Consider the following 144,179-nt stretch of genomic DNA (forward strand, 5'->3'; position numbering starts at 1 on the left):
GTACTTATCAGGATCAAAGCGCAAAAACTGTCGACACCCTATAAAAGCGGCGTCAACTGAAGTCACATGCTGTATAGTAGAATGACTAGAATTAACAGAGGTTACTCTATTTTCTAGGTTAGCAATGTTAGTATTTAATTCCTCTACTTGTGACTCTACTGCTTCTATCCTGGCAGAACATCTTTGTTCCACTGCACCACGAATTTCGGTACAGGTTTCTTTTACTTTCTCAATGTTTTTCTGACAAGTATCTACTTTAATTTGTACCTCTTTAACTTTGTCAGAGCAAAGTTTGGACTCGTTGCTCAATCTTTCGGACAACCTCACTTCCAAAAGTTCATCTGCCTCTTGATAATTTTTTTGAATTTGATCTATTTCACATTTGAAAGTACTATGCATTTTAGTTAACTGTTGCCCTACTTTTACTTGAATGTCATGATGAATAGCATCTATCTTATAATTCAAACTATTCCATTTTGATTGCAGTTCTTCTTTTAGTTCTTTATTACTATCCTCAATTTTATTTTCCAACCCTTTATTACTAACCTCAATTTTATTCTCCAACTCTTTATTACTATTTTCAATTTTATTTTGCAACCCTTTATTACTAACCTCAATTTTATTCTCCAACTCTTTATTACTATTTTCAATTTTAGCCTCAATTTTATTTTGGTTTGATTCGAGTTTGGCAAACAGTATTTGCATCCAATCCGGAGCTTCTACCTTGATACTTTGTATCTCTTGACTTGACTGAGCTGGAGATATATTGAGCTCAGTTTCACTACCTGACAAAGTTAGCAACTCTACTGGCTCCCTTTTGACTTCTATTTCACTTATTGATTGCATCCCTGCACTCTCATTTAAATTAAAGTCATAATTTACTGGTGACAAATTACGTTCTAGTTCAATATTTGAGGGATTAATGGAACCATCCTCATTAAACTCAATTCCTGATCGTGAGGATTCTTGGTCAGAGACCGGTTCCCTTCTGAAATGTACACTACTTTCCATATCTTTTAGTTTGTTAGCAGCAGTTAATAAATATTTTAAAAGTCTTTGACTTAACTTAAATGCTTGATTTCGACGAATGATGTCGTCGCGGTGTACCAGCAATCGTGATGCGACGCGTCGCGACGTATTGAAGGAGCAGCAGCAGCCGTAGCGTCGAGTACCACCACAGGAATCGCCTACTGCAATAGCTCCAGGGGGGGGGGGGGGGGGGGGGGCAGCAAGGCACCGTTGACCGCTCGGCGCAGCCGGCAGCTGTCTCGCAGATCAGCGCAGCTCCGCGATGACGCACCGTCTTCCTTTAGTCTCAGCGCCGTCGGCAGCCGCGATCCAGCATCGTCGCCTTCCTCACCATCGTCACTAACCAACGTACAGCGGTAGACACTTATTGTTTATACACTACACTTGCCTTTACTGGTAACACTGTTCCCACACTAGTTCAATTCAGTGTCCTGTTATTGCCTACCGAGTTCGTTAATTTATACCAATCGCTTTCACACATCGAGCACTTTTATTTGCTTTTAATTCAGTTTTCCCGGCCGATAAGCACCATATGTGGGGCGGCGAAGAAGTTCAGTCGAATGAGTTGTTTGAATGTTCATTTCACGTAACAGACTATTGCCGATGCAACATATGTGGGACGGCGAAGAAGTCGTTGTTTAATGTTGAATGAAAGTTGAACATTGCCACCTTAAATCACGCGAGCCTGGCAACTAATTTGGTGGCCAGTCAGAAAGCGAAGGGAAGGGAAACTTACTGACCTTAGTTCCCAGTCTGCACGGCCACATTCCTGTACAGCCCAGCTAAACGAAAAATATCCATAGTTCTTCACGGGATTAGGGCTGCTTCAATAAAATTTAAAGTTCCAAACAAGATTTTATTATCTTAAAGGCTCACACAAATTACTTGAAACTTCTGAAAATGCTAAAGACATTAAATATTGTTAATTCAGCCAATCGTTTAATAGTTCAGAGGCGACTTCTACAGCAAGTTCCTCCCGAATAGTTCATTACTCTAACTAACGGTGCTCTATTAATAGTTCGCAATAATGTTAAAAAAAAAAAGATTAATGCTCGCCTTAAAAGTGGAGTTAGTCACCACTTGCCACGCGGAATTATACTTCACACGGACGGCACAATAACAGTTTGTTACCGAAGTCTAAACGATCCAGGACGGTGTACAGTCCTCGCGATTTTCAATGTCCGTTTACATTGCTAAGTACGCGCATGTCACAGCCCGCTATGACGTCACCCGAGGCGAGGCGCGATCGGACGTTAAGCTCGCGTGGACTAGGCGTTGGTCTAATGCGGAGTGAGCTTACTACTGCCTCTGCCGCTCTTTTTATATAGCTCCGGCGCGTACCGCCAAGAGAGCATCTGTTCTTTCCATTCCTATGCAGATGCCTGCAGCCTCCAAATGATCGCTATCTCAGGCACATAATCTTAAATATCACATTTAATAATAGCTTTACAAACTTCTCAATTTTTGTATACATACATCTGAGCAGTACAGAAGCACGTAGAAAATCTCAGCCCGCTAAAATTAAAACTTTACTCTCTAGAATTTTTACAATGGAACTAACGGTAGATTGTTACCTCTGAACCATAGCTTTATCAAGACTTGTATCAGCTGTTAATTATGCTACAAGACTAAAACTTGGTGTAGCTTTGTTAATTGTCCTATCTGATCATTGGTCTTAGAGAATTTGTTTTATCATTAAAATTTAAAGTACTTAATCTATAATGCTTATGTACATTTTACTCACAAAAGTAGTTTTTACTAAATTACTAAAAAACTAGAAGAGGTAACTGATTGTGGTATTTCCATTATTATTATTAGGGTGAACTGAAGCATCCTACCAATTTTCAATATTGTAGCTCTATTATTTCGCGCCTCTGATTTTTCCGAAAAACGCGGATTCTGGAGTCAATTTTAGTTTTATGGTTTTGGAAACCAGCACCACTCATTAATGACTTCTTACTGCACCTTCTCACCAAAATTTGGCTTCCTAGCGTCATTATTTAGCGCCTCCTATTTTTCTTTCAAAACGTGAATTTTACGTAAACTACTAATTTTATAACATTAAGATTTGTTACCTGAAACATTATTACATAGAACTATACTTTAACAAAGTTTTACACACAAATCTTAATTTTTACTTTTATTTTAAATGTGGTGCAATACTATATGCAGGCGCGTTACGATGACGTGACGCTACTAGCAGTGAACTAGGGTAAGTCCCGTGCACTCGCTCGCCTCTGTATCTTATACATGATACAGCGCTTGCTTTGCTTCAACGGCCGACTTCCTTCCCCATCTTCCCCAACCCCTTGTTGAGAAGTGAAAAAGCTGGCTCTACAATTTGCCCAACTATCTTCGTCTGCGCACAGGATCACCATGTCTCTAAAACTATTGTGAGCTCAAATTTTAGCATTACTTAACGTCAGTCACTCATATTACGAGGTAGTTTCTGTAATAAAGGCATCGACCATAGTCTAAGTATCCGCTTTATCGCAGTCTTTCACATGCATATTTTGATAGAACTTAATCACTACGCTGTCCGTCCCACCACCCTCTGTACGCAGCTGGGCGCATCGATATCGGAAGGACGTTTCGCCACACAAGTGGGGAATGTGGGCCTGCAACCTCATTCCGGCTGGAAACAGTTTAGGGTTTAATAATCACGCCCTAATCCTCTGCTCGGTTTAAAACAGCAATCAGTTAGCAGCAGACGCGCAGGCAGTGAACATCAAACAATAGTGCGTTGTTTTAATTCAGCCCTTGTATTTGGGAGGGGCACATACGCGGGTTAGGGGTGGAAGTGCCAGGATTTAGGGGTGGAGATGGGTGTGGCCGGGGTCGGTGGGAGGTACGCCGCGGCACAGGAAGCAGGCAATGAATATTTTAGCGTTTGAACCGCGGTCCGCAAAGTTTACTTGCTCCCGTGCAAGCTGCAACCGGTAGTACACACAAAGGCAAATGGAATGTCACGGATGATAAGTTTTACATGCATTTCCAATGTGTTTCAATTCGGTTTTGCCTGCGAGGGACGCTGCGGGATGCGTGCTGGTTTCTCAAAACCACCCTTCCCCTGCTGTTCCCGCCTGTCTATACAGCAACGCATACCACTGCCTACTCTGCAGTATGACCGTTTTATGCGTAGTACGAGGGGTGTTTTTTTAAAGTAAGTACCGCTTACAAATTAAACAAAGAGGTGCTAAGATATCTCAATAATTTCATTTTTACATGAAAGCCTGTACCTTAATCTACTTTTCTACATAATTTCCGGCAATATTGAGGCACTTGTCATAACGTTGTACCAGTTTTTGTATACCATCCTAATAGAAGTCTGCCGCCTTACTTGTTAACCACTCCATCACCACTGTTTTGACCTCGTCATCGTCTTGAAGACGCTGACCGAACAGGTGTTTCTTCAAGTGCAGCAACAGATGGTAGTCACTGGGCGCAAGATCGGTGCTGTACGGAGGATGATCTAGAGTTTCCCATCGAAAAGATGTGATGAGATCTTTGGTCTGATTCGCCACATGTAGACGGGCATTGTCTTGCAGAAAAACGATGCCCTTGCTCAACTTCCATGGACTGTTGCTTTGATTCTGGTGTGACGTAGGCCACCCATGTTTCTTTACCCGTAACAGTTTGGCTTACGAAATCATCACTGTTGTTGTTGTACCGCTCAAGGAAAGTCAGTACACTGTCTAAACGTTTGGTTTCGTGCGCATCCGTCAACATCTTTGGTACCCAACGTGCGCACAATTTTCGCTAATTCAAGTCCTCGGTCACAATGCCATACAAAACATTACGAGAAACATTAGTAAGGTCATCCCGCACGGAGGAAATCGTAAAGCGTCTGTTTTCTGTCACCTTATTGTCCACTTCCTGCACCAAACTTTCATTAACGACCGAAGGACGCCCACTCTGTTGTTCATCATGCACAATTGTGCGGCCATCTTTAAATGCTCTCACCCACTTTCTTACCATTCCATCACTCATCATGTTCTCTCCGTAATCTGCACAGATCTCACGATGAATATCCATCGCTTTTAGGCCTTAAGCACTAAGAAATCTTATAACAGCCCGTACTTCACACAGATTCACGATTATCGGAGGCATCTTAAACGCTCAGTACACAACGTAACAAGGAAGAACCAAACTGTAATGGCGTCAGCGCGTAGATTAAGGTACAGGCTTTCATATAAAAACAAAATTATTGAGATATCTTATCACGTCTTTTTTTAATTTAAAAACGGTACTTACTTTAAAAAACACGCCTCGTATCTTTATTCTCTGGCCGCTGAGACTACATTACTTAAATAACAGTTTTACAAACCTTGATTCTTTAATATTCTTATGAAGCCGAAACAAACAATTAGAAACATTAACCTAAAAATGTATGCTTAATTTAACCTGTAGCGTAACTGAGGGAAATTCTGTGATTGGTTTAATGTTTGTATATTTACTGACTACTCAGTTAATAAAGTTTTAAACAGTGCCAGTATATGGAATGTGTAATACTAAAAAATCTATGTAGCCTCTTGAATGCTAAGCATTCCTCATCAGCACAGACTATACCTAGCAAGTTCCGTAAGCCTTTCTTCATTACTTAAATTTTCACAGTCGCCGTAATCTGAAAGAGAATTGTGCTGGAATGTTGCCACTTTCTTCTGCTCTGCACCGCTGATATTGCTTATCTCCATCTGAAACTTTCTACATATATACAACTTCGCTGTAGACTGACATAACTACAGGACAGTTGTGGCAGTACACTCCGATCATTCTTGAATACTGGCGTCAGACTGAGGGAAAATCACGAAGATCTATTCTTATGAAACTCGACTGTGTGCAGACTCGAACCGACTCTCATTCATCAAGGAAGACGACTGCCTGCGCTCACACATGTGAACACTTACACGTTCCAATAAAGTTCGTTCCGAACGAAAAATAGCTCATCTTTCCACACGCGTTTGTTTATTTGATCTTCTCCTTGCTTTAACTAACACTTAAGCTGACTTTTATACGCCGTAGTGCTATCTTTATAAAAAAAATATCATAATGGCGGTTCTTCAACAATAGGAAAATTTCTACATTGTCTTCGACGTTTGTTCTCGGCGTCAGGTGAAGACAAAAGTTGCAACCTCCTGTACATCTCTTCTCTTCGTCTCAATAACGTCTAAAAATACTCCAGATTGCAGAGAGCTTCTTTCTCGCAGTTGATAATGTTTGTCTGACGAGTAAGTCAATATTGTGATATTTATGCTGTATTCGATATTGCAAGTGAAAACGATGTAATGTCATTTATAATAGAAGTTTACAAGCGATGTTCAATGTGTAATATAGAAAGAGTAAAGAAGTAGTGTGAAATTAGTAGCATGCATTTAGTGTGTTGGAAGACGCTAACTGCTATTGTGGAATAAGATAGTTAAGTGCTTAGTTTTAGCCAATGTTAGCCTTTCAGGCGTCTCAGTATGTATGGCGAAATATCCCCTGCACCATGTGTCGTAAATGACGTTGTTTTGCAGGTACGTTTAGCGCTATATGTGGACACTGACTGCAAAATGTATTGCCAATATACAGGATCTTTCAAAAAGAATATCCGTAAAACAAAGTATTATTTTTTGCAAACTGTCGATCGCTGCGCCTCGGCTCAGCTATTGGAGAAACGAAAAATCGTCCAGTTTATATTAATAGCCGCTAGATGTCAGTTGTCTTCTGTTTTGCTTGGTAACCGAAGTATGTTTAAACTTGCTACTCCATGGAGCTGGCGACTTAGCATGTTTCAGTTGGGCTCCAATGTGACCGTATTCGATACCCTCTGACTTCTTCGTGTGGGGTTTACGTATCACCACTCCCACAGAGCCTGGAAGAGTTGGAGAACCGGATCCGTACTGCCATAACATCAGTGACGAAGGAAATGCTTGCCCGAGTGTGGGAGGAATTTGAGTATCGATGTGATATTGCTCGTGTCGCTGATGAAGGAAGTATTGAACATCTGTAAACTGAACTTGAGAGGTTCATAAATATATGTGTAAAGTTTCATATTCGTGTGTCTTAAAGTTTAGTAAATATATGCATTCGTAATACGTATATTCTGTTTGAAACTTCCTGTATTTAGTAGTAAAGAAGAAATACACTAAAACGTCACGCATGACGCGGTAGTTTTAGCGCATAAATAGCGAAAATGTTTCTTCTTTGTGACATGCTTTGGCTGTTGCGAGCACGAAAAATATTCGTAAGATTAAAAATTATATGTAAATTTTGTTACAAGTCAATCAGTTCTCTCATTCTAAAACACTGAATGAATATATTCTAGGTATATATGCTCTCAGTGTCTCAAGAGGTACATGAAGTTTATAACTGTAAGACTTGTCTTAATGTTTTGATCTCTGTGCCTTTTAATGACTTCCAACGAAAACATTGTCCCTTGTAGTTTTTATATTATTGTGCTATTGACAAATTTCGACTTTATGTCGTTTGCAAGCACATCCGCGACATGAACTTGTATACATCACGCTATACATAATGTAAGTATAGGATTCGTTTTACAAATATACGGCCACACGCCATAATCCGCAAATACATGAGGACAGAACCCAGATCATAATCGTACACCATCATGTTCCAGACAACAGAGTGGTAACTGCAGCGACGAGTGCTGTCAGATTATCGGACACGTAGTTACCGTTTTGATATCAGCGCAGTAATCTGCTCTGTTGTAGCCTGTCTGGGAAGCAGTTTCAGTATGTCTAGTGAATGTTTCAGATTTCACACACTGGCACAATCGGACACTGGCCACATTTACCTGTCGCTCACGAGCAGGCTCGGGTAATCGCCAGGTCAGTTCCAAGAAGCGGGCGCATCGGATACCTACCCGACGCCCTCGCACTGCTGGCGGTGTTCTACTGCTGCACCGCACCTCGTCAGTAACACTACGCTCAACTCGGCATCCGTTTTCATGATTGCATACTGCTTGCAACCTCATAATAGGGAATATCAGACTCTGGTAGACTTGACGTACACTGGGTGTCTCATTTCTGTTAGGACTGCTTGCGTGAAATTTCAAGCTGCTGCGCCATATTGTGCCGAGTTGTGACATTACGGTCCGTAAAGTTTCAATAACAGCCATGTAGAAGGTCGAAGCTTCACTGCAGCAGGTGTTCTGCCCTCCAGTGTAACAGTACGTGTCTAAATAAGGATGGAGCAGTTTGGCAACATCAAGTTCTCACAGTCCACCATTGTTTATCGGCGAGAATTCATCGAAATCGACCCAAATACCGAGAGGCAGTTACCTTGTCTCTCGCCCACATAGTGGCCAGTAAAGGGTAAGCACAGTTTATGATGCAGTGCTTGTTGTAGTGAAACTGAAGCAGATAGTTGCTGTGAGTTGTGAATTGGTATGTATAGAAGTTAACTCGACACCCGGAGACCCGGAGTAAGTTTATAATGGTTTTTGTGGACCCCCCCCCCCCCCGCAAAAAAAAACACACACACACACACCAACCTTCGTGACTCAGGATACAGCTGCTGAACTTGAGTCTCATTTCAAATATCTGTTCCACTCATACAATTAATGTTAGTAATGACTCCAATCTACCCTCGATACATTGGTGAAAATGCGTGTTTAAAGTCGATGGTAGGCATGAAACGTCGTCGGAAATCGTAGCGGATACCATCTGAGGATATTATTCTGAACAAATTGTCCAGAAGCCCACTCGAAGTGTAAATGATTACAAAAACATACTTGACATCTGAGCAACAAATAAACCTGACCAAATAGGAAACGTCATGAGAGATATGGGGATTAGTGACCATAGGGTTGTTTTAGATAGGCTGAATACCATGACATCCAAACCCACCATAAATAAACGAAGATACACCTATTTTTAAAAAAAAAATAAAAACTCGTTCTCCTTGTTGTCTGGAAGGGCCTCCATTTTAGCCCTTTCATAATGTTTAAAGGTAATTTAACTTCATTTCACATGTTCCTCAGCACTTACTTTTGGTCCACTGAGTAAACATGCCACGAGAAATAATCGGAAGCTGAGCATGCTCCAGTCAGCCACAACTGCATACATTCGCTGAATTCATATCTATTCTATATTTTATATCCATGTACTGATATATTACCGGTCTGTGCTTCCTAGAACTTCTCCACAAATAACTGAAAAGTATTTATATTGCACCACTATCTCTCTCTACCATTCCTACCAGCTTAGAAGGACAGAGTGAGTGAATGCGTATGTATACTAAGAATACATAATGTCTGGTGGCCGGTAAACGTCTTGTCTGCTACTGTAGCAGTTTAACCAGCTTTGGTGTAAGCTCAGAGAGTGACACTGTCCTGGGATTTTGAAGAAAGAGGCTGCTAGTAACAGCTCCTTTGCAGTAATGAGTATGGTAATCCTTCTCTTTTATGGTTTCAGACCTTTATAGCTATGGAGAATATTTCATTCTGAATGGGAAGCGGTGGAGGTCCCGAGTTGTATGACCGTTGTCCATTAATCTTTCCACTCCTAGCGCTGCTCTGCACACCGTCGGATGTGCTCTTGATGAGCAGAATCAGTGAAACAGGGGCTATCGCCAACGATGTCAGCGCAGCTCTGGACGAAAGGATTCTTTAACCACGACCAAACAACCTTCACGGTTTTTACCACCACACACTCGGTCTTGATATCCGTCATTGTATGTGTAAGTATTATGAATCCACATAGCTTACTATGGAAAGCTGCAGCTCATGTGGATTATGAAAAACAGTTTCAAAATATTCACGTTTTCCTGTGTTCAAAGATATCTGCAAATTGTATGGCAACAGACACTCGAGAAGAGTAATTTCGTAATCTCAGGTGAGTGAACAGGCAATCAAAGTAGCACAACGAGTCTGTCTTTTGGACCATTTCCCTTATTTTTAATGCATCTGAAAGACCAGCAGAAACCAACTATTTGTGGATTTCCATTACGCTATTTATGATATATTTATATGGGACCCCTCACCCCCAAATGTTGAGTGGATGATACAAAGTATACATTTCTTGACAAGTAACGTTAGTATGAATAAATATGTACATTTTAATAACAATTATCTTTTCCAAAGTATAAATAAATAAACTTACCCTGAAATATCATTTCAGGCGAATCGACAAACAACACAATCTCACACACGTTATATTCTGCAACTCCCTTCTTTCTGCAGTGCGACTAAATCTTGTAAAACTTCCACAGTCTCCATTCGTCGTTTAAAAATCATCATGTAAACAAATAACACTCAATGATTATTCGGTAACCCTAGGACACAGTCACCAGATGTTTGTATGGTTATAGCAATAGATGTAATCTATGTATTAGGTACATCATCTTAACCTCACTACAAATAAAACTCAGAGACGCTTAAGTCGAAGCCAACAAGACGCTTCATGTCTTTGGTAACCACGTAGTTGTTTAAACCATGTTCTTTCATTTCGCGTTTTAGTGATATCAGACGCCATAGTTCCGTTCTATAGATATCTACAGAAGCCTGCGTAAGTTGCCAGTGTTAAGTTAACCTCCGACCTCAGTGGAGTGTGAGGTGTGGACACAGGAGGAACGATAACTTCATCGCACGTTCATGAGGGATGCACTTGGGGAATGCTGCCCATCTGCTACAAAACTATACAACTTAAGGCATGCGTGCACGCAGATAATCAGCAGGTATGGTATACACTGAGGGATAACGGTAAGCACATACGCTCCTGGAAATTGAAATAAGAACACCGTGAATTCATTGTCCCAGGAAGGGGAAACTTTATTGACACATTCCTGGGGTCAGATACATCACATGATCACACTGACAGAACCACAGGCACATAGACACAGCCAACAGAGCATGCACAATGTCGGCACTAGTACAGTGTATATACACCTTTCGCAGCAATGCAGGCTGCTATTCTCCCATGGAGACGATCGTCGAGATGCTGGATGTAGTCCTGTGGAACGGCTTGCCATGCCATTTCCACCTGGCGCCTCAGTTGGACCAGCGTTCGTGCTGGACGTGCAGACCGCGTGAGACGACGCTTCATCCACTCCCAAACATGCTCAATGGGGGACAGATCCGGAGATCTTGCTGGCCAGGGTAGTTGACTTACACCTTCTACAGCACATTGAGTGGCACGGGATACATGCGGACGTGCATTGTCCTGTTGGAACAGCAAGTTCCCTTGCCGGTCTAGGAATGGTAGAACGATGGGTTCGATGACGGTTTGGATGTACTGTGCACTATTCAGTGTCCCCTCGACGATCACCAGAGGTGTACGGCCAGTGTAGGAGATCGCTCCCCACACCATGATGCCGGGTGTTGGCCCTGTGTGCCTCGGTCGTATGCAGTCCTGATTGTGGCGCTCACCCGCACGGCATCAAACACGCATACGACCATCATTGGCACCAAGGCAGAAGCGACTCTTATCGCTGAAGGCGAGACGTCTCCATTCGTCCCTCCATTCACGCCTGTCGCGACACCACTGAAGGCGGGCTGCACGATGTTGGGGCGTGAGCGGAAGACGGCCTAACGGTGTGCGGGACCGTAGCCCAGCTTCATGGAGACGGTTGCGAATGGTCCTCGCCGATACCCCAGGAGCAACAGTGTCCCTAATTTGCTGGGAAGTGGCGGTGCGATCCCCTACGGCACTGTGTAGGATCCTACGGTCTTGGCGTGCATCTGTGCGTCGCTGCGGTCCGGTCCCAGGTCGACGGGCACGTGCACCTTCCGCCGACCACTGGCGACAACATCGATGTACTGTGGAGACCTCACGCCCCACGTGTTGAGCAATTCGGCGGTACGTCCACCCGGCCTCCCGCATGCCCACTATACGCCCTCGCTCAAAGTCCGTCAACTGCACATACGGTTCACGTCCACGCTGTCGTGGCATGCTACCAGTGTTAAAGACTGCGATGGAGCTCCGTATGCCACGGCAAACTGGCTGACACTGACGGCGGCGGTGCACAAATGCTGCGCAGCTAGCGCCATTCGACGGCCAACACCGCGGTTCCTGGTGTGTCCGCTGTGCTGTGCGTGTGATCATTGCTTGTGCAGCCCTCTCGCGGTGTCCGGAGCAAGTATGGTGGGTCTGACACACCGGTGTCAATGTGTTCTTTTTTCCATTTCCAGGAGTGTATATGGATGGAAGTAGTATCGAATACATTGGTACAAAAAGGCGGGGCTGACATTTGTACTTAGGAGATTCATGTGATTATGGCAGCACGACGCGCATTAACAAACTTTGAATGTGAAATGATAGTTGGAGCTACCGGCACGGGGCATTCCTTTTCGGAAATCATTATTCCGAGATCCACAGAGTACAGAACGTGCCGAGAATATCACATTTTGACGTTACCTCTCACCACGGACAACATATTGGCCGACGGCCTTCATTTAAAGACAGAGAGCAGCGGCGTTTTCATAGAGTTGTCAGTGCTAACAGTTAGGCAGTACCGCGTGAAAAACTTTATAGATCTATGCGAGACGCACGACGGACGTATCCGTTAAGGTAGTGCGGCGAAATTTGGAGTTAATGAGCTGTGGTAGCAGACGGGCTCGTAAAGATGTTTCTTGGACCCTAGAGGACTGGAGAAACTGTGGCCTGATCAGATTCCAGTTGATAAGGATCGACTGTGGCGCAGATCCCTCGAAGCCATGGACCCACGTTGTCAACATGGCTCTGTACAACCTGGTGGGGCTGAGGAGTGTATTTACATGAAATGGACTGGGTCCTCCGGTTCAACTGAACCGATCATTGACTGGAAATCGATATCTGTATTCCCATCTTTTCAGAGATGATTGCGGGACTCTGCTGTTCCGTACAGTATGTCACATCAAATTCCTTTCAGTCGCCAAATTTCCAAATTGTTATATTATTTGGCTAGTAGTTCCGGTGATTTACTATGCCATATTCAGGCCCTGTGATCGACGGTTTCGAAGATTCCACTCTCGGTTCCGGTCAAAATAGCGGCCGCGTTCAGATAGTAGTGTCTGTAGACTTCTGCTTGATACAACGATAACTTCAACCATCATCTGCCGGCCAACATTCTGAAAATCGTTATGTTCGACAACTTGGAGACCATTTGCAATCATTTATGGACCTCATGTTCTCAAGGAATTTTTGTGATTAACAGTGCTCCATGTCACTGGTCCACAATTGTTCGCGATTGGTTTGAAGCATATTTTGGACATTTTGACTGAATGATTTGGGCACCCAGGTCACACGACTCGAATCTCATCGAACATTTATCGAGAGGTCAGTTTGTGCACAAAATTCTGCTCCGGCAATAGATTCGTATTATGGACGGCTATAGAGACACCGTAGCTCAGTGTTTCTGTAGGAGACTTCCAACGACTAGTTGACACAAATTCACGCCAAGTTACCGCACTACGTTGCGTAAAAGTGACCGGAATTCTAGTAGGAGGTACGCCGTGACTTTTGTCACAGTGTAAATAACGTGAACAGAAGTAATGGCGCTATGTAAAGGCATATGTTTAAGTCATTCGTGTTCGAAAACAGTTATTACACTATTTATTTTCCACATGACACACAACACGAGTTTAATGTGCTACTATAGTCTTACAGCTGTCGCATAACCGAAACTAGCAGAAGTTGTAAACATCCGAAGATGTCGCGAAGTGTACCGGCATCTTCTAGACATGCTGCCACTTCTCGCTGCTACAGAACTTTGGAATCTAAAAGTCACTGTACAATTTCAACAGCTAAAATTTAAACTCATATTCATTACAAATAATATTTGACATACTTTAACGTGGGAGACTTTAAAACCACATGCAAAGAATACTCATTGGCTCTGTGAGTATGGGTGAGGGGGGAGGAGGAGGAGGAGGAGGGGGGAGACTTTGACACCCTAGTATCCTCCTCCCTCACCCCATATCGATGCAGCCAGGTAACCGAAACTTTCAATCACGTGCATTTACGACTGAACAATTTAATCATATGATTTTTTCCGCATAACGTCAGCTTTACCTCAACTTCTTTCGCCTATACCAGACAACATCGGTTGCGGCTGCTACAATGGCAGGTTCTCAAGATTTAAGTAATTTTGAACGTGATGTTACAGTAGACGCACGAACGATGGGACACAGCATCTCTGATATAGCGATGAAGTGGGGACTTTCTCGTACAACCATATCGCGAGTGTACCGTGAATATCAGAAATCTGGTAAAACATCAGATCTCTGAAATCGCTGCGTCCGGAAAAGGATCCTGCAAGAACGAGCGCAACGACGACTGAAGAGAATCGTTCAGCGTGAGAGAACTGCAACCCTTCCACAAATTGCTGCAGATTTCAAGTCTCAACGTGCGAAACATTCAATGAAGCATCATCGATATGGGCTTTCGGAGCCGATCGTCCACTCGTGTACCCTTGATGACTGCACGACAGAAAGCTTTACGCCTTTCCTGAGCCCGTCAACACCGTAACTGGACTATGATAACTGGAAACATGTTGCCTGATCTGGCGAGTCTCATTTCAAATTGTATCGAGTGAATATACGTGTCTGGTATTGAGACAATCCTATGAATCTATGGACCCTGCATGGCAGCATGGGACTGTTCAAGCTGGTGGAGGCTCCAATCAGCCGTGGACAATGTCATCCGTACGAAAAGGCGGCCTGCATCTTGTGGTCGTGCGGTAGCGTTTTCGCTTCCCACGCCCGGGTTCCCGGGTTCGATTCCCGGCGGGGTCAGGGATTTTCTCTGCCTCGTGATGGCTGGGTGTAGTGTGATGTCTTTAGGTTAGATAGGTTTAAGTAGTTCTAAGTTCTAGGGGACTGATGACCATAGATGTTAAGTCCCATAGTGCTCAGAGCCATTTGAACCATTTTTGAACGAAAAGGGGCCCTGTCGTCTTGGGACACATCTTCCTCATTGAGGAACAAACATCTTATTGTGGGATGGGCCCGATCAAACAAAATGGTCACGTAATCCTTGGCAGAAATAATAATAAGTTAACACACTCAACATCTAGGGTTTTTTTTTTTTTTTAAGGAAGAACGCAACTCGAGAAAGCACTAGATCAAGGGGGGGGGGGGGGGGAGGCGAAAGGGAGGGGGGACAAAAGCTACCCAGTACCTTGACGTTTAAAGACAAGGTGTAACAAATAATGCACGATAAGTGGAAGCTTGCGCCATTTCCAACGAACGTTCACCATGTATTGGCTAAAAACACCGCGCTCGCGATTGTTGTCGACCCGACTACATGATGGGCGTAGGGTCCGACGAACCATAGGATCGTATTAACCTTCGTCTGAAGGAAAAAGAACAAGGCAAGGCAGAGAAAAAATAGGTTCATCGGATCTGGTAAGGGAGCCAATTTTCGGAAAATTCAGTGAGAGCGATATCTACAAGAGAGAAGCTTGTGTGGTAATCTATCACGTTAATTACGTATGTCGCAGAGACCAGGCGGACTAACACTAATGTCGGTATCATATTGTGAATGACCTTGTACCACGATGAGGCGACTTCCATCGGGGAGAATAGGAAGACTAATGTGAAATCACACTCTTTACCAGGGTATGAAAAGCTCGGCTTATTCAGCAGGGGAGAGCGAAGATTGTACTCCCCTACGAGAAAACAAAGCTCTGGTGATAAGGTGTGTCACTTAGTCGGCCGCGGTGGCCGAGCGGTTCTAGGCGCTTCAGTCCAGAACCGCGCGACTGCTACGGTCGCAGGTTCGAATCCGGCCTCGGGCATGGATGTGTGTGATGTCCTTAGGTTAGTTAGGTTTAAGTAGTTCTAAGTTCTAGGGGACTGATGAGCTCAGATGTTAAGTCCCATAGTGCTCAAAGCCATTTAAACCATTTTTGCTCAGAGTCATTTTTTTGTGTCATAAAATGTCGGCTCCAAGGAAACCTATTATAATATAAAATTCACGTATGGGCTGCAATTTAGAGTAGATTTGGCCATCATCGGCAGGGAGAATCAGACTGTCCGGTCGATGAGAGATGTCTCGACAACACATTAAGACAAAGGTTGGCTCACAGAGGAGACAACAGGAACCAGCCACTTTTTTACAACGCTATTTATTTATTTAAATAGCACAGTTACCTGTTTCGAACCGAAAGGTTCACCTTCAGGCGGCTAGTTCACGTTACGTCACATTTTACATTAGGTTTTTCCCCAGTGATGAAATAATGATTTGTGAAAAACCTAATGTACTATAATGTGTCGTAATGTGAACTAGCCGTCTGAAGATGAACCTTTCGGTTCGAAACCGATAACGATGCTATTTAAATAAGTAGCGTTGCCAAAACTGGCTGGTTGCTGTTGTCTTCTTTGTAAGAGTCAACCTGTATTATGTACACAGCCAAGGGCTCAGAATGTCAGTTTCCAAAAAAATAACTTGTTAAAACTTTACGCCGTATAAACGATATTGAAGGGTCTGATATTGTTAAGTCCCAGATCTTCAAGGGCACGGGGCCTTGGTACCACTTCATACCAGAGTGGGGAAATATGACTTATCCATAGGAAAGAACCGGATAATTCCATCGATTTGCACGCCGTCATCGCGGGGATCGGGAATATTTGTGCAACATTTTACACTTTACCCAAAATGTAGTAATCTAAGATCCATACTTCGTGAAGAAGGCTAAAGGAACGGTGTTCGTGTTCACGAATTTCCCCTCGAATTCGATCCGAGCCCTCTCGCGAATTGAGTGTACACATTTTCATCGGGCAGCAATCCATGGGTATCTCCAACGATTTGTGTTGAGGTACCACCGTTGCTCATAGAATGACAACTTGATAAAATCCCGGCAGTGGTAACAGGGCCCGTTTCCTTTCATTAATGCCAGTCGCAGAGAGATGATACAGCAATACCATAAAATAATAAGCGTACGCTCACACCAAAATTTCGCCTAGTATCATCCAACCACATAATTGCGAAGAAGCAGACGTTTTATAGACAACAGAAAAATCGACACGGAGAAGCGCGTAGTAGGTTGTCCATACACCAAGACAAACGCTTGAATACCAGCAACAAGATTGTATAACGCTGACACGCAGTATGATTGAAATCTGTCGGCTCGAGCACCTGAATCAAGAAACTGGGACATACCGGGTCAAATGCCTTATTAAAATCAAGGAGTGCAAGATCTGAAGCTGATCTCTCAGCAGATCAAAATCAGCCGTCTAAAAATAAAAATAAACGACTTAATTGCGATCACGACTGAAATAAGTTGTAAAACGTAAGGCTTCAGAAACAGAAGTGGCTGCAGTCCCCGAGACGGACAACCTGTGCCGGGCTGTTCGCAGCATGGACAGTGAGCCAAGAAAGTTAGCACAGCTGACCACGACACTTCCCTGTCTGCACCATTCAGAACCTCATTGAGTCTTTTCCTACACGTCCGCTCTGCAAATGATAGTTTCTCAGGCTTCTGGAAGGTTGTCGCATTTATGCGATTGGACCGTGTGTTAGCACATGTACTTACGGTAAAGATATCGAAAACGTCGAAATTCTGTCAACTACACTATCAACAATAATCTCAGCGAAAGGGGTTATTTCAATTTTAAAAGAATCTGTGGCTACAATGGAAGTTAGTTTTGTCTGTGTTACGAAGCCACTCCATCAATCCAATAACAGTAATTTGGAAATTTGTGGTACGATCTTATGGGACCAAGCTGCTGACGTCATCGGTGCCTAAGCTTACACACTTCTTAACGTAACTTACGCTGAGGACAACACAGACACGCATGCCTGAGGGAGAACTCGAACCTTCGACTAGGGAGCCGCGTGGACCGTAACAAGGCGCCTGAGACCGCGCGGCTAGCCCGCTCGGTTAATAACAGCCTCATTGATACTATGGAGAGTTTTACACGTTACTTCAATGTGTAAAACTATGTCCTGTGAAGTAGTACACATTTAGCTAATTTTTATTTGACAGGTAGCTAACACGCTCTTTCATGACGGTAAACAATACAATAATCTTTTGACTTTAATAAACAGCTGAACTGTGTACGCTGTTACGTTGTCAGTATCACTGAAGCTGATTCGTTGAGTTACACAGCTCATGCATTGTGTTTCGTGGAATTTATTCGCAATAAATCTTCGTATGTAGGGGGTTTGTCCCTAAAAAGAGGCCAAAAAAAGCGAATGGTATTCGAACTCTCGAAGCAATAACGCCGAAGCTCAATTTCCCATAAAAGTAATTTCCGGTTTAATATGGAGCACGGGGAAGGTGCGAACCCGTCAGCCGGCACCAGCTTCATTTCCTCGCCGCTAGGAGTGCTGATGCCATTCCATTTTGCGAGTACGCAACATTTCCACGTGGCTGTGGTGTCAAATACACGAACCAACCTTTGTATTTGAGGTGTGTGAGGGGCGTATCTTGATTAATGGCGTAAACTAACACTGTTGCATCTGCACGAGAACTAAAAAGCAAGAGTTTGGAAATAAATACGAATCAATAAACGAACCGTTTCCGAGATAATTTCATAAACTGAATGTAAATACTCTACGCGATATCCTGGGTACTAAGTGGGTAGTGATTAAGAAACGTATTGTGAAAGAAGTATGGCAGATAATATTAGAGTACTGCTTTAACCTGTTACATATTATATTTGAAGCTTTTTATAGTCTTACCATTTGAGAGAGGTATTCAGAGTCCTCTTCTTTCATCTGTTGACAGAAATATAGTTGACACTAATGAATAAAGAATACGGTATTGCTCTAATCTATTTAACATTATATTTAAAGTTTTTTTACGCTTCCATCATTTGAGAGAAGTATTCAAAGGGTTGCTATTTGCTGCTGCGTGTAGTGTTGATAAAATAATTTCATAATCTCTCAAACGGTTTATTTCAAACTTTTTTTTTCTTTTTTTCTGCACAACTCTAGTACGTCAGATGGCAACATTAATAATGATAAACGCGTTTTTCACTACAGATAACCTCATCACTACGTAGTGCATTTTGGCTAACGTGTAATGAAAGTTTTCAAATATTTTGTTTAAGTAAGTACTTCTATTTCATAATGAATAAAAATAGCACAGTTCAAACGTAGCTCTGACCGAACACAAAAGGAATATAAAGTAGAGAGGTTTTGTCATTGCCAAATGTAGCCCAGGTCTCACATATAAAGCGTAGAAATTTATCGCAGGGAAGTCTTCACAAGCAGATGCAACAAAGTTTTAAGTTATTAAATTAACTGACGGTCACAAAAGAGAGCGCCAATTCGAAATATGGTCAACTTCACTTCTAGGAATTAAAATGTTGCATTTATGACCTATTGACCTGCATTAGAATATTATGAATGAGCCTGTCAGATATTACTGTAAATAACAGGAGATTCGAACAGGAAGTTCGAGTTCGAGAATATTTCTTTGCAAATAAACTACACAATCATAAGTGGTAATTGTTTACCAGGGAAAATATGTCTTTAATTCCAACAGTCAAAAACGTTTGTTGAGTCCTCATTAAATCAACGGCAGATAATTTCCATACACGTCTGTGTAGAAACAACATATAACGGGTAATGTCTTGGTTCACAATTTACAAAACAAGAAAATGTAAGACACAGTAAATTACTTGACTCTTCCATTACAGGTGTGTGTAAAAAATATCCTACCCAACTCCGTAGTTGGAGACACTTGTTTAGAGTATATTACAGTCAAGTCACAAACTGACGGTTAAGATAGCGTCGTACCAAATAACGTGGCTAATTAATCGTAATTAAATACCTGACAACCTTTACATGACACAATATCAGAGCTGCTGACCGCGTCAGGCTGCCAGGTGATTTTTTTTTAATTTATTTATTTATTTTGCACGGTTCCTTTATGCCCGCTTACACCCTAGCAGTGCGACCGACTTTCTGAAACTATCTACACAGTTTTTACTATCAAGAACACTCTTGATCACAATTTATTTATTACGGTTTATTCCCATAATAAATAAATTGTGATCAAGACAGTTCTTTATAGTAAATACTTGTAACACTTTGATCACTGTTCACTCCCGCAATGTATTCAAAAGTAATTTATCTACACAATGATGCAGGTTAAGATCGTAGGTATCACATATTGCAGTGATTAACTGGGATGGGCCAACGTTTACGAGTAACTGATGGAAAAAAATTTGGAATTTTGTGTGACATGCACTTGCATTGAAATGTTGAATCGTACTGTCTGTATGCATGTTATGATATATACAATAACAGCTACACATGTACAAGATTGTGAGTTCTACTCTCGTCAAGTGCACCAAATTAAAAAAAAGAAAAGAAAAAACTTATCTTAATGACGTTGATCACTACTTTTATTCAGTTAATTTGGTGTATTTTTCATTTCTGTTCCTTTGTCATATCATTCTAACCACCGTGTCAACTCTTTAATTTGTTTCATTTTTTTCTTTATACCGTTCTTCTTCCGATTTTAATTTTTGGGAAATAGATTATAAACGGTAGGAGAGAGATTTAGGAACCAGGTTTTAAGTTGTAAGACATTTCCAGGGGCAGATGTGGACTCTGACCAAAATCTATTGGTTATGACCTGTAGATTAAAACTGAAGAAACTGCAAAAATGTGGGAAATTAAGGAGATGAGACCTGGATAAACTAAAAGAACCAGAGGTTCTACAGAGTTTCAGGGGGAGCATAAGGGAACAATTGACAGGAATAGGGGAGTGGATGCTCTTTCACATGAATCTCCTAAGTACAAATGTCAGCCCCGCCTTTTTGTACCAATGTATTCGATACTACTTCCATCCATACACACTCCTGGAAACGGAAAAAAGAACACATTGACACCGGTGTGTCAGACCCACCATACTTGCTCCGGACACCGCGAGAGGGCTGCACAAGCAATGATCACACGCACGGCACAGCGGACACACCAGGAACCGCGGTGTTGGCCGTCGAATGGCACTAGCTGCGCAGCATTTGTGCATCGCCGTCAGTGTCAGCCAGTTTGCCGTGGCATACGGAGCTCCATCGCAGTCTTTAACACTGGTAGCATGCCGCGACAGCGAGGACGTGAACCGTATGTGCAGTTGACGGACTTTGAGCGAGGGCGTATAGTGGGCATGCGGGAGGCCGGGTGGACGTACCGCCGAATTTCTCAACACGTGGGGCGTGAGGTCTCCACAGTACATCGATGTTGTCGCCAGTGGTCGGCGGAAGGTGCACGTGCCCGTCGACCTGGGACCGGACCGCAGCGACGCACAGATGCACGCCAAGACCGTAGGATCCTACGCAGTGCCGTAGGGAATCGCACCGCCACTTCCCAGCAAATTAGGGACACTGTTGCTCCTGGGGTATCGGCGAGGACCATTCGCAACCGTCTCCATGAAGCTGGGCTACGGTCCCGCACACCGCTAGGCCGTCTTCCGCTCACGCCCCAGCATCGTGCAGCCCGCCTTCAGTGGATTCGCGACAGGCGTGAATGTAGGGACGAATGGAGACGTCTCGCCTTCAGCGATAAGAGTCGCTTCTGCCTTGGTGCCAATGATGGTCGTATGCGTGTTTGGCGCCGTGCAGGTGAGCGCCAAAATCTGGACTGCATACGACCGAGGCACACAGGGCCAACACCCGGCATCATGGTGTGGGGAGCGATCTCCTACACTGGCCGTACACCTCTGGTGATCGTCGAGGGGACACTGAATAGTGCACAGTACATCCAAACCGTCATCGAACCCATCGTTCTACCATTCCTAGACCGGCAAGGGAACTTGCTGTTCCAACAGGACAATGCACGTCCGCATGTATCCCGTGCCACCCAACGTGCTCTAGAAGATGTAAGTCAACTACCCTGGCCAGCAAGATCTCCGGATCTGTCCCCCATTGAGCATGTTTGGGACTGGATGAAGCGTCGTCTCACGCGGTCTGCACGTCGAGCACGAACGCTGGTCCAACTGATTCGCCAGGTGGAAATGGCATGGCAAGCCGTTCCACAGGACTACATCCAGCATCTCTACGATCGTCTCCATTGGAGAATAGCAGCCTGCATTGCTGCGAAAGGTGGATATACACTGTACTAGTGCCGACATTGTGCATGCTCTGTTGCCTGTGTCTATGTGCCTGTGGTTCTGTCAGTGTGATCATGTGATGTATCTGACCCCAGGAATGTGTCAATAAAGTTTCCCCTTCCTGGGACAATGAATTCACGGTGTTCTTATTTCAATTTCCAGGAGTGTAGATGGTTTATACAAGGGCGATGTACTTGACGACAATATTATGGAAATGGAAGAGGATGTAGATGAAGACGAATAGGGAGATACGATACTGCGTGTAGAGTTTGACAGAGCACTGAAAGACCTGAGTCGAAACAAGGCCCCCAGAGTAGACAACATTCCATTAGAACTACTGACGGCCTTGGGAGAGCCAGTCATGACAAAACTCTACCATCTGGTGAGCAAGATGTATGAGACAGCCGAAATACCCTCAGACTTCAAGAAGAATATAAAAATTCCAATCACAAAGAAAGCAGGTGCTGACAGATGTGAAAATTACCGAACTATCAGTTTAATAACTCACAGCTGCAAAATACTAACGCGAATTCTTTACAAACGAATGGAAAAACTGGTAGATGCGGACCTTGGGGAGGATCAGTTTGGCTTCCATAGAAATGTTGGAACACGTGAGGCAATACTGACCTTACGACTTATCTTAGAAGAAAGATTAAGAAAAGGCAAACCTACGTTTCTAGCATTTGTAGACTTAGAGAAAGCTTTTGACAATGTTGACTGGAATACTTTCTTTCAAATTCTGAAGGTGGCAGGGGTAAAATACAGGGAGCGAAAGGCTATTTACAATTTGTACAGAAACCAGATGGCAGTCATAAGAGTCGAGGGGCATGAAAGGGAAGCAGTGGTTGGGAAAGGAGTGAGACAGGGTTGTAGCCTCTTCCCAATGTTATTCAATCTGTATATTGAGGAAGCAGTAAAGGAAACAAAAGAAAAATTTGGAGTAGGTATTAAAATTCATGGAGAATAAGTAAAAACTTTGAGGTTCCCCGATGACATTGTAATTCTGTCAGAGACGGCAAAGGACTTGGAAGAGCAGTTGAACGAAATGGACAGTGTCTTTAAAGGAGGATATAAGATGAACGTCAACAAAAGCAAAACGGAGATAATGGAATGTAGTCAAATTAAACCGGGTGATGCTGAGGGAATTAGATTAGGAAATGAGGCACTTAAAGTAGTAAAGGAGTTTTGATATTTAGGAAGTAAAATAACTGATGATGGTCAAAGTAGAGAGGTTATAAAATGTAGACTGGCAATGGCAAGGAAAGCGTTTCTGAAGAAGAGAAATTTGTTAACATCGAATATAGATTTATGTATCACGAAGTCGTTTTTGAAAGTATTTGTTTGGAGTGTAGCCATGTATGGAAGTGAGACATGGACGATAACTAGTTTGGACAAGAAGAGAATAGAAGTTTTCGAAATGTGGTGCTACAGAAGAATACTGAAGATAAGGTGGATAGGTCACGTTACTAATGAGGAGGTACTGAATAGGATTGGGGAGAAGAGAAGTTTGTGGCACAACTTGACTAGAAGAAGGGATCGGTAGTTAGGACATGTTTTGAGGCATCAAGGAATCACAAATTTAGCATTGGTGGGCAGCGTGGAGGGTAAAAATCGTAGAGGGTGACCGAGAGATGAGTACACTGAGCAGATTCAGAATGATGTAGGTTGCAGTAGGTACTGGGAGATGAAGAAGCTTGCACAGGAGCTGCATGGAGAACTGCATCAAACCAGTCTCAGGACTGAAGACAACAACAACGACAACGAATTTAATTAAATTCATCTACCATAATATTCAATTATTTGAAAATTCTATATATCAGTTCAAAACCAATAGGCGGAAACATCTATTTATATTTGTACAATGGTGTGAAAAATATATTTGTATTAACAGATGTGCACGGTAATCATCAAAGAGACATTTAAAACTTAGCCTAGGTACCTACTGCACTATGGAAAAAAAACAATGTAGAAGAAAATTTAAATCAAAGACGGCTTTATAAGTAGAACGAAATTCAAGCAAAATGAGAAACAGACAAAATGAACTCAATAACATGGACGAAACAACAGGGTGATGAAACAAAATAAATCAGATCGAAGTTGATACATAAAATTAATTAAAGCACACGGCCAAAGATTTCATGTGGAGAAAGAATGATAGGAAGAAAAATATTTGCAAATGAAGAAGTTGATATCATTATTAAAATTCAGTGACAAAGGAATGGAATTAAAAAATTCCACTTAAATCGTTTAACTGAATAAAAACAATGACCAAAGTCATTTCGATAAAGTTTTAAAAATATAAAAACTTGGTACACCTGACAAGGTACGAAACATCAAACTTCATTATGTAATAATATTATACTATCCATTGTGCCACGCAGACAGACTGTAAGATGCCACTACTTTAAAGCTATTTCGTGTCACAAAATTCAGATTTTTTTTCCCCTCAATTACTCGTAAACGACAGCCCGCCATGGTGAATGGCTGCAGCGTTTGATTCCTAGGATCTTAAGCTGCACCACTGTTTGGTATCAAAAAGTCTATCGCACTGCTAGGGACCTGTCCTCGTTAGGAAGTATAAATTAACGGAGAAAACCATTTCCTAATCCTAAAACACACAGCATTAACATAGTTTCTAAAAGTATGTTTGAAATGAAACAAGAAACAAACTTGTAACGGTGCTGTCAAACTCCGTCGTACAAAAAAGAATTCCACTCACCTTTCGGAGATTTCTTCTTCTACGTCGGGACCACGCGCCTGCCACGTTACAAAACAAATAACGTTTCTCGACAGGGTAAGCTGTAGTAGAATCAGTCGCATTAACTGCGTCTAAGGAGGACATCATGTTTTTTATGTATCATCTCAAGTGAGATGTTAAACTGTAGACAACTCTGGAGTGAAAATTTTGTTACGTCATTAGTCGTTTTACAGGAAACACCGTCATCTCCGTCTAATCAGAAGTTACAGTTTCGTCATTCACACTCAATCACACTCACTCGTACTTGCCAGCTTATGGTATCCAACCAAACCGTTATCGGAAAAATTAAAAGGCGGATTACCTGTGACGGAATGCTCGCTCAGATATTCCACAACTTGACCCGTTCGAACGTTCAGTTCTCGATCCCGAATTGCACAATACGCCATAAAGAATTAAGTTATTAAAAAGTTACAGTTTGCACATAAAGACTAGATCTTCCTGAGTTTGTTTTACCGATTGATCGCTGTTACTTTGCAACACTCCCCACTCAAGTTTTACTCATTATTCCTAATAAAAGCGTCTGAACATTATGAAGACTGAGCTCCGAACCTCTCTAGACTTCTCACAGCAGTGCTTCACCTGCCAAAAGATGTGAGAACGTACTTTCCTGTGACTGCCTGATACACGTCAAAGCCAACATGATATCAGTATAAAACCACACTACTTAGTGTCTTTTAGTATACTACTGGCCATTAAAACTGCTAAACCACGAAGATGAAATGCTACAGACACGAAATTTAACCGACAGAAAGAAGATGCTGTGATATGCAAATGATTAACGTTTCAGAGCATTCACTCAAGGCTGGCGCCAGTGGTGACACTTACAACGTGCTGACATGAGGAATGTTTCCAACCGATTTCTCATACACAAATAGCAGCTGACCGGCGTTGCCTGGTGAAACGTTGTTGTGATGCCTCGTGTAAGGAGGAGAAATGCGTACCTTTATAAACGTCGGATTGTAGCCTATCGCGACTGCGGTTTATCGTATCGCGACACTGCAGCCCGCATTAGTTGAGATCCAACGACTGTTAGCAGAGTATAGAATTGGTGGGTTCAGGAGGGTAATACTGAACGCTGTGATGGATCCCAACGGCCTCGTAATCACTAGCAGTCGAGATGACAGGCATCTTGTCCGCATGGCTGTAACGGATCGTGCAGCCACGTCTCGATCCCTGAGTCAACAGATGGGGACGTTTGTAAGACAATAATCATCTGCACAAACAGTTCGATGACGTTTGCAGCAGCATGGACTATCAGCTCGGAGACCATAGCTGCGATTGTGTACTCAGCGACGAACCAGGTGCACGAATGGCATAACGTCATTTTTTCGGATGAATCCAGGTTCTGTTTACAGCATCATGATTGTCGCATCGGTGTTTGGCTACATCGCGGTGAACGCACATTGGAAGCGTGTATTCGTCATCGCCATACTGCCGTATTACCCGGCATGATGGTATGGGGTGCCATTGGTTACACGTCTCGGTCATCTCTTGTTCGCATTGACGGCACTTTGAACAGTGGACGTTACATTTCAGATGTGTTACGACCTGTGGCTCTACTCTTCATTCGATCACTGCGAAACCCTACATTTCAGCAGGATAATGCACGACCCCATGTTGCAGTTCCTGTACGGGCCTTTCTGGATACAGAAAATGTTCGACTGCTGCACTGGCCAACACATCCTCCAGATCTCTCACCAACTGAAAACGTCTGGTCAATGGTGGCCGAGCAACTGGCTCGTCACAATACGCCATCACTACTCTTCATGAACTGTGGTATCGTGTTGAAGCTGCATGGGCAGCTGTACCTGTACACGCCATCAAAGCTCTATTTGGCTCAATGCCTAGGCGTATAAAGGCCGTTATTACGGCCAGAGGTGGTTGTTCTGAGTACTGATTTCTCAGGATCTATGCATCCAATTTGCGTGAAAATGTAAGCACATGTCAGTTCTAGTGTAATATATTTGCCCAATGAATACCCGTTTATCATCTGCATTTCTTCTTGGCGTAGCAATTTTAATGGCCTGTAGTGTATAAACCGGGTGTAGCGTAAAAGCTTTTAAGAGCACTTCATTTTTTTGAAAATAGTAATCTTTATTAAAACCACTTACCTCACACTAACTCCCCCCTAAAATAACAGAAATATCGTAAAATGTTTCTTGTTTTTTTCCAGTACCGTTACATTACGCAGGCTTCAATTACCTCTACTGTAGCATCTGCTTCCTCTAACGGGCGATCAAAAAGTTTCTAATGAAATGATAATTAAATCAAGACCCTCCGCTGTCGACAGGCGTTGATATACATAATCGAGAACAGTTGAAAATGTGTGCCCCGACAGGGAGTCGAACCCGGGATCTCCTTCTTACCTGGCTCAAGCTCTAACCATCTATTTTTGTTTCTCATTTTGTTCGTTGTGTCGGTCGTTGCGGACGTCAAATGACATCCGTTCGAGTTTATTGTTGATTCTTTCACTCAGTTTTTATTTTATTTATTTATTTATTTATTTTTTTTTTTTTTAATACAGAGGCCAACCAGCTCTCTGACCGAACACGCTGAGCTACCGTGCCGGCGTTCATCTGAGCCACCGAGGGCACAGGAGATAGTGTGACTGCTGGGATTTATGCCTTGCACGCTCCTCGTGAAATCCACATTCCCAACTTATGGTCCACATCCTACATTCGTAGTACCCCTGCCCATTACACTCATTAGTCGCGGCAGACATTATTACCGAGTCACGTTAGAGTTTGGACAATACGTGTGCATCTGCACAGAAGAAGAAGATCAATGGCCGTTTAGTCTCAACTACATGAAGGTGGTATCTGTTCTTTCCGACATCTCCGAAAGAACAGATACCATCTTCATAAACAAAAAGTTTCTGTCTGAAGACATCGCTTTAACGTACATGCAGTATAGAGTGACTCCGATATGGGTACATAAGCACTCAAATGTAGGCAAGCAATTAGTGTGGAATTCTGGTCTTTCCGAAGTGTGTGTGGTACATGTGGAAATGTAAACTACTGCGGCGTTCACCAGTTGACCAGGATCAAATATGTTTATGAGGTTGAATGTCCGTCGGAAACATCGTTGTGGAATGGGGCGCCAGTTTCAGTGCTGATCGCGATTCGGCGTAAGGCTGGTCATTCTGGGAGGCAGGCCTCTCCCATCATTCGAGCGTCTGCGCTGTAGTCCTGATCTCACCCAGGCGGTTAGCACACGTTCAGTCGCTTAAAGGTCTGAGGGTTCGACGATTCCTGTTGAGCAGTGGTGTGCAGCAGACAGAGACTTCTTCAAGCAGCAGGATACTGCTTTTCGCCGAACGGATGTCCTCAACCTGTGTGTCAAAGGGTCGATTGCGTCAGAGCTCACAGTGATTTTGCTTTACCGGCACACCGATTCTAGACTGTACTGCTTCCAAATGGAAACTTTTTCATCGCCACTTACGCATACACGGTGAGTCAGATGTCCCTAACAATGGGTTTTATGGAACCCACAAAATTTTCAGACACCCAAACACCACAGGCAAAATTTTCACACTCTCTCGTTGGCTAAGCGCAAACTAAAGCAAAACTAGTAGTCCTACATCAAAAATGAAGAAGACTTTTTCCAGCACATGTAATTCAGCTACACTTTGTACCAGGACACGTTTTCACCAGAGGCTGTAGTTTTCGAATTATCCAGGTTTTCTTGAAAAACTCGCACACTGTAGCCTCCAGCTGAAACGTATAGCCATACAAAATTTACATACACTAAATTTCCTGCGGAAAGGTGCTGCTAATTTTTTCTGTAGGGCTAATAGTTTCCAAGTAGCGATCGAGAGAAAACATTTTGCGTGTGGCATTTGAAGGCGTTGTGGGCTGCATAAAACTCAGTCGCAGGAGCAACTGATTCTCTCTGCATACTGACTGAAGCCTCTATGGAAATCTTGACTCTAGTTATTTTTTCATGATTATGAGTTGCTACAGTGCAGCAGCATGAGAGATACATCGTGTTTATATATTAATTTCTCCCTTTTTTTTTTAGCCTCTTCATGTAATAGATATTAATGGTTTCTTCTTTTACTTATATTGTAAATTCTGAAGATGGTTATTACATACCTCAAACCATATTCAGAAAACTTTGCAAGCAACGAAATTACATAAACGTTTACGCACATCATAAGATTACTTTCCAAAGTGTCATTTTAATTCAAATTCTTCTGAAGATAAAATCTTGATATACAATCAACTACCGTATAAGGGTCTGCCTAGGTCGACCGTTCACACCCTGTTTTACCCCCTCAAATATGTAGTAAAGCTGGGAAAGGGAAGGAAATTGGAAATTTGTGGTAAGGTCTTTTGGGACCAAACTGCTGAGGCCATCGGTCCGTAAGCTTACACACTATATCTAACAGTAACTGGCTTACGCTAAGGAGTACACACACAGACCCATGCCCGAGGCTGGAAACCCGTCAGCGCAGGGCCTTATAAACTGCACTGTAGAATTTCATGCCACAGGAAAGAAATGACGGGAGAAAGCAGCTTCCTAACCTGCGTGGGAATCACAGTAAAATATTTCGGCCACAAAGGAACGTAGTCACGTTAGGATAGCGGAAGTTGTAGAACCGTTGCTCTGCGGTCTCCGTCAACGCCTCTCTGGGATGTCTCTCAGTGATCATGTATTCAGCTGCACTGCTTATGCAGACTATCTCGTCGTCGTTCTTCGTAACGGTGCTGAGGTCAGGGAGTCAATGGCATTGATTACCAACTACGTCAGAAAATCGACCGCCATGGCCATAGGTGCCGGGCTTCCTGCGGACAGCTCTGCTCCTTGGAATGTAGCTGGTACTATCCGACGCTTGGGATTCGATTTCGCAAGTGATCTTCTGCACTCGATTACACTCAACTGCCGGCGCCTCCTTTCCCAACAAATGTGTATTTGGCGTCACGTATTCTCCATGTGGCACAGATATGGCCTATTCCGTCATCCATAGGCGAATGCATGCTAGAGGCATTGGGCCCATCTGTCTGATACAGCTTGCTGTGGAAGATAAGGTAAGAGACGATATACAGGACATAAAATCCCATCTATGGCCTCTCATCATTTTTACGTTAATAATTGGCAACCAATGCTGTACAATCGCAATAAAGTCATGAACTGTTCAATTGACTCTTTTATTAGAACATGTTACGCGTTTCGGGATCACGCCCATCTTCAGACATCACGAACTTCAACTCCTTCCTTACCAACTCAAGGAAAATGTCAAATAACGTATGACTATAACTACGGCACAAGCATTTTTGCTATTTTCAGATGACATCTGTTATTCAAAAGAATCGAGAGGACGTTCAAAGGTAGGTGTACAAGCTGGAAGAATAATGCAAGGAATACAATTAAAAAGTAATGTAATGTAATGTAGTAATGAAAATAATGGCATTTCGATAAAAATATGCACTAAGATCAAAAATTATTTTCGATAATTCACTTTTAGAGCAATTCTTTCGAACCTCTTACCTATGGAATAAGTTCTGATTTTGAGTTCTCTAATCAAAGTGAAATACACAAATTCCAAGCTGTCTCTGGCAACATTAGCAGCACCATTCTAACAGTTTCATAATTTACACATAAAATTCATCAAACATATGTTAATTAAGGAACACACCCTATATACAGGCACTACGCTACCTTCTGTCCACGTTTCCATTCACGCCTCACCCTAGTTGGTTTTTCTCCTAAACGCGGAAACCATTGCAGGATCTCTCCAACTGTATTAGAAACCCCAGCAACGAAAGACGCGGAGGATCCTGCATGAAACCCAGACGCAGATGGTTTAATAAAATGAAGCCGTGTTGTTCCAGAGACCTTTTCAACTCTTAAATGACTTTCATACGCTGACTGAATGAAGGAAAGAAAATTTGTACCAATATCGGGATTCGAATAACAATAATTGTTCATGAAAATGCAACTACATATTGGACGCAAAATTTAAATTTTAAAAGCTAATATAAATTCATGATTATCGACATTTTATTAAAGATTGTTTTATTAAAAATCTTCACTAGATTATTATTTAAGCCTTAGATAATATCACAAATTAACTTTTTGGGACAAAAACTAAATATCAAATACTAATTTATTTGGACTATGTGCATTGTTTTATACCACAAATGTAGTCTCACACGACCCAGAGTGATAAGCAACGCAGAAACATAGGAAAGAATAATTTTCACTGCGTCGATCGATGAATGGATGCCTGTGATCAAACAGGATGCTTATGTACGTGTCACTTGTCGGAGCCTTATCTAGACGTACTAGGGGTCCCGTATCACTCCAAATGGTCACGCTCCACACCACTACAGAGCCTCCATCAGCTGCTGACGTGCAGGGCCCATGTATACATAACCTTGTATACTTGTATACTTGTATACGTCCATCCGCTCGAAACAATCTGAAATGAGACTCGTCCGACCAGGCAGCAAGTTTCCAGTCATCAACAGTCCAATACTGGTGTTGACGGGCCCTGACGAGCTGTAAAGGTTTGTGTTTTCAGTCATCAATCAGGCGCAAGTGGACTTTCGTCTTCGAAGGCTTATATCGATAATCTTTATTTGAATGATTCCAGAATGAGATTTCCACTCTGCAGCGGAGTGTGCACTGATATGAAACTTCCTGGCAGATTAAAACTGTGTGTCCGACCGAGACTCAAACTCGGGACCTTTGCCTTTCGTGGGTAAGTGCTCTACCATCTGAGCTACCGAAGCACGACTCACGGCCGGTCCTCACAGCTTTACTTCTGCCAGTATCTCGTCTCCTACCTTCCAAACTTCACAGAAGCTCTCCTGCGAACCTTGCAGAACTAGCACTCCTGAAAGATAGGATATTGCGGAGACATGGCTTAGCCACAACCTTGGTGATGTTTCCAGAATGAGATTTTCACTGTGCAGCGGAGTGTGCGCTGATATGAAACTTCCTGGCAGATTAAAACTGTGTGCCGGACCGAGACTCGAACTCGGGACCTTTGCCTTATGCGGGCCAGTCCTCTACATATTTCATTCTATTTACAAATTAAATTACGTTCGAAGGTATATTATTTCTCTGCTCCCTTATTTTTGAGTCTTAACTATAGCTATTCACATCACTGAGGTTAGCTGCACCAGCTGCTTGGCCAGTGCTGTCCATATCTATTGTCTCGTGTTATCGATGAGTAGATGTGGCGTACCACACTGGATAAAATGTACCCTTATTATTGTACTTCGCGGTACTCGAGGCAGCTTCAATTCAACTTCACATGGAACGAAATCCAATGAGTTTGCAGCAGAAGAATACACTGTGTAATATTTACATCAGCATTATTCTTGTGTTGAACCCATACTATCGTTGCTTTTGCGCAACAGAGTGTAAGCTAATGTTGATCAAAATTCTCGCAGTCATTATTGCAGAACTGCGTAATAAATTAGATATCCTCCCCAATCGAAAAGTGGATTGGTTCTACAATGCCCATGTCAGTGTGTATAATTTTTTCGTGTCGGGGTATAATATAAATGGTTCTCTGTCAAGAGCATCAAGTATTAATTAATGATTTTACGGGAAGTGGACTTATGTAAGTATGACATATGGTACATTAGAAAAAACGTACCTAGAAGTGGATAATTTATTCCCGCCAGCGACAGGGGTTTTGTTGTTGTTGTTGTTGGGATGTTTAAAGGGGACTAAACAGCTAAGGTCATCAGTCCCCCATTCCAAAAAACCGGCGAAACAAAATTTACGGAACAGGTAAAACCCCAAGGGGGGAGGAGACGCCCCTCCCCCCAGTCACTGAAAGAACAATGTGTCAGCGAACACTAGAGACAAGAAGAGTACAGACGAACACTGGACAGAAAGAAACGGAAGAAAATAAGAGGGTCGGAGACTGGTTGACTGACCATGGGTACAAAAATTGGGAAAGAGTCAACCATCCGAATACACACATTAAAATCTGCAACCAATGAGACACTCGAGGACAAGATACACAGAAAGGGAAAGGGACAGGTCCCCCCTAAATGGAACCATAAAAAGGACTACCACGGATAAAATTTAAAACGTCGTCAGCCATGGAGGCATCGTCGCATAAAACCAAAGGCAACGTGGCCGGGAGATTAAAAGTCTGCCGGAGGGTGCGCAGGCGGGGACACTCCAACAAAATGTGGGCGACCGTCAACCGGGACCCACACTGACACAGGGGGATCCTCCTGACGCAAAAGATGTCCGTGCGTCAGGTAGGTATGGCCGATGCGGAGCCGACACAGGATGACAGAGTCCCTGCGAGAAGCCCGCAGGGAGGACTGCCACACATCGGTCGTCTCCTTGACAGCCCGCAGTTTATTCGGAGAAGTCAGGCTACGCCACTCGTCACGCCACATCTGAAGCACCTTACGGCGTAACGCCAGCTGCAAATCACGAGCCGGGAGGCCGATCGCCAAAGTGGGGGCGTCGACCGCCCCTTTGGCCAGCCTGTCGACACGTTCATTCCCCGGGATGCCAACGTGACCTGGCGTCCAAACAAAGACCACCGAACGACCAGAGCGGGTAATGGCAAAAACAGACTCCTGAATAAAGGATACCAGAGGACAAGAGGTATAGCAGCGGTCGATAGCCTGGAGGCTGCTCAGGGAGTCACTGCAGATGACGATGGACGTACCTGAGCAGGAACGCATATGCTCAAGAGCGCGCAATATGGCCACCAGCTCTGCAGTAAAAATACTGCAGCCAGCCGGCAAGGAGCGCTGTTCAACATGGGCAGCGTGGGCAAAAGCGTAGGCAGGACGACCATCCACCAGGGAACCATCAGTGTAGACAGGCTCACAGCCTGAAAACGAGGCGACGAGCGCAAGAAAACGGTGACGGAGGGCCACATGCGGAACCGAGTCCTTGGGTTCCCGTGCCAAGTCCAGGCGGACGGACGGACGGGTCATACACCAGGGAGGCGTGGGTGCACAGGCCCGGAAGGGCGGCAGAAGAGGGAACGACCCCAGTTCCGACAGCAGGGACTGGACACGGACAGCAATGGAAAGCCCAGACCTACGTCGCCGGTCGGGCAGAGGGAGGACCCTGGCAGGGAAAAGCAGGCGATGATTGGGATGGCCCGGTGAGCAATGCACATGGACAGCATAGTCGGCGAGCAGTCGGTGGCGGCGAATCCGCAGCGGGGGAACCCCGGCCTCCACCAGCAGACTATCCACGGGGCTCGTACGGAAAGCACCAGTTGCAAGCCGAACCCCACAGTGGTGTATGGGGTCCAACAACGTCAACACTGAGGGCGATGCAGACCCATAGGCCAGGCTCCCATAATCAAGCCTGGACTGCACAAGGGCTCTGTACAATCGCAACAGCGTGCTGCGATCTGCACCCCAAGACGCATGGCTCAGGCAGCGGAGGGCGTTGAGGTGCTGCCAGCACTTTTGCTTCAGCTGAGTAATATGAGGAACCCATGTGAGCCGGGCATCAAAGACGAGTCCTAAGAAGCGGCTAGTGTCCACCACTTCAAGTAGGTGACCGTCGAGGTAAAGTTCCGGATGAGGGTGGACCGTCCGACGCCTGCAGAAGTGCATAACTCGAGTCTTGGCCGCAGAGAACTGAAATCCATGAGTCAGAGCCCATGATGCCGCCTTGCGAACGGCTGCTTGCAGCCTGCGTTCGGCGACTCCCGTAGTCGTTGAGCGAAATGAGATGCAGAAGTCGTCGGCATACAAAGAAGGAGACACCGACGACCCCACAGCTGCAGCCAGACCATTAATGGCCACTAGAAATAAGGAAACGCTCAATACCGAGCCCTGCGGGACCCCATTTTCCTGTATATAAGATGAACTAGAGGCGGCACCGACTTGCACCCGGAAAGAGCGGCGCAATAAAAAGTTTTGAAGAAAAGCTGGAAGCTGACCACGAAGACCCCACTCGCGCAACGTAGCAAGGATGTGATGCCTCCATGTTGTGTCATATGCCTTCCGCAGATCAAAAAATACAGCAACGAGATGCTGACGGCGGGAAAAGGCCGTACGGATAGCAGATTCCAGCCGCACCAAATTGTCCGCAGCAGACCGGCCCTGACGGAAGCCACCCTGGGATGGAGCGAGGAGACCGCGCGACTCAAGGACCCAACACAAACGCCGCCCCACCATACGTTCGAGCAATTTGCACAAAACGTTGGTTAGTGTAATGGGGCGATAGCCGTCCACCGCCAGAGGGTCCGCACCGGGCTTCAAGATGGGAACGATAACACCCTCTCGCCATTGCGACGGGAACACGCCCTCGCTCCAAATGCGGTTAAAGATGGTGAGGATGTGTCTCTGGCAGTCCCTGGAGAGATGCTTCAGCATCTGCGCGTGGATGCAGTCCGGTCCTGGCGCTGTATCAGGGCAATTGGCGAGGGCAGCGAGGAATTCCCTCTCGCTGAAAGGAGCATTGTATTTTTCAGAACGACGTGTGTGGAACGATAACGGCGTCCGCTCGGCGCGCTCCTTTAGAGAGCGAAAGGCAGGAGGGTAAGTTGCAGTCGCAGAGCTCGTAGCAAAGTGCGTGGCAAGGTGGTCAGCAATGGTGGCGGCGTCCGTGCAGACAGCGCCGTCCAGGGAGATTCCAGGGACACCCATAGGGGTCTGGTATCCATAAATCCGCCGGATGCGGGACCACACGAGCGACGGGGAGACACGGGAGCCCAAGGATGAAATGTACCTCTCCCAGCATTCCTGCTTACGCCGTGCAATAAGACGACGGGCCAAGGCACGGAGCTTCTTAAAGGCGATGAGGGTCTCCAGAGACGGGTGCCGCTTATGACGCTGGAGAGCCCGCCTACGGTCGCGAATAGCCTCAGCAATCTCCGGCGACCACCAGGGGACAGACTTCCTCCGAGGGAGTCCAGAAGAGCGAGGGATGGCAGTCTCGGCCGCAGAAATAATTGACGAGGTCAAGACACGGACCACCTCGTCAATGTCACCCTGTGGGAGAGAAGTAATGGTGGCAGCGGAAGTAAAAGCCGGCCAGTCAGCCCTGTTGAGAGCCCAGCGGGGCAGGTGCCCAGAAGAATGACACCGGGGCAGTGACAAATAGATGGGAAAATGGTCACTACCACACAGGTCAGGATGCACTCTCCAGTGAAGGGATGGGAGAAGTCCGGGGCTGCAAAGAGAGAGATCGATGGCCGAGAACGAGCCATGGGCCACACTGAAATGCGTGGGAGCACCGGTGTTCAAGAGGCTAAGGTCGAGCTGAGCCAACACATGCTCCACAGCGCGACCACGGTCATCGGAGACAGTCCCACCCCATAGAGGGTTGTGGGCATTGAAATCGCCCAGAAGCAGCAATGGCGGCGGGAGTTGAGCCAGCAGCGCAGCCAAGACATGTCGGGGGAGTTGCCCATACGGAGGAATGTAAACAGAGCAAACAGTAATAGCCGGCGAGAGCTCAATCCTGACAGCGACTGCCTCTAAAGGCGTCAGAAGGGGTACTGGTGAGCTACAGACAGAGTGGTGAACAAAGAGGCAAACTCCACCTGAAGCTCGTTGACAGTCAGCGCGGTTCTTATAGTATCCCCGATAACCGCGAAGGGCAGGGGTCCGCATTGCTGGAAACCAAGTTTCCTGAAGAGCAATGCACAGAACAGGGGAAACACTCAAAAGCATCCGGAGCTCAGGCAGGTGGCGGAAATAACCGCCGCAATTCCACTGGAGAATGGAAGCAGGAAGGGACTGGGAGGGCGTTAAGTCCACTAAGAGACAGACGGCGCCGCAGAGTCAACGGCCGCCACCGAGCGAGAGTCAGCTGTGTCCATAGGAGAGGTCCCCGAGGGTTCCGTGAGGGCGAGATCCGCGGCAGAGGCGAGGATCTCCACCGCATCCCCAGAGCCAGAGCTATTGACAGCAGGCGGTACTGAAACTGCCGGAGCGTCCTTCTTCTTGGACACGTTCCGGTCCTTCTTCTCGCGTCTGTCCTTTGGCTTAGAGGGCTGGGAGAGTTTCTCTGAAGGAGCGTCGGAGGCTGACGACGACGCAGAAGCCCTACGGCCAGCAGGTGGATGAACCTTCAGCCACTGGCTGACATCCGGCGGGGTAGCAGAAGAACCGGAAGAAGGGAGGGCCCCGAGGGACCCCTTCCGCGAGAGAGGAGCCGGCAGAGACGACGCCGGCAGAGAAGGGGGAGGGGGAGGGGGAGGTATCGAGCCCCCTGGTTTTGGAGCAGATGTCACTCCTGAAGCATGTGCGGGGGGAGTGACAGAAGGGGGTTTGCCCCCAACTGCTAAGGGGGCAACAGAGGAAGGCTTGCCCCCAGACACAAGGGGGGCAGACAGAGATGGACGGCCCCGAGGGCCAACTGAAGGCGGCACAGAGGAGGCGACAACTGCCGCCCGCGAGGGCGACGATAACGTAGCTGCAGCATAAGAAGTTTGAAGAGGGACAGGATGCAACCTTTCAAATTTCAGTTTTGCCTCGCGATAAGTAAGCCGGTCCAGGGTCTTAAATTCCATAATCTTCCGCTCCTTATGAAGAACGGGGCAGTCCGGCGAGCATGGAGAGTGGTGTTCCCCACAGTTGACACAGACAGGCGGAGGCGCACATGGAGAATCGGGATGGGAGGGGCGTCCGCAATCTCGACATGTGGCACTGGATGGGCAACGGGAGGACATATGCCCAAACTTCCAGCACTGGAAGCACCGCATCGGGGGAGGGACGTATGGCTTGACGTCACAACGGTAAACCATTACCTTGACCTTCTCAGGCAATACAGCACCCTCGAAGGCCAAGATAAAGGCACCGGTGGCCACCCTGTTGGTCTTGGGTCCTCTGTGCACACGACGGACAAAATGCACACCACGTCGTTCCAAGTCAGCTCTCAGCTCGTCATCGGACTGTAACAAGAGGTCGCGATGGTAAATAATCCCCTGGACCATATTTAAGCTACTGTGGGGAGTGACGGTAACAGGGACGTCTCCCAGCTTATCACACAAGAGCAACGCCCGTGACTGGGCTGGGGAGGCCGTCTTGAGGAGGATGGACCCATTCCTCATTTTAGACAAACCCGCCACTTCCCCAAACTTATCCTCCAGGTGTTCCACAAAAAACATAGGCTTTGTCGAAAGAAAGGAGTCACCATCACTTCTGCTGCAGACAAGGTATTGTGGTACATAAGGCTCCTGCTTGGCACTAGATCTGCGTCCCTCCCATGGCGCAGCCAACGAGGGGAACGACTGAGGATCATATTGTGCAGCATCGAATTCAATTTTGCCTCGCTTAGAGACGCTGGTGGCAGTGCGACCACCAGCTTGCTGAGATTTATTGCGCTTCATTGCGCCACATCCGCCCAGATGCCACCTACTCTGAACGAGGGCTCTCCCCAAGGGCGCCACCCAGCCAAAGCAACGGGTACCTGGCCGATATCCCATTGCCCGGAGTCCCCGTGCCCCAGACAAGATGGGCACATACTCCTTGGCATGCATGGGGAGGAAACAGCTCTGGCATCTGTAGTGCGATCCCTGCGTGGTCAGGGGGCTACCACCAAGAGGGTACATGACGACCCCACCACAACGGACTGGCTACCGTGCTGGATTTTAGGTGTTGAAAGGGTCCACAATTGCCGTGGGCGCTAAGAAGGGGATTGCGCACAAGACGAGGAGGCAACCCAGAAGACATGGGGTGTAAATCCCTCCACACGACAATAGATAGCATGCAATATGGAGGTGCACGATGGACCAATAGAAAAACACCACGTAAGGCGTCCTTCCCCAAATGGCACGCACTAACAACGGAAATTTTGAAAATGGCAGGTCAAACCCAAGTGGGGACCATCACATAAGGCCGAAACTTTGAAGACTCCTTTTAGTCGCCTCTTACGACAGGCAGGAATACCGCGGGCCTATTCGTACCCCCGAACCCGCAGGGGGTGACAGGGGTTTTCATTGAAACTAAAACAGACTGTAAGTACTGGCCGACAGACGGCACTGGCAGCAATAGATTATTGAAACCGCATGAGAATCGCGTATAAACTCAGTTGTAGTGGTTGAGGAACTCATATTCATCCTTGCCTGGTTGACAAAACACCTGCTGGAAGGTACGACTTCTATGCATGATGGCGCTCCACTTCACGCAGCTACACGTGTGAAAGAACTCTTGCCAAATTGTTTGGTGAGGATCGAGTTTTGAACTGCCACATCTGTTATGCTTGGTAGTGCGAAGCCAAACCTCCTCCCATCACCCCTGAGCTAACCGTTCCTGTCCATTGTGTTGATGACCGCATCCAACCCAACAACTCGCTCCACCCTCCCCCTACTGCAGAGGACATCATCCGTTTCATCACAATTGTGCTTCAAAACATCCAGCACTCCCACACCCTTTCTCAAATTGCCCATTCCGTCTTCTGTTTTATCACTTATGCCACAACCAGGCCCACTTCATGTTCACCACCCTCCCGTGGTACAACAACACTACAGTATACTGTACCATTATATCTGCTCCCTGCCCACCCACATACTCTTCCTCCACACCCTCCATCAGCAGCGCATGGATGCCTTCATCCTAAATGAAACCTTCATCAACCCCGTATCTCCATCTCCACAGCTCCTCACACCCTTCACTGCACCGATAACCCATACCCTCTGGTGTGTGACGGAGTTGCTATAGGCCACCTCAAGCACCTCCCTGTTCGGCCCCAAGCACACCTTAACAATCATGCTGAGGATCTCACCCTCAGCCAGCATCCTCTTCCACACCCTTACCGTCACCTGTGCCACTGTTAATGTCCACCCCTGGACCCCCATCCCATATGATTTCCTGGCCCACATTGACCGCACCTTCTCCACCTATGTGATTGCCACCGACCTCAATATCCACAGCCGTGCTCCTGCCGACCTCCAAGCAGTGGTATCGGTTTATCACCACCCTCCAGGGACACCTGGTTCCCCTCTTCCAGCACAAACGACCCAAATCCAACACACTCCCAATGTGATACTTGCATCTCCCAACTGCCTTGGGTGCATGTCATGGCCTCATTGGCAGTGGCCATGCTCCTGTTCTCCTCACTAATGGTCGCCATCCCCACCCCACTACTCACCCTGACATACCTCCTAAACTTGTCCATGATTACTCCTGTGCCAACTGGGATGCCTACGGGGACTCCATTCACACCCAGGTCGAAGGCCAAGACCTTACCATCCAATATCCTGATGACATCTCCCACACTGCTGCCTTCCTTCACCAGACGCCGTCACCACCCATATCCCCACCAAAGTCATCCACCCTCGTCACACAGCCCTGCCCCCAGAGACCATCCTTCTCCTCCAAGAATCCCGCTGCCTCTACCGCTCTTTTCTCTCCACTCGTGACGCGAACACACTTACCCACCACTTGCGATTACTGCCACCTGCTCACTGCAAAGATACGCCGCACATGGCGCCAGACATGTACACAGCTCAACACCATGCTCCCAATAAACTCTTCCAAGTATTGGCCTGCTTTCCACCACCTTACTGGGAACCACCTCACCCCCAGTACCCTCTCCTCCCAGAAAACGGTCACTTTCCAGACAACCTCAGTAAGGCCATCCAAGGCCATCCAAGATGATCCCCAATTTAATTATTCCTTCTTTCCTGACGTCATCGACTGAACAAATAACTCTGTTCCTCCCCTTGCTCCTAGCTTCCCGTACTTGGGGCACACACATCCGAACTTAACACTCCCATCACTAGACAGGACATCAGCGTCACACACTGCACTAAACGCAACACTGCGTTACCTACCGCCACCTCAAACACTGCCCTCCCTCCTTCCTTGCAGTCCTTGTCACCCTCTGCAACGTCGTCCTTGCTACTGGCTTCTACCTTGACCTGCGGAAAACCTCCCATATCCTGATGTTCTCCAAACCCAACAAGTCTCCATGTGATGCCCCTTCCTTTCGTCCTGTATGTCTTACCTCAGTGTTCAGCAAGCTCTTGGAATCCATCCTTACCCGGCGCATCCATCACCACTTCCGCTGAAACTACCTCCTCCCCGACACCCAATTTGGCTTTCGACCCTCCTTCTCTACCGATGACCAATTCCTACACCTCACTCGTCTCCTCTCCCTCCAGCTTAACTCCTGTCGCCCCTCCATTTTTGTCTCCATCGACCTCGAAAAAGGCTACGACAGAGTCTGGCATCCCTGTCTCCTGTTTAAACTCCAAATCTATGCCCTTCCTGTCAACTACATCCGTCTCATTGCCTCCTTCCTCCCCCACCGCCCCTCCTACGTTACCATCCATAACGCCAATTCCCACACCTTCTACCCCTCTGCAGGTGTGCCCTACGGCTCTGTCCTCTTCCCTCTTCTCTACCTCCTGTACACAGCAGATATGCCTCAACCAGTCCTCCAGTACACCTAATGCAGTATGCTAATGACATGGCATTCCTTGCCTTTGCCCTTACCCTCCAACGGTCTCAATTCCTTCTCCAGAATCAAATTGATCTTTTTGCCGCATGGTGTAAGCAGTTGCTACTGAAAATTAATCCTTCCAAGACCCAGGCAATCATTGTAGGTCCTACCACTCGCTCCTTCTGGCTCCTGGATTGCTCCCTTAGCATCTGCGCCCGTCCTGTCCGCCTCTCCCCCACCATCCCCTACCTTGGCCTCAACATTGACTGTCACCTCACGTGGATCCCACATCTCCATTCCGAAAAAATGGCTCTAAGCACTATGGGACTTAACATCTATGGTCAACAGTCCCCTAGAACTTAGAACTACTTAAAGCTAACTAACCTAAGGACATCACACAACACCCAGTCATCACGTGGCAGAGAAAATTCCTGACCCAGCTGGGAATCGAACCCGGGTGCGGGAAGCGAGAACGGTACCGCACGACCACGAGCTGCGGACATCTCCATTCCATCCAATCCAAAGCCCACAACCGCCTCTGACTCCTCAGACTCCTCTCTGGCCCGACATGGTCGTTAAACCCCTCTACCATCCTCCACACCTACAAATCCTCAATCTGTCCCATCCTCTGTTATGCCAGTCCTGCCTGGTTATCCACCACCCACCTCCCAAATTCTATAAGTCTCTCTAGATCCTAGAGAGCCATGGAATCTGCCTGGCTTTCCATATACACCTCCCACCCCCACGTGCATCCTCTTCGACCTGATTCCTTCCTCCCACCTGCTCCTATTCCCCAAACATATCTGCATACCCTACATCTCCCATTGCCTTGATCCCCCTCAACCCCTGGTTGCTCCTCTCCTCTCCAACCCCTGTCCTCTGCCCTGCATTCACTGTTGTGTCCCCCTTCATCTCCTTTCCCAAGGTGGCTTCCAGCAACTACCCCTCCCGGATGATGCACTCTCTGTCTCCATTTATCGCTCCTATCAACTCTGATCCTCATCTCCTCCTCCCTTCCTCTGCCTTTCCTCAGGCTCTCTCTCCCCCCCACCCATCCTGTTTTCTCCCCGCCTAACCCTTCTCTGCCTCCCTTCTCCCCCCGTCTCTGCCCTGAGTCCTTTTGCATTCCCCTCCTCTGCCTTTCCCCACTCCTTGTCACGTCTGCCCAGGCCCCCCTCTTATGGGTCCTCATCCTCCATTGGCTCCTTCCCCCCTGCCACCCACTTCGTTTTTCTCCTTCACCCCCCCCCCCTTTCATTCCTATCATCTATCGAGGTTCCCCATCTGCCCTCAGCTGTGGTATGTCATTTTTGTGCCAACTGTTTAGTGCAGTGTTCATGTGAGTGTTCAATGTTGTGCATCTTTCCAAAGTATTGCGAACAGAAATCATACTGTCACTGGGTGTGAATTTTATGTCACTTGCGAACAGAAACCACACTGTCGCCTTGTTTTTTTAAATGGTTTGTCTATTATTTTTATGCTTCCTGTGTATTTTATTTGAATCACCAACCCTTTGTGTTGAGTCACCGATTTTATCGCCAGCTTTTATTATTTAATATCTTCATCTTTTTAAAACAAATTCTGTAGGCTGAAGAGCGGCGTACTAAGCTGCTGCCAGCACTCCCCCTTCGGGGCGAATTGAAACTAAATAAAGAAAATAAAAGCCATGCTTGGCCTCCTAGGACCCCAGATCCCTATCCCTGTGATTATTGGCTGTGATGTGGCCTAAAGTTACGTAAATAGAAGGAGGAGGGGGCAGAAAGGACAGCTGCATCGGGACTGTGTGTGGCATCAGCGACGACGAGTGAAATTTTGTGGCGAGCCGGTATTCGACGTCAGGAGCTTCCGCTCACTAGGCTGTTGCATTAACGCGATGTTTGTTGTAACTTCACGGACTATCTCGCCACTCCTCCTGGCCAACTAACATTCCCACGGGAGGTCGGACGTAATAGTGTACATGAAATGAAAATTTTGAAAACACTGCCAATCGAGGCGAATCAACCATATAAGTGCGAGGTATGTTCGAAAGAACAGACACCACGTATTCATATAATTACCTAAAGTCTCAAGTCTACCGTGAGCGCCCGTTCTCATTACGGATGCTAAAAGATAACGTCCGACGGCAGTTCCTCGCCATACTTACTGATACGCTTTACAGTGCTTCAAAAATGGCTCTGAGCACTATGGGACTTAAAATCTATGGTCATCAGTCCCCTAGAACTTAGAACTACTTAAACCTAACTAACCTAAGGACATCACACAACACCCAGCCATCACGAGGCAGAGAAAATCCCTGACCCCGCTGGGAATCTAACCCGGGCGTGGGAAGCGAGAACGCTACCGCACGACCACGATATGCGGGCTTTACAGTGCTGTTCCCTCGACTACAGGTATTGTTGATGAATGACGGCCGACATGTTCAGGGTTTGTTATTAAAAAAAAAACATTGTCTGTGCCTAAAATCGTTATTCTAATTATTGCTTTGGTATCATATGAAGCCGGCCGCTGGTGGCAGAGCGGTTCTAGGCGCTTCAGCCTGACAACGCGCGACCGCTACTGTCGCAGGTTCGAATCCTGTCTCGGGCATGGATGTGTGTGATCTCGTTAGGTTAGTTAGATTTAAATAGTTCTAAGTTCCAGGGGACTAATGACCTGAGATGTTAAGTGCCATAGTGCTCAGAGTCATTTGAACCATTTTTTGTATCATGTGAAGAACTAACTGTTGGTCATCCTGCACTGCTTTGTTTCAATAAACCCCATTTCATTTCAAGCACGTGTAACAGTTTTTACTTCTCTATATGCTTTAGTACTAGAAGTATTGACCTTTAAAATGTCAACAGACTTTTGGTTAACCCGGTGAATTTACATGTAGTTAATTATATCGTACATTGAAATTAAGATGAACTGTCAGGAATCTATAGTGCTGGTGGTTCCTTAAATACTGCGTGCTTCTAATTACGGTGCACTTACCCATGGAGGTCCGCCGTAGACTGTAATTGCCGTATTTCAGCGAAACGTGGTAGATATGGTAATGAATTAATGTCTGAACTATTTATGGAGGAAAAGAAGGTTCTGATTTTGGCCACAACTGGTTAATTTGGCGCTTTACAACTCGTCGACCTCTCCAGTGCTCACCTTGAACCAATTTTGCATCATTCACAGCGCCAGATTTGCACCTGGTGGTCAGAATTGAAACTCTATCACGTTTCCCAGCCAAACAATAACTACAGCCCACACTGGCCCACTGTGAATAGGTACACTTTAATTGTAGCCATACGATACATACTGAAGTCAAAGTAACATATTTATGTGAACTATGCTTAAGATGAAGAGTTTTTTGAAGTTATTATAATATTACGGACAGTGTGTGAATGTAAGATGTGTGACGCGAGGGTTATTTCGTAAATAAAAAGTTACACAAACTCGTTACAGTCAAGTTTGTGGTAACATTAAACAGACATCACAGTCAGTGGATGCAGCTCTATACAGTAAACTAGCATCGCTGGTGGAGCTTCAAAATGAATATGGCTGTCAGTCACTGGAACTGTTAACCTATACCGCAGACTGAGGTTGTGCTGTAGTGGAGCTGGATGAGAAATTATGGTTATAGTTATTGTATTTAAAATTTCCACCTCTGTACCTAAGTGGTCAATCTAGATGACTGTCATTCATAAGATCCCTCGTACTGCCGAGGGTTTCTCCTTGGTGGGAGGACTGTAAGGGGTTCAAACGGCCATGAAAGCAGTAACCCGCAAGGCTCGGAAAATATTATATCTGTTGCCAACTGAGAATTTACAATTCTGAAGAAGTACTTTTACAACTGTGGTTTGGTCTGATTGATTCAGCAGTATGGGCAGAGTGTAACAATCGGTCTATATGGACTTTTCACACAGCGTTTTACAATATCAAATACTGACGGCAAAAAGAAATTGCAGCACCAAAAGATAATTAATCTACAGTAATGAAATTTCGGAAACACATTTGTCTAGCTAGCATATTTCCGCGATTAGCGTTGCAAGTTCACAGCTTAACGTAAGCGCGAGAAAAGCCGCTACAGATGTGAAATGCTGGTACGTTAATAACCGGTGTAACCGACGGAAATGCAAGCATGCATAAGTGTATGAACTGTGTTGTACAGGTGCTGGAGACCAGTTTGTGGTGATGATGGTGTGTGGTTTGTGGGGCGCTCAACCATGCGGTCATCAGCGCCAGTAAAAAAAGCACCAATTTTTACACAGTCCATTTTCTTTTCACAATCCAATCTAGTCACTCTCACAAATGATGATGAAATAATAAGGACGACACAAACATCCAGTCCACAGGCAGAGAAAATCCCCAACCCGGTCGGGAATAGAACCCGGGACCCTGTGATCGATAGGCAGCAACGCTAGCCCCTAGACCACCATCTGCGGACATGTCAGTTTGTGGGATGAAGTTCCAAGTTTCTTGCACTTGGTCAGTCAATACAGGGACGGTTGACTGGTGGTTGTGGATGACGCTGAAGTTTTCGTCCGGCGATGTCGCAGACATGCTCGATTGGAGATCGAGCACGCCAAGGCAACACGTCGACGCGCTGTGAAGTACAATGGCACTATGTGGGCGAGCGCTATGTTTTTGTAAAAACACCGACTGGAATGCTGTTATTGAATGGCAGCATAACAGGTCGAATCTCCAAACTGACGTACAAATTGCACTCAGGGTGCTTGGGATAACCACGAGAGTTCTCCTACTGTCATAAGATATCGCAGCCTAGACCATAACTCCAGGGCGTGCGGGCTTTCCACTAAATGAAATAATGAAGTGTAATGAGGTGGACCTCAACTACATACCCTCCGACTCAAAGTTTTAATATTAGACGTTTTGGCTGGTTTCGTTGTCTAGGGGCTGCGATACGTAGTTGCCGCATTACAGACCAAATATTTCTGAGTTTACAGTATACGATAAGAATACACACATAAATGGAATGGTCGAAGGTTTCTATAGCACGGCAATTGCGAATAAGAATGTAATACCTGAATTTATAAATGAACGATTGCAATTAAATAAAATCTGCAGGTACTATCTTAACGACTTTAAAAGATGAGTACGATAGTAGAATTACTCATATACAGTAGCCACATTCCTGCCAGTCATTTCTGAAGTATCGCGGAAGGAACATCCAGCTTGTCAATCAATTACACGACCTCGTTCAGATACAGTGAGCTGTTGATAATGGCATCTTCGTCGACTCGGAGACATTCTTGACTAATGTCAACTCACTACATCCAGTCTCAACGGTAACTCACAGTCACCTTTGTTACAGCGCACATTTAAAACAAACCTGATTTCCATCCCCTTAGTGGCACTACTAAACCCACTCTTATGCGACTGGAGCGAAATTTGAATGGACGTCACCTTTCAGATGTAGAAACACGCCTACCGACTGTCGTCTATGTTGCACAACTCCTTCTTGGTGTTGAGCTTTCCGTCAGTGTGTAACACGCCCGGCAGTACAAAGGAGAGTGGGGAATCCTTAAACTGGTTGTCGTTTCGACCGAGCGCCCTGTCCACACCACCTACCTGATACTCCTGCGGCCGTCGTATTGTTCTGCACCACACTGCTGCTGGCTTCACTGAAACTGTCTATCGAAATAAGCGAGCGGGTTTAGGGGAGCCACTCAACGTTTAAACACAACACTGTTCTACGTCTGGTATGAACAACAAATATGCTGAGACGCTAAAAAAAAAGTCGCAGTTTGCACTGTCTGAACTCTAAGTCGTAAATGTTTGTCCCAAGTAAAAGTCTTGATGATTGAAACTTCCTGGCAGATTAAAACAGTGTGCCCGACCGAGACTCGAACTCGGGACCTTTCCCTTTCGCGGGCAGGTGCTCTACCATCTGAGCTACCGAACGGGACTCAAGCCCAGTACTCACAGCTTCTCCCGAGTTCAAGTCTCGGTCGGTCACACAGTTTTAATCTGGCAGGAAGTTTCATATCAGCGCACACTCCGCTGCAGAGTGAAAATCTCATTCTGGATAAATAAGTTATCGCCGGCACTGCTCATTTTTTCAGTACGTCTTGACGCAACTCCCTCTGAACCATTTCTATATTTCATCACTTTACTGTAATAGCACTTGTAGCAGCACTTCAACTTCCACACTAGCAATGCCTCTCACATGCAGAGCTACACACTAATCAAAATAACAGTTCCGGGTCCCACGCTCGAGTCGACAGACGCGGCTGCCCGCAAAGGTACTCCACGACTAAGCCAGCGATATGAGAATACGCTTACAAGTGTATGTAATAAAGCTATTAAAGAAAAGAAAGAAAAACGTTGCTGACCGATAACATAAAGTTACATGTGAGGAATGAGCCTTGCAGCAATGTTTTCGAAAACCTTTTCTAGGATTAGTAGTATGCCGACATGTGGTAGTCCGAAGTGCTTGTGGAAAAAGTACCAGGCAGTGTCAGCGTGTGCGTTGACAGCAGGATGACAATGGACCGGCCGACGAGAGGCGACGGCAATCCATTGCTACTACTACAGGAAGAATAGATCTTCTTATAATCCGTCAGTCTATAGTTTGTAATTTGCTGCCTGACGTATTGCTGTTAAGTTGGGTCTCTATTTTGAAGATTAATGCTGGTAATTTATTATTTCAAATTGGACAGGGATATGTATTATATGTAACATTACTAAAGAGTGCTCTGTTCAGTAGTAGTAGTTGGAAAATGCACTCATGCTCGTAAACTAAGGATAATTGCAGAATGTGGTGCCACACAACGTGGCACTGCATAAAACTGGCGCTAATAGCATAGGCACAAATGTACACACACGAATAGATCTATAAGTCCACAGTATTGGTGATAAGTTGAGAAAACCGTCCCAAAACACAAGTGCTACAAAACGCCACTGTTTCCTGCGCATGTACCATGACATCAATATGGGATATGATCACCATGCACACGTACACAGGCCGCACAATGGGTCAACATACTCTGGATCAGGTGGTCGAGCAGCAGCTGGGGCATAGCCTTCCATTCTGCCACCAGTGCCTGTCGGAGCTTCTGAAGTGTCGTAGAGGTTTGAAGACGTGCAGCGATACGTCGACCGAGAACATTCCCGACGTGCTCGATGGGGTTTAGGTCTGGAGAGCAGGCGACCCTCTATTCGTCTGGTACCTTCTGTTTCAAGGTACTCCTCCACGATGGGAGGTCTGTTGGGCAGTGCGTTAACATCCATCAGGAGGAAGGCGGGACCCACTGCACCCGTAAAAAGACGGACATACTGGTGAAAAATGACGTCCCGATACACCTGGCCTGTTACAGTTCCTCTGCCAAAGACATGCAGGGGTGTACGTGCACCATCCATAACCTCACCCCACACTATCAAACTACGACCTACGTACAGGTCCCTTTCAAGGACATTAAGGGGCTGTTGGTATCTGATTCCTGGTTCACACCAGATGAAAACCTGGCGAGAATCACTGATCAGACTGTACCTGGACTCATCAGTGAACATAACCTGGGACCACTGTTTGAATGACCATGTACTGTGTTCTTGACACCAGGCTTTACGGGCACTCCTGTGACCAGGGGTCATTGGAATGCACCTTGCAGGTCTCCGGGAAAATAAACCATGTCTGTTCAGTCGTCTGTAGACTGTGTCTCTGGAGGCAACTGTTTCAGTGGCTGCGGTAAGGTCCCCGAGCAAGGCTACCTGCAGTATTCTGTGGACGTCTGCGGCCACTGATGGTGAGATATCGGTCTTCTTGTGGCGTTGTAGATTGTGGACGTCCCGTACTGCAGCGCCTGGACACGTTTCCTGTCTGCTGGAATCGTTGCCATATTCGTGAGATCACACTTTGTGGCACACGGAGGGCCCGTGTTACGACCTGCTGTGTTTGACCAGCCTCCAGTCACCCTTGTATTCTACCTCTCATAACGTCATCAATATGTGTTCTTTGAGTCATTCTCAACACACAGTCGCCATTAGCACGTCTGGAAAAGTATGCACACTTACTCGCTGCACCGTACTCTGACATGCACCAACACACCTCTGCGTATGTGGCGAATGCTGCCAGCACCACCATGCGACGCCCGCAGGTCAAATGCACCGCATGGCCATACCCCGAGGTGATGCAAACCCACAAACCACCCACCAGAGCGTTGTTTCACCATGTACCAGCATTATCCCTAACTTATGAGCATGAGTGTATTTATTTAATAGTACGGAATTGTGAAAAATGGCTGATAAAGGAATCCAATGTAAATTTTAATTAATTTCAAAAATATTTAAGAAAATGGAACTAACAGTTATTCTTTGAAATTGATCAAAGGTCCTGAAACCTTAAGGGGTAACACACACTCCACACGACTTCCCCCGAACTTGACCTTGTTTTAACGTTACAGGCAATATCGAGAAACACAGAAACCGGTGACGGGTCTGATTAGGGTGAAATACGGACCTCTCTCTTGTGGTCGTTAGCGGGAGGAAAAAGCACCAACCGAGAGTTAAATTTGCGGCAACCCTTGTGAGATGAATGTTACGCGCTAAATACATCTGACAAGCAAGAATATGAAAATTATTGCCCGTCGTTCCACTCGTAGAAATTTAAGCTGTCCTCTATGGTTACTGCCTAAGCACACACTCGGAAAACGCCATATATTTATAAATAAAGAGCCAAATGTTCACAAAGGAGAAATTTCGATCTCTGCCCCATTCATTGGTGGCAAACGAAAACTTTTACAAAAGCCGCATTCGAACTTCGTTCTTCTTATGAGGCAGACGCGTTAAACATCTACTCCACCCTTTCCTTGGGTACGTTTTTTTGTTTTAGTTATACCGAAAGTGGGATTCATATCACCCCCTTTTTTATTTCCCCTGGACAGGAAAGGAAACTAAGGAAATAAGGAATGTATTCGGCAGTGACACTTGTGTCCTAAGAAGGAAAATAACTGCACCTTTCCAGGCTTTGGAGCCGACCTAAATCTACCCCAAAACAAATGACTTATTACTAAAAGGGGATAGGAAAGAAAGAAAGTATGGATAGAGAAAATGCAGGAGAGCGATGAAAATGAAAGGTCTTCGTATATCCATAATTGAAACGGACGACTTGGAACGTCAGCTAGTATAATGTATGTTAAAAAATGACAAAATTCCTCCAGCTGTATTGAGGTGTTGGTTTTATAGGCAACTAGTATCGATTTTGTTACAACATCATCTTCAGGCCCTAAATACAAAACACCATACATGAACAACCAATGCAAGAACAGTAATTTATGAGTTACTATGCAAAATAATTCTATTTTAATCATATTACATAATGGATAATTATATTTTTGGTCAATTCAGTTAAAATGCCATCACTCTGGACATTAACCACTTACATGGTATCATTAAATACAAATGAACCTGTATATGCACAATCGTTTTATTATAGGTTAATATCAGGTATTAAAAATGGGAGTACATAAAAACTTAAGCGATAAGCCGTTATTCTAATGGATAATAATATAGTCGTGGAACATTGTAATTTTTTTAATGAACTATAAAAAGGAGAACATACGCATTGCCAATGAGACATATGTTAGGTAAATTTCATTGTTTACTAGTACTGAACGGTGGGCAAGGTAGACTAGAGTTACGGTTGCAAAATTCTGTACTGTCGTCATACTAAAGTAACCGTGGCCTAATTTACTTACACAGCTTCGGTCTTAACACCACGAAAGAAATGGTAAGGGACCGAAAAAATGGTGTGAAAGCCAGTTGATACAAGATAGACAATAGTGTAAAATACATGCTAATCAATTTAGAAAACTACTCATTCAAATAAATGTATAAGTTAACACGTTTCTGAAATAATTTCTATGTCGGTGTCTCATCGAAGGCTACGACCAGGATCTAAAATAATCAATTCTAGTAAGTTTACATGGACAAAAATACCATCAGGTACATGGCACTGCTCTAAATAGAAGCAATCTAGGTAATGTCGGTTGAAATAAACGGTCATGTATGTAACCTATTTGTTGTTGCTCTAATAAATACACATAAACACAGCCACTCAGTAAAATATACGATGTGTAACTCTTGTATTAAGTGTGTGATCTCGCCGAATGTCAATTAGAGTTAATTACGATCAATGATGAGCTTAATCTCTATTTACTATGGGCAAATAGTCTACTGGACTAATTACTACTAGGACATGGGGACTCATTTATTTTACTTATCGTTATAATTCAGTTGTTGCATAGAATTTGTAGTAGCTTCCTTTTAGATTTAATGTCTACAGATTGACGATACTTGAATTTTTTCCCCTACGTGTATAGATTGTTCTGTTTAGCACTGATTACAAGTTAATCGTCCACGTGTTTATACCCGGGTTATACCTACGTCAGAGTGCAATATGTTGTTACTTCAATGAGTGTATGTATGCGTCGAATAGTGTGGTTCTCGATACTGCAATTGGAACACTTCCACGATTTTGTATCCTTATTGCTAAAGTTATCTTGTTTACGATCTGTGAACCATTACCTAGATTGCTTCTATTTAGAGCATTGCCATGTACCTGATCGTATTTTTGACCATGTAAACTTACTAGAATTGATTATTTTAGACCCTGCTCATAGCCTTCGATGAGACACCAAAATATAAATTATTTCAACAACAAGTTAACTTATATTTTTTTGAATGAAAAGTTTTCTAAATTGGTTAGCATGTATTTTACACCCTGACTACCTCGTATCAACTGGGATTCATACCATTTTTCGGTCCCTTACCATTTCTTTCGTGGTGTTAGGAACAAAGTTGTCTAAGTGAATTACGCCACTGTTACTTTAGAATGACGACAGTACAGAATTTTGCAAACGTAACTCTAGTCTACCTTGACCACCGTGCACTACTGGTAAACAGTGAAGTTTACCTTACATATGTGTGATTGGCAATGCGTATGTTCTCCTTTTTAAAGTTCATTTTTAAAAAATTACAGTGTTCCACACCTATATTATTACCCATTAGAAGAACGGTTTATCGCTTAAGTTTTTATGTATTCCCATTTTTAGTACTTTTATGTTCTTGTTGTTGTTGTGGTCTTCAGTCCTGAGACTGGTTTGATGCAGTTCTCCATGCTACTCTATCCTGTGCAAGCTTCTTCATCTCCCAGTACCTACTGCGACCTACATCCTTCTGAATCTGCTTAGTGTAGTCATCTCTTGGTCTCCCTCTACGATTTTTACCCTCCACACTGCCCTCCAATACTAAACTGGTGATCCCTTGATGCCTCAGCACATGTTCTAACAACCGATCCCTTCTTATGGTCAAGTTGTGACACAAACTTCTCTTCGCCCCAATCCTATTCAATACTTCCTCATTAGTTATGTGATCTACCCATCTAATCTTCAGCATTCTTCTGTAGCACCACATTTCAAAAGCTTCTATTCTCTTCTTGTCCAAACTATTCAAACTATTTATCGTCCATGTTTCACTTCCATACATGGCTACACTCCATACAAATACTTTCAGAAATGATTTCCTGACACTTAAATCTATACTCGACGTTAACAAATTTCTCTTCTTCAGAAACGCTCTCCTTGCCATTGTCAGTCTACATTTTAAATCCTCTCTACTTCAAGCATCATCAGTTATTTTGCTCCCCAAATAGCAAAACTCCTTTACCACTTTGTCTCATTTCCTAATCTAATTCCCTCAGCCTCACCCGACTTAATTCGACAACATTCCATTATCCTCGTTTTGCTTTTGTTGATGTTCATCTTATATCCTCCTTTCAAGACACTATCCATTCCAATCAACTGCTCTTCCATGTCCTTTGCTGTCTCTGACACAATTACAATGTCATCGGCGAACCTCAAAGTTTTTATTTCTTCTCCATGGATTGTAATACCTACTCCGAATTTTTCTTTTTTGTTCCCTTCACCGCTTGCTCAATATACAGATTGAATAACATAGGGGAGAGACTACAACCCTGTCTCACTCCCTTCCCAACCACTGCTTCCCTTTCATGTCCCTCGACTCTTATAACCGCCATCTGGTTTCAGTACAAATTGTAAATAGCCTTTCGCTCCCTGTATTTTACCCCTGCCACCTTTAGAATTTGAAAGAGAGTATTCCAGTCAACATTGTCAAAGGCTTTCTCTTAGTGTACAAATGCCAGAAACGTAGGTTTGCCTTTCCTTAATCTTTCTTCTCAGATAAGTCGTAAGGTCAGTACTGCCTCACGTGTTCCAATATTTCTACGGAATCCAAACTGATCTTCCCCGAGGTAGGCTTCTACTAGTTTTTCCAATCGTCTGTAAAGAATTCGCGTTAGTATTTTGCAGCTGTGACTTATTAAACTGATAGTTCGTTAATTTTCACATCTGTCAACACCTGCTTTCTTTGGAATTGGAATTATTGTATTCTTCTTTAAGTCTGAGGGTATTTCGCCTGTCTCATATATCTTGCTCACCAGATGGTAGAGTTTTGTCAGGACTGGCTCTCCCAAGGCCGTCAGTAGTTCCAATGGAATGTTGTCTACTCTGGGGGCTTTGTTTCGACTCAGGTCTTTTAGTGCTCTGTCAAACTCTTCACGCAGTATCATATCTCCCATTTCATCTTCATCTACATCCTCTTCCATTTCCATAATATTGTCCTCAAGTACATCGCTTTTGTATAGACACTCTATATGTATTTTGATATTAACCTATAATGTAACGATTGTTCATATACAGCTTCATTTGTATTTAATGATACCACGTAAATGGCTAATGACCAGAGCGATGGTATTTTAAAAGAAATGACCAAAAATATAATTAGTTTCATTAAAATTATCGATTATGTAATATGATTGTAATAGAATTGTTTTCCATAATAACTTATAAATTACTGTTTTTGCACTAATTGTTCGTGTATGGTATGTTGTATTTAGGGTCTGAAGATGATATTGTAACAACATCGAAACTAGTTGCCAATAAAACCAACACCTTAATACAGCTGGAGGAATTTCGTCATTTTTTAAAATAGGAAATGAAAGGAGTTGTGAGAAGCCATTTGTATGTTTCAAAATTGTGGGATGGTGGATGGTGGAAGATCCAAATGAGTCTTCTCGATATATTTGTGGAGATTTGGTTTGTAGTTTGTTCAGAGCATGATGTCGGGAAAATAAACATTAGCATCCAGGGCTTTGATACTCGAGCTGCAAAGCTGTCATGAAGGATTCCCCACAGAAAATATGGAAAGATCTGCTTGTATATGAGGATGAGAACAAGTGCACAATGTCGATTTTTAAGGTACGTCCAAAAACCCAGTTCAGATTTCTCGTCGGGTCCAAAAAGGTAGCGGGCCGTGTAACCTCCACACAAAATACCAAGTGTAACTTCCCAACAAAATAAAATAATATTAATAATATTCTCATTTAGCGTAACTACCCAACAGTGAAAATATAATACAATGTGACAAACCTATAACCTTTCAATAATTGACAGTCAATTTAACCTGGTAAAATTTGGACGTCAGCAATGCTGCGTCATGGCCCTGATACATCATTCTGAATAAACTGAAAAATCTTACCTTAATTAGGTCGCCGGATAACGAGGATATATCTGCTCCTATAAGAAATTTTTCCTGGCGCAGCTAAGTGCAATGTTGGCCGATAGATTTGTCTTATATAAAAGAAAAGATCTGATTTTTTTTTCAATATTCTGGATGGCCAAGGAATTCTTTCAATTGAGATTAATGTCAAAGTTACTTTTTTTGAGAAAGATTATTATTAACATATTTCTTTTCAAAACATTTACATGGCACTTGATGTGACAATACTACATATGGGCGAGGCTGCTTTTACCTTATCCTACAACGCTCAGGCTCTGCCATCGCTGCACACGACCGGCCCAGCCAACACGATACACCAGACACGACTGCTCGCTAGCAACAACTTACTGCTACTAACACACAGTTCTTGCTGCAGTCAATACTGCTCTTTGGTCTCAGATTCTCTTCTAGCTTACATATCGCAGGCAGCTCGTGAGCAATACATCGAAATTACATCAGCTCGAGTCCGCTAGCAACAAATTCTTTAATTAGGGACCTCTTACAACCGTATGGCGACATATCCAGTTCACAGATAGTTTTCGTTGCAGGATACAGAAAAATGCCTGGAAAGGCGCCTGTAAAGTGATCTGAGCAGGTGTCTGTCGCGTAAGGGAAAACAAGATATGCTACGCCTCCAGGCGTCAGACGACGCATCACTAGAGAATCGACGGACGTCCGTGTCCCCTACACCACAGTGAACACAGAGTAGTCAAGGCGGATGCGGTGCAAACTGAACTGGTTGACGTTTGCCATTGACGTGATATACGAGACGGACTGGCTGCTCGTGTCGAGAAAGCTTGCATGCACCGTTTTATGTACACGGCGCCATATGATCTGGGGAAACTTGTGTTCGATGGGACTCGGGGCCTAATGCATTTTTAATGCATTGTGTACCGTCCCTATCTGGAGTGTGTGTAGGAGTGGTAAGTTTAGAAAGAAATACCGAAAACGATAAATGAGAGGTGAAGTATCTGATAAAATGATGTGGAGACCGGGTCATATTAATGTAAAAGCAGTTCGGTGAGACTAATAGGGAAATTGCGCCAGATTTTCAGTTGGGAGCTACCAGAAGGTGCCGTGACTCTGGAACATGGAGAAAGCCAACGCCACCATGCTCCCGTGTGAGACAAGGGAGGTATATTTCACTTTGAATAGCATCCCAGTACAGACAAAGGGACCCAAAGCCATCACGATACGACAGACGAGGGTAATCGGGATCAAGGGATCTAAGCCGGTGATAAACGAGGCCAGCCATGATCGTTTGGAGGGGACGTTTGTTCATAAATTTAGACAACATTGTCTGTGGAGTGCAGCGACCTGCTGCTATATCTAGGTTAAAACAACAGTAGAGAGCGCAATTATATTTGTTTATTTACCGGTTTCAGGTTATGTCAAAGCCATCTTCAGAAATTTTGGCCCTGCAAGGGTAGGAACGGCAAAGTTACAAATAGTACTATTACATGCGTCCTTAAGACAAGATAAAGTTGTAGCAAATATTACAAGCAGTTCTAGAAAATCCTGTTTTCAGAAGACCATCCGTATAAAACGAACATTAGGCTTCATAGTTCCTTTTGAAGATTCTTCTTTTTCAGTTATACCAGCACATTGTATATTCCGAACAGTAGAAATCACTGCTTCTCGTGAGAAAAAGGCGAATCTGTACCATTTTTCTGCTCAGTAGCGCAGATTGAAGGCCTTTTATGGCGTAAATATTCCTGTCATATATAGACACAGACCATAGTGGGGTATATGTTACTCACAAAGGACGCCTAACCAAAAATGACTGTTTTGACTACGCTATGCCATTTCCTGTTCCTAAGATCTCTGCATTCGACGTAATAGCCTGACATCGATTCTGCGCAGAAGGTGCACTCTTCGTTGAACTGTGGGTGAGTGATTTTGTACAGACATCAGTAGAAAATTGTTAGGGTTTTGTAATAAGACAACTCGTGCCAGCAGATTTGCACTTATGTAAGAGAATAAAAATACCCTCGCGCATTAGGAAGAGTGTAATAATCACAACGCCAAAGTCGACAGCTGTGAATATTACAGAAACATCAGGTTAATAACCAGTTATATTCAAAATACATAATCGAGTTATTTTCAAGGGTAAAACGTTTGGTAAAAACCAGCGATCAATTTGGTGTACGGAGAAATGTAGAAGGACTTGAGTCCATAGTGTTCCTACGACGTACCGCAGAAGACACGTTGAAGAACGACAAACCTACATATATGGCATTTATAGTAATAGATTTGACAAAGTTAATTGCAATACAGACTTTGAACTTCTGAAGTTTTGAAGCGCCAAATAAAGGAAGGTTGTCGACAACTTTCACGGAAACAAAAGTGCAGTTACAGGTTAGGAATAAATGAAAAAGGCTGTAGTTTAGAACAGAGTGGATATAGAAGAAGTTACACATAAGGGAGAAGAAAAAAAATTAAAATAAAGTAAAATTAGAATATTGATGTGTAGTGAACAACGGCAGGTGAGACTGTGTGACTTACGAAAATGATACCATAAAGTGGTAGACAAGTACAGCTATTCCATCAGCATGTTGAGACACACCGAAAGTAGTTAAGAGATACGTAAATTGCAAACTGGCAACTGCTTTTCAGGAAACTATATGTTAACACTGGCATTAAGAAAGTTTTCCCTGACGAATGTTTCTGGAGTGAGGCATTACATCAAACAAAACATCGAGAATAAACAGCACAGGCAAACCCATGTCAAATGTTCTTTACGCTCCTCAGAGAACAGCGCTAACAATTAGATCTACTGAACCGAATATTGGAGGAAGAGGTTTATATCACAGTGAAGGAAGAGATAGGTTGATACGATACACACTCCTGGAAATAGAAAAAAGAACACATTGACACCGGTGTGTCAGACCCATCATACTTGCTCCGGACACTGCGAGAGGACTGTACAAGCAATGATCACACGCACGGCACAGCGGACACACCAGGAACCGCGGTGTTGGCCGTCGAATGGCGCTAGCTGTGCAGCATTTGTGCACCGCCGCCGTCAGTGTCAGCCAGTTTGCCGTGGCATACGGAGCTCCATCGCAGTCTTTAACACTGGTAGCATGGCGCGACAGCGTGGACGTGAACCGTATGTGCAGTTGACGGACTTTGAGCGAGGGCGTATAGTGGGCATGCGGGAGGCCGGATGGACGTACCGCCGAATTGCTCAAAACGTGGGGCGTGAGGTCTCCACAGTACATCGATGTTGTCGCCAGTGGTCGGCGGAAGGTGCACGTGCCCGTCGACCTGGGACCGGACCGCAGCGACACACGGATGCACGCCAAGACCGTAGGATCCTACGCAGTGCCGTAGGGGACCGCACCCTCCACTTCCCAGCAAATTAGGGACACTGTTGCTCCTGGGGTATCGGCGAGGACCATTCGCAACCTTCTCCATGAAACTGGGCTACGGTCCCGCCCACCATTAGGCCGTCTTCTGCTCACGCCCCAACATCGTGCAGCCCGCCTCCAGTGGTGTCGCGACAGGCGTGAATGGAGGGACGAATGGAGACGTGTCGTCTTCAGCGATGAGAGTCGCTTCTGCCTTGGTGCCAATGATGGTCGTATGCGTGTTTGGCGCCGTGCAGGTGAGCGCCACAATCAGGACCGCATACGACCGAGGCACACAGGGCCAACACCCGGCATCATGGTGTGGGGAGCGATCTCCTACACTGGCCGTACACCTCTGGTGATCGTCGAGGGGACACTGAATAGTGCACGGTACATCCAAACCGTCATCGAACCCATCGTTCTACCATTCCTAGACCGGCAAGGGAACTTGCTGTTCCAACAGGACAATGCACGTCCGCATGTATCCCGTGCCACCCAACGTGCTCTAGAAGGTGTAAGTCAACTACCCTGGCGAGCAAGATCTCCGGATCTGTCCCCCCATCAAGCATGTTTGGGTCTGGATGAAGCGTCGTCTCACGCGGTCTGCACGTCCAGCACGAACGCTAGTGCAACTGAGGCGCCAGGTGGAAATGGCATGGCAAGCCGTTCCACAGGACTACATCCAGCATCTCTACGATCGTCTCCATAGGAGAATAGCAGCCTGCATTGCTGCGAAAGGTGGATATACACTGTACTAGTGCCGACATTGTGCATGCTCTGTTGGCTGCGTCTATGTGCCTGTGGTTCTGTCAGTGTGGTCATGTGATGTATCTGACCCCAGGAATGTGTCAATAAAGTTTCCCCTTCCTGGGACAATGAATTTACGGTGTTCTTATTTCAATTTCCAGGAGTGTATAATGGAGCGTTAAGGTACGAATGTTTTGGCAACGGAGACAAACATGATGGCATCTGTTAACTGAAGGAGACCAAGCCTTGAATATCCCAAGCATTTTTATGTGGATGTGAGCTGACGTAGATCTCAATAGCTGAAGATGATTGCACAGCATACATTAGCGTGGACCACCAAACTGAACCAGTCTCCGGAATGAAAACTGCAACAGCAGCAAAAAGGCCAACAGTCAGTAGGGGAGGGGGGCACAAAAATGGCTCTGAGCACTATAGGACTTAACATCTGAGGTCATCAGTCCCCTACAACTTAGAACTGCTTAAACCTAACTAATCTAATGACATCACACACAACCATACCCGAGGCAGAATTCGAACCTGCGACCATAGCCGTCGCGTGGTTTCAGACTGAAGCTCCTAGAACCGCTCGGCCACTGCTGCCGGTGGGAGGGGGGGGGGGGGCGAGTTGCTAAACGTTATAAAGTGATATGTGAAATTGGTGTATTACCGATATCTCCGTTTTAACATACAGGGAGTGCCCCAAAACGGAAATTTAAAAATGATTAATTCAGTACTTTCACCGTTTCCGACGAACTTCCCTTTTGCTGTGACCGAAGACAAAGGGGAAAACGACCCACAGTGGCTAAGCGCCCATTTCATCCCTTTGACAACATATCAGGTGGGGTGAGCTGTTATCTGCGATTGTTTCCGATTCTGTTGAACTCAGTCGTAAAATGTCGAGCGACCACGTGTAAAATTTCTCATTACTGTTCTCGTAGCGAACCTCGAATTCAAAGCCGATTGTGCAGACGAACTGAAAATAAAAAAAAGGGAAAACTCTTCCTATGAGTAAAATTTTCGGGGTGAAGCACAGTTTTACTTCAACTGCAGTTGTTAGCAGTTCACAGTTTCACAGCCAACATCATGTGGCTTGAGGTACGGAGTTCCTAAGTTACAGTTGTTACAAAGCATAGAATTCCGTTCCGTATACTATTCCTATAGCCCCTAGAGTAAATGTTAGTTGCCCACTTACCATCTGCCGTCCCAATGAGTCTTGTTGAACAACATGTACGCATAACGCAGTACGTTTATAGATCCAAAGAAAATACAAATGTACTCGAGGAAGAAAATACGACGAGTGAAAGACTGGTTACAATGAGTGTCGGACATGATATATCGTTTCAATTACAGAAAAAACTCAGCGTAGACTACTGTTGACTTTCTTTCGAATCTTAATTTCAGTCATCTGACTAGTCATACTATGTTTGGTTTCCATCCTGGGCAGCAACATGCAGAAACAAAAAAGAGGGTAATCCCCTGTTTCAGTTCGATTGTCAGTTGTGTACGTAAAATTGTTGATGTAATGCTATAAATGTTAGAATTTTAAAAAGCCTCTGGGAAAACGCCATAAGAATAAAAAAAGAGGTAAGGAGACAGAGGTCTAAACCGTCTGTGTTTATTATCAAATATTCGTATTAACATTAATAAATCTTGTTTAGCGGCACGCAGCGCAATGATTGGCAAAAAATGAAAAAAACTTTCCATTTATTATACAACGTTTACTGCATTACTCTTTATTTTAAAACGTTACATTATGTGGTCATCTGCTCATGTTAATGTTCTATTTTTGTTAGAGTTCAAGCGTTGGTTTGAACAAAAAAGAAGATATTTCATGGTATTATTAACGGCGAGTATAACGAGCCGTTCTAAATATTTTCGCTACTGACACGATGGTTCAGGCCGTATTACATACGTGCGCTAGTACTTTCAAAGCAACACTTACCCACAGGTACTTTGAGGGCTGGCTCTTTAGCGAACAGATAAGCAGACAGAAGCAGAACACTGCTGTAGTCAAATGGAAACTGGGGCTTTTCAAGTAAAGAGCTCAAGAGAACGATTCTGGACACTTTTACGCAAGTTCTGGAAGAAGGTGGACCTGTGTAGAGTAACGGGCGCGATTCTGTCGTCTAGGGGGTTGATTCGGGGCAGCGAACGGCCGCTACCAAACTTTAACTTTTGCAGGGAATTTATATATCGAGAGGTCTGAATGTGCTTCAGCATAGGACTCCATTTCCGCTTGCATTGCGTAACTCAGAATAGAGTGTGAGTTACTATTCTGTGCATCGTGTGTGTTAGTTTGTGAACCATCATGTTCAAGCCTGAACTGTTTTACGCTGGAGAACATTTCGTGTATTGTGATCACTAAATGGACTCAGTTTTCGTGTATCTATGATAACTATTTAGTCTGGGGAATTTGCTTACGTTCTTGTAACGCGCTCAGCGTAACTTAGTTGCATTTGGTAAAGGTATTTGGTATCTGTATTTTAAATGAATATCGTAGGACCACTTCCCGTTTATTTGAATAAATATTATTCGACATAAATCTCTGTCGTCTACAGCAGTTTCAGACGTTAGGACAGAACCATTTTTATTAAATTATTCATTTAACTTTTATTTTGTACTTCTGTGTATTTTATTAACTCACAATTATAGCCAACACATAGAATATTTGACTGCAGGATTACAGCTACAGTTTATTATTTGCAGCGAGTAAGCTACAGGGTATGAAAGCAGATGTGCGAAGCTCGATCCTATGACTAAATCGAGCTAATCTTTTTAAGCAAAGCCGTGCGTAGCCTTAGTACCTTAAGTACGAATAATCACAAGTAAAGATGCAACTGGTTTGCTGGTATGGGATGCTGTTTCAGAAGTTCAAGTATTCAGCAGTATCGATTAGGTACCGTCGCACATTGCTATAAAAAATATTTGTGTAGTAAACAGAGGACGTTAGTTCTGAAGTTAGTTTTCCAATAATTTCTGTTTGTGTCGAAGAAAGGTAATTTCAACTTTTTACTTGACGCCCTTTTACATTTAATAAATGTTCTCACTCCAATTAGAAGAAAATGTATTTGCTTAAAAAAGATATTTGTGTAAAAATGAAAGAACAGTACAGACACAGTTATGTCCCCCCCCCCCCCCCCCCCCCAAAAAAAACAATAAAATATATCGTTCTTTAGCTCTAATGACATGATTTTACTCAAAATGACCACTTTCCTGTAATATACTAATATATTACAACAGTATTTAAATAGAAATGTTATAAATATTCAATCACTGTTAGATAAGTTACAGTAATTATAAATCAACGTTTGTCCATGAGTAGGTAACCCAGTACTCCGTGCCGGAAGCCGCGTCGCGTCTGTGCAGTTGCAAGGAGCAGCCTTGGACGCCGTATTACGTAACTGGGTACGCACGTAACAATGAGTTCGCATTGTGGTAAAGTTTCAATTGCGGAACCACTTCAGTGGTTTATTATCAGTTTATATATGTCGTATTTTCACGTGTCGCCGCAGGACAGACCTATCATTACTAGCGTGGCGTTTGATGAGTATTAACATCAAATTTTAGCGAGCATTCACTTCGAACATTTACGTCGATAACGGTTGTTATTCAGTTCCGTTATGTAGGGATAGTAGAATGCGCGCAATAGACTCTGAACAGCTCTGATAGTACAAGAGCTGATAGTAGCATTACTTGGGTAAATTTTTGTCTGGAACTTTACGCTTTATCGTTTTCAGAATACAGTGAACATTGTTATAGTAAACTGCATTTTGGGTGAATCCCAGACATCATCCTAAATCCTCAGTGTAATCAACTTCAATGATCACTAACTAAAATGATGACTAACTAAAACCCTCAGCTGCCGACAGATGTTGTTGATATACCTCGATGTGGACAGCTGAAAATATGTGGCCCGACTGGGATTCGAACCGGGGATCTCATGCTTACATGGCAGACGCTCTATCAATCTTTTTTTTATTATTATCAGATTGACTTGGTATATTTCACGAGAATTCAGACAACCATAGTCAAATCATCATTTAATATTAGCTGCAAAAAGAAAATCAACAAATTAGTTGAAACACAAATAAAACATTTCTTCTGAAGGGGAAGACCAACCCATTATCCCACCCGTATGAATTTTGGGTGTATATATATACATGCAAAAGAGAAAAAAAAATACGAAAAAATACAACAAGGGAGGGTTCTCAAGCTCAGGGAAGAAACAGGAATCACAGGGGAACTTAACCAACACCTTGACGGTTAAACACAAGAAAAAGCATATTCGCAAAAAGCGTTCGGTATTGTGGTAACCGCTGCCATTTCCAATGCGCAGTTGACAAATAATGGTGAAAAACGCGGGGATCTGGGTCATTACCGCCTTCAATGACGTAGTGGACATAGTAACCCAAGAGCCAGACAATCGTGTTCGTTTTCGTCTGAGGAAAATAAAAGATGTCCGGATGTAAGAAGATGTCGTCTGGGAATGCGGTTTCAGGCCCTCTAGTAAGAAAAGCTAATTGACGGCGGACCCAGAGCCAATGATCCCGTCCGCAAGCAACTAGCCTGTGAGTTAAGGTGACATTCCTCACACTGATCAGTCGTACGAAGGCCAATACGAAAAAGACGATCACCAGTAGGTATCAGACGGTAAATGACCTTATACCACGCTGAAACAATCTCCATCGGCAAAATGGGAAGACTAAGATGAGACCAGACCGTTTTCCATGACGTTGACGGGGAAGCAAGTTCAACAGAAGAACGGAAACATGCTGTACCCCAACGGATTTGTAGCATGTTGGTAGTAATATGCGTCATAGAAAGTATATCAGCACCCAGAATACCGACAAGTACAAAGTATTCACGAATGTGCCGCAATTTAGGATTAATCCGTCCAACATCAACAGGAGGGGTCAGACTGGCCGGCCGAAGGCGGGAAAGTAAACGAGAGGTGACTGAATGCGGAGCCCGCGTACAGGTTAAAACATTGCGGCGGGCAAATAAGATGGACGTCTTCACTTTGATATCTGAAAGACCCAATCCTCCAAGCTTCCGAGGCCTGGCCACAACTTCATACCGGACACGGAAGACATGGCGGCGCCACAGAAATCGACTGGACAGCTGTTTCAGCCTGCGGGCCATCATCGCGGGAAGCGGGAGACCTGCGCAACGTAGTATATTTTACTGAAGACATAGGTCTCTAAAACCCGTGCCTTGTGAAGGAGGCTAAGGGAACGGCGGTAATGTTCAAGGATCGCCCCGTGAACACGATTCGTAACCTCACGCCAATTTAGTGCCGCCATTTTGATCGGATTACGATCCACTATGATCCCCAAGATCTTATGGCGATCGACAACCGTCGCCCAAGGAATGACGACATGATCAAAGCCTCTCAACGGCAGGAACGTGCATTTACGATCATTAATGCGAGCACCAGCAAGACCACAAAATGAATCCAAGGTATCCTTAAGCCGCGGTATGTCCTCGGCATGTCGTACTAAAACCATGACGTCATCGGCGTATGCACGGACTGCAAAATTTTCCCCCAATATATTCCAGCCATGTAATTGCATGGTGAGACGGCGAAGTAAGGTCTCTAAGGATAGAACAAAAAGTGACATGGATAAGGGGCTTCCCTGGGGTAACCCCCGTCTGATCGATACCCGGGGGGGTAGGGTGACCGTTCACAATCACCGAGACACTGATACCGGTAAAAAGATTAGTTAAGACTTGTCGAGCATCATTGTTAAAGCCGATAGCGGTGAGCACTCTTGATAAAAAATCATGGCTGACGCGATCGAACGCTTTTTGGAAATCAAGAAAAAGCAAAGCCCCTGGGATATTAGCGGCAGCCGCCACCGAGATTACATCGCGACATTCGAGAACGGAAGTCAGTATCGTGCGTCCAGGCACACAGCTTTGGTGGGCGGCAATAATGGTATCGAGCAGCTTAGAGAGGCGGATATTAATTGCTCGAGCGACAAGTTTATAATCAAAGTTAAGGAGAGTAATAGGACGGAGGGAATCAATTGCAGGTCGACCTGTGGATTTCGGGAGGAGGACCATTCTGCCTTCCTGAAAAGGAGCAGGAAGTGAGACTCCCCGCATCACTTCATTTACCATTGACGTTAAGGTGTCACCAATGAGCGGCCAAAATTGAACATAGAACTCCTTAGGAATACCATCTAATCCAGGCGACTTGCGGGACTGTGATCCTGCAACAACATCATATATGTCATCCTTCTGAAAGGGACGCAGAAAGGCGTCGTTTAATTGAGGAGTGACGACGCGAGGCTGCAAGGAGGTAAAGTCGTCAAGAGAGGTTTCCGCCGGGACATGAGTATCGTACAGATCAGTAAAATAGGTGTAAACGAAGTCAGAAATGTCACGGTGAGAGGTGAACACGTGGCCGTCAGCGGTTGTGAGGGAGGCAAGGCACCCACGTTTCCGGCGCGACCGTAAACGGACTAGATGGTAGAGTGACGTCAGTTCCTCTAGTAGAAGAGAACATGATTGAGACCTCGTCCGCAGGCCCTCCATTTGAATGCGTTTGAGCTGCAGCAATTTGGCTTTGATGCGCTGTATATCAGTAACCCGTAGGGGAGCATGCGTAGCACTATCGTACAGTTGACGTAAGACAGAATAGTAAAATTCTTGCGTTCGTCGATCTTCTGCCACCTTCGCAGCCCCAAAACGCATGAGAGCCCTACGGATGTGTGGTTTTGTATACAGTGTCCACCATGCCACGATAGACGGGTACCGGTCCATAGTACGAGAACAACGAGTCCAAATGTCCTCCAGGACGATACCAAGGGAGGTATCTTGCAAATACGCGATATTGAGCATCCAAGGAGGACGAAACTATTTTACCGGTTGTCGCTCGTAATTAAACGTAACGGCTACAGCGCAATGATCAGTAAAACAGGCTGGTATCACATCAACAGCCAGAAGTTGCCCACACAAGGAATCGGAAAGGTAAAAGCGATCGAGGCGACTGCTAGACGTGGGAGTAAAGTAGGTATGTCGCACAAGTGTAGGATAGCGAGAAACCCACACGTCACGCAGGTGCAAGGAGCGCACAAGGTCGTCGAGTTCTTTACTGAAATTAAAATTAGGAGACTGATCTACCGGCCGTAGAACACAATTGAAGTCCCCACCTAAAATTATCTTTGTCGGGGATTTACGAAGCAGGTAAATGACTTCTTCTTTATAGAAACTCGAACGTGCGGTAGTACAACCCGAACCAGAAGGGGCATAAAGAAGGAGTAAACTGAGATCATAAAACGTGCACCCGATCCCCCTTCCACTGTCGAGTACTTCGAAATTCATCAACGGAATGCCTTCTCTATAAAACAAGGCAGTCCCCGTAGAAAGTTCGGAAGCGACATTAAAAAACGTCGAGAACCCAGGAATGGAAAACTGATCGAATAGGACTTCCTGTAAAAAAACAACATCTGCCCCAGACTGATAGATAAACTGTCGCAAAGCGGCGAGCCGAAGCTCAGAACATATTCTGTTAATATTCAGAGTAAGAAATTATATGCTTGCATGGAAGTTCAACCCAGAAAGAAGAACAAAGATCGGTAGAGAGCCGTCAGCTGACGGAGCAACATACAAGTAATCATACCAGAAACAAGCGCTGAACCACAGAGAGAAAAACTACGAAACAGAACCCTCATCTTCCCACTGCTTTTTCTTCGGCCGTGACGCGGCTCTCTGTGGCTGTTTACGGATTCGACTGCGGCTCCGCGGTGCCGACGCTGCAGCGTTCGGCTGCGTGGGAGCATCATGTAGACATTCCGTGTCAGATTGCGGGAGAGAGGCCTCTACACCCACTCGTCCGCAGACATGGGTTCACGGTGGGACAGTTGGTGAATAACAACGGGATCCACTGGCTCTGGAGAATCAATCAGTTGTTTGATGGGAGGAGGCTGTGACCCAGAGGGGGCGACAGAAATTCCAAAAGGGGGATGCGAAACAGAGTCAATAGGAGAAGTGTCAGAGAGAACCGGAGAAGACACGTGGCAACCAGAAGCAGGTTCCGTCACGGGCGTCTCCGAAGAGGCTGCCGCGGCAGCAGGAACAACGTCAGATAAGGTGTCAGGGAGCTTCTGCAAAGGCGTGATAGCACCTGTGGCGTCCTTATCCACGATTTCCGACTGAGAAAGAGAGTCCTTTACCGGAGGCCCATCGGAAGGGCGAGCCAATAAGGAAGATTCATCAGCCGCATCATCCTGTGTTCGCCGACGCTTGTTGTGAGAAATCAGCGCGGGCACATCGGAATTAAGGGCAGCAACATCCCTACTCAAGGACAACGGGGGAAAATCACGGCCGTTGTCGGGAAACGGATCACTGCGTCCCTCAGTAACAGTGAGCGATTCAGTCCGAGATCCTTGCGGGAGAAGATCAGCTAAAGTCAATTTTTTACGCTGTTCGTATGTAGGTTTTAATACCACCACACGCCGCGGACAATTAGTACGGAAATGACCAGTTTCATTACAATAATAACATGTTCTTTCCTGGCCACTGTACGTGATATGGACCCTATAACCACATACCTGCAGGTGAGAAGGACTAGGGTTTTTGACCACCATTTCCACCGACCGAATACCACTATATACCTGTAAGCGGTGCTGAGCAGACCAGCGTTCCTTTCGAATATGGCGTACGTCCCCATAAGGAAGCAAAACGGACTTCAGAAAACAGTCGTCAACCTCGGGCGGAAGGTTAAATACCCGAATATTCGTATATATCACTTCTGCATTTGCCAAGAGAACCATACTAGTGGAACCATCACGGTGCGTAAAGGGTACCTGAGAACCATGACGAGAAAGTAGCCTATCAACCTGGAGCGGGTCAAGAAACTTAACAAAAAACACATATACTTCGCTGTCGAAATATGCGGTATGCACCTGATCAGTAGTGACCTTAACTGTATCGACTAACCAGTCATGTATCTCCAAAGAACCGGGCTGGACGTGACGCGTGGATTTGTCAAAGGTAAAACTGACTGTACCTGTACGCGGAACTTTCGTGGGAACCATGGTGGACATCACGGCGAGAGACGACGCCGCGACAGGAAGGGCCGCACGAACACCAAACACCAGCCGACAACCAGCGATGCGACGCGCACGGAGACCAACACGGCACTAAACTGACAGGAGGAAAACACGCTGCGCTACGGTAGAGGCGGAACTAAGAGCACAACCTATGAGCCACCGAGGACACAGATGAACAGCGCGACTGCAGGGACTTATCCCTTGCACGTACCCGCGCATTTGAACCATTTTGTCCCTCTCTGTGGATGGTTTCCAGCCAGTTTGGGACACTCGTGTCTCCCATGGCCGTTCTGTGTCACTCTGAGTAAAAAAATATTGCTGCTGCATGCTTCCATGAATTCTGCTGCTCTGCTGGACTAAAAATTTCATAACAAGCAAAACAAACATTGGATTTTGATGCAGCTGGTATCAATCAACAGTACAATTCCAGCCGAATATTTTACAACCTATTCCACAATAAATTATGATTTTAATCAACATAAGTCATTATATATGAGTGTTGAGACGGAAATAACATGTCACTGCCATGTCTCAGATGAAGGTGAATGAGTATTTCTATGGAACTCTCAGTCTCAAAGTAAATAAATTTTCTCGATTCTCTTGTTCGTACAAGTTTAATAACAGAACTAATGACTGCAATTTCATCTCGATTAATGGTTAGAATTAAATGTGAAAGCTACAAATAAAAATGGTTTTTCTCATTGTATTAATAAAAGAAATGTTACTTAGTATTTCTGTTTCTTGAATAACTTAAGCAGGCTACAGAAGGAATCACTCTCCTAAGCAAGAAGGTAAAGTTCCTTTAAGCAGCGTGAAGAGAAAAATCTGCATTTCTGTCAGCTGCAAACTAAAGTGCTCTTCCCTGTTGTTAAGTCATTTGCTATAACTAAAGTGGAAATTTAATGATGGAAAACACTTAAAAACCTGCATTACTTACATGTAATGGAGAGTTTCCGTGCGTGACAATGCATGTTTGCTACTCATTTATTTTTGACTGTGTCTAATGGCTTACTGCTATACTTATAAGGTACGCAGTACTACACAGACGTTGCAGTCGATTCCCATTACATGTTAATGTGTGAAATGATCTGTGCTTATCTTGTTTATCGAACTTGATAACTGAATCATGTCACCTGAAACATGGCGTGTTTCTAAATTAAATAAATCGTAGGTTAGGACAACTGGCGCATCATAATGACAGACTAAAGGCAGGAATACTAAATGTCTTTTTCCAAAGTTGTTTCGCACAGGAAGACTGCACTGTAGTTCCCTCTCTAGATTGTCGCACACATGACAAAATGGTAGATAACGAAATAGACGACAGAGGGATATATAAACAACTAAAATCGCTCAAAAGAGAAAAGGCCGCAGGACGTGATGGGATACCAGTTCGATTTTACACAGAGTACGCGGGGGAACTTGCCCCCCTTCTTGCAGCTGTGTACCGTAGTTCTCTAGAAGAGCGTAGCGTTCCAAAGGATTGGAAAAAGGGCACAGGTCATCCCCGTTTTCAAGAAGGGACGTCGAACAAATATGCAGAACTATATACCTATATCTATTACGTCGATCAGTTGTAGAATTTTGGAACACGTATTACGTTCGAGTATAATGACTTTTCTGGAGACTAGAAATCTACTCTGTAGGAATCAGCATGGGTTTCGAAAAACATGATAGTGTGAAACCCTGTTCGTCCACGAGACTCTGAGGGCCATAGACACGGGTTCCCAGGTAGATGCCGTGTTTCTTGACTTCCGCAAGGCGTTCCATACAGTTCCCCACAGTCGTTTAATGAACAAAGTAAGAACCTATGGACTACTAGACCAATTGTGTGATTGGATTTAAGCTTTCCTAGATAACAGAACGCAGCATGTCATTCTCAATGGAGAGAAGTCTTCCGAAGTACGAGGGGTTTCAGGTGTGCCGCAGGGGAGTGTCGTATGACCGGTGCTATTCACAGTATACATATATGACCTTGTGGATAACATCGGCTTGTTGCGGATTAATCTGTGGTATATCGAGAGGTTGTAACAATTGAAAAGCAGAAGGATCTGCAGCGAATTGACGCATGGTGCAGGAAATGGCAATTGAATCTCAATGTAGACAAGTGTAATGTGCTGCAAATACATAGAAATAGAGATCCCTTATCATTTAGCTACAATATAGCAGGTCAGCAACTGGAAGCATTTAATTCCATAAATTATCTGGGAGTACGCATTAGGAGTGATTTAAAATGAAATGACCATATGAAGTTGATCGTCGGTAAGGCAGATGCCATACTGAGATTCATTGGAAGAATCCTAAGCAAATGCAATCCGAAAATAAAGGAAGTTTGTTACAGTACAGTTGTTCGCCCACTGCTTGAATAATACCAGACAGGGTGGACAGAAAACATAGAGAAGATCCAACGGAGGGCGCCGCCCTTCGTTACAGTATCATTTAGTAATAGCGAAAGCGTTACGGAGATGATAGATAAGCTCCCGTGGAGGATCTTGCAGGAGAGACGCTCAGTAGCTCGGTACGGGCTGTTGTTGAAGTTTCGAGAACATAGCTTCACCGAGGTGTCAAGCAGTATATTGCTCCCTCCTACGTATATCTCGCGAAGAGACCATGAGGATAAAATCAGAGATATTAGGGCCCACTCTTTCCGCGAACTATACGAGACTGGAACAGAAGGGAGAACCGATAGAGGTACTCAAGTTACCCTCTGCCATACACCGTCGGGTGGCTTGCGGAGTGTGGATGTTGATGTAGAATTAGATAATCTCCGTATTAAACTACGATACCGTTGTACTATGATTTCACAACAGACAAAATAAATTACGTTACCACAACTTGCAGTTAGTTCTGTACTGTAACTGCTGTAGCTGATGCATATTACTGATTTGATTTTTTACAGAATCAATTTGCAGTCGTAGTATAATTAATTAACTGCACCACTTTTGCATCCATGTACTTTCATATAAGAACTATCTTATTCTGCTTATGAGCCGTAAACGTCAATCTTTAATTTTATTTGTGCAGTGGTTTTAATTTTTGGTTATTGTATAAAGAGACTTAAAATGAAAACGTTAGTGAAAGAGTCTCCAACATGCAATATTTATGCTTGAGCACTGACTCCCATAATCTTTACGTAAAAAATGTCTCGTGACCCGTCTTCTACACTTATAAAACACTGTTTACGGCGTATGCCAATAATGTGCTGTGCTTTACCTGCGTGATGGCAGTGACCTCTCGTCGAGTGCTTTGCTTCTTCCATGGTGATGTCTTACAGGAAAATGATAAATAAGAAACCCACAAAAACGAAAAAAAGAAATCCATAGTTACTGGTTTCGAGTTTCGAATTGTTACTTTTCACTTTGTCGGCACCAACTGATAACATGTACAGCTAGTACCTATTGCAACTCGCTGATCAATCATGTCAGACATTTTGTCAGATGCAGTTCTTTCATTGAAATACACGCATAAGAAAAGCTTTGCATCACCTCGGCTCCGAGAGTTCCGGAACCTGTCCAGAAAATTTGAACAGAGATATACATAAATATCATTTCCGCCCTTTTTGTTGCTCATGGAAACCACACATTGCATGTTGTGCCACCATACAGCGAGACCTCGGAGGTGGTTGTCCAGACTGCTGTACACACCGGTACCTCTAATATCTAGTCGCACGTCCTCTTGCACTGATGCATGCCTGTGCTCGTCGTGGCATACTATCTAAGAGTTCATCACGGCACTGTTGGTCCTGATTGTCCCACTCCTCAACGGCGATTCGGCGTAGATCCCTCAAAGTTGTTGGTGAGTCACGTCGTCCGTAAACAGCCCTTTTCAATCTATCCTAGGCATGTTCGATAAGATTCATGTCTGGAGACCATGCTGGCTACTCTAGTCGAGCGATGTTGTTATCCTGATGGCAGTCATTTACAGGATGTCCACGATGGGAGCGCGAAATGTCGTCCATGAAGACGAATGCCTCGCCAATATGTTGCCGATGTGGTTGCACTATCTGTCGGAGGATGACATTCACGTATCGTTAAACCGTTACGGCGCCTTCCATGACCACCAGCGGCGGACGTCGACCCCACATAATGCCATCCCAAAAGAGCAGGGAACCTCCACCTTGCTGCACTCGCTGGACAGTGTGTCTATGGAGTATAGCCTGATCGGGTTGTCTCCAAACACGTCTCCAACTATTGTCTGGTTGAAGACATATGCGACACTCAGCGTTGAAGAGAACGTGATGCCAATCCTGAGCGGCCCATTCGGAATGTTGTTAGACTCATCCGTACCGCGCTGCTAAATGGTTCAAATGGCTCTGAGCACTATGGGACTTAACATCTATGGTCCTCAGTCCACTAGAACTTGGAACTACTTAAACCTAACTAACCTAAGGATATCACACAACCCCCCTGTCATCACGAGGCAGAGAAAATCCCCGACCCCGCCGGGAATCGAACCCGGGAACCCAGACGTGGGAAGCGAGAACGCTACGGCATGACCATGAGCTGCCGCCATCGCGCTGCATGGTGTCTTGGTTGCAAAGATGTACCTCGCCATGGACGTCGGGAGTGAAGTTGAGCGTCTTGCAGTCTATTGTGCACAGTTTGAGTCGTCATACGACGTCGTGTGGCTGCACCAAAAGCGTTATACAACATGGTGGCATTGTTGTCAGGGTTCCTCCGAGTCATAATCCGTAGGTAGCGGTCATCCATTGCAGCAGTAGGCCTTGGGCGACCTGAGCGAGGAATGTCATAAACAATTCCTGTCTCTCCGTGTCTCCTCCATCTCCGAACAACATCGCATTGGTTCATTCCGAGGCGCCTGCACACTTCTCTTGTTGAGAGCCCTTCCTGGGAGGAAGTAATAATGCGGACGGGATCCAACTGCGGTATTGACCGTCTAGGCATGGTTGAATTACAGACAACACGAGCCGTGTACCTCTTTCCTGGTGGAATGACTGGAACTAATCGGCTTTCGGACCCCCTCTGCCTTATAGACGCTGCTCATGCATGGTTTGTTTACATCTTTGGGCAGGTTTAGTGAACAGTCAAAGGGACTGTTTCTGTGGTAGAGTATCCACAATCAACGTCTATTTTCAGGAGTCCTGGGAACAGAGGTGATGCAAAACTTTTTTGATGTGTGTACGTTCGTTTTTCTTGCACATTCAAAATTCTAACTGAAATCTTAATTTTGTCAATGTTTTACCCACACGCCCATTTCATAGATCGTCGATCCCTTTACTACTACCGTCCGACCCCTACAAGACTTGGCGTCGGTTTCCATGGGTGTCGAATGCATCAGTTCAGTCCGCAGGGGTTGACAGCAACAAAACAACAAAACATGCAACTTTAACGTGCTTGTCATAGGAAGGTGATACGCTTCTGGACAATTTCTTTTCTATGTGTCACTTTTCTAACGAAACACGTACAGCAAAGGGGGGGCTGAACTCTGGGGCAAATTTATGTTTTGTAGCCTTTGAGTGGTGGTGGATGTGACTGCAGCAGATTTTTAAGCACCGATTTTAGCGGAATACTCACCTACGGATTTTCTTTCCCAGGCATTGGACTTTGTTTCATACGGTAGGTGTTTCATCGGCTTGTAAAGAATTGACTTTAGAAAGGGCAATAGAGAAGCTACAGGCAGTGCAAGTCGGGGTCATCTGGAGTAATATATATTCAAAATTGGGCACATGAAAGAGAAGTAGAGCTGCCACAATTACGCATAGAGTATCACTCATAGGATGTAGACGCTGGGCGAGCAATAGACTTGGTGTAGAGCAAGTTGACATTGCATAAGCACATACAAAAAATTGTCTTCAGAAAAAAGACCAGTTTCCAGAGATTGTTTAGAAATGAAATAATGGCTATGACTATAATAGAAGAAACTAACTATGGGTCACGCTTACTATAACAGTTACAGGGGTCGGCAAAAAAAGCTTACCAGTCTACATGTCGATCAGCAACAACAGTGTCTTTCAGAGCAAGACGTGGGGGTAGTATAGTCACAACCGTTGTAATTGCTACGTGCTTAGTTACTCTAAACGTCACGATTGGTTGGCGGATGACTAATCCAGGCTGTTCCCAAGGTTATGGGAAACAGCAGCTACTAAATGGCGATAACTGCCGCACACTGAACCTCTGATGTTGACTCCTCTAGAAACTGCCATGATATCGCGCGGAGATCTGCTCCACTAGTTATTTATAGCTTCCGTCAATGAACCACGGTGCACCTCCGAATTACAAGAAAAGTCTTTGTAGCCTAACTAACGGGGTTGAGAGGTGGAGCCGATTCAGCTCTCCTAGAGTCCAGGAATGACCGAGTTACGGCCCTCAAGTTGGATGACCTCAATGAAGCAGCGCGAATTTTCAGAACACGGGAGAAGTGTGTGCCTCTACCACGAGGTGGCTTCAACGGTGGTTCGAAATAACGGCCAGAAAATCAAGGTAGATTTCGCGGTATTGTGCTTTTTCTATAGTAAATAAATGGGGACTAGAGAATTTTCCGTAAATTTTCCCTGCCTCTCCAACCGATGGTCCTCTATGTAGACAATACGTCGGTAGTGTCTGTGGATGTGGGAAAATTAATTTAGTAGTATCAGTTCAGTATATTTAAGTTTTGTGAACTGTTAATTAATTAATCGACTTGTCTGAGTTCGATATCAGTTTACTCGGAATAATTATTTGCAGTCCGAATCTGTGATCAGAATTAAAGGAGTAACTTTGTCACTTTCTCTTCCTTTGTGGTGAGCAGTTGAGTGGACAGATGTTGCGGCGTTGACACCTGTGTTTTGTGCTTGATAAACTCACTGCGTTACAATATTTATTAAAGTATAAGGAATTTTAATTTCATGAGCATTAATGAAAACGTGAGACCACATCTGAGGTGTCCGAAGACATGTTCACCTTGCAGTTCACTCTGTTTAATAAATTTGTGGTGGACGCAATGCTTCAGAATCATACGCATCTGCAGGACGGAAATGACGGAGCCGTACATCGGCAGGTCACTTACGAGCAGACAGCCAAGAATCTGTCAGTGTTGGTAGCGCGTGTGATTCGAGCAAGGCTCCGGTGCAAAGCAGCGCGAACCACAATAGCAATCCGTCAATTAGCGGCGCGCCTGCAACGGCCGTGTGTCTCAATCAATGAGTACCAGCCCACCAACAACGAGGGTGAACGCCGGGGCACTGACGAATGAACGCGCCGCCTGTTCGCCGTGTCCTATCGTTAGGGAGCCCTCGCAACCCTGCCAGTATCCGGCAGCGGTACCCTCTATCCGCGCCCTGGCGACATTAATGTGCTCACCACACAGCCGTGTGATAGTAATTCGCGCGCTGTCGTCAGGTCCGAAACACAGTCTAACATACAGTCAGTTTCACGTTGCTACGTAAGCTTCCATGAGAATTACGTGGAAAACTGTAACATTCTTATCGTGTCTTGCAACCGGGTCAGTCATCTTAACACATTACTACAGTGGTCGGTCCATCTGGTGGCAGTTTCCCTGCGAGAGCGCTGTTTGCTACACTCATCTACATCTACATCTACATCTACATCCGTACTCCGCAAGCCACCTGACGGTGTGTGGCGGAGGGTACCCTGAGTACCTCTAACGGTTCTCCCTACTATTCCAGTCTCGTATTGTTCGTGGAAAGAAGGATTGTCGGTATGATTCTGTGTGGGCTCTAATCTCTCTGATTTTATCCTCATGGTCTCTTCGCGAGATATACCTAGGAGGGAGCAATATACTGCTTGACTCTTCGGTGAAGGTATGTTCTCGAAACTTTAAGAAAAGCCCGTACCGAGCTACTGAGCATCTCTCCTGCAGAGTCTTCCACTGGAGTTTATCTGTCGTCTCGGTAACGCTTCCACGATTACTAAATTATCCTGTAACGAAGCGCACTGCTCTCCGTTGGATCTTCTCTATCTCTTCTATCAACCCTATCTGGTACGGATCCCACACTGCTGAGCAGTATTCAAGCAGTGGGCGAACAAGCGTACTGTAACCTACTTCCTTTGTTTTCGGATTGCATTTCCTTAGGATTCTTCCAATGAATCTCAGTCTGGCATCTGCTTTATCGACAACCAGCTTTATACGATCATTCCATTTTAAATCACTCCTAATGCCTACTCCCAGATAATTTATGGAATTAACTGCTTCCAGTTGCTGACCAGCTATTTTGTAGCTAAATGATAAGGGATCTCTCATTCTATGTATTCGCAGCACATTACACTTGTCTACATTGAGATTCAATTGCCATTCCCTGCACCATGCGTCAATTCGCTGCAGATCCTCCTGCATTTCAGTACAATTTTCTATTGTTATAACCTCTCGATACACCACAGCATCATCCGCAAAAAGCCTCAGTGAACTTCCGATGTCATCCACCAGGTTATTTATGTATATTGTGAATAGCAACGGTCCTATGACACTCCCCTACGGCACACCTGAAAGTAACTGGTTCGTGAAGCAACATCTCGTGGTACATTATCTTGCTGAGAAATGTTCAGAAAAAAAAACGGAACAGCTTGAAGGACTAGAGATAGGATGTTCATATTTACAAGACACGTACATTAGTATATTCTGCAGAAATTATTAGTATTTCAGTCACCTCCGTTCAGTGTGTGACCTGCTGCCTCGTAGGCACAGGGCCCGTCACGATCCTTGATAACTTGTTCCACACGTGCTTGTGTCGAACGCGAATGGTGTCCGTGGTATAACCATCCATGCTGCATTTACCTGGTTCCAAAGTCCATCTGTGTTGGTTGGCACTGGGTAACAGCGCTTCACCCATTGTTTCACTGCCTTCCACCGTTTTTCGACTGGCTATAAGTCTGTTGATCTGGCGGGCCAGGGCAAAAGGTTGACATCTGTGTCACCAAGAAGTAACTGATTCGTGAAGCAACATCTGGTGGTACATTATCTTGCTGAGAAATGACTTGGGGGCTGTTGTACAGAACGTATATGGAACGGGCCATGGGATTTCATTCATTTATATCACAGTGGTCAGAGTGCCATGGGAACGCACCAACTCTCCTTTGTGATTTGATTCAATCCAGTAACGCCCTACACCACAAGGCCTTGAGTTGGCGCTCTATGTCTTGTATGAATCCAGCTCCCCTCATCAGCGCCGGCCGCGGTGGTCTCGCGGTTCTAGGCGCGCAGTCCGGAACCGTGCGACTGCTACGGTCGCAGATTCGAATCCTGCCTCGGGCATGGATGTGTGTGATGTCCTTAGGTTAGTTAGGTTTAAGTAGTTCTAAGTTCTAGGGGACTGATGACTACAGTAGTTGAGTCCCATAGTGCTCAGAGCCATTTGAACCCCTCATCTGCGGCGAAGCAAACTGTGGCCATCATTTTCGAACAAACAGAACCTGGAATCGTTAGAAAACACAATCTGATGATATTCCTGTCCCCAGTAACGTCATACCATACACAAACTATCGTTTCTGTACATTCGTCGAAGGTAGGGGGAGAGGTGGACGAGGCGCACATGACCCTTGCCGTAACAAACGGCGGCACGCTATCTCCCCTGATAGCGTACGATGTGTTCCACTGTTGTTCCAGAGACGAGAAGGACGCAGATCGGTCCTGATGTGTCATTCGGATGAGGTTTCGATCTTCTCGGGGGGTGGGGGGGGGGGGGATAGGGGGGTCTGGATGGTGCGACCTGACCCATCTCGTCGTTTTATATGGCCTTCCATTTACCGTTCTGCACACACTAGTTGCATTGCCGAAACACTTCGTCCCACACAAGCAGCAATATCCTGGGTAGATGCATCACTTCCTCTCATGCCAATCATGCGCCCTGATTTAACGGTACGTCCATACGTGAATAAGCAGAACTACCGTTACTGGGCAAGCACAAATTCTAATGACGTTCGTGAGTATCCCTTACACGTTAGTAAAGAAACCGTATAGTGTGGTGTTTCATCATATTGGATTATCGGATCGTAGTTTTTCGCAAATGAATAGGGGAACACAATTACTTTCAGTGCCGATCGTTATGTGGAGATGTTACGAACTTTCGTTACACCTACATTGAACTACTCTCCAAATGTTCAAGAAGCCTGTGTTACACTGCATGGAGCGACATACTGCACAGCAATCAATGGCATATATGCGAGAATTGTTTGGCAACCGTGTGATCTCACGATTCGGCACCATTCCCTGGCCCCCTAGATCCCCAGATTTATCCGTTTTCGAATTTTTCTTGTAGTGCTACCTAGAGAGCAAAGTCTACACCACTCGATCAAGAACCCTCGGTGAGTTAAAACAGAGAATTCTGGATGCAATTCACAGTATTCCAGCTGAAAAATTGCAGCGGTCAATGACGAATCTCAACAGCAGATTTCACGAATGTATTCGTACAGGAGGGCGCCATCTAGAAGACGAACCTTTTAAAGATAGATAAATTCCTACAATGTTTCGTAAATGGCAAAGTTGTAAGGTTTCAATTACTACGAATGCAATTTCTTTCCTTCATCACTTCTAGTTTTTTTCGATTATGGAAATGTTCCCGTTTTTCTGTGTCACCCTGTACTTTAAGCTGCGCAGCACTAAGCATTCAAGAAGAGGATTCATTGTTAAAAGGACTGTGTTATTGTTGACGATGATTATCATGATGGTGAGGATACAAGTGGGGTCGCAACTGTTAGAACTGTAAACATTATGAGTTCATTATTTTATGTTTCGTGTACACACACCAACGTCAGATGGCACGACTCGTGGAAAGATCGAATACACTCTTCTCTAGTTAAGTCTGACAGAGAGACGGTTTTCTTCCAATAAAGCCGAATCAGAAGTCAAGAGGGGAATACGTTGTTAAAAGGGAGCCGAGCAAACACAGCGCGCTGCGCCTCTGCTTTCCCCTGGAGCCGGGTATTAGCATCTGCACGCTGTGGAAGCCACCACTCCCCAGGGCAGCCGACGCCCCCGTTCTGTTTCGCCGTATTAGCCGCGGCAACGTAAGCCTACGTCAACAACATTATCATAGTTCCCCTCCCGGCCGCCATAGGCAGCCGGCGCGGAAATGTCTCGCCGGTGTTCCCGCATCGCGGCCTAACGAAGCGCATCGGAAACGAGAGATGCGGCGTTTAGGTTTCAGATGGGCTCGAGTTATATCTGCTTTGATGTCGGCTGTTTTCTTTAGTGCTGCTCCCGTAATTCGAGTGCCAGGCAGCCGACATCGCGCGCATAGTTGCATAAGTCTTGCTGCACCTGCCCCTCAGAGGGAGGTCGCTGGAGGCTTCCATACGGCACTGGAAGTATTTAATCGTACACGCGACGCTTAGGGGAAGACACTTTGTAACACTTCGGTTCAGTTTACAGTGATCAAAGCTATAGAAAGAATAATTTAAAATAAAGAACAGAATTTTTAGAGGAGAAAATGGTTAGAATCAGAGTTCGGTAATTGCAGATCAAAATTATAGTATATGAGCAACTAGTTTAACGTCTAAGTACAGCAAAGCCACGGAAGCTCCGTCATGGATAAGGCAGTGACGTTAAACTCTTGTGATGAAAAACCTATAAAAAGTCCTGATCGTCATTATTGGCGCCTTTTTTCCTCGATTGTTTCATTAAAGGGCGGGGAACCCGTGTCAGTGACGGAGACACTAATTAGATTGGACTTTATCGTGGTACGAGTCACGATAAACTATTAGAATATTACGGAGATTAAAAGTGATGTAGTGTACGATCTCTGATTGTTGGTAGCAACGGAGTATTAAGGGGATTTTAGGACTTGAGTGCTAGATTGGAACTTTACGGTCATATAGACGACAGAAACTCAAATTATCTGCTGGTACGAGTGAATTCAGACGTACCGGTTTTCAGATATTAATGTGCGAATTATTGAAAGTGTGGTGTGCCGTTAGTTGCGAATCTGGACGTAGAGAGCGTGCATATCGGCATTTGCGGACTATTTAGATTCCTCCAGGCTAGGAACCTTTTAAATAGACCATCATCCATCACCATCCTAGTCCTTGAATATAGAGTGAAAGTGAAATACAAGAGTGTTGTACTTATTCATTTACCTAGTGCTAATCAGTGAAGGTTTTACGGAACCAAAGCTATTCAGCAGTAAGTCAGCACCATCAAGCGGAAAGCGCATGCATTAACGAATACGCTAACTGAAGTGAACGTTTACGTGTTTTACGGACTGCTTGATATGAACTTTTGTGACTCTTTGACGTCCCCACTCCCTCCGAAAGGTGGCGCAGGCTGTAGTAATAATAAAAGGGGAGAGTTTTAGCAGGGCAAATTACTAAATAGAAGCGATATTTACAAGACTCGCTGTAATAGCAAAACACAATGTCCGCACCTCATCGCAGAGTCGTCGCTGTCACGTCGGGAAGTAAAGCCAGAATACCTACCGACGATACGTATCTATGAGCAGACGTCGACGTGGAGTACCTAAAAAGGGAACCACAAGAGAGTTGGGGATGCTTCAACTTACTGGTTTATGGGAGACATGCTGATTAAACAATAGGCTATTGGTTTCGAAAGTGATTTCTCCTGTTTGGTGCGAATGTGTGTTCATTTATGCATCTCACATTTGTTCAAAGGAAGACAACGTAGTTTCCACCAGTCCGTTTGGTTTAATTGGGTTAAGCACTTCGTTAGTGGTAAATAAACTACTTATTTAATGAAATGCTGGCAACATATTGCAACGTCAGAGACTTTATTTTTTATCTATAGCTCCAGTCAACTTCAAGCCTTTAAGCGTACTCTTCACTCCTTAGTACTTTCTGACTAGTCTCTTAAATTTCAGCGTACTCTTCATCAGTACTAAATTGTGTTCTACGTCTACGTCTGCTCCACGGTACGCCTTATAATCCAGTATCTGATTTCGGAATCGCTCCCTGCTGACTGAAATATTCCCTATCTCCCAGTCCTTTCCAAGCATACCTGCTCTTTTTCTGAGTCTTGAACATTTTCTGTTCTTAGCTGAGATTTACTGCAGAACTCATTATTTCTCTTCTCTCATTCCTAGTACCAAGCCCATGTACTGCCGTTACCCCTTCTTCCATTACGTATCCTAGAATTGCATTCGAGTCCTCCATGGCTAGTGGAATTTCATCTCCCTTTATGCACTCAATTACCCGTTCAGTATCCTCGTATGCTTTCTCTGTCTCTTCATCTGCGCCTTGCGAGGTCAGCATGTGTACGTGAACTATCGTTGTCGTTGCTGGTTTGCTGTCGATTGGAATGAGAACCATTCTATCGCTGAAATTTTCACATTAAAACACTCTCTGTCCTGTATTCCTATTCATTTCGAATCCTACTCCCGTTATACCATTTTCTGCCACTGTTAACATTATCCCGTACTCATCGGACCAGAAATTATTGTCCTATTTCCATTTCACTTCACTGACCCCGCGCTATATCTAGATTGAGCCTTAGCATTCCCCTTATCAGATTTTCTAGATTCTCTACCACGTTCAGTCTTCTGATATACCATGCCTCGACTTTTTTATCCAATATTTTTCTCGTGGTCACTTCTTCCTTCCCATTTTTCTTCCCTGATATCAGAATGGGGGACTAGTCCGGTATCGTTTCCCAATGGAGAGATCATCTTGACTTTTTAAGTTACAGGCCATATGTCCTGTGCATACACGTAATGTGTCTTTAATGCAGGAGTTTCTACTTTTTCTGCATCCTCATGTTATTATCGTTGCATATTCTACCGCCGTTAGGGGCGGCTTCCCACCTCGAGGAGAAGAGAATGCCCTTAACCTCTGTCTGCTCCTGCGATCTTGTTGATAACGGCGTTGGCTGATTGAGGAGTAACTTCTTATCCTGGAAGTCTTCCGCAGCCACTTTTGATGATTTTTATTCAAAATGTAAGCGGTGGCGGGTTTCTAACCACAGACAGAGGACGTTTAGATTATTAAGCAAAGAAGCTACCCCTTTTTTAATTTTTTCAGTATTTTTTTTATTTTGTTCAGTATCGTTCGTTGCGTTGGGTCTGGGAGGAAGTCACAGGACATCCGTACACGTTGATCGTAGTTTCCTTTATTTATTTATTTTTTATTACAGAGGGCTAGCGCCACTCTGACCGAACTGAGCTACCGTGCCGGCAAATCCCTAGACCACGTGTCGGTAAATTTTCAGCACTGTTTCTCCTTCTATTCACGTACGGACCGCGTGCGTGCCTTAATACATGACCTCACATTCTCTATGTCAGCTGTATGTAGGAAGTTGTATTTACAGCTGGGTCTTCAAACTTTGTTAATAGAATTCCCTGTACTGTTTTCGCCTATCTTCGACAGTCTGTCAGTTCAATTCTGTCATCATCTCAGTGACACTCTCGTACGGGTGAAACATGCCTGTGACCGTTCGTGCCGTCCTTCTCTGTATACTTTCAGTATTCCCGGGTAGTTCCATTTCGTACAGGTCCCACAAATATGATCAATAGTGATTTGTATGCAATCTCTTTTTAAGACGTACTGAATTTCCCTGCAATTGTACCAAAAAAACCGAAGTGTGCCACTTGATTTACGCACGACTGAGCCTATGAGACCGTTGCAATTAATGTCTCTTCTGTTTACCGACGTATGTACAAAAGTTTACCTATTCCAACTGTGACTGACTGATATTATGTTCTTAAGGTACCATGCTTTCTCTTCCTGTGAAATGCTCAGTTTTGCACTACTCAACATTTAAAGCGAGTTTCTAACATTTGCACTACATCGAAGTCTTATCATCGTCTGCCGGCCGGAGTGACCGAGCGGTTCTAGGAGCTACAGTCTGGAACCTCGCGACCGCTACGATCGCAGGTTCGAATCCTGCCTCGGGCATGGAAGTGTGTGATGTTCGTAGTATAGTTAGGTTTTAAGTAGTTCTAAGTTCTAGTGGAGTGATGGCCTTAGAAAATAAGTCCCTTAGTGCTCAGAGCCATTTGAACCATTGAACTTGTCAGGGTCTGAATGAATATCTTTACAACGTTATTCAGACTGTCATTCATTGTAGGTAGCTGCATAATCTGCAAAATGTCTGACGTTACTATCAATAGTACCTGTATGGTCATCAAAATACAATACAAACAGCAAGGGACCCAAAACATTTCCCTGGGATACACCCGAAGTAACTTCTAGATCTGTCGATGACTCTAGAGCCAAGAAAAGATGGTGCGCCCTCTGTCGAGTGACATATTTCGTCTGATACCTCACACGATCGTATTATTGATAATATTTGTATGTAGGTTACTGAGTCAAGGGCTTTTCGGAAATCGAGAAACACTGAATCTCTGGTGCCACCTTCATCCATGGCTTTCGGTATGTAATGTAAGAAAAGAGCGACTTGAGGCTCGCCATGAAACTGCTTAGGACGGAGGACTGTGGAGAGAGACTTTCTCACTGCTCCAACGAAAAAAAGAAGAAAAGGAGCGGAGACTTTTCTCTCGTCTACCACAAGGTGTGCAGGACTAACGACTGCCGCTCTGTCCCGTCTTTCTGAGATGGCGAGAGTGTCCCAGTAAAATATCATTTGCAATTACAATGGTAGATTCAGACTTTACGCAGCTTTACAAATCGTCTCATTACGAGTATGTCATGGTCGTTCCGAATAATATTCCGAAAGTAGTTGAAATTAAGAGTTAATTAAATGCTATGAAACTACACTACAGGCCATTAAAATTGCTCCACCACGAAGATGACGTGCTACAGACGTGAAATTTAACCGACAGGAAGAAGATGCTGTGATATGCAAATGATTGGCTTTTCAGAGCACTCACACAAGGTTGGCGCCGGTAGCGACACCTACAACTTGAAAATGTAATCACATGTCAGTTCTAGTATAACATATTTGTCCAATGAATACCCGTTTATCATCTGCATTTCTTCTAGGTGTTCAAATGGCTCTGAACACTATGGGACTTAACATCTGAGGTTTTCAATCCCCTAGAACTTAGAACTACTTAATCCTAACATCACACACATCCTTGCCCGAGGCAGAATTCGAACCTCCGACCGTAGCGGTCGCTCGGTTCGAGACTGAAGCGCCTAGAACCGCTCGGCCACACCGGCCGGCTCTTCTTGGTGTAGCAATTTTAATGGTCAGTAGTGTAATTTTACCTAGCAATTAGAGATTACCGTAGGCGTGTATATTCAGAGAACTGTTGTCTCGCAGGGGGGTGGAGGAATTTTCCGAACCTTGTTTTAATTATTCACAATAATGAGCAACATGGCGATTATGTACATAGGTTCGCCTAGCCGTTACTTTGAATTTCCTTCCAAGACCTCCTTACGGCGCTGGGACGCTAGGCCATCCCGCCCATTCGAATAACTACCGTCACTCGACGGACAGCAATCTTTAAACCGGCAGATGAGGCCTTACTCGTCGAATAACTGCTAGCTTTCGCTTTTTTATTTTTAGGTTGACCAAGGGTGCTACTTTCTGCTGGCGGACAAGTGCAGGTAACAAAACTGACAAGAGAAGCTGTCTCGTCATCACTCGGTTTCGGAGCTTCATAATGAGGTGTTGCCACTATATGCGTGTCGTGCATGCTTACTGTTCATAGCAGTAGCCATGAATCTCACGTCTCGAGTTAACGCTGTCTCGCATTAACTGCAATTCTTCCGCTCTTATTTCGGTCATGAGTTCGTAGAAATGCAATGGCTTGCATCTCAATCGGCGGACGCGATGGATCTACCCTTGATTTCGTGAGAACACACGGCCTGCCCCCGCCTGGGCTTCAGAACATTCAGTTCCCGAGACTATTAACCATATATAGGAAACTATCCGTAAAATCTCTCTCCAAACCGTGGCAGGACGAATTATCAGAAAGCAGTTTGGAATTTCTTGTCCTTTTGTCTTACCCTGCAGCAAGACCTTTCATGCTCAGCTGTCCATCTGTGAGTGTGGATATGTCGTAATTACTGTGTAACAGGATAGCTGGATTTTGGATGTGTTTCATTTGACACGATATACGCAACTTTTTATCAGATCTGTCGGACTTCTGATCTGCTGAATACCCCTGCTACCTGCAGTAAATTGACAATCAGCTGTCAGAAACTGCTGCTAGGCGAGAGGGCGCCCAATGCTGGCGGCTGTCGAGGCAACAGTAAATTAGCAGATAACGCTACCCGTTAATTAGGAATTGGTAGATTTCACCGATTCTGCTATCGGTATCGCCACATCCTTTTAACAGAACATAGCAAGCAGCATCAGCAGGAGGTCGTTCTGTTCCGTTAAGTTTGATCTCAGAATATGTTCTAAGATTCTACAATCTACAACAAATAGATCTCATGGATATTGGACGATAGTTTTGTGGATCACTTTTGCTACCCTGTATGTAGATTGGTGTGACCAATGTTTCATTTCACCTTAAGTACCACCCCCCCCCCCTCCCAACGAGTTTGGAAATTATTTAAGCTCAAGTCTTCCGAAGCTCTCTTAAATTTTAATAGTGGATCCTCCATCTCTTCCATATCGATACCAATTTCTACTTCAATCACATCATCAGGCAAGGCCTCCCCCTCATAGACGTATCAATGTATTCTCGCCACCCATTCATTCTCTCTTTTGCGTCTAGCAGTGGGATTTCTCATTGCTTTCTTAATGTTATCACCGTTGCTTTTCATTTCAGCAATAGTTGTTTTGACTCTTCTGTATGCCGAGTCGGACATTCCCATTCTTTATATATTTGCTACAGCCATTTAGCCATTGTTAACTTTGTCTGCCCTCACGTTACTATTTATGTCATTCCTAGGGGATTTATAGTTCAGCGTTCTTGCCATTTCTTGAACATTTTTGTGCATCATCCTTTCGTCGATCAGTTGAAGTATATCATCTTGTTACCCAAGCTTCCTTTATAGTTACATTTCTTATGCCTACGTTTGTTTGTCCAACTTTAGTGATTGCCCACCTCATGGGCAAGACAGTACTTTGAACCTCTGTCTGCTCCTCTGACTCTCTTTGACAACTCCATTGGCAGAATGAGGTTTATTTCTTATGTTAGAAGTATCTGACCGCCATTGGATGATTTTTATTTAGAACTGAATCGGGGTGGGGTTAGAATACGGAATGGGGGACATTTTAGCTAGTAATCAAGGACAAAATTTTTGTCGCTCTAGACTTCTTCCACTTCAGGTATTGTTCCCTAACACCCATACCACCCCCAAACCTATTTACCCACAGACAAAAACAATAATATCAAATGCCATCGCCACTTTCACAATAAACGCTCAATAGGACATATTTTACCACTATTTCAAGCTCTACCCACGAACAAACGCGTAGCTTGCTTCCTATAGTTCTGAAGAAAAGGGAGAGAAAAAAGAAAGGATGGAATGTTTTTTTATTTTTGTTTATTTATTTTTCGGGGGTATTCCCAGCAGCCAGATGGCGGTGTGTCCAGGTCCTCTTCTTGTTCATCGGGGATTGAACACTCTGTAATTACTCCATCCTACGCTATACCTTCAAACTCTTCCCACACTTGCTCAGGAAGATGCGTAAACAACGACCCCAGGTAATTCGCAAAGAGTGAACCATACGAAGCCTTGCTCCGTAAAACAGTGTAGTTGCACGTTAAGTAGTGCCACAACTCTGACAATTCTGCAACGTCCTCACTAACAACAAATACCTTTAACCCACACCATAGCATTAAGTCGAGGAGCAGGGTAGCACGTGACGTGAAGAGGAATCAGTCTGGTGAACTCTATGAACTGAGGCGTCCGTCGCAACTACAATGCCAACATGTGGCGTGTGAGACGCCAACAGTCTTCAGTCGCAGCACAAACGAAACGGTGCATGTCAGTGTCGCTAGCAGCACATCCGTGGCAGAGAGGGTCCTCGGCTGGATGTAAAAACGTTGTCACGTGGGTAATTTTTCAGTCTTCATTACATTGCCCTCACCTCTGCGGGAGGGAAAGTTGAGTGTATGTCACCCGAAAACAGCTTCCAGCCAACCTCGGGGTGTTGGCGTTCGATCAAATCAGCAGCCAGTACCTGTTGACAGCAGTGATAGAAGTACTTGCTTCTTGGCGCCAGGGTTCGCTTGGACATACAATAGATAACTAATATTGCCCAGAAAAGTGCTAATGTGGTGCAGTGGCAACGCGATATGGCCGACAGTAATCGGTGGCCAAAAGGATTGACGCACCACGTTTTCAATTATTGTGACAGTGAGGGTGTCCTTGTCCGAAGCCGGCCGCTGTGGCCGAGCGGTTCTAGGCGCTTCAGTCTGGAACCACGCGACCGCTGCGGTCGCAGGTTCGAATCCTGCTTCGGGCGTGGATGTGTGTGATGTCCTTAGGTTAGTTAGGTTTAAGTAGTTCTGAGTTCTAGAGGACTGGTGACCTCAGATGTTATGTCCCATAGTGCTCAGAGCCATTTGAGCTATTTTTGAACCTTGTCCGAAGCATGTAGGTAATGCATCGTCTGCACAAAGAGAGCACACACCCTATTTCGCACAGTTATGATTCCAATGCCGACAGCATGTGCGGGCAATGTCATTGTCTCATAATGGTTCTTCAAAACCCTACCATCAATGACGAAATGACACAAGGACGTCTGGAACTTTGGATCCATTCCGCTGTAGCGGGCAGCGGGTGAATGTAGTCAGGTAGACGTTCAAAAAACGTGCGCGCATGATCCAGTCAAGTGTTCGAGAGTTGTGGAGACAACTTGCGTGAAGATCGTATTAAGTAGTCTGCAATATATAGCCGCTACTGTACGCTTCATGTGCCCGTGGAAGGTGACTCCCAAACAATTATCGCTGAGCCTCTGGTAACGGGCACCAACATACTGATGGTCAGTCGTCTGCCTACGTCCATGTAGTGCGACTTTCGCAGGTTGATAAGGTTTCTGACCACCTTGCTGTAGCGCTGAAGCCACGGGATCGCCCTAACGACGTCGTTCCGTGATCTCGACAAGAAAACTCCATTGCTCTCTGACACAAAACGGAAAACGGACATTGTAGAGGCGAATGCACTCCAAACGTTGACGTAGTCTATGAATTGCGGACTCGAGACTTCCTCCATCAGGTCAGAAAAGGTGCTATAAAATTCAAGCGAAAGGCTATCAGGTTCAAAAGACATATTTCTCGCGCACCTCTATAATTATTCTAGCGTAACGTGTCATTGTGCCCTACTCGACAGTGGCGGGTCGTGCAGACGTGCTGAACGCCAGTGTCTGGCCACTGACCGACCAGATAGAGAGCACGGCAATAATCTGTAACGACATGAGAGATGGCGGTCTCTGTCTCTGAACGTGATCCATCTGCCGCAAAACTACCATACTTTACATCTACATACATACTCAGCAATCCACCATACGGTGAATGGCGGAGGGTACCTCATACCACAACTAGCATCGTCTCTCCCTGTTCCACTCCCAAGCAGAACGAGGGAAAAATGATTGCCTATATGCCTCTGTACGAGTCCTAATCTCTCGTATCTTATCTTTGTGGTCTTTACGCGAAATATAAGTTGGCGGCAGTATAATTGTACTGCAGTCAGCCTCAAATGCTGGTTCTCTAAATTTCCTCAGTAGCGATTCACGAAAAGAACGCCTCCTATCCTCCAGAGGCTCCCACCCGAGTTCCTGAAGCATAAGTCAGCTCGTACAGTGTCGCCATTCTCTGATGACGTCAGACAGAAAGAAGCACGTTCAGCTTGGACGGAATCTTGTAACCTCGCTCGAACTCTTGTTACTTCCAGTGTGGTCGCCCTGATCTGGAGGAGCCGCGTCTGTGTCCGTTCGTCTGGTGGTCTTGCGAAGGTGTTTGCAACGCTAGTTCCCTCAAGACCGTGTAGTAAACTCAGAGGTAGACCATTGCCAAAGCGCCCTCTTTCGCCCATACGTTATGAGCGTGTGACGAGTAGCTGGTCTGGCGCAGTGTGTCCACCACCGGATTGCGGATTCACAGGTTTGGAGTCGTCGTTCACTTCTGTGGCAGGTGTGAGTGGCGGCCAGATGACAAGCGTCTTCCCGGACGTTAAAAGTACATGCCCTATACTATGGATCGTCTGATGTCGTGGCAGGATCACGGCGCACATAAAAACTCATGGCCTGTGAATGCGGTGGGCCAGAACGTGGCGCCAACAGGAAACATAAATGCTGTCCAACCCGCTGGCTAAGTGCTTGGTGAAGTACGTATATCCGCATCGTTCACCGTGGATGATCGTGTAAATCTAGGTTTCTGAGCTTTGCGTGAAGGGCCAGACATTGGACATGGTGAGCGATCTGATCCTCAGGGCGTAAGAAATTGTTGAAGTCCCCGCCCACCGCTTTGCGCTCCGTGTCGCCCAGCAACAGCAGAGCCACTTCGGTGAAGTTATACATTGTTTGTTCTCTATGCTTGCACATTCTAGACGGGGCGTACATATCCAGAAGACGGATCGCATCAATTAAGAGTGCTTCACCTCGTGCTGATGGCAAATATTGAATGTCCATTGCTTCTACACCAGCTTCGCTAGATGGTTTGAATTAGGAAGTGTATCCATGGACGTCCAGGTGCAGATCAGGTCAGACATCTTGAAGAAGCACTGTATCAGAGTCCGTCGCCCGGATTGTGTCCTTCAATAAAAGGGTTTTGACTGTGGAACTAAAGCTGTGACATTGACTTTACCTATCTGATACGCCAGGATCATAGGATATTACGATGACGCATCCCAGGGTCGATTGGGCCGGTAAGCGCCACGTCGCCCGACTGACGGTCACCGTCACCGGCAACACGCATATTAGTGATTGGCCAAGACAAGACGTCCGTCCCACGATTCGCTGGCTGTGGTCTAACATCATTTTTTCCGATTCAGAGGGCGAATCACAAAATTGTAGGTTCGGTACGTTTGGCGATGGATGCCGGTCATCTGGTTTCTTAGCCGTATCAAAGTCCCAGAACGAGCCAGTCGGTTGAGCAATGTAAAACGATGTTTGTCGCTGGACGGTAGTTGCTAACAGTGAACCAGGAACCGCTGGAGCTGGGGCAATTATCCTCATTTTCCTGCAAATGTTTCCTACGGATAGCCTTCTCATATTTCGGCGTTTGGGTGACTTTTGCTTACGGGAACGCTCATCTGGGGATCATTACGAACAATCTCCAGCAAACCCACGTCCGAGCTTAAGCCGGCCTTGAGATGCTCCTCTTCTTCAAGCGGATGAAGCACAGACTGGGTCTCTGCGGTAGTGCGCCGACCTGTGTGGCCGTGCGGTTCTAGGCGTTTCAGTCTGGAACCGCGTGATTGTCACGGTCGCAGAATCCTGCCTCGGGCATGGATGTGTGTTATGTCCTTAGGTTAGTTAGGTTTAAGTAGTTCTAAGTTCTAGGGGACTGATGACCACAGATGTTAAGTCCCATAGTGCTCAGAGCCATTTGAACCATTTTGCGGCAGGGCATATCACGGTTCCGTCGCAGGTCGTGGAATCTTGGGCTCGGAAGCTGCCCAAAAGGAGGCTGGTAACTGCGTTCGTCATATTCCTCGCTGCCTGAAGGTAAGTAACAGGCAGCGTCGTTGGCTGCGATGTAGGTGACGTGTCGGCGCGAAGTATTTGGACGAGGAATCTCTGCAGGCATTCGGAGCGAACGTGACCTTCCTCCCAGCACCCCAAACAAGTTCGCTGTCGACCGTCATAAATGACGACCGCTCGACATCCACCAACAGTACGGCGAGGTGTCTTTACGCAATTCAGTTCACAAAGTTCACAAGAGAATACTTCTGAAACGTGGTCCATTTTTCTTCGACATGATTTGACACTTCCCCGTCATAACACACCGCGTCCACAGCAAGCGTGACCGGAAGTTCAAACGGCAGGTCAGAGTTTCGTATGGTACAAATCACGAGTCCTGCACGGTGGACAGTACACTACGCGCACATTGCTCTCCGAGTGATGGAACCGATATTCATCGGTGTAAATGCGAAGAAACTGGTCACACGCTGCTCCATGGACAAATTCCAGGTAAATCGTGCTCGAATCGATCGAGAGAGGTATTCCGAGGAGTTTCCGTGGATCTACATGCATTACTTCACGCAGAAAACGCTGTATTTCGTATGCCCTAGGTTTTTCGTACTGGAATTTTATCATGGTCTTTCAGTAAGAAAGCGCTGTCGTCGGTCGAGGTCACTGGTTGACAAATAAGACACTTCGCGCGAGTAAACAACGGCCCTCTCGCTGAGCGCCACTCAGGACCCATTTCACGTTTGCTTCGCCACACTGCTGAGTGTTGTAACTGCGAGCGGGTCGGTCGTGGGGCAGCAGTGACGGAAAGCGCGGCGCGACCCGCGGAGAGGCCCGCGAGCAACAACGAAACGGGAGAGGACGGACACGACCAACGACGGACAGAACGAATACAACTGGATCTAACTACAGAGTCACAAGGAAACAAACACGTCCACTTGTACACAGAACAAGGAAGTAAGCTGTCTAACGCGAGGCGAGGTGTCAACCGACGTACGCGAGATTAGACTGGCTGGCTGAGCTTTATTTTTTTCTTTTTGCTTTATTGTATTCCGATTCCCCGCCGAAGGGGACGGGCTGATTGGCTGAGCCTTTCTTTTCTTTATTGTGATTTCATTCCGCTGCCCCATATGGGCAAGGGAGGGCTGTCAGGGGCACAATCCGCTGCTCTTCAGCCGAGCGAAACTGCAACTAAAACAAGAATAAAATGATACATACATACGGAGATAAAAAAAGGGGAACCTAAAACAGAGTAAGGGGAGAAAATGGAGGTAAAATATACACTGACATGGAGACAGTTGAAAAAGTCACCAGAAAGTTAAAAACACAATTGGCGATTCTTAAAACACAGAAGAGACGCTGAAAGCGCAGGCACAGGTTAAAAGTCGGCCACAGTAGTAAAAACACTCTGGAACAACACACTCAAAACCCACTTGGAGAACACACTACGAAGAATAAAACTGCCAGGAGGGACCTGCCAAGGGAAAATGTCAGAGAGGAAGGAAAAGGAGGGGAGAACATGGGGCAGCTGGGGAAGCGGCGGAATGAAGAGACGAGGGGCATCAGTGGGTTCACGAAGAGGCAGGAGACACGTGGGTTGGCAGAGGAAGAGGGAAGACAGGGCAGGAGGGAGGGCAGAGACACTGAAAGGGGGCACAAGTGATGGAGGGAGAGTAAAAGGGGGAAGCCGCTCAGGAAGAGGGAGGGGGAGGAGAGGGAGCCCTGAGGAGGAGGCAGCAAAGATGGGGTTAGAGTTGGTAGGACGGGTAGATGTCAGCGCGAAGCTCATCATCCAGGAGGCGTATACGGTGGAAGTTGTGTTAGGAAAGGAAATGGTGAGTGTGGATATGGAGAGAGGGTGGGACACAACAGTAAATGTGCGGCAACTGGATGGGGTGGAGAGGATGGGAGAAACCAGGGGGTGAGGGGGACCAAGGCGGCGGACAATATATAATGTGCGGATGTGTTCAAGGTAAAGGAGAAGGTGAGGGAAGGGGACGTCGTAGAGGATGAGCGTGGGGGATGGAAGGCAGATGCAGAAGGCGAGGCGGAGCGCATGGTGTTCGAGGATTTGGAGGGCTTTATACACTCCTGGAAATGGAAAAAAGAACACATTGACACCGGTGTGTCAGACCCACCATACTTGCTCCGGACACTGCGAGAGGGCTGTACAAGCAATGATCACACGCACGGCACAGTGGACACACCAGGAACCACGGTGTTGGTAGTCGAATGGCGCTAGCTGCGCAGCATTTGTGCACCGCCGCCGTCAGTGTCAGCCAGTTTGCCATGGCATACGGAGCTCCATCGCAGTCTTTAACACTGGTAGCATGCCGCGACAGCGTGGACGTGAACCGTATGTGCAGTTGACAGACTTTGAGCGAGGGAGTATAGTGGGCATGCGGGAGGCCGGGTGGACGTACCGCCGAATTGCTCAACACGTGGGGCGTGAGGTCTCCACAGTACATCGATGTTGTCGCCAGTGGTCGGCGGAAGGTGCACGTGCCCGTCGACCTGGGACCAGACCGCAGCGACCCACGGATGCACGCCAAGACCGTAGGATCCTACGCAGTGCCGTAGGGGACTGCACCGCCACTTCCCAGCAAATTAGGGACACTGTTGCTCCTGGGGTATCGGCGAGGACCGTTCGCAACCGTCTCCATGAAGCTGGGCTACGGTCCCGCACACCGTTAGGCCGTCTTCTGCTCACGCCCCAACATCGTGCAGCCCACCTCCAGTGGTGTCGCGACAGGAGTGAATGGAGGGACGAATGGAAACGTGTCGTCTTCAGCGATGAGAGTCGCTTCTGCCTTGGTGCCAATGATGGTCGTATGCGTGTTTGGCGCCGTGCAGGTGAGCGCCACAATCAGGACTGCATACGACCGAGGCACACAGGGCCAACACCCGGCATCATGGTCTGGGGAGCGATCTCCTACACTGGCCGTACACCTCTGGTGATCGTCGAAGGGACACTGAATAGTGCACGGTACATCCAAACCGTCATCGAACCCATCGTTCTACCATTCCTAGACCGGCAAGGGAACTTGCTGTTCCAACAGGACAATGCACGTCCGCATGTATCCCGTGCCACCCAACGTGCTCTAGAAGGTGTAAGTTAACTACCCTGGCCAGCAAGATCTGCGGATCTGTCCTCCATTGAGCATGTTTGGGACTGGATGAAGCGTCGTCTCACGCGGTCTGCACGTCCAGCACGAACGCTGGTCCAATTGAGGCGCCAGATGGAAATGGCATGGCAAGCCATTCCACAGGACTACATCCAGCATCTCTACGATCGTCTCCATGGGAGAATAGCAGCCTGCATTGCTGTGAAAGGTGGATATACACTGTACTAGTGCCAACATTGTGCATGCTCTGTTGCCTGTGTCTATGTGCCTGTGGTTCTGTCAGTGTGATCGTGTGATGTATCTGACCCCAGGAATGTGTCAATAAAGTTTCCCCTTCCTGGGACAATGAATTCACGGTGTTCTTATTTCAATTTCCAGGAGTGTAGAACCGTGGAGGGGCGGAAATCCAAGTGATGGTGGCATAACGGAGGATGGGGCGGAGCAAGGATTTGTAGGTGTGAAGGATGGTGGAAGGATGCAGAACCCACGTCCTTCCAGACAGGAGCTTCAGGAGGCGGATGCGGTTGTGAGCTTCGTTTTGGATGGTAAGGAGATGGGGAGTCCAGGTGAGGTGGCGGTCGAGTGTGAGGCCAAGGTATTTGAGGGTAGGTGTGAGGTGGAAAGGACAGCCGTAAATGGTGAGGTAGAAATCATGGAAGCGGAAGGAGCGGGGGGTGCAGCCTACGATGATCGCCTGGGTCTTGGAGGGATTAACACGGAGGAACCACTGGTTGAGCTTCTTTCTTTTTTCTTTATTGATTTTCAATTCCCCCGAAGGGGACCGGGCTGGCAGCAGCTTAGTATGCTGCTCTACAGCCTACAGACTCTTTGGTAAGAACAGAAAGGAGAAAGAAACAAGGAAAAAAAGGTGATAAAATGATGACTTAAAGTGTAAAATGGCGTCAAAATGCGGGAAATTAAAACAGAAAGCAAAAGGGGTTGGCAATGTCGATAAAATACACTGGAATCGGACAAGTAACATAGTAGACACACAATTAAAAAACTTGGCGACAGTATGGTTTCTGTTCGCAAGGAAAAAAAATCACACCCAGCGTCAGTATGATGGCTGTTCGCTACACATCCCTAAAGACACACTATGGAACACTCACTGGAAAACACTGTACGAAAATGGTGGCACAAATAGCCAAAGGCATGATGGGGGGTGGGACCTGGAGGAGGGGGAAAAGGGAGGGAGGAGAGGAGAGGAGAAAACGAAAGGGGAGGAACCAAGGAGGTAGAGGACTCATAAGGGGGAGAGGGGCAGGACAGACGTGAGAGGGAATAAGAAGATGCAGAGGAGGGAATTGCAAAAGGACTCGGGGGAGAGAAGGGGGCAGCAACAGGGGAGGTGGGGAAAAAAGAGGAAGGAAGGGGGGAGGGAGCTCAGGAAAAGGACAGAGGAAAGGAGGGGGAGTGAGAATCAGAGTTGATAGGAGGGATAAATGGAGGAAGAGAGGGCATCATCCGGGAGGAGGAGTTGATGAAATCCAACTTGGGAAAGGAGATGTAGGGTGTAGAGATGGAGGGTAGGGGGGATACAACAGTGAAGACATGGTAGGGGGGCGGGGATGGGAGAGGAGAGGAGCAACCATGGTGTGAGGGGGTTCAAGGTGGCGGGAGGTGTAGAGGATGTGGATATGTTCAAGGAATAGGAGCAGATTGGGGAAAGGGATGAGATCATAGAGGATCCACGTGGGGGACGGGAGGCGTATACGGAAGGTGAGGCAGACTGTATGACGCTCGAAGATCTGGAGGGACTTATACAATTTGGGGGGGGGGGCAAATATCCATGGAGGACAGGCATAGCAGAGGATGGGGCAGATTATGGATTTGTAGGTGTGGAGGATGGTAGAGGTGTGCAACCCCCATGTCTGGTCAGAGAGGAGTTTGAGGAGTCGGAGGCGGTGGTGGGCTTTTAATTGGATGGAGGGGAGATGAGGGATCCAGGTGAGGTGACGGTCAATGGTGAGGCCAAGGTAGGTGAGAGTGGGGGTGAGGCGGACAGGACCAGCGCAGACAGTAAGGGAGAAATCCAGGAGCCGGAAGGAGGGAGTGGTACAACCTACCATGATTGCCTGGGTCTTGGAAGGGTTGATTGTCAGGAGCCACTGGTTCCACCATGCAGCAAAAAGGTCAAGGTGATTCTGGAGAAGGCGTTGGGCCCGTTGGAGGGTAGGAGCGAGGGCGAGGAATGCAGTGTCATCAGCATATTGCAAGAAGTGTACTGGAGGGGGGTTGGGGAATGTTTGTCGTGTACAGGAGGTCGAGGAGAGGGGAGAGGACAGCCCTGTGGCATACCGGCAGAGGGGTAGAAGGTGTGGGAAGTGAAATTATGGATGGTAACATAGGACGGGCAGTGGGAGAGGAAGGAGGCTATCAGACAGATGTAATTAATTGTAAGGGCGTAGGTTTGGAGTTTAAACAGGAGACCAGGATGCCAGACACGTTCGTAGGCCTTTTCGAGGTCAAGGGAGACAAAAATGGCGGAGTGACGGGAGTTAAGCTGGAGGGAAAGGAGATGAGTGAGGTGGAGGAGTTGGTCTTCAGCAGAGAAGGAAGGTCGAAAGCCACATTGGGTGGTGGGGAGGATGTGGTTTTGGCTGAGGTGGTGATGGATGCGCCGGGAAAGGATGGATTCCAAGAGCTTGCTGAACACTGATGTGAGACAGATAGGATAATAGGAAGAGGCATCAGATGGAGGCTTGTTGGGTTTGGAGAACATCAGGACACAGGAGGTTTTCCACAGGTCGGGATCGAAGCCAGTGGCAAGGATGACATTGTAGAAGGCGGCAAGGATTGAAAGGAAGGAGGGAGGGCAGTGTTTGAGGTGGCAGTAGGTAATGCAGTCGTGGCCAGGAGCAGTGTTGCGTTTAGTGCGGAGTGGGAGGCCGGTGTCCTGTGTAGTGATGGGAGTGTTAAGTTCAGATGGTGGTGTGTGGCACAAGTACTGGAAGCTAGGAGCAAGCGGAGGAACAGAGGTATTCGTAAGGTCCATGACGCCAGGGAAGAGGGAATAATCAAAATGGGGATCATCTGGAATGGAAAAAAAACATCGGAGAGGTGAGAGGCAAAGTGGTTGGCCTTACTGAGGTTGTGAGGAAAGGGACGGTCATTAAGGAGGAGAGGGTACTGGGGGGCGGGGCGGTTCCCAGGAAGGCGGTGGAAAGTAGCCCAATACTTGGAAGAGTTTATTGGGAGCGTGGTGTTGAGTTGGGTACATGTCTGACGCCAGGCACGGCGTTTCCTCGCTGTAAGCAGGTTCCGGATTTGTCGCCGTAATTGGCGGTTGCGTGTAAGTGTATCCCAGTCACGATTGCGGAGAAAAGAGCGGTAGAGGTGGCGGGACTCTCGAAGGAGGGGGACGGCCTGTGGAGGCAGGGTGGGGTGGTGAGGGTGGATGGCTTTGGTGGGGATATGGGTGGCGACAGCGTCAGACAAGGTCTGGTGCAAGAAGGCAGCAGTGCAAGTGATTCGCTGAGCTTTTTCCTTTATTGTTATTTTAAACCTGTTTACAGGCAGGCCTGCAGCAGCATACTACGCCGCTCTTCGGCCGCAGAGAAACATACAAGACAGAAATGATGACAATATGAGATGAACAGATGGTGGACATATAAACGGAGACAAACACTTTGTAAAATACATGGAGCCGTTCACGGGTGTAGAGACCAAGATAAAAGTTGTTCAGGCACAGGGACACATACATAGACGAAAGTTGTCACACGTGAACGTAGGTGCACAAAACGAATAACACTGAACCACTGAAGCACAAACGACGGCACACACAGAAATACGAGGCGGTGATCTCCAGCGTGCGAATGTTCACTAACCGTGTACGAGTCCGAGGACCTGCCAAAAGAAGAGGGGGGAGGGGTGGGGGAGGGAGAGGGGAGAAACGATGCCATGGGTAGGGGAGACAGGGGGAGAGGAGAAGGGGGGTGCCCGGGGGAAGAGGGGTGGAGGAAGGGGACAGGGGGAAAGAGAAGGGAGGGAGGGTGCCAAGAGGAGAGGCCACAGGAAGTGGGGGTGGGTAGGATAAAAGTTGATAGGAGGGGTAGATGGAGGGGAGGAGGATATCATCAGGAAGGGGGAGCTGCCGGAAGCCACCTTGGAAGAGGGTAAGGAGGGTGGAGAGATGGAGACCAGGTAGGACGTGGGAATACTGGCACAGCAGTGGGCGGGGTTGGGAGAGGATGGGCGAAACAAGTGGGTGAGGAGGGTCAAGTTTGTGGGAGGTGTACAGGATCCATATCCTTTCAAGGAAAACGAGGAGGTTGGGGGAAAGGAATGAGATCGTACAGGATCCGCGTGGATGAGGGGAGACAGATGCGATAGGCGAGGCGGAGAGCATGGCGTTCAAGGATTTGAAGGGATTTATAAAAGGTAGGGGGTCGGAGATCCAGGTGGGATGGGCGTAGCAGAGGATAGGGCGGATGAGGGATTTATAGGTGTAGGGGATGGCGGAGTGGTCCAGACCCCACGTACAGCCCGAAAGGAGCTTGAGGAGGCGGAGTTGGGAGTGTGCCTTGGCTTGGATTGTCCGGAGATGGAGGGTCTAGGAGAGGCGACGGTCGAGGGTGACGCCAAGGTACTTGAGGGTGGGAGTGAGGGCGATAGGATGGCCGTAGATGGCGAGATAGAAATAAAGGAGTTGGAAGGAAGGGGTGGTTTTGCCTACAATGATCGCCTGGGTTTTGGAGGGCTTGACCTTGAGCAACCACTGGTTGCACCAACCGGTGTACTGGTCAAGATGGGATAGGAGAAGTGGGGAGAGGACGGAGCCTTGGGGCACACTGGCGGAGGGAGAAAAGGTGTAGGGATCTGTGTTATGTATGGTGACGTAGGAAGGACAGTGGGAGAGAAAGGAGCCGATCAGACAGACGTAGTTAATGGGAAGGGCGAAGGTTTGGAGCTTGAAGAGGAGACCGGAATGCCATATGCGGTCATAAGCTCGTTCGAGGTCCAGGGAGAGGAAGATAGCGGAGCGACGGGAATTAAGCTGGTTGGAAAGGAGATGAGTGAGGTGAAGGAGAAGGTCGTCGGAAGAGAAGGACGGCCGAAAGCCACACTGGGAAACCAGAAGGAGGCGGTGCTGGCGGAGATGCTGGTCGAGGCGGCGGGAGAGGATAGATTCCAGGACCTTGCTGAAGACCGAGGTAAGGCTGATGCGACAGTAGGAACAGACGGCAGACGGCGGTTTGCCAGGTTTAAGGAACATCAGGATGTGGGAGGTTTTCCACAGGTCGGGGTAGTAACCGGTGGACAGGACTACAGTGTAGAGCCTGGCCAAGGTGGAGAGGAAAGAGGCAGGATCTTCACGAAGGTGACGATAGGTGACACAATCGTGACCAGGAGTGGTGTTGCGTTTTGTGCAGAGTGTAGCAATGAGATCCTGTGTAGTGTTTGGGGCATTGAGTTCCGTGTGTGCAATGTTGTCCAAGTACTGGAAACCAGGTGCGAGGGAGGGTTAGAGGTGTTAGTTTGATCTTGGACATCTGGGAAGAGGGAGTAATCGAACTGGGGATCATCGGGGATGGAAAAGACATCAGACAGGTAGAAGGCAAAGTGATTGGCCTTACTATGGGTGTCAGGGAAGGGGCGATCATCATGGAGAAGAGGACAGTAGGGGGAGGGTTTAGTTCTGGTAAGGCGACGGAAGGCGGACCAGAACTTGGATGAGTTGATAGGAAGGGTAGCATTTATACGGGTGCATGTCTGTCGCCAGTCCCGGCGTTTCTCGGCTGCGAGCAAATGACGAATGTGTCGCTGGAGTTTCCGGAGGCGTCGTTGTGTGTCAGGGTCACGAGTGTGTAGGAAGGCACGGTAGAGACGGCTGGATTCATGGAGGAGGAGGACAGCCTGTGGGGGTAAGGTAGGATGGTGGGGGTGGATAGCGACAGTGGGGACATGGGCCTCCACGGCCTCAGACAAGGTCTGCTGGAGAAAGGTAGCAGCATGGGTTACATCGTCAGGGTGACAGTAGGTGAGGGGGTGGCTATCGACCTGGGTGGAGAGGGTATCCCGGTAGGCATTCCAGTTGGCATGGGAATAGTCATGGACATACTTAGGGGGAGGGTCGTGATGAGGGTCGGGGCGGGGGCGACGACTGTCTGAAACGGTGAGGAGGACAGGGAGATGGTCGCTACCATTAGGTTCCAGGACATCCACCATTATCTGGCCAAGGAGGTTGGCGGAGGAAAGGACAACATCAGGAGTGGAGTTGGATTCGGGACGGGTGTGCTGGGGGATGGGGATGAGGTCGCCTTGAAGGGAGGAGAGGAACCGATGCCACCGCCGTAACTGGGCGGCGGAAAGACTGTGGATGTTGAGGTCGGCGGCGATCACGTAAGAGGAGAAGGTACGGTCAACATGGGAGAGGAAGTAGAAGGGAATAGGGCGTTAGGGCGGACATAGATGGTGGCGCAGGTAACGGTAAGGCCGGGGAAGAAGAGACTAAGGATCAGATGTTCGGTGGGGTCGGGAAGGAGGGGTTGGAGACAAACAGGGATCTGGCAGTGGTGACCAATGGTAACTCCGTCACGTGCAATCGGGAGGGGATTATCAGAACGGTGAAGGAGGTATGGCGAAGTGTGGATGGTGTGGTGGGGTTGGAGGAAGTTTTCATTGAGAAGGAGGCGTCCACGCGGTGGGTGGCAAGGGTGTGCAGGAAGAGGTTCTTGTTGGCGGGAAGGGAGCGGATCCTGTTGAAAAGGATACGGTGCTGTCACGCCATGACAGGGAATTAGACAAGGGTGTCAGGGTGGGAGAAGGTGAAATGGGTCTGGTTGTTGCAGTAGGTGGCATACATTTTCAGGTGGAAAACGGAATGGGCGGCGAGGGATACCTGTTGGAGGGTGTGGGGGCGCTGAAAAGGATGAACATTCTGAAAACGACGGTGAGGAATCTGATGATGTCCTCAGCAGTAGGGGGTGGACAAAGAGAATTGCCGGGAGGGGTGGGGGCGTCCAAAGGGCGGACAGGAACGGTGAGCTCAGTACTGGTAGGATGGGGTCGGGCTTTACATTTCTGGGAGTAAGTGGGGTGAGGGAGGTTACAGGTATTACAGGAGGGGAGGGGGACTGGAGATTGGGGCACTGCCTGAGAATGTGGGCCTGCCTACCGGTGCGGCACTCAGATGTAGGGTGTGAACTTATACCGCAAGCACCTCTGGCAGCAGAGGGATTGAGGAGGGGAACGGGAAGGGTCAACTGGGTAGCGGCGGTGAAAGAGAAGGGCACCCTCCTTCAGGAGACAGTTGATGGAGAAGGCATACTCGGAAAAGACCCGCATAGGACAGGTAGGGCCGGCGGAGTTATGAATGCGGTGAACCGCAGGCACCTCCAGATGGGGATGTGCCTTGAGCTCTGCCAACACCTCCTCCTCCGTGATCGCCGGACTAAGCCGAGTGATCACGGCGGTGAGGGTCGGTGGGTGATGCGGGGGTTGGGGTTGGCGGGAAGAAGACGGGGAAGGGACAGGGTGAGGGAGGCATTACGCCCAAAGCGGGTCACAGGGATGCGAGAAAGGAGGTCTGTGTAGAGGGTAGGGCTGGGGGAGGAGATGAGCACCGAATCACAGCGAGGTGTAAGGAGGGAGATGGGGGCACCAGGAAAATTCTGGCGAATTAAGAGGGTGAGGTTCCGGGCTTCAAGAAAGGAGGGATCAGGATGGGAGAGGAGGTAGCGGTAGGAGGGGGTGGAGGAGGATGAGGAGGGGGGGCAGGCAGGGAGACATCCATAGCATCATGAGTTAGGGACAGGGGCGAGGTGGAGCCTTTTTGGGAGTAGAGGAGCCTGGGGTGCCACTGGGGCGCTTGACGGCGGCGGAGGAGGTGTGGGGGATGGGAATGACTGGAATGTGACAGGGGTGATAGGTCCCGGTGCTGGAGTCGCCAGAGATGGTGAGGGTGACAGCGAAGGCGACGGTGAAGATGATGACGACCGGGCGACGGGGAGAGTGGAGAGTGAGCTGTAGCTCTCCAGGCAACCACCCTAGCGGGGGCCGCAGAAACGGTAGGAGCAGGGGGAGGGAGGAGTCGGAGATGGGGCGATAAACAGGGAGAGAGATGGTAGAGTGAGGAGTGGGGGGATGGACTGAGGGGGGAAGTGATGCGGCACACCATGTGATAGTGGTGGCAGCGGCTGAGGGGGAGGTGTAGATGATGGCAGTGGTGGTGGCTGTAGAGGAGCTGGTGGGGTTGACATTATGATGAGAGGAAAAACACAGGGCAAGAGAAGGAAACAAACGAGAGACGGGCAGGGCGACGAGAGACAGAGTAGAAGGTGATGGATAACGACGAAGAACGGAGACTCGGGCCCAAGCCCCACTCTGCTGTCGCTGGCTGTGGGGGCGACCCAGTTGGCTGGCCGGTGGTGACGCCTCCGCTGCTGATGCTGCTGCTGTTGCTGCTGCTGTAGGCAGCTAGGACCACCACTGGCTGCGACCAGGGCTGGCGGGGACCGGCGCTGGCGGACCGCTGGCGAGACCGCTGCTGGCGGGAACCGGTGCTGGCGGGGACCGGCGCTGGCGGGCTGCTGGCTGCTCCTGGGGACCGCTGCACGTCGATGGGCTGGCTGGCTGGCTGGCTGGCTGGCTGCAACATCTGTCACTTCGATTGGTACCGCAACAGCACAATCGAAGGGCGGTATTCAAGCGAATTACCGACGGAGAATGATTGGCTGAGCGAGAGGCAGGCGCTTAAGTACTCTATCGGGGGCGCCGCTATTGGCCGCTGGGACCATGTGTTCCACTGTGGCGCCCTCACACTAAAAGCGGGCCAGGAGGCGCGCTGCCACAGCTTACGGTGCGATGGTGCAGAGACCTCTAGGGGTCTTCGACGTCCATGACGTGTGGCGCGGATTCCAATTCCGCGGCGCGCGGTACCAGACTGAGATTCGACTGGGCCCTAGAATAGGAACGAACGCTTGCTTTATGAATATGGAACTCTATTCTCATGAGAGAAATCAATTAATTCGGTTTTTATGCTACTGCTATGCAAAACGATTACCATTGCACAAATTCTAAATGTACCCCTAATCACATAAAGTAAATTAGATAACAATAAGTTACTAAAATAGAGGAAGGACACCGCATCGATCTTTAAAAACTGCTCAGGCAGAAACATCCAAATTCCTGAAGAGCACTTTCAAGTCGCTAAGCTTTGAAGCGATGGTTCATAGTGATGCAGTGTTTTGTGTTTTTTGCAGAATATAATTAATTTTCCACAAAATTCAGTTAACTTATTTAGTATCCCTTCTTCTGATGTCAATTCGACTTAACTTGTCCTGAGAAGTTGAAGATTGTCTTTCAGAGCTGTTAATTAAAGTGTCGCACCCGCAGCTCAAGTTCATCTTGAGTAGAGAGATAAATAAAACAAGTTTTACATTTTGGACGGTTGCGGTACTTCGCCACACTTTTACTGGGACCGCCGCACCTTGCGTAGAAACTGAAAATAAGGTTAGCTTGGGACTGATACCGAATTTTTGTAGCCTACAGCTTAATGATCTCTAGTGACAGCAGTAATTCAACAGAACCAGCTGATTGTGAGGATGTGCCCTTCTATTGTCAATAATTTTTAGTTTCAAATATGGAAGCATTACGGCATTTAATCCAGCACACTCTGTAACCAATACCAAGTCAAATTTCAAAACTGCTGTTACGACCAAAGTAAGAATATAGTTATTATATGGCACTCATGCGGGAGGAGCAACTAATCCAGAACTCTCTTCTTCTACAGAATTGCGCCATAAATAAAACTATGAGGCAGCGTTACAACGCTTTTCTCTAAAAGTACTGTTTCTTGATGCCCTTCACAGGTATATTGCCGGATTTCATCGTCCTGAAGACACGATACTTCAACGGTCCAACTGACCGCCATCTTCATGTGATATTGCAGGCGGATAATGACTCCGGAACTGAGGCAACAACAGATAAGGCGACTCTCACGTCCCGGTATCATGCCGCTGCGAGTGCGATAGAAGCGAAAGGGCTGCCTTCTGTGAAGACGTGCTGTAGAAACTAACAAAATGAATCGTAAATTAACATGAAACCGGTCTAAAACCAGAATGTTGTTTTTTTATCTCATAAAATAGGATGCTACATTTTGCTTTCAGGAAAATCTTTATCTCTATTAATGATTTCTTCGGATCATCTTATTTCGATAAGTTCCGTAAGAACGCATACCTAGCAACAATAATTTGCGACTCTTTAAATGACATATTATGTCCTTAGTTCAGAAAATGCTCAGCGATGGCAGATTTTTCAGGCTGAAGTAATCGTGTGTGACGTTGATGTTCCACACATATGTCAAGAACTGTTTCAATAGTCCGTCCAGTATTAGCCTTCCCACAATGACAGAGAATTTTATATACCCCATGTTTCCTCAGTCCTAAATCATTTTAAACAGATTCAGGAAGGACTCAAGTTTCGACCAAAGGCAAAAGGATACATTCAATATAGTATTTTATGAGTATTCTTGAAATTTTCGAAGAAATACTCACCACAAAGGGTAAAAAAGCAACTGACTTACAAGTGTCAGTTTTTGGTTCACTATTCGTACTGTTTATGCCCGCTGTGTGGAACATCAGTGTCACACCTTTTACTCCAGCCTGATACGTATCTGATGTTACCTCAGTCCCGAAGTGATTATGCACCTGCACTCTCATATGGTCCAATGTGTGTGAATTCCTAAGCGACCAAACTGCTGAGGTCATCGTTCATAGACTTACACACAAACCAACTTATGCTAAGAACAACACACAACCCCATGCCCGAGGGAGGACTCGAGCATCCGGCGGGAGGAGCCGCGCAATCCGTGATATGGCACCTCAAACCGCGCGGCCACTCCGCGTTGCCTGCAATCTCAAATGAAGATGGACCTCGAAATATCGTATCGCCAGGACGACAAAACCAGGCGCATACACGTGAAAAGCATCTAAATTATTCTGTGAAATATTTTAGAATGAATATCCCACGAGAAGAAATACAAATAGCGGTAAAAGAAATACACAGAAAAAGATTCTGGCGACTGAATACTGGGTTAATGACTCATAATTAGAGTCAAATCAAACACATAAAACTACCACACTTTCTTATGTAAGACTGGAGGCTTCATAGGAACGGTTTGTGTCCGCCTGTCTGTCTGTCTCACTGTTAAGAAACTTTTTGTCAAGAACTTTTAAAAGGACCCAGCTGAAATATCTATAAGATACCAAGGTCTGCGGTCTCTTCCCTGCGTAAGAAAAGTACGCTTCTAAGTCAATGCTAACAAAAGATCTCGCCATTTATGTCACATATTTTCATACTCGCAAATCTCCGTCAAGACCAAAAAGTCACTTCCCGTTGACCTAGAGTCATGAAATTTGGCAGTAAGCAAGGTTTAACAGCACAAGAAAGAAAAATATCCGAAATTTGTTAATCTGTAATTATATCACACGGAAGAAAACTTGCTTTTATGTTTTGTTGTTCAACTGCCTTTCTGTTAAGGACTCCTTTGTCAGGTACTGGTCTGCGAAACAAGTTCGAATTCAGGTTCAATGAAGAGATCGGTAGTATCTTGGAGGTGTAAAATATTTAAACTTCTAAGTCAATTCATTAAAATCAAAATGACGTTTATGTCACATAGTTTGCTTCTCGAAAATTCACTTATAAAATGAAATGACACAAATTCTGATATTTTGTTTATCTCATATAGATACAATTTTATGTACAGGGCTATTCAAAAAGGAGGAAAAGAGGAACAGATGTCAAACATTTATTGTTTTCTAACTAAAAAAGATAGAAACACAATTCCAACGTTCCTGGAAAGAGAAAAGTTCTAAGTTCCATGGATTCATTGTGAGCACTATGTGTTACACTGCAAAATTCGAAACGGTGGCTCATTTCCTGCCTCACACAAAGAACCTAGTCTCTCGTTATGTAATTCACAGCTTCAGCCACCGATGTCGCAGAGTTTTAAGAGTGTCAGGTATATTGGTGATAAAAACTCATTGTGTTTCGTAACCCTACAGATAGAAGTCAGAAGATGTGAGGTGTGGAGATCTGGGAGGCCACCGGCGATGAAGTTCATCTTCTGCTCTTGGCCTTCCAATCCAGCGTCCTGGAATGGTGTCATTCAGGTAACATCGGACATGCTTAGAGAAATTCTCTTTAGTAGGTTGGAAGCAACAAATGTTTGAAATCTGAAACTTCCTGCAGATTAAAGCTGTGTGCCGGACCAGGAATCGAACTCGAAACCTTTGCCTTTCGCGGGCAAGTGCTCTACCGACTGAGCTATCCAAGCACCACTCATGCTCCGTCCTCACAGCTTTACTTCAGCCAGTACCTCGCCTCCTACCTTCCAAAGTTTACAGAAGCTCTACTGCGAACCTTGCACAACTTTCTTCTTCTTCTTTTTTTTTTTTTTTGATCATCAGTCTACTGACTGGTTTGATGGGGCCCGCCACGAATTCCTTTCCTGTGCTAACCTCTTCATCTCAGAGTAGCACTCTACAGCTCCCTCTAGTACCATGGAAGTCATTCCCTCATGTCTTAGCAGATGTCCTATCATCCTGTCCCTTCTCCTTATCAGTGTTTTCCACATATTCCTTTCCTCTCCGATTCTGCGTAGAACCTCCTCTTTCCTTACCTTATCAGTCCACCTAATTTTCAACATTCGTCTATAGCACCACATCTCACATGCTTCGATTCTCTTCTGTTCCGGTTTTCCCACAGTCCATGTTTCACTACCATAGAATGCTGTACTCCAGACGTACATCCTCAGAAATTTCTTCCTCAAATTAAGGCCGCTATTTGATATTAGTAGACTTCTCTTGGCCAGAAATGCCTTTTTTGCCTTAGCGAGTCTGCTTTTGATGTCCTCCTTGCTCCGTCCGTCATTGGTTATTTTACTGTCTAGGTAGCAGAATTCCATAACTTCAACGAGTTCGTGACCATCAATCCTGACGTTAAGTTTCTCGCTGTTCTCATTTATATTACTTCTCATTACCTTCGTCTTTCTCTGATTTGCTCTTAAACCATACTGTGTACTCATTAGACTGTTCATTCCGTTCAGCAGATCATTTAATACTTCTTCACTTTCACTCAGGATAGCAATGTCATCAGCGAATCGAATCATTGATATCCTTTCACCTTGTATTTTAATTCCACTCCTGAACCTTTCTTTTGTTTCCATCATTGTTTCCTCGATGTACAGATAGAAGAGTAGGGGCGAAAGGCTATAGCCTCGTCTTACTCCCTTCTTAATACGAGAACTTCGTTCTTGATCGTCCACTCTTATTATTCCCTCTTGGTTGTTGTACATATTGTATATGACCCGTCTCTCCCTATAGCTTACCCCTACTTTTTTCCGAATCTTGAACAGCTTGCACCATTTTATATTGTCGAACGCTTTTTCCAGGTCGACAAATTCTATGAACGTGTCTTGATTTTTCTTTAGCCTTGCTTCCATTATTAGCCGTAACGTCAGAACTGCCTCTCTCGTGCCTTTGCTTTTCCTAAAGCCAAACTGATAGTCAGCTAGCGCATTCTCAATTTTCTGTCCCATTCTTCTGTATATTATTCTTGTAAGCAGCTTCGATGCATGAGCTGTTAAGCTGATTGTGCGATAATTCTCGCACTTGTCAGCTCTTGCCGTCTTCGGAATTGTGTGGATGATACTTTTCCGAAAGTCAGATGGTATGTCGCCAGACTCATATATTCTACACACCAACGTGAATAGTTGTTTTGTTGCCACTTCCCCTAATGATTTTAGAAATTCTGATGGAACGTTATCTATCCCTTCTGCCTTATTTGACCGTACGTCCTCCAAAGCTCTTTTAAATTACGATTCTAATACTGGATCCCCTATCTCTTCTAAATCGACTCCTGTTTCTTCTTCTATCACATCAGACAAATCTTCACCCTCATAGAGGCTTTCAATGTATTCTTTCCACCTATCTGCTCTCTCCTCTGCATTTAACAGTGGAATTCCCGTTGCACTCTTAATGTTACCACCGTTGCTTTTAATGTCACCAAAGGTTGTTTTGACTTTCCTGTATGCTGAGTCTGTCCTTCCGACAATCATATCTTTTTCGATGTCTTCACATTTTTCCTGCAGCCATTTCGTCGTAGCTTCCCTGCACTTCCTATTTGTTTCATTCCTCAGCGACTTGTATTTCTGTATTCCTGATTTTCCCGGAACATGTTTGTACTTCCTCCTTTCATCAATCAACTGAAGTATTTCTTCTGTTACCCATGGTTTCTTCGCAGCTACCTTCTTTGTACCTATATTTTCCTTCCCAACTTCTGTGATGGCCCTTTTTAGAGATGTCCATTCCTTTTCAACTGTACTGCCTACTGCGCTACTCCTTATTGCTGTATCTAAAGGGTTAGAGAACTTCAAACGTATTTCGTTATTCCTTAGAACTTCCGTATCCCACTTCTTAGCGTATTGATTCTTCCTGAATAATGTCTTGAACTTCAGCCTACTCTTCATCACTATTATATTGTGATCTAAGTCTATATCTGCTCCTGGGTACGCCTTACAATCCAGTATCTGATTTCGGAATCTCTGTCTGACCATGATGTAATCTAATTGAAATCTTCCCTTACCTCTCAGCCTTTTCCAAGTATACCTCCTCCTCTTGTGATTCTTGAACAGGGTATTCGCTATTACTAGCTGAAACTTGTTACAGAACTCAATTAGTCTTTCTCCTCTTTCATTCCTTGTCCTAAGCCCATATTCTCCTCTAACCTTTTCTTCTACTCCTTCCCCTACAACTGCATTCCAGTCGCCCATGTCTATTGGATATTCGTCCCCCTTTACATACTGCATTACCCTTTCAATATCCTCATACACTTTCTCTATCTGTTCATTTTCAGCTTGCGACGTCGGCATGTATACCTGAACTATCGTTGTCGGTGTTGGTCTGCTGTCGATTTTGATTAGAACAACCAGGTCACTGAACGGTTCACAGTAACACACCCTCTACTCTACCTTCCTATTCATAACGAATCCTACACCTGTTATACTATTTTGTGCTGCTGTTGATATTACCCGATTCTCATCTGACCAGAAATCCTTGTCCTCCTTCCACTTCTCTTCACTGACCCCTACTATATCTAGATTGAGCCTTTGCATTTCATTTTTCAGATTTTCTAGTTTCCCGACCACGTTCAAGCTTCTGACATTCCACGAGAAAGTTATCCTTTCATTGATTATTCAATCTTTTTTTCATGGTAACCTCCCCTTTGGCAGTCCCCTCCCGGAGATCCGAATGGGGGACTATTCCGGAATCTTTTGCCATTGGAGAGATCATCATGACACTTCTTCAACTACAGGCCACATGTCCTGTGGATACACGTTACGTGTCTTTAATGCAGTGGTTTCCATTGCCTTCTGCATCATGTCGTTGATCATTGCTGATTCCTCCGCCTTCAGGGGCAATTTCCCATTCCTAGGACAAGAGAGTGCCCTGAACCTCTGTCCGCTCCTCCGCCCTCTTTGACAAGGCCGTTGGCAAGAATGAGGCTGACTTTTTATGCCGGAAGTCTTCGGCCGCCAATGCTGATTATTTATCAAAATTTAGGCAGTGGCGGGGATCGAACCCGGGACCGAAGACGTTTTTGATTATGAGTCAAAGACGCTACCCCTAGACCACGGGTCAATGAGCTAGTACTCCTGAAGGAATGGATGTTGCGGAGACATGGCTTAGCGCACACTCCGCTGCAGCCCCCAGGCTGTGGCTAAGCCATATCTCCACTATATCCTTTCTTTCAGGAGTGCTAGTTCTGCAAGGTTCGCAGGAGAGCTTCTGTAAAGTTTGGAAGATAGGAGGCGAGGTACTGGCAGAAGTAAAGCTGTGAGTACGGAGCCTGAGTCGTGTTTGTGTAGCTCAGTCGTGCTCGGTCAGAGTGTTTAGTTACACTCTGTAATAAATAACTGAGTAAACGGATCAACGAACAACCTCAACAAGTGTCGTCGGACGTCCGCCACGAACAATATATAGAAGAAAATAAGATTTTTTTTAAAAAAATAATAAAAGTTGGTAGAGCAGTTGCCAGCGAAAGGGAAAGGTCCCGAGTTCAAGTCTACGTCCGGCACACAGTTTTAATCCGCCAGGAAGTTTCATTTCAGCGCATACTCCGCTGCAGGGTGAAAATCTCATTCAATGTTTGAAATCTGTACTACTTTTTCACTCTTTTTCACTCGACGCTCCGGAACCGCATGACTGCAATCCTGCCTCGGGCATGGATGGTTAATTAGGTTTAAGTAGTTCTAAGTTCTACGGGACTAATGACCACTGATGTTAAGTCCCATAGTGCTGAGACTCATTTGAACCATCACTCGACGCTTCAATCCGTATACATAAAATCATATCTGCATGAGACCAGCAAAGTCTCTGAAATTGTGTCGTTTCATCTGTAGAAGTATCTGCACCTGGATTTCAGGCTGGAGCTCTTATTTACGTTCGCTTCTGAAGTGCTGTTCCAGAACACGGGGAGTCTCGGCAGTTTTATTCGTGTGTAAGAGGGAATTTAATGTAGATTGTGAAGGCAACGAGAATTTGGATCTAAGTGGGAGACGTGCCAGGGTAATCTACGCAGGTGTAGATACCGCTGTGCCAAAGTGGCTTAATGGCTAACGAGCTTGTCTACTAAGCAGGAGGCACCCTTTAGATTCCCGGTCCTAGTCTAAATTTTCTCTTTTCACTTTAGTCTGTCCACATAAAAATCACTCATCGAAACCTGTAGAGAACTTCCCGTTGACCCAGAACCATGTAATTTGACGTAATGAAAGGATTCACAGTAAACGTAAGGGAAAAGTACGAAAATTATTAATTTGTAAATACATCACATGAGAAACATATTTCCTTTGTCATTGGTTATCTGTCTATGCGTCCACCTGTTATTATACACTTTTCTAATGAACGGTTAGATGTATAGAGCTGAAGTTCACTTTAATCTAATTTAATAAAATTTTAAATTTATTATATCTGCTTTGATAGCTTTATATAAAGTGACGTCAAAACAAAAGAGAAATAACTGTAATAATGCTATGAACGGTGTAATTTAATTTCATTTAGACCGACGCGGATCAGCAATGAGCAAACTATCTCAGTAGTCACGGTGGTTACGGGACAATAAGTAATTAATTGTCTCTCTTCTAAATCCTAACACATGTTTCCCAATATATATATATATATATATATATATATATATATATATATATGTGTGTGTGTGTGTGTGTGTGTGGGTGTGTGTGTGTAAAATGTATAGTTAAAACTCATGTGCTTATAGCACCAGATAACCAGATAATATTTCGTATGCCAGTTCAGTGTCAAGTAATAAAACCCGTAACTCCCTATTGTGGCTGCGTCTCGAATACAATATAAGATAACAAGCATAATCTTTTCCAGATGACATCTTATAGTAGAAATAGAATCCTGTGACGAGGCCTTTCTGCCTGGGATGTTATGTTGCAACCTTGAAAAAATCTGAAAGTCAAATATATTAAATTATTCGTAGCGGCCACATAGCTCGTAGAACCTGAAAGAAAGTTAAGTGTCCTAACCGGAGGCACTTTTCCAATGTGAGCTGAAAGAAAATTACTAATAATTTTCTAGTATGGTGTTTAACATTGGTCAATATTCCGTTAAGGCCACGTCTCCTCAGCACAAGTAAAGTTGAAGAATATACATTATTGAATACCGTACACAAATTTTAAGTTGTGTAAAACTATAGCTTTTCATCGTTTTCAATTTACATAGACTATTACGGCAAGATGAACTTCAGACAATCGTTCTTTTCTCTTCAAGTACAATAACAGAAGAAGACGACAAAAGAATAGAGAGTTCAGACACAGACTATCGAATGACCATCGAATATATTGCAACACAATGCATTTGATTACTCTTTGGTACACCGCGCCAGCAATTCATACAATAACTACCACTATATGGCACATATAAATTTCAAATTCTTGACCGCCCCAGGAAATACAGTACATCTTGTCACATACTAATGTCTACAGACCCTCTGCGGTGTACAATATTTGTGCTTCGAAATCAATGCACTCAAAAAATACATATTTTGATACTCCCAAAGTCACTTATGGAAACCTATGGTGTCCCGTTGAAGCAGGATCATAATATCTGGCAAGAAATGTGGCCTAACGGTACACAAGAGCGAAGAAGTATGGTGTCACCGCCAGAAACCACACTTGCTTTTAAATCGGCCGCGGCCCTGTAGTATACGTCGGCCGCGTGTCGTCACTATCAATGATTGCAGACCGAGCGCCGCCACACGGCAGGTCTAGAGAGACTTCCTAACACTCGCCCCAGTTGTACAGCCGACTTTGCTAGCGATGGTTCACTGAGTAAGTACGCTTTCATTTGCCGAGACGATAGTTAGCATAGCCTTCACCTACGTTATTTGCTACGACCTAGCAAGGCGCCATTATCAGTTACTATTGATATTGTGAATCATGTACCGTCCAGAGCGACGTTCGTCATTAATAGATTACAGTTAAGTGTTCCACCAGCTACGTCCGTTTTTCTAAATTCTAATTTCCTTGTCCTGTTCCAGACCTCAAGCCAGCCTGCGTGAGCTAAAACGCGTGCCTTTCGGCCTCCTCTAGTAACACTGTGTCGGCTCGCCTGCCAACCACAACAAAAAGTCCGTAAATTGTTATTTTGTAACTACATCATATGAGAAAAAAGTTTTTGCCATTTTCTATTCAACTTAATGTCCGTTTGTTAAGATTTATTTTTGGGCTGTGGGTACTCTCGTTTATGTTCGTTCGTCGTCTTTAGATTATTCCCTCAACAGTCCTGTAATTCTTTATTTTAGTAGAATATAATAACATCATTCACAGAACTTGGTATCCTTCCACCCTGAATTTTAATCCCACTTCTACAACTTTCTATTATTCTGTTCATTAATTCTTCGATATTTAATTAATGTTAAATGTATGGGAGAAGGTCTGCATACCTCTGTATAATCTTTTCAGACTGAGTATCTCCCTCTTGGTCTTACATTTTTACTTTGTTTCTTGTGTTTTGTGGTTCGTTTCACTATGAAGTGAGGATATCACATATCGCTGCATTTGTAGAACGTGTGTTCACCTACAATACGTTTTTCTGTCTGCGATTCTTCCGGTCTTACACTGTGTCACTCGGCATAACTAACGCTGTGAGCTGGTCAGCTACAGGAGAATGTGCCGAACAGACCATTTAGTTTGGGTAAGCATGTAGAATCACTGTATCCAGACGAGGCCTTTACATTATAAACATAAATTGTATCTCACCCCTACCAATTTATTAAATGTTTGCTTTCCAGAGAATTGATCTGCAGCTATTTAATTAAGAAGATTATTCGTCGGCTGCTGCGGACGAGCTGTTGAAGGCGCTTCAATCTGGAACCGCGCGACCGCTACGCTGTTCCACATACTCAGTTTGATGGGCGCAGCTGGTGCGTGGTGAAAACATTTCAAAAATTCAAATGGCTCTGAGCACTATGGGACTTAACATTTGAGGTCATGAATCCCCTAGAACGTAGAACTACTTAAACCTAACTAACTTAAGGACATCACACACATCCATGACCGAAGCAGGATTCGAACTTGCGACCGTAGCGGTCACGCGGTTCCAGACTGAAGCGCCTAGAACCGCTGGGCCACACGTGCCGGCGTAAACACTTCAGACAAATGTAAATACTGAAGCGGATTTTCATGTCTCAGTGATTCAAAAAAATCATGTTATTTGGATGTTTTGTCTCCTTATATTCCTAAGAGTATGTGATCAAAACAAAAAATATTTTTTGTACCTGGAAAGCACGTTTCAATGCAAAGAATCATACGTCCACTCAAGCAGTTCTCGGTGTTTGTGTCGTATGCGTTCGATATCTCTTTCTCTGTACAGCTTCTGTAACAATGTAGGTCGAAGAAAATATCGATGTAGATGTATTTGAAGATCAGTAAGATGAAAGACAAAACGGTTATGGAGACAATTTTCCATACAAGTTCAGCGAATGAGAATCTGAAGAACGATTACAGTTTTGAATGTTGGTGTAGATGGTAGCGACATGAGATGAGCGGGGCAAGGGATATTTTATATCATAAGCCATCACTGAGAAGTGAAATTCTTGAGCTTGTTGCTGACATGTACAACATCTGACTGACATCATTTTGATGGGGAGATGCTTTGGAGCCTACACCCAGAACAAGACGAAGAAATGAATACGTTTGCAGATCATGTAAAACAAGAAACCCACAGGCCGTGCAATACTGAAAAATATATGAGCATCACAAGAATCAATAAGGACAGAGACCTTCTCCCTTCCCAAGAAAATGTCCATATACGCATAGCATTAGCACCAAATAAACAGTTGCTCAATGACCAATAAATATTGGAAACCAGACTCTACATCAAATAATTATTGAAATAACATAAAAAAGGAAAGATACTTTTCATTTGTTGCTCCTGGCCGTCTCCTCCAACTCACGCACCATCACACTCCTGTACACTTATGTCCATTCATCATGGTTTGCCTAGCAATCCGGGGTGGCCGAGCGGTTCTAGGCGCTTTAGCCTGGAACCGTGCGACTGCTACAGTAGCAGCTTCGAAACCTGCCTCGGGCAGAGATATGTGTGATGTCCTTAGGTTAGTTAGGTTCAGGTAGTTCTAAGTTATAGGGTACTGATAACCTCAGATTTTAAGTCCCGTAGTGCTCAGAGCCATTTGAACCATTTGTACCATGGCTTGCCTCTCCTCCACCCAAAAAGAAAGAACTCCACCATTATTCCTACACTATTATTACACAATATGTAAATACATAGCAAGACAATTAAATAGAATTACACATACACAATAAACTGAAAATAAAAGAGTATAGTTCAAAGATAAACCAGTGGGAAGTTGTGTTGGCAGTACTACAAAACACCAGCCACAATACACACTTAGAAGAACAAAAACAAACAGAAAAGAGTGGTTTGCAAAAGAGTGTTCTGTGTAAAAAATGTATAGTTCTACAGAGCAACTAAAACTAGACTAAAACTATTAGTGTTTAGAGAACAAAAACGTCAATCATGTGCTAGCAGACGGCATTTCCCTATGTAGCGGCAGCCACCGTATTTAAAAACCTTATATTCTTAACGAACTGTTTTTCGATCTTAAAGCAAATCAAAATGTGAATAACTTAATCACAGACCACTGATGAAATTTTACCCCACTAAAGCGAAAGGCGTCTGGTGACAAAAGCACCCATTTTTGCAGATACAACGGTAGAACGAAAATATCTTCTAGAATTGTAAATCAAGGTCATCAAATGAATAATTTATTAATTTGGTGCAAAACAAATGTTTTCGACTGTAAAAGTCGTCCACATCGATAACCGTCGGGCGTGCGTCATTTTCAACGACGGATTTAAAGTTTTTTTTGCATAACATGAAATTATGGGAGTCGTTATCACACCAAGGCTTGCTTATTCGCAGCGAAAAGGAACGAGAAACGCTTCGAGTGCTCGGAGCGTCGTCCATTCAAGAGCAGCGTCGAATACAGAACTGCAGCCAGAGAGACTCGCACTTTAGAAAACGAGAGCTTTGAGAAAAAGGAAGGTTTACTGTACGGCTCAAGAATATCAGATTAGTAGTAAACCGAAAAATATTTAAGTTATATACACAAAAACGAGATGAAAACTTTATATGAGTACTTCTGGAGTGAACGTTTGTTGAACTGGATCGCATAATTCGAACAAAACTGCTACGTAAAACTGGATACTGTTTTGGATTTAATAAAACAGACACTTGAAATTTTGGCGTAAAACTCAAAAAACACTACATGTTTCAAAATTTTTGGTATTTATTTACATTTAAAGACAACGAAGTAGATAGATTTTCAGTAACTGGGTTTTGAAATGGTTGTCATTTTGAAATGGACTTAAGGAATTTTGATTTTCGACATTGACGCTACATCTACATCTACAAGGAAACTCTGCAAATCACATTTAAGTGCCTGGCAGAGGGTTCACGAATCACGTTCACAATTCTCTATTATTCCAATCTCGTATAGCCCGCGGAAAGAGTGAACACCTATAGCTTTCCGTAAGAGCTCTGATTTCCCTTATTTTATCGTGGTGATCGTTCCTCCCTATGTTGGTATCAACAATATATATTCGCATCCGGAGGAGAAAGTTGGTGATTGGAATTTCATGAGAAGATTCCGTCACAAAGAAAAACACCTTTCTTTTAACGATTTCCAGCCCATATTCAGTATCATTTCTGTTACACTCTGTCCCATATTTCACGATAATACAAAACGTGCTGCCTTTCTTTGAACTTTTTCCATGTACTCCGTCAGTCCTATCTGGTAAGTATTCCACACCGCGCAGCAGTATTCTAAAAGAGGATGGACAAGCTTAGTATAGGCAGTCTCTTTAGTAGGTTTGTCACATTTTCTAAGTATCGTGCCAATAAAACTCAGTCTTTGGTTAGCCTTACCCACCAAATTTTTTGTGTGTTCCTTCCTATTTAAGTTGTTCGTAATTATTATACCTAGGTAGTTAGCTGAATTTACGGCTTTTAGATTAGACTGACTTATCAAGTAAGCGAAGTTTAACGAGTTTCTTTTAGCACTCATGTGGATGACCTCACACTTTTCGTTATTCAGGGTCAACTGCCACTTTTCGCACCATTCAGATATTTTTTTCCTAAATCGTTTGCACAAAATTTAATTCTGATAATGTAAATATATTTAATTTTGCTTGCAGGCCTATACGTCCCGAAGCATCTCCAGAATTCTTGCGTGTTATTCAAACCTTTTCTTTTGTTGTCAGTCTTCTAACTAGCTGGCTTGATGTGGTTCGCCACGAATTCCTCTCCAGTGCCAACCTCTTCACGTCACAGTAGCACTTGACTCTACGTCCTCATTTATTTTCTGGATGTATTCCAGTGTCTGTCTTCCTCTTTAGCTCCTACCCTCTACGCTTCCCTCTATTAACATGGAAGTTATTCCATGATGTCTTAACAGATGTCTCTTCTTCTTTTCAGTGCTTTCCGTATATTCCCGTCCTTCCCCGATTCTGCGGAGAACCTCCTCATCTTTTACCTTAGCAGCCCACCTAATCTTCAAAGTTCCTCTGTAGAACCACATCTCAAATTCTTCGATTCGCTTGTGTTCTGATTACCACAGCCCATGATTCACTACCATATAATATTATGCTACGAGAGCACATACTCAGAAATTTCTTCCTCAAATTAAGGTGTGTGTTCGATACTAGTAGACCTCTCTTGGCCAGGAATGATCTTTTTGGCAATGCTAATCTGCTTTCGATGATCTGCTTGCTGTTTCCGTCATGGGTTATTCTGCGGCCTAGATAGTACAATTCCGTAGCTTGGTCTACTTCGTGATCACCAATCCTGATGTTACGTTTCTCGCAGTTCCCATTTCTAATACTTCTCATTACTTTAATCTTCCTTCGATTTACTCTCAAGCCATATGCTGTACTCATTAGACTATTGATTGCATTCAAAACAACCTAGCCGGCCGCTGTAGTCGAGCGGCTTTAGGCGCTTCTGTCTGGAACCGCGCGACCGCTATGGTCGCAGGTTCGAATACTGCCTTGGGCATGGATGTGTGTGACGTCCTTACGTTAGTTAGGTTGATGTAGTTTTATGTTCTATGGGACTGATGACCTCAGATGGTAAGTCCCATAGTGCTCAGAGTCATTCGAACCATTTGAACCGAAACAACCTGTAATTCTTCTTCACTGTCAGTCAGGACGTCATCAACAAATCCTGTCGTTGATACGCTTTCACCTAGGATTTTGATTCCACTTCTACCTTGGCTTTATCTTCGTCGTTGACTCTTCGATATTGCGACTTCGATATTGCGACTGAACATAGGGGCGAAATATTGCATTTGTGTCTTACTCCCTTTTTAATCTGTGCACTTAGTTCTTCCACTTCCACTCCTATTGTTCCCTCTTGGCTCTTGTACATACTGTATATTATCCGTCTTTCCCTATAGCTTCCAGAATTTCAAACATCTTGCTCTATTTGACATTAGCGACCGCTTTCACAGGTTGAGGAAACTTATGAATGTGTCTTGCGTTTCGACATAAAAGTTTTCTGGGTATGGTACCGCGTCATAATGTATATAACTACTGCTGCTGGTGAAAACCCAGAAGAAGGCCGCTGCAACCGTGGCCGAAACGTTGGTTTTTCTCCAGCAGCAGTAGTTTTATACTTTATGACGCGGTACCATTACCAGAAAACTTTTATGGCTATTGATTCTGGCATCGGAAACCTACGCAATTATATGTCTTGCACTTCCTTCAGTCTTGTTTCCATTATCAACCGCAACGTCAGAACTGCCTCTCTGGCAGCTCTACCTTTCCTAAAGCCAAAATGATCGTCCTCTAACACATCCTCAGTTTTCTTTTCCATTCTTCTGTACACTGTTCTTGTCAGCAACATGGATTCATGAGCTGTTAAGCTGACCACACGGTAATTCTCGCACTTATTCGAAATACCGGTAACAAATCTAACAGCGCGCCTCTGAATTGGTTCAATTGACTTCTAAATTGAAGTTTGTCTTTTAGCTAACTTCCCTCACGAATCTTCTCTCAGTTCTTCATTGATCTATTTTCGATTAGAACACCGTTCTGTATAATGACATCAGGTGTCTGCTTTGTTCCTGTCCAACTGTTCAGTACCTTCGCAGAGACACGTTGTATGTGGTTTCCTGTCCCGTGACTTAAATCGACTGGGCGATAATTCTGGCACTTGTTCGAAATACCGATAACAAATCTAACAACTCGCCTTTGAATTACTTCAATTATCTTCTAAAATGAAGTTTGTCTCTTAGCTAACTTCCCTCACAAATCTCCTCAAGGTTCTGTTTTCGTGCAGAACTCTATTATGTATTCTGCTATGTTCTTCTCCTGCTGTTTGTTTTGTACTTCCGCAAAAGCATCTCTCAAATAAACTGCATAATTCAAGCGATTCCTTTACTGCGACGTAAATCTACTGATGAACATCGACGATAGGTGTTGATTTGCGTGGAGTGGACTGCTACGACGCGTTCAGAGGCAAGAGCCCAGTCATACGTTTTCAAGCGGCGATAACAAAACGCTGTCGCATTTAAACGAATATTTAGCAGAGAACGCTGGTTCCTGACGTATTTATAGCTCAACCGGCCTGTGGAGCTATCGCGGAAGGAAATAATCCAGTTTTGTCCCGTTTGGGTGGAGTCTTTCATATGCTACGTTTCGGCGCGCCCGCCAGCGGGAACTGCAAATTGGAAGCGATAACGTAACAATATTGCGGAGATTCGGCCCGCTCCAGGAACCATTGCGTTTCTGGCAGGTGCACATTTGGTTGCGAGTCCGTGCGTACGTTTGCGAATGCGTGCGTAGTGATAAGCTCTGACTGACGCGGTGCGTCCAATTCTGTGGTCCTCGTACCGCCAAAATTTCTCTCTCTTTGTTTCTCTCTTTCTCCCCAATGTACTTTCGTGCTACCTGCCTCCCATCAAAACACAAGCCATTCCTCTCCCACTCTCTGCTCCCACGCCCATTCCCCTACTCGTTGTTCGTCGCTCACAAGCCACAAACAGTGGTGGCAAATATTAAATTTTAATCAGCGTCATTAAACCCCCAGGGGGTTTCATGCGCGCCAGGCGAAAAGAATTGAGTGATATATTTTAATAACATGCTAAGTAATTTACATCACGCGTGCCCGCTGCGAGGTATTACCTAGGGTGGCTGTTACCTCGTATCGGATGCCACATCGATTTCCTGTGTCAGTAAATTAGAGATTTTGTTGGGGTGGCGTCCATCGGTGTATTCACCCGCTGCCTGCGTCATGCTCCGGCGGGGACACCCAGCTAGCGACAGTAACTGCTAGAATGATTTTGGAGCAGGGACAACAATTTCAGAATAGTTGGCAGCGATTTCGCTGAGGTTCGCACTTACTGCGTGCAACGCAGTTGTGAAAGGTTGGATCAATGGGTCTAAGCTAGCTCCATATTTGTTAATACTAAACACCTGTCAACGTTTTGCCTGCACGTATCGGCATAAAAGTATTGCTAGATGTCATTAGAGTAGACAGGGGTTAATTGAATACGGGGACCATATGAATAAACGTAAGCTTCTACGCTTACAATGCGTCATCCACAGCGATGAAACGCCGTTATGTAAGTGACTGTGGTCTTGTCTGACATATGTAGTTTGGTGAGTTCAGAAACTCAGTCAAGACTAGAATGAGATTTTCACTCTGCAGCGGAGTGTGCGCTGATATGAAACTTCCTGGCAGATTAAAACTGTGTGCCCGACCGAGACTCGAACTCGGGACCTTTGCCTTTCGTGGGCAAGTGCTCTACCATTGAGCTACCGAAGAACGACTCACGCCCGGTACTCACAGCTTTACTTCTGCCAGTATCCGTAGAGCACTTGCCCGCGAAAGGCAAAGGTCCCGTGTTCGAGTCTCGGTCGGGCACACAGTTTTAATCTGCCAGGAAGTCTCAGTCAAGACTGCTTTTACATGTACAGGGTAACTGATTCATAACTGAGCATTTCACTGTTTGTAAAACTGACTCGGTATGCGCTAGGGAATTTCTACTGTTTGTGAGAAATGAAAGAAGTGAAGTAAGCTGATGATGACATTTGGAGTGTGGAGTGTTCAACAACGTGGTTATCAGCTCCCGTACAGAATCCCAGTTTTTACACTGTCCACACGAACACCCAGTCACCTGCCGGAGAAAATCCCCAACCCGGTCGGGAATCGGAATTAAGAGGCAGTGATCCACAGACAACAAAACTAACCACTAGACCACGAGCAGCGGACGAAACGAGTTGAGACATGATAGCATGATACTTCGTCCTTCCAAAGTCACACTGCTGTCAGTATATTGCGAACTACGTCACGACAGCATTTGAATACACACAGAACAGCAAATGAAAAACTGATTGAACATGCGGTAAAGAGCATTTACAAAATAATTTCTATTTTGTAATACTATTCTAATTATCACTTCATCTACTTTAGATACCTATAGATGGAAAGGAGGCAGATTGCACAACAGGTCCACGAAAGACCCAGGTGAAGCACCGATGAAAAAAAAATGTAGCTTTACGGTAATTAGTATCCTTTTACCCAAAAAATAAGCATGAGGTAGCCCTGCTGGTCATTGGAATATGTTTTCTGAAGATTCGCAAACCTGTCTCGCCAACAGAATTAAACATTTGGGAATAATTGTATTTGCGCTCACACAGAAAGATGCTTGTAGCCTTCCAATTACCTGTCAAGAACAACGTCAAACAACCTTGGAAAGACACAGATGGAAAAGACTGATTGGTTGATACTGCAGAGGAAACCATCTTTCTGCGGACGCTGCAGATGACTTACATAAGAAAAGGATGTTTGACGAAGGCTAATTTCTATAAATGCGTAATTATTAGTCTATCGTTCAACCTGTTCAGGATTAAATAGAAATTAGCATTGTTTCCAGGTAATTATTCATGTAATTTAATTGTTTATCTGCCCATAATTAACGTTATTCAAATATCACTGACCACTATCCGAATAGCTGCACTCGAATGGATTTTTGCACAGTCGAGCTGTTAAATCGAATAACAGTATAATATCAGTGTTTGACAATCTTCTACAACACAGAAGTATACCAGAAGCCTAATAAAAAAAATGAGTTAATCATTTCCCAGAACAATTTTGTGTGAGTTGGAATTTTTCTTGTACACTCGCTGTACCCGAACTAGTTTCCTCTATTAGTATGAATTCTAGAAATAAAATGCAGCTTAAACATGGAACGGCAGACAAGTTACGTGAAACTGAGCAAAGCGTGCGGAAATTAATTTTCGAGCTCAGAATATCTTTCTTTGATGATATTAAATTGTTGATCTGAATATTTCGATATATTAAAAATGGAATATGTATTAACATCACGACTTGTAACATCAATAATACACTACTGGTCATTAAAATTGCTACCCCACCACGATGACGTGCTATAGACGCGAAATTTAACCGACAGGAAGAAGATGCTGTGATATGCAAATGATTAGCTTTTCAGAGCATTCACACAAGTTTAGCGCCGGTGGCGACACCTAAAACGTGCTGACATGAGAAAAGTTTCCAACCGATTTCTCATACACAAACAGCAGTTGACCGGCGTTGCCTGGTGAAACGTTGTTGTGATGCCTCGTGTAAGGAGGGGAAATGACTACCATCACGTCTCCGACGTTGATAAAGGTCGCATTGTAGCCTTTCGCGACTGCGGTTTATGGTATCGCGACATTGCTGCTCGCGTTGGTCGAGATCCAATGGCTGTTAGCAGAATATTGAACCGGTGGTTTCAGGAGGGTAATGCGAAACGCCGTGCTGGATACCAATGGCCTCGTATCACTAGCAGTCGAGATGACAGGCATCTTATCCGCATGGCTTTAACGGATCGTGCAGCCACGTCTCGATCCTTGAGTCAACAGATGGGGACGTTTGCAAGACAACAACCATCTGCACCATCAGTTAGCCGACGTTTGCAGCAGCGTGGACTATCAGCTCGGAAACCATGGCTGCGGTTACCCTTGAAGCTGTATCACAGACAGAAGAGCCTGCGATGGTGTACTCAACGACGAACCTGGGTGCACGAATGGCAAAACGCCATTTTTTCGGATGAATCCAGGTTCTGTTTACAGCATCACGATGGTCGCATCCGTGTTTGGCGACGTCGCGGTGAACGCGCATTGGAAGCGTGTATTGGTCATCGCCATACTGGTGTATCACCAGGCGTGATGGTATGGGGTGCCATTGGTTACACACCTCGGTCACCTCTTGTTCGCACTGACGGCACTTTGAACAGTGGACGTTGCATTTCAGTTGTGTTACGACCCGTGACCCCCATTCGATCCCTGCGAAACTCTACATTTCAGCAGGATAATGCACGTCCGCATGTTGCAGGTCCTGTACGGGCCTCTCTGGATACAGAAAATGTTCGACTGCTGCCCTGGCCAGCGTATTCTTCAGATCTCTCACCAACTGAAAACGTCTGGTCAATGGTGACCGAGCATCTGGCTCGTCACAATACGCCAGTCACTACTCTTGATGAACTGTGGTATCGTGTTGAAGCTGCACGGGAGCTGTACTTGTACATGCCATTCAAGCTCTGTTTGACTCAATGCCAGGCGCATCAAGGCTGTTATTACGGCCAGAGGTGGTTGTTCTGGGTACTCATTTTTCAGGATCTATGCACCTAAGTTGAGTGAAAATGTAATCACGTGTCAGTTCTAGTGTAATATGTCCAATGTATATCCGTTTATCATCTGCATTTCTTCTTGTTGTATCAATTTCAATGGCCAGTAGTGTAATATGGATCTTCATGTTTTCGCTCCACTGAATTTCGGATGTGCGGCCACATAAATTCCGTGTCCTCTTCTAATTTTCGGTTGTACTTCTTTCAGCAATCGTCAGAGTGAGCCGAAAGACTGACACTCCAGCAAACGCTCCATCCTTTCACTGACGCGGACCACGCCACAGCGCTTGCGGCAAACAGTATTTTGGACATATATCGTCGACAAGCTTGTAGCGTAGCCAAATGATGGAGATAAATTACTAGAATTTTTAAACCATCTGAATTCTATTCATATACAAATCCAGTTTACAATGTACACTGATGAGGAAGGCCGCATCCCATCTTTGGATTTTTTGTTTCGGCGCAAAAATGATGGCACCTGGGGACATACAGTATGTCGGAAACCGACACATACATATTTATATTAATGTCCAAATCATTCGCAGGCGATATGTGTTCTCAGAAATTTAGTACATAGAGCACACATCACTGGTGAGGAGAACAGGCTCCAGGAGGAGCCTCTACAATTTAAAAGAGTCTTTTTGAATAGAACGGATATTTTCCAAAGCAGGTACATAAGGCGCTACAAATAGAACTGAAGGTCGTCACACGCAATACGGAAGAAGACGCAGAAGGATTTAAATCCATGGCTTACCTACTATATGTAGGTACTGTGGTTTGCGGGATCCCCTGCGAATGTGCTCTGTCATACTTTTGACAGACAATTCGCACAGTCTACGAAATATGTCCGGAACACCGTAGGTACACGCGCCTCTTATAGCCAAATAAATCGACTGTGGCAGAACAGTGTATTAATACCGATCACTCTCTTTCTGCGGTCTAAGGCGCTGCAGTCATGGACTGTGCGGGTGATCCCGGCTGAGGTTCGAATCCTCCCTCGGGCATGGATGTGTGTGTTTGTCCTTAGGATAATTTAGGTTAAGTAGTGTGTAAGCTTACAGACTGATAACCTTAGCAGTTAAGTCCCATAAGATTTCACACACATTAGAACACCTCTCTTTCTTGGAGTCAGTGGTGAAAGAGGCAGCTGAAATGCGATTGGCGACGAATTTAGTTAATAGAGATAGTGGCTTCTCCTTCGAAAAGTTATGGAATCCGACGCTTTCTGTAATAAACTTACAATGCCTTCACTACAGTCAAGCTCAGAGTGACACATCAACATTGCAGAGTGGATCGACTGCTCAGTCACAAATATAATTTGTGCACTTTGTATTTCTTTGTCGTAGTCAATGTCTTTGCCGCCCGTAGATTCTGTGGCCGCATGCGCAGTTGCGAATTTAAAATCATACAGTGAATGCTGGAGCGTCAGCCTTCCAGTACACTCTGAACATGGCTGAAGGATGTACAGCCGAAATTAGAAAAAGCTGAATTTATGAGGCAGGGTACGCGAAAATTGAGTAACAATAACATTGAGAACAAAAATGGCTCTGAGCACTATGGTACTTAACATCTGAGGTCATCAGTCCCCTAGAACCTAGAACTACTTAAACCTAACTAACCTAAGGACAACACACACATCCATGCCTGAGGCAGGATTCGATCATGCAACAGTAGCGGTTTCGCGATTCCAGACTGAAGCGCCTATAACCGCTCAGCCACACCGGCCGGCTCATTGACAACAATATGTGCTAATACCGGGATTTAAACAGCTTTGCATGACATAGAATCTGGTAATTATGTGCTAGTACATAAAATATTGCCAAAAATTAAATTAAATAAATTTCTCTGACGGCTATAACCTTATATACCTAGATGAATATTAATCAAAAATAAACATCCAAGAAAGAGAGAAGAAGATTCAGATGAAAACTAACTTCTGTTTTCGTTTTTTAGTACTGGTATTTTCGACTGAGATGTGTACCAAAAATATAGAAGGCTTCAGTCGGAGACATCAATCAGTAATTTAGTGCTCTAAGACACTATAGCTAGTAAACACAGAAATTAATGATTCATTTTCTTTTTTATTTATCCTGTTATTTTGTTTTCTTAACAGAAATGCGTATTCAACAAACTTAGGTATAATCCACTAATTACTGAAACACAGTGGTACGATTGTGTTAAAAGTTTCATCCAATCAAAAAATAATGTTTGACAGTCCGCAATCACGTAACCATTTCCTCCATTACTGGAAACAAGTGGAACATTGTGCCACAAGAGAGTGCTCAAAACTAATTGGGCAAATAAAATGCAAAAGAAAACGCTACAAGTAAAAACAGGTGATGAAGGAAATTAATGAAAAACCCGATGACAGCATCTGATAACATATGCAGGCATAGTTAACTTGGCTTTTGAAGGAGACATAGATTGGGCACGTTGTACAGGTAGACAAAGGTTAGACTGCACAAGACGGTTTCTGAAATGTGTCTGGCATGTTAGGAATGAAAAGATGAAATGATTAAAACAAGAATGAGGAAAAATGATATGGCAAAAAAATTATTCGTTGAAAATGATTTCTGATAACGGTGAACTACATTCAACTGTAACAAAGTAAATAGGATTTATCGCAAAATTTATTATTCATGGTAACCAGTTTCAAACTATGGAGATCATCGTCAGGACGTCAGGTGTCTCCTTCAGCTACCTGAAAATGATTTCGTGGAATTGTGAATCATCAAGTCACTTTTGACTATGTAAAAAAGAAACAAACACCGACTAAACAGGCCTTGAAGGTCCAACAGTACTGACCGACATCCTTGTCCTCCTTGGCCCTTATATGTCACCGGATGCGAACAGGCGAGTGGCTAGCACATCGCTCTCCGGGTCGTTGTCAGTATCCGTGACCCACGTCCCTACTTCTCAATCAAGTAGCTTCTCAATCGGCGTCAGAAGGGCGGAGTAAACTTCATTTGCCAACAGCACTTGGTATACCCGGACAGTGAGGCATCCAAGTGTTAGCCAAGCCCGACAGTACTTAACTTCGCTGATCTGACGAGAACCGGTGTTCCCACTACGCCAAGGAGCAGATAGAATAAAATTTTAGAAATTATGCCAAGAGCATGCGTGAAATAGAGAGATGAGCTGTCTGAAAGACCTTCAGGCACAAGAGCGAGGTGTTGCTCCAGCTGTATCTACAGTAAGTATTGTAAGTACCCCAGACGCTTTGCGCTCGGGACTTAACACTATGTCGTCCTTCGTTCGCTCCATTGTGGAAAATGTAATAGAATATAACAGCCATTAACCACTCTTCAGTTTGTGTGTCAAAGAGAGCTGGAAGGGATAGATGCACGTATTGGCGTCCACTTGCGCCATGCTGTAATACGTTACTATCGCTAGACGAATTAGTAAACGCAAAATGATATTTTCGTTATTCATATTACCTGAAACAACGAAACATTAATTGATATCTTCTTTATTTCGTTGTTGAGAGACGGAAGTATATGTGAAATGAATGGGAGTTCCACTATGTGATCAAAAGTATCCGGACACCTGGCTGAATACGACTTAAAAGTTCGTGGCGCCCTCCATGGGCAACGCTAGAATTCAATATAGTGTTGGCCCGCCCTTAGCCTTGGTAACAGCTTCCACTCTCGCACGCGTAATTTCAATCAGGTGCTGGAATGTTTCTTGGAGAATGACAGCCCATTCTTCACGGAGTGCTGCACTGTGGAGAGGTATCGATGTCGGTTGGTGAGGCCTGACAAAAAGTCGGCGTTTCAAAACAACCCAAAAGTGTTCTGTAGGATTCAGGTCAGGACTCTGTGCAGGCCAGTCCATGACAGGGATTTTATTGTCGTGTAATCACTCCACCACAGGCCGTGCATTGAGAGCCGGTGCTCGATCGTGTTGAAAGATGCAATTGCCGTCCCCGAATGGCTCTTCAACTGTGGAAAGCAAGACGGTGCTTAAAAAATCAATGCCGGCAGTTGTGGCCGAGCGGTTCTAGGCGCTTCAGTCCGGACTTGCGCTGCCGCTACGGTCGCATGTTCGAATCCTGCCTCGGGCATGGATGTGTGTGATGCACTTAGGTTAGTTAGGTTTCAGTAGTTCTAATCTAGGGGGCTGATGACATCAGATGTTAAGTCCCATAGTGCTGAGAGCCAAAACATCAATGTAGGTATGTGCTGTTATAGTGCCACGCAAAACAACAAGGGCTCCGAGCACCTTCCATGACAAGCACGACCACAGCATAACACCACAGCCTTGCCATTACACAAGCTGGCAGATGACGTCCAACGGACATTCGCCATACCCACATCCTGCCATCGGATCGCCACATTGTGTATCGTGATTCGTCACTCAACACGGCTTTTTTATGCTCTTTAATCATACAATGTTTACGCTCCTTACACGAAACGAGGTGTCAATGGCATTTACCGGAGTGATGTGTGGCAGATGAGCAGCCTCTCGGCCATGAAATTGAAGTTTTCTCACCTCCCACCTAACTGTCATAGTGTTTGCAGTGGATCCTGATGCAGTTTAGAATTCCTGTGCGACGGTCTGGATAGATGTCTGCCTATTACACATTACGACCCTCTTCAACTATCGGCGATTTGACAGTCAACAGACGAGGTCGGCCTGTACGCTTTTGTGCTGTACATGTCCCTTCACGTTTACTCTTCACTATCACTTCGAAAACAGTGGAACTAGGGATATTTAGTAGCGAGGAAATCCCGCGGACAGCCGTATGGCGCAAGTGACACCCAATCACCTGACCACGTTATAACTCCGTGGGTTCACCGAAGCTCCCCGTTCTGCTCTCTTACGATGTCTGTTTACTACTGAGATCGCTGATATTGAGGACCTGGCAATAGGTGGCAGCACAAAGCACCTAATATGAGAAACGTATGTACTGGGGGCCTCCAGGTACTTTTGATCACATAGTTTATGTGTCTACTGACGCTACAACAAGTCGAGACGCGGAACGCTCATTCCTGCTATAAGATAGGCGTTTTAGTAAGTAATCCAATTCATTATTTTTTCTGAAACCAGGTTCGTCTTATTGAGGATTCCAATACACCATAATATTCTCCACTATTTTGACTGCGTCAGCTTCAATAACAACCCATCTTCCATGTTTGTCTGTTTGCGGAGTGAATCCTTCCTGAGGCCAAATAGATGTACTGTAAACAGGAAGGTGCAAGAACCGCCCTATATGGTGGATGACGAAGAAAGGCCCAACGAAGCTTCGTGAGTTACTCTGCCATGCGAAGATTTGTGTGAGGCCTTGCATTGTCATGGAGGAGTAGCTCGTTTGCATTTTTGTGGTGACGAACACGCTGATATCGTGTCTTCGATTTCACGAGAGTAGCACAATGCACCTCACAATTTATCGGCTGCTGTGGGTGAGCGGTTCTAGATGCTCCAGTCTGGAACCGCCGACCGCTACGGTCGCAGGTTCCCTGACTCGGGCATGGATGTTTGTGATGTCCTTAGGTTAGTTAGGTTTAAGTAGTTCTGAGTTCTAAGGGACTGACGACCTCCGATCTTAAGTCCCATAGTGCTCAGAGCCATTTGATTTGAACAGTTTATCGTTGTCCCATGAGGAAGGACATGAAACAGAATACCCCATACAGAGTCTCAGAAGACCATCGCTGTGATGGTACCATCTAGGGGTGCAGCTTTGAACTTTTTCTTTGTTTTTGTTTCCGGTTCGAAGTGATGAACAGTGTTCCATCATCTGCGATGATTTGTGACAAAAACTGCCACGATCAGCCTCTCACCGTGCAACCATTTTTGTACAGATGGTCCTTCATTGCTCTTTATGGTTTTCTGTTAAGCGGAGAGGAGCCCAGCGCGTACACACCTTTGAGTACCGGCTACCAACAAAGACGTCCAGCTGAGCAGTGAGGTGTTTGATTGTGATCGTTTACCTCCCCTAATGAGAGTGTCCTCACGTTCCTATATAGCAGTACTCACAGTTGTGTGCTGTCGGCCAGCACACGGGAGATGGGTCAGATTTGCGCGACCTTTTTGTGATTATGACAGACGCCTCACCCGTTCGAATCAAAGTGGTTTTGTTCACTAACTGGTCTCAGTAGACTTCCTGCAAGCGCCTTTCAATATCTACGATTGTTTTCCGCCTATATAAAAAACTCAGCGAGAGCTCTCTGACTGGAACGTACCTCCGTCACACATGCTAATTTGAAGGCTACGTATAGCCTCGTCAGCTATCGGAACTTCATAAAGCTACAGTAGAAGCTGAACCGGGAATATTCGACGAGGCCTCGCAACTAATTCCACAATTTTTCAACCGAAATTGGCCGAGAACAAGAATGTGTTGCATTACTTATTGACTCGTATATTTTCGAACTTGCATCTTCGTGACTTCCTTCCAATGACTAATTTTATTATGACTTACAATGGACTTTCTTATAGGTCAGTGTTACACGTCGGCAGGTTCTACATACATTAAAAAAAGTTTTGCATCACCCCGGTTCCTAGAAATCCTGAAGATAGACGTTGACTGTGGATATTGTACAGACACAGTCCCTTAACTGTTCAAGGATGTCACTAAACCCGCCGAAAGATTTAGACAACTATGCATGGCCAGCGCCTATTAGACGGATGGGGTCCGACAGCCGATCAGTTCCAGCCATTCTTCCAGGAACGAGTTACACGGCTCGTGTTGTCTGTAGTTCAGCCATGCTTAGACGATCAATACTGTGGTTCGATGACGTCCGCATTGTTACTTTGTGCCAGGAACAACTCTCAACAAGGAAAGTGTCCAGGCGCCTCGGAGTGAACCAAAACGATGTTGGTCGGACATGGAGTAGATAGACAGGAACTGTCGATGACATGCCTCGCTCAGGCCGCCCAAGTGCTACTACAGCAGTGGACGACGGATTATGGATCTACTTACGGATTATGGGTCGGCGGAACCCTGACAGCAACGCCACCAGGTTGAATAATGTTTTTAGTGCAGCCACATTACGTCGTGTTACGACTCAAACTGCGCGCTGTAGGCTGCGTGATGCAACTTTACCCTCGACGTCCATGGCGAGGTCCATCTTTGCAACCACGACACCATGCAGCGCGGTACAGTTGGGCCCAACAACAAGCCCAATGGGTCGCTTCACCGAAGAGTCTCGCATATGACTTCAACCAGACAGTCGTCGGAGACATGTTTGGATGCAACCTGGTCAGGCTGAACGCCTTAGACACACTGTCCATCGAGTGCAGCAAGGTGAAGGTTCCATGCTGTTTTGGGGTGGCATCATGTGGGGCCACCTTACGCCGTTGGTGGTCATGGAAGGCTCCGTAACGACTGTACGATACGTGAATGCCATCCTCCAACCGAAAGTGCAGCCATATCGGCAGTGCATGGGCGAGGCATTCGTCTTTATGGACGACAATTCGCGTCCCCATCGTGCACAACTTGTGAAAGAATTCCTTCAAAATAACTATGTCGCTCGACTACAGTGGCCAGCATGTTCTACAGATATGAAGTATATCGAACATGTCTGAGATAGATTGAGAAGGGCTGTTTATGGACGACGTGACCCACCGAAAACTCTGAAGGTCTACGCCGAATCGCCGTTAAGGATTGGGACAATCTGGACTACCAGTGCCGTGATGAACTTGTGTATTTCATCCCACGACGAATACAGACATGCATCAATGCAAGAGGACGTGCTACTGCGTATTAGGGGTACTGGTGTGTACATCAGTCTAGACCACCATCCCTGAAGGTCTCGCTGTTTGGTCGAATAACATGCAATGTGTGGTTTTTATAAGCAATAGAGAGGGCGGATATAATGTTTAATTTATCCCTATTCAAATTTTCTGTACATGTCCCGGAACTCTTGGAAATGATGTGATGCAAAACTTTTTTTGATGTGTTTCGAAGAAAATATTTCTCATACATCACACTCGGTGGTAAGAATTCGGCTGCTGCTGAAATAAATTTTGTTACTTATTAATAGCTGTACACGGATACATCATGAATAATTTGTTAGCTGATTTATGGCGGAGGTATTAACAATAGATGTGTAATGTCAGACTCTTTGAAGTTTGGCGGCATCTGCGCCATATGAATCGTGCAGGGCAGCGTCAGATATTTAACATACTGGCCAAATTGCAAGACTCGTATACCACCGTCGCTTCTCAAAAGCGCTTCGACGGTCCGTATCCCACTGTGTGGCGGTAATGCAAGTGAACAGAATGTCACTTTCATTGGGACGAAACACTCTTCACCATTAGTCGTACATGGTGAGTAATGGATTTTGGCTTTCACAAACAAATTTTTTTTATAGAAATATTCGTCTTCCATCTTTCTGTAATTAAGAGAAATGTGCAATTATTTCCTGCAATGAAGCAATGTTGACTTAAGCACACTGAATATCAGCGCACATTCCTCTGCAGTGTGAAAATCTCATTCTGGAAACATCCCCCAGGCTGTGGCTAAGCCATGTCTCAGCGATATCCTTTCTTTCAGGAGTGCTAGTTCTGTAAGGTTCGCAGGAGAGCTTCTGTAAAGTTTGGAAGGAAGGAGACGAGGTACTGACGGAAGTAAAGCTGTGAGGACGGGGCGTGAGTCTTGCTTGGGTAGCTCAGTTGGTAGAGCACTTGCCAGAGAAAGGCAAAGGTCCCGAGTTCGAGTCTCGGTCCGGCATACAGTTTTAATCTGCCAGGAAGTTTCATATCAGCGCACATTCCGCTGCAGACTGAAAAGCTCATTCTGAACACTGAATACCCTTTCAAGAAAATCTTCTGATGGTAAATAAGCGGAACTCATCAATGTATACTGCCAACATGGAAAATGAATATTTGCAACTGCACAGTAGCTAACTTATCAAGAGTACGGATATGAAGAACTCGTAAAAACCGAGGTTTTCTTAAATTCAGACTGAAGTGGTTGAAACTCTTCATAGTGCTTTGAATCCGAAGTGGCGAGGTTTACTTAAATTCAGATTGACATGGATGGACCTATTGACAGTGGTTCAAAGGCGAAATGGGCTGGGGATGACCAAATCACGGTCAGTAATAATTACAGTCAATGTACAGTGGTCGTCGCAGCATAGCTTCAATACTAACAAATGAAATTAGCAATAAAGCTGGTGTAGCCAAAAATGTTACAAACATAGTAACAAGAAATGAGAATATTGGTTCAAATGGCTCTGAACACTTAACATCTGAGGTCATCAGTCCCCTAGAACAGAACTACTTAAACCTAACTGACCTAAGGACATCACACGCATTCATTCCCCTAGGCAGGATTCGAACCTGCGACCGTAGCGATCGTGCGGTTCAAGACTGTAGCGCCTAGAACCGCTCGGCCACTCCGGCCGGCGAATGAGAAGAACTTCCCACTCTAAAAGCATAGCTCACACTGAAGAGAGAATGTGTTCCATTCGCAAACAATACTAATTTTGAAGTAATAACAAGGTGGGGAATGAACTTACATCGTGAAAAGGATATTCGTTAAGTGAATCCGGTATTCAGCGGCGCTTTGCAGAGCATCCGTTAACTGCTTAGAAACAAGCTCGGGGAATATGTTCACAACATTAGACTCACCGAGGACAATTTCCATGGCCGTTGCTTTGATATATTTGCTACAGGCGGTAGGAAATAAGGTTGAAGGTTGCTGCACGCTTGCGCCTGCTTTTCCTCTCGGCTGCCCCCCTTCCTTATTGCGCAAGAAAATCGCCTAAATTACGCATACCCTCCTCCGGTTCTAAACTTTCTCTTTATAGCCAGTTCCGGCTCATGAAGTAGGGACGCTTTAAGGGTTCAGAATGCCCTCCAGACGCGGGCCGTGTTCCTCGCCACTGCGGTAAGTAGAAGATCGCAGCAAACACGACGAAGCGCAGAGCCTTTCTTAATTAAAGTCTTTACAGGAATACCATTAGCGAGCAGCTAGCAGCTTGCAACCATCTGCAGACCCCCCCTTAAGGCTGTGCCACACAAAACAGGAGACCGGGGCGAGTGAGCCGTCTTTTGTTCCGACCGCAATGCAAATGATGACACTTTGTGGAAGACCTATGTGTCACCGTAAAGTGGATAGCTATTTCGCCTCGTGAACTTGTATAGTGTCTCGAAGCAGCTTTATGTCTTTATGTCATGATGAAAGTATGAGACGGCTGCTTAAGAACGTAGACAGTTTGTGCCGGCATTTTCGCTCTATTTCGTTTACGCTCCGCTAATGGGGGAAAAGGAGTAAGAGGTGTATGAAGGCAAGCCAAAGGTAGACGTAGAAACGAAGTAGAGTTGAGTGAAAGAAATTAGTGGAATAAGATGTTAAAAGTTGCTAAAATGTGCAAATTGCTAGTGTTAGAACTACGCTAGGCACACTGTACATTTTACCGGGTGATCAAAAAGTCAGTATAAATTTGAAAACTAAATAAACCACGGAATAATGTAGATAGAGAGGTAAAAACTGACACACATGCTTGGAATGACTTGTGGTTTTATTAGAACAAAACAAAAGTATTGCTAGACGCTTGAAAGATCTCTTGCGCGCGTCGTTTGGTGATGATCGTGTGCTCAGCTGCCACTTTCGTCATGCTTGGCCTCCCAGTTCCCCAGACCTCAGTCCGTGCAGTTATTGGCTTTGGGGTTACCTGAAGTCGCAAGTGTATCGTGATCGACCGACATCTCTAGGGATGCTAAAAGACAACATTTGACGCCAATGCCTCACCATAACTCTGGACATGCTTTACAGTGCTGTTCACAACATTATTCTTCGACTACAGCTATTGTTGAGAAATTATGGTGGACATATTGAGCATTCCCTTTAAAGAACATCATCTTTGCTTTGTCTTACGTTGTTATGCTAATTATTGCTATTCTGATCATATGAAGCGCCATCTGTCGGACATTTTTTGAACATTTGTATTTTTTCGGTTCTAATAAAACCCCATGTCATTCCAAGCATGTGTGTCAATTTGTACCCCTCTATCTACATTATTCCGTGATTTATTCAGTTTTCAAATTTATACTGACTTTTTGATCACCCGGTACATTAAATGGCGGATTTTGATTCCAGGAAGACTATGTATTGGTGAGATATTTTACCCATATAAGAAACAAAGCGTACTAGGAAAGAAACTTGATTAGAAATTACGGAAATTTGCTATTACATAAGTTGTTGTTGTTGTGGTCTTCAGTCCTGAGACTGGTTTGATGCAGCTCTCCATGCTACTCTATCCTGTGCAAGCTTCTTCATCTCCCATAAACCACTGCAACCCACATCCTTCTGAGTCTGCTTGTGTAGTCATCTCTTGGTCTCCCTCTACGATTTTTACCCTCTACGCTGCCCTCCAATACCCTTGATACCTCAGAACATGTCCTACCAACCGATCCCTTCTTCTGGTTAAGTTGTGCCACAAACTTCTCCTCTCCCCAATCCTATTCAATGCTTCCTTATTAGTTATGTGATCTACCCATCTAATCTTCAGCATTCTTCTGTAGCACCACATTTCGAAAACATAGAAAAGTATTGGAATCCAAGAAGGCATCAAGCTGATACCATTCAACGCGTTTCTACCGTTGGTAGTAGCCTCAATTCAGAAAGGACGAGAGTTAGCATATTTTTTCAGGTACATCGTAGCCCACTGAAGAAGTGTACCTTAATGTGCCTCTCTGAATAATGGGCCTATACTTAGTACCCTACAACATATATGGAGCGCATGCAGTTCCCTCGAAAACTACACAATTCATTCGCAGTCATGTGGCGAGCGCCCATGTTCGACGTCAACATGCAATAACCACTCATAGATGGCAGACTTGTCGGGTGATGAGGGAAACTGAGCAGTAGCTGTCGCAAAGCTCACGCGAAGCGCATTATCTGACCACCGAAAGTGCATGATCATTGGCTCTCTGTCAACAATTGAAGCATTTTGAAAACTTCTAAAATTATTGATTGTTTATTGATTCTTCACTGATCGCTATGTGAAAAGTTTTACCTTCCAGCACTGAAGACAATATGTGACTGAAAATCAATTTTGCTATCAATATTACGGTCAACGCTGACCTTCCTTCTAATAACTGCTAAGTTTGTAAACAGTTCGCGTGCCGCTGTGGTTAAAGTATGCCGTGCTTCGGAAAACGGCGCCATACAAAATCGACTCCAAAGCAACTGTAGGGCACACAACAATAGATAACAGAGGTGAACAGCAACTGCGGAGATGTGTACCAATGAATAGACGTTCAGCTGTGATTCTGTTCACTGCTGTAGTTCAGCAGCTGCAGGATGTTTCAAGAAAGATAAAAAAAGTCTATTGTCAGCTGGAGAAGAAAACCTTTATATGGTTTACTTTATCGGTTTAGACAGTTTAAACTCTTATCTTCAGAAGTGAAACAGGCTGAAATCATTGGTAAACCAAATTCAAATTAAGAATCATACGATTGGCAAAAAATACATATTGAAAGCGGAAATAAAACGGGTTTGTTAAAACACATGTAAAACAGTTATTTTTAAGAGTCACAACATCCCTTTACTACAGAGCCTATAAAACAGATTGACATATCTCAAGCTATATGCTACATGCGATGAGAGGCAAAAAATTACATGACAAACTTCACATCATACACAGTATGTGCTAGAAAAGTCAGCCAACCGAACTAATGACATGAAGAGCATTGAACAAACCTTAAGGAGTATACAAAGTGGGAGGACTAGCTTACACACAAACACTAGAGCGCTCACTGGCCACTAATGCTGGCCGCTGAGGCCGAGCGATTCCAGGCGCTACAGTCTGGAACCGCGCGACCGCTACGGTCGCAGTTTCAAATCCTGCCTTGGGCATGTATGTGTGTGATGTCCTTAGGTTAGTTACGCTTAAGTAGTTCCAAGTTCTAGGAGACTGATGACCTCAGATGTTAAGTCCCATAGTGCTCAGAGCCATTTGAACTTTTTTTTTTTTTGCCGCTAATCGCTAATAGGTCGCTTTGATCTTTCTGAGACTGGTAAGAAGAGAAGAGCGGAGCCCTCTTCCGGCAGATGATACAAATAAGAATGAGCCCTGAATAACTTTCGTGGACTTTGGTGTAATTACTTTTGATGAGACGCCAGATTCAGAGACACGAAAGAATGCTGAAGACATTCGGATCTGGAGAGTAGCATAGAGAAGATTCTGTTCTGCATTGTAGTAGAAAGAATATTGCGATTCGGAGAGCGGTAGAGAATATCGGTGTCCAGTTTTCTTAGCTTGATGGGGAGCTGTTTTCATTGTTTGAGGTCCGAAGCGGCAGCAAGAATAGCGCAATGCTACGGTTTAACAAAGGTTGGCATCGTGTGAAGTTTGGGAACCTTACGGTCTAGCTAGAATCGTTTCATAGCCGTTGTGATGTTTCTTAATTTTTTGTTGTAATCCTTTTGTTACTCTGGACTCAAAATTACAGTAGTGAATCTTCAGCTATCATTGACTTGCTCGTTAACTGGTCCGGTGTATGTATTAACTCAGCTGCACGTCTAACCTCTCATTAACAGCATGTTATTTCTGCTCAACCATTTAAAGTCGAGTCAGCGGTGATCTCTGAAAGTGACGCCTCTTTTACATGGTGTTTCCCAGTGCCTTGCGGATCCACAATACATGACATACTTGTATCAGAAAGTTTAATACTTCATGTATGTCTTGTTATTTTTGAAAGAGGACATTTGCCGCGTTTAGTCCTTTTTTTTGTAAATGTGGCAAAGCATATATCCAATAAGCAAATTCCTCTTCATATCATTTCGGCAATTAGTCACTTGAGTACAGATTAACCAAGACCATCAGCCATATGTATACGGGATGTAATGGGTATCAGTACCAACACTTATATGTATGGTACCTCAATATGTACACATATCAGTGTTGGGTTGTTTTGTTTCCACGTCTAACACTCTTCCCACAAATACCTCAAAAATTTAACGACGTGCTGTTTTCTGCACAGTCCTACTGCACCACTAAATATACTACGCCTCTCAGTAAAGGCTGAGAGTTTTGCGTCCACACGTCCACACTTCAATACCTGACATGCTGCATAGAGGAAAATTACTGTTAATGGCTTGCTCTTTCCAAATGTACTTTCAGGTACTAACCAACCTAAAAACATAGCACTTGTAATGGTCGTAATTATTAATCTACAAATGGCGTAAATACTGACATGATGTTATGCAGTACACTGTCCTAAATCACCAACAGAAATATTTGCACTCATACCTGTTACACCTTCTATGTGAGAGACATTGTTTCTCATTACGATTTCACTGTGTAAATATTGATTTAAATCATACAGCTTCTATCAGCCTAAAGGCCATAGGATACATTACTTTAGTGTTAATCATTTGTGCTAAGGCACCTAGTCATTATCATGTTATCATACAGAGATCGCATTGCCACACCAAAGTTGGAAACGTGTATTAACACCACAGAAATTAGCGATGGCTCGCCGCAATGCGCAACGACCTATGGGAGGCGCTTCTGAAGGCCACTTCTCTCCTCTCAGCACAGCAGCGCCCTCACACTGAGGTCAATGTAATGTCAAACTAGCAAGAGCTCAGCCCACTACTAGACCTCAGCTATAGCAGACAGCTTCATGTTATAGAACCAGCGTGATATTTAAAGTTTCCTGGTGCACTTGTTAATTTAAACATCTGTGCAACAAGTGATGTTTTAACTGTCAGTACCAGTAGTAACCTTTCAAGAAATCCTGTGGCAAAGTTCTGTGTCAAATTTAAGTAAATCTTCTATTCATTTATGTAGTAAAAAACTAAAACTACGTCTGAACAGGCCTTGGAAGGCCCAACGGTACCGACCGGCCGCCGTTTCATCCTGAGCCCACAAGTGTCACTGGATACAGATATGGAGGGGCATGTGCTCAGCACACCTCTCTCCTGGCCGTATGTCGGTTTACGAGACTGGAGCCGCTACTTCTCAGTCAAGTAGCTTCTCAGTTTGCCCGCTTCCCAACAGCGCTCAGCAGACCGGATGGTCACCCATTCATGTGCTAGCCCAGCCCGACAGTGCTTAACTTCGGCGATCTGCCGGGAACCCGTGTTACCACTGGCCGTTAGCTTTTATGTAGCAAAGTAGACCAATATTTGATCTGCAGTAGTTGTGGCACAACTTGAAGAAGGGATCGGTTGGTAGGACATGTCCTGAGGCATCAAGGGATCACAAATATAGCATTGGAGGGCTGCATGGAGGGTAAAAATCATAGAGGGAGACCAAGAGATAAATACACTAAGCAGATTCAGAAGGATGTAGGTTGCAGTGGGTACTGGGAGATGAAAGAGCTTGCACAGGATAGATTAACATGGAGAGCTGCATCAAACCAATCTCAGGACTGAAGACCACAACAACAACACAGTTGAAAATGTGCTATCCCACTGAGCAATTTGCCAATCCACAGTTGTGGGTGGAGGACGGTGGTCAAGCAAATGTGTCTGAATTCCTAAGAGACCAAACTGCGGAGGTCATTTGTCCCTAGACTAACAGAATACTTAAACTAACTTACGCTGAGAACAACACACCCATGCCCAAGGAAGGACTCGAATTTCCGGCGGAGGGGTCGCGCAATCCGTGTCATGGCGCCTCTAATCACGCGCCACGACTCTCGTCTGGTTACAACAATTAGAACTACTAGCAACATCTTACAGCACTTACCGTACAATTAGCTCCTCCCCACTTATTCGTTAATAATCTTCTACTTTCAATTGACTCACCTAGCCAGGACATTAGTTCCCCTCATAGTCTCTCTTCTTTTAATACCAGGCAACTTTCAGCAGATGCGTCTTCAGGCTTTCCCGGCGAGTCATTGTCATCTTGATAACTCGTCATTTCTGCCGGTAATCCGCGTCGTACTTGCACGATATTTTTGCCACGTAACTCGTAATCTTCGTCAGATGCTCCCTAAGGCCTTAGGAAACCTCAGGGAGCACCTGAGGAAGACTGCAAGTTACAAGAGCGAAACATAGTTCAATTACGATGCGGGATACCAGTAGAGAACTCGATTCGTTAAGATGACAACTTTCCCCATATCCACAGACAGTGTGGCACGTGCATGAAGTTACACTGAGATCTGGCCGTGTCTTAACAATACTTTACACTTTTCTTGCGTATGTCGGAAGTTGCACTGACTTTCTTCCATATCTTCTGGATGTTTTACATTTTTTGTCAAGCAATATATACACTCCTGGAAATGGAAAAAAGAACACATTGACACCGGTGTGTCAGACCCACCATACTTGCTCCGGACACTGCGAGAGGGCTGTACAACCAATGATCACACACACGGCACAGCGGACACACCAGGAACCGCGGTGTTGGCCATCGAATGGAGCTAGCTGCGCAGCATTTGTGCACCGCCGCCGTCAGTGTCAGCCAGTTTGCCGTGGCATACGGAGCTCCATCGCAGTCTTTAACACTGGTAGCATGCCGCGACAGCGTGGACGTGAACCGTATGTACAGTTGACGGACTTTGAGTGAGGGCGTATAGTGGGCATGCGGGAGGCCGGGTGGACGTACCGCCGAATTGCTCAACACGTGGGGCGTGAGGTCTCCACAGTACATCGATGTTGTCGCCAGTGGTCGGCGGAAGGTGCACGTGCCCGTCGACCTGGGACCGGACCGCAGCGACGCACGGATGCACGCCAAGACCGTTGCATCCTACGCATTGCCGTAGGGGACCGCACCGCCACTTCCCAGCAAATTAGGGACATTGTTGCTCCTGGGGTATCGGCGAGGACCATTCGCAACCGTCTCCATGAAGCTGGGCTACGGTCCCGCACACCGTTAGGCCGTCTTCCGCTCACGCTCCAACATCGTGCAGCCCGCCTCCAGTGGTGTCGCGACAGGCGTGAACGGAGGGACAAATGGAGATGTGTCGTCTTCAGCGATGAGAGTCACTTCTGCCTTGGTGCCAATGATGGTCGTATGCGTGTTTGGCGCCGTGCAGGTGTGCGCCACAATCACGATTGCATACGACCGAGGCACACAGGGCCAACACCCGGCATCATGGTGTGGGGAGCGACGTCCTACACTGGCCGTACACCTCTGGTGATCGTCGAGGGGACACTGAATAGTGCGCGGTACATCCAAACCGTCATCGAACCCATCGTTCTACCATTCCTAGACCGGCAAGGGAACTTGCTGTTCCAACAGGACAATGCACGTCCGCATGTGTCCCGTGCCACCCAACGTGCTCTAGAAGGTGTAAGTCAACTACTCTGGCCAGCAACATCTCCGGATCTGTACATCCAGCATGTCTGCGATCGTCTCCATAGGAGAATAGCAGCCTGTATTGCTGCGAAAGATGGATATACACTGTACTAGTGCCGACAATGTGCATGCTCTGTTGCCTGTGTCTATGTGTCTGTGGTTCTGTCAGTGTGATCATGTGATGTATCTGACCCCAGGAATGTATCAATAAAGTTTCCCCTACCTGGGACAATGAATTCACGGTGTTCTTATTTCATTTTCCAGGAGTATATATATATATATATATATATATATATATATATATATATATATATATATATATATATATATATATATATATATGTGTGTGTGTGTGTGTGTGTGTGTGTGCGTGACCTTGTTTAACGCAAAGATTACGATAGACTTAGACTGTAGAAAATACTGCGACGAAATTTCACTACACGGTAGGACTCTGTGTTTTGGAGCATACAACCATGAGTCAGTGGACGGTCTCTCGAACCGACTGCAGAAGCCACGGAAAGGCGTATGCATTCGTCTCATACTTGACGCCGCTCTATAAAGGCGGAATTGGCAGCCCCTCCTTAGACGCATTCGTGCCAGTGTAAACAAATTAATCCGGCCAATTAAGCGCGGCGCTGCAGAGCCGGATTACGGCGTGAGTTGAGCCCCAGCATTGCCGCCCGCTTCCCCTTCCCCACTGCCGTCTGGGGCCGTTCTTTTAGCTGCCGGCGTTATTTCCGCGCCGCCTGATGAAGCCGGTTCTTAAAGGTAATGCGCACTGCCCTGCCCTGCGATGCTTCCCGATCCCGCTCCCCTGTTGGTCCCTGCAGTTTGAGGCCATAGCACGGTAAACTCTTTCCCCTTACCGATAAAGGGAAACGACTATCGGAAGAAACTGGTAGTTCTCGAACGTAAAATTTTCTAGAGGCTGTACCATTTATTAGTGACATATAGCTCGAAAATGGTAGGGTTCTCTTTTCCACATGTACATCTATACTCAGAAAGATATATTTTGTTGTGCGGCGGAAAGTAACTTTATGTACTATCACTTTCACGTCACCCGGGAACGGTACATGGGAAGAATGATTTCCAGTGACCCGAATCTCTACTTTTATGCTCTTGGTCTATTTACTAGGTGCACATAGTTTCTATAAATGACTGTAGCTGTTTCTTTACTTTTTATAGGCCCTCTCTCCTTCGCATTCAGGGGGACAGTGGATAGAGTCCGCTGATAGTTTCAAAGCAGCTGCAGGTTAGCATTGCTCCGCTCAACAGCCTGGGATGTTTTTCGTAGGTGTTTGAAATTCAAGGCTTACGTGCTGGAAGCGGTGTAACGACGCCATGGAGATGACAACATTCTTTGCACTCTCTTCAGTGTAATCTTTTTGGGATTCCTGGAAAAAGATGATGTTAGAGGACAATGTGTACTCTTCAGTGACGAAGTGCCATTCCATCTTCCCTGTAAACAGGCATCATGCTCGAATTCAGGTTTCAGTACACTTTCGATCGATTATTGACCATTTCACGGATTCTCCATAGTTGAACTCCGTCTCTGTTTTGTACAAAACGAAACTTTATGGGTCCTTTCTTTTCACAGAAAGAACTGTAACAGGGAAGGCGATATTAATATGCTTCAGCTATGTTTAGTATCAAAATCTGAAGTTGACTCCTGAGATTTCAAACACGATGTCATACTATTTCTGTGGTGACGTGAGAAGGTAACTCGATGAGTAGTATGTGAATGAACATCTCCCAGAGTGCAGAATAGGTCTCAGGGGTCCTCAAGGTTTTTAGACATGACACCTTGTGACTTCTTTTTAACAGACTTTGTCAAAGAAAGCGTCCTTGTCGCACCATTGCCTCGTGATCTGTTGGAGTTGCAAGAGTGGATCACAGAAGTCTTTGCTTTTGTTAGAAGAGAAATAATGATCCGGGTAAGACAGGAAGTGGACTGTCGGCTAGATATTTGCCGCGTCACGAAAGGCACCCACTATGAATCTTGTAAGGTAGCTTAAAAACTTTGATATAGTATTATGGAAATTGTAGGTGGAGGGAGGAGAAAGGAAGGGGAAGGATATATTGATATCAGTTGCATCAGGACTTCGTACGAAGTCAACGGCGACGAGTAAAAATGTGTCCTGGACTGGGATTCGAACCCTTAGTAGGCACTTGCGTTAACCGCTGCTCCACCTAGACGCAGTGTTTGGGTTCGACTACGTCGGCACGATCCCCAACAACTCACACTCGCACCTAGCGCCACCTGTCCCTATCAGTGTCCTCCACGCTCGCTATTTCTGGGCACCCACTGGAGGTCAAACGATGTTGTGTATCCGCACCGAAGGGTGTGGTTTCATTGCCGATCGAGGCGAATCAATTATGTGAATGCGTTGTGTCTGTTCTTTCGGACTTGTCCGAAAAACAGACAACCACGTATTCACATAATTTGATACATTACCTTAATTTTAGTAGGGATAAAGATGGTATCGTAAGCACCTGGTATTAGTTAAAGAGCATTCAATTTGTCATAAGAAAAGCCGAATAAAAGTATCAATTTCAAGTATTAGGTAGTAGTTACGCCTACAGATCCCTCTAACGAAGTATTTAATTTTGTCACTGAGCGGGGAGGTTATCTTGTTTACATGGAAGACAAAATATATTCGGGATATCGGTTTGTGCCAATATTACTATAGCTATGGCTGTATAAATACTCATTATAATATTTCCCGTGTATTACACAACTATGAAGGATATTCATACCGCACCTTATACTTATCGTTAAATGAAGATAACCCTTTGTGGACATTTTTGTTTACGGCGGCGTTGGTATTATTGGCCTCTTTGGTGTTAGCAGTATAAAAGGGCCCAAAATATAATCATTACAGAACTTCTCTTCAGCTTCGTGTTGGAGAAGCCTCGTAAAGAGTTACCGTCAAGGAGACAACAAAAAAGGGAATCTTGGCGTAAACAAGGCATGATAAGAGCTTTAAATGCACTATTGAACAAAGAATGAGCGTAAGAAAGGCAAAAATATGAGAACATTCTTCAACAAGATTTCCACAATGAACAATCTTATAAAAATATTTTTTTAAACATAAAAGCGTCTTTCTAATAATTTTTTGTTTAACTTTTTCAGTTTATCCCATAAGACACATATTGCAAGCAATTTCTTTCTCCGATTCTTTAAGGTTCCATGTAACCAATTACTTTCTGTGTCATCTCGAAAATTGCATGATAAATGAGTGAAAGACGTACGGTAGGCGCTGAACACGTTTGTAGTAGATCCCAAACAAACTGTGATAGCAATGACGGGAAAAAATTGAGGGCTCTTTATACAACTTCCTGCTTTACATAAAGATCGTAATATCTCATCAAGGGTCCCAAGTGCATTTGTTTTCCAAGGGATACATTCTTTTTCATAGGCGGAAGAAATACATTGGTGACTCACTTTAAAATTTAAGCGAATCTTAATACTCAACGATAGTCAACGCTAGCCTCGCAGAGTCTGCCACCAAATTTACGTGTGTAGCTCTGTGATGTTTCCGCGCTTACTAAACTAACCTATGACGAAAAGCGCTCATCTAATTTGGAGATTCTCTAGTCCTGGTGGCAATACTCTCTGGTACGGATCGCAGACGGAGGTCAACATTCCGGTATCGCTAGAAGATGAGTTTTATAAGTTACCCCCTTCGTAGGATTCTGAGGAATGTTTCAGCGAGTCTCTATCAGGCATCTGCCTTTCCTGCGATTAGTTCTTTATGGCAATTACAGTTTAAATTGCTCATTACGCCTACACCAACGTCTTCGATGTCCATGCCTGCTTTCACTGACTGTTCGCCGGTCGTATAATCACAAAATAACGGGTCCGTTTGCCCACTTATGAGCAAAAGTTCACGTTTGTTTACGGTGCTGATCGACTGCCAGTTCGGCACAGATCCTCCGATATTTCGCGACAGTTTTGAAGCGTTCAGTTTCTGCGTATACAACACTGTCATTGGCACAGCTTTCTGCAGCCTTCGACGTTATTCGGAACGTCATTTATATGGGGAGTTTTCTGTTACAGGATTCTAGGCGTTGCAAAGTGGACTTCGCAGATACCGCTTTGATAAGAAGTCTGTGACCGAAAATGGACATCTCCGACCTCAAATAAGTTTGAAGACATGATCTCATTCGTATTTCACGTTTCACGGTACACGTAAGCCTTGGTATGGGCAATGTTTCGTGTATAGGAGCCGCTGGCGTGGGGCCAAACTTCTTTGTCATCGGTCCCTTGTTCCTATAAAACAAATCGACGAGGTGTAGAATAAAACAAAAGATACGTACAGCACAGTACCGAAGAACGAAGAAAAGGCAACAAACACTAAAAGGGACAAAAGAGGACAAGGAAA

General features: G+C 45.2%; 1 protein-coding gene across 1 annotated transcript; it reads right to left on the reverse strand.

Moving 5' to 3' along the window:
• Positions 1 to 4,033: 4,033 nt before the first annotated feature.
• Positions 4,034 to 101,954, reverse strand: LOC126293239 (immediate early response gene 5 protein-like). The gene is made up of 2 exons (XM_049986394.1): positions 101,680 to 101,954; positions 4,034 to 4,145 (listed from the first exon to the last, which is right to left on the reverse strand). Exons 1-2 carry the CDS (start codon positions 101,952 to 101,954, stop codon positions 4,034 to 4,036), a joined length of 387 nt encoding a protein of 128 aa, XP_049842351.1.
• Between the last annotated feature and the right edge of the window lie 42,225 nt (positions 101,955 to 144,179).

Source organism: Schistocerca gregaria, chromosome 1 (assembly GCF_023897955.1).
Source record: "Schistocerca gregaria isolate iqSchGreg1 chromosome 1, iqSchGreg1.2, whole genome shotgun sequence".
Taxonomy (NCBI): domain Eukaryota; kingdom Metazoa; phylum Arthropoda; class Insecta; order Orthoptera; family Acrididae; genus Schistocerca; species Schistocerca gregaria.

Bases quoted from the DNA above. Each gene is read 5' to 3' on its own strand.
- LOC126293239 (XM_049986394.1), bottom strand. From the start codon at position 101,954: ATGTTGCAGCCAGCCAGCCAGCCAGCCAGCCAGCCCATCGACGTGCAG. The intron at 4,146-101,679 runs GTGGGGCTTGGG...GTCATACTGCAG, and splicing joins CCACAGCCAGCGACAGCAGA to AGTAGGCAGTGGTATGCGTT.